The sequence below is a fragment of the Littorina saxatilis genome, linkage group LG14, assembly GCF_037325665.1.
Source record: "Littorina saxatilis isolate snail1 linkage group LG14, US_GU_Lsax_2.0, whole genome shotgun sequence".
In the NCBI taxonomy this organism is placed as follows: Eukaryota; Metazoa; Mollusca; class Gastropoda; order Littorinimorpha; family Littorinidae; genus Littorina; species Littorina saxatilis.
This window is the reverse complement of record NC_090258.1, coordinates 3,633,697-3,777,875: the sequence shown is the minus strand read 5'-3', so window position 1 is coordinate 3,777,875 and position 144,179 is coordinate 3,633,697. Positions and strand designations below refer to the sequence as shown.

At 41.5% G+C, this 144,179-nt stretch overlaps 5 protein-coding genes and 1 long non-coding RNA gene across 18 annotated transcripts; 2 read left to right on the top strand and 4 right to left on the bottom strand.

Annotated features, from left to right (window-relative positions):
* Positions 1–3,170: 3,170 nt before the first annotated feature.
* LOC138946925 (uncharacterized) lies at positions 3,171–18,641 on the bottom strand. The gene is made up of 5 exons (XM_070318337.1): positions 18,487–18,641; positions 11,683–11,866; positions 11,099–11,205; positions 7,638–7,837; positions 3,171–4,881 (listed from the first exon to the last, which is right to left on the bottom strand). The coding sequence occupies exons 2-5, from the start codon at positions 11,834–11,836 to the stop codon at positions 4,638–4,640; spliced, it is 705 nt and encodes a 234-aa protein (XP_070174438.1). The 5' UTR covers positions 11,837–11,866; positions 18,487–18,641; the 3' UTR covers positions 3,171–4,637.
* A 7,542-nt stretch (positions 18,642–26,183) lies between these two features.
* On the bottom strand, positions 26,184–77,027 carry LOC138946924 (cytoplasmic dynein 1 intermediate chain 2-like). Of its 13 annotated transcripts, none has more exons than XM_070318326.1 (17): positions 76,849–77,027; positions 75,866–75,965; positions 63,897–63,984; positions 62,297–62,415; positions 58,468–58,494; positions 53,254–53,277; positions 50,383–50,463; positions 43,328–43,501; positions 41,578–41,737; positions 40,871–40,970; positions 37,222–37,347; positions 34,939–35,085; positions 33,918–34,165; positions 29,971–30,115; positions 29,317–29,457; positions 27,393–27,518; positions 26,184–27,058 (listed from the first exon to the last, which is right to left on the bottom strand). In XM_070318326.1, the coding sequence occupies exons 1-17, from the start codon at positions 76,945–76,947 to the stop codon at positions 26,933–26,935; spliced, it is 2,031 nt and encodes a 676-aa protein (XP_070174427.1). In that variant the 5' UTR covers positions 76,948–77,027; the 3' UTR covers positions 26,184–26,932. The 13 variants fall into 13 exon arrangements, with proteins under 13 accessions (XP_070174427.1, XP_070174424.1, XP_070174425.1 ...); XM_070318323.1 differs by lacking the exon at positions 53,254–53,277 and adding an exon at positions 51,652–51,687; XM_070318324.1 differs by lacking the exon at positions 53,254–53,277 and adding an exon at positions 51,652–51,687 and having other exon boundaries at positions 41,578–41,728.
* A 369-nt stretch (positions 77,028–77,396) lies between these two features.
* Positions 77,397–83,832, top strand: LOC138946922 (peroxisomal membrane protein 11B-like). The gene is made up of 4 exons (XM_070318322.1): positions 77,397–77,557; positions 80,704–80,822; positions 81,718–81,881; positions 82,676–83,832. The coding sequence occupies exons 1-4, from the start codon at positions 77,484–77,486 to the stop codon at positions 83,027–83,029; spliced, it is 711 nt and encodes a 236-aa protein (XP_070174423.1). The 5' UTR covers positions 77,397–77,483; the 3' UTR covers positions 83,030–83,832.
* Positions 83,833–83,952: 120 nt separating this feature from the next.
* Positions 83,953–108,486, bottom strand: LOC138946921 (methionine synthase reductase-like). The gene is made up of 14 exons (XM_070318320.1): positions 108,437–108,486; positions 107,609–107,775; positions 103,524–103,674; positions 101,833–101,950; positions 99,943–100,633; positions 98,686–98,841; positions 96,499–96,584; positions 95,892–96,051; positions 94,885–95,065; positions 94,429–94,471; positions 93,252–93,471; positions 92,546–92,760; positions 91,899–92,140; positions 83,953–86,052 (listed from the first exon to the last, which is right to left on the bottom strand). The coding sequence occupies exons 2-14, from the start codon at positions 107,768–107,770 to the stop codon at positions 85,973–85,975; spliced, it is 2,505 nt and encodes an 834-aa protein (XP_070174421.1). The 5' UTR covers positions 107,771–107,775; positions 108,437–108,486; the 3' UTR covers positions 83,953–85,972.
* Positions 104,290–106,699, bottom strand: LOC138946923 (uncharacterized). The gene is made up of 2 exons (XR_011449473.1): positions 105,539–106,699; positions 104,290–104,841 (listed from the first exon to the last, which is right to left on the bottom strand). It is a non-coding gene; the product is annotated as an uncharacterized lncRNA (long non-coding RNA).
* Positions 108,487–108,563: 77 nt separating the features above from the next.
* On the top strand, positions 108,564–137,347 carry LOC138946920 (limb region 1 protein homolog). Its single transcript, XM_070318319.1, has 15 exons — positions 108,564–108,760; positions 113,881–113,974; positions 114,696–114,726; positions 117,408–117,547; positions 119,113–119,216; positions 119,833–119,959; positions 123,198–123,266; positions 125,123–125,187; positions 125,685–125,769; positions 126,450–126,536; positions 129,111–129,187; positions 130,552–130,629; positions 132,605–132,678; positions 136,220–136,377; positions 137,097–137,347. Exons 1-15 carry the CDS (start codon positions 108,698–108,700, stop codon positions 137,345–137,347), a joined length of 1,503 nt encoding a protein of 500 aa, XP_070174420.1. The 5' UTR covers positions 108,564–108,697.
* The last annotated feature ends 6,832 nt before the right edge of the window (positions 137,348–144,179 follow it).

The window sequence follows — 144,179 nt, the reverse complement described above, 5'->3', positions numbered from 1 at the left end:
TCAAACCCAGGAACTCTCATGTAAAATTTCATAAAGATCGGTCCAGTAGTTTACTCTGAATCGCTCTACACACGCACAGACACACAGACACACAGACACACAGACACACACACACACACACACACCACACACACACACACACACACACACACACATACACCACGACCCTCGTCTCGATTCCACCTCTATGTTAAAACATTTAGTCAAAACTTGCCTTAATGTAAAAAGATGGATCAAACCGTGGACAACAGTGCGATTACAACATTTATTTTATATGAAGTCTTATATCGCGCGCGTATCTCCAGACTCGGACTCAAGGCGCAGGGATCTATTTATGCCGTGTGAGATGGAATTTTTTACACAATACATCACGCATTCACATCGACCAGCAGATCGCAGCCATTTCGGCGCATATCCTACTTTTCACGGCCTATTATTCCAAGTCACACGGGTATTTTGGTGGACATTTTTATCTGTGCCTATACAATTTTGCCAGGAAAGACCCTTTTGTCAATCGTGGGATCTTTAACGTGCACACCCTAATGTAGTGTACAGCTGTCTGTGTTCGTGGATGCGAAAGTTGGGCAGACGTGGAGTTGCATGACAAATAAACACACACCCGCGCGTGTGTGTGTGTGTGTGTGTGTGTGTGTGTGTGTGTGTGTGTGTGTGTGTGTGTGTGTGTGTGTATGTGTGTGTGTGTATGTGTGTGTGTGTAGTGTGTGTGTGTGTGTGTGTGTGTGTGTGTTTCATGTCCCTGCCCAACTTGCACAAACACGAACACAGGTAGCTGGGCAGTGAAATAAATGTTATAATCGCTCTGCTGTCCACGGTTTCATCAATGGTTTTTTTGGTTCTTTCTTTAGTGAACATTCGCTCAGTTAAAACTACTAATTTTCCTCTAACTTTCAAGCGAGCAGAGTGGCCGCGGTGAAAAGAGCGACAGTATTCAAACACTGTCAACTCCCAAGGCGTGGGTTCGAATCCCACTCTCGTCGATATTTATGTGTGTGTTTGTTTGTCTGTACGTGTATCCCGACGACGCTGCAAGACTGGTACCTGCGTGATCTTCAAGTGTGTGTGTTGTCCGTGTAGATGTGGAGTAAAATTGTTGGTTCCAGACCAGTGCCAATAGCGTAATTCCTGAATGAGAATGGTGGTTCCAGGCCGGTGCCAAAGTGAGAATGGTGGTTCCAGACCGGTGCCAGAGTGAGAATGGTGGTGCCAGACCGGTGCCAGAGTGAGAATGGTGGTGCCAGAATGACAGCGGTGACTGAGTGTCAGAGTTAGAGTGGGAGCGCCAAAGTGAGAATGGTGGTTCCAGGCCGGTGCCAAAGTGAGAATGGTGGTGCCAGACCGGTGCCAGAGTGAGAATGGAGGTGCCAGAATGACAGCGGTGATGTCAGAGTTAGAGTGGGAGTGCCAAAGTGAGAATGGTGGTTCCAGGCCGGCGCCAGAGTGAGAATGGTGGTGCCAGACCGGTGTCAGAGTGAGAATGGTGGTGCCAGAATGACAGCGGTGATGTCAGATCTAGAGTTAGAGTGGGAGCGCCAAAGTGAGAATGGTGGTTCCAGGCCGGCGCCAGAGTGAGAATGGTGGTGCCAGACCTGTGCCAGAGTGAGAATGGTGGTGCCAGAATGACAGCGGTGATGTCAGAGTTAGAGTGGGAGTGCCAAAGTGAGAATGGTGGTTCCAGGCCGGTGCCAGAGTGAGAATGATGGTGCCAGACCGGCGCCAGAGTGAGAATGGTGGTGCCAGACCAGCTGCAGAGTAAGAATGGTGGTGCCAGACTGGTGCCATAGTGAGAATGGTGGTGCCAGAATGACAGCGGTGATGTCAGAGTTAGAGTGGGAGTGCCAAAGTGAGAATGGTGGTTCCAGGCCGGTGCCAGAGTGAGAATGATGGTGCGTGAGTGACAGTGATGATGCAAGAATGAGAGTGGGGATGCCAGAATTAGAGTGGTGATTCCAGAACGTTGCCAGAGTGAAAATGAGAGTGAGAGTGGGGATGCCAGAGTGAGAGTGGTGGTGCTAGTGTGAGAAAGAGTGAGAATGACATCAGTCGGACAGAATGACGGTGGTGTGTGTGCGTGTGTGTGTACGTGTTTGAGTGCGTGTAAGTGTGTGTGCCGGTGTGTGCCGGTGTGTACATGCGTGTTTGAGTGTGTGTGCGTGCGTGTGTGTATGACAATTTTCGAATGACTGATTCGTAGCTTATTTGGTAAATATTATTACCTACTTTCGTACATTTCTTGTTAGTGTGAGCTTTATTAGCATCATTTTTGAGCACATTTTAATTCAATCAATGAATCCAAAGTTTTAGAAACCAGTAATGTTTTCTGTTAAAGGCATAGTTTTGATCAATAAATTAAAACAAAATTTCAGTGTGAATGTTTAGATTACAAAAAGGATAAAAGTGGATGTAAAATGGATTGCTTTTTGCACTGACAGGCAACACGTGTTCAAATTAAACTGTTCTGATATTTTTGGTCAGTTCTAACAAGGGGAACCTTGCTTTAATGAATGTGATTTTCGGGGTTGTGTGTGCATGTTACGTGTTCCGGTGTTTAGACACTAGCTGATGTAAAATCGCGCTGTTTGCTGAAAATGGTGGGGAATTCAACGACCCCTCTTGTCATATAACTGTCAAATAACCTAACATAGATGTGCACATGTGCCTGATTTTGTTTTGATGAGTAGAATAGAAGGGCTGATCAAGTGGGTTTCTTGAAGAATGTTAAGTTTTTTTCTGTGTGAAAACGTTCGTGTAAAAATTAATGTCAGGAGGGTTGAGGGGGGATGGGTGGGGGTAGAGCTTTTCTGCACAACACACACACATACACACGCACACGCACGCACGCACACACGCACACACACACACACTGTCACACACGCACAAACCCACACACGCACACACACACACACACACTCACAAACACACACATACACACACACACACACACACACTCACAAACACACTCACAAACACACAAACACGAACACACACGCGCGCGCACTAGAGAGAGAGAGTGAGAGAGAGAGAGAGAGAGAGAGAGAGAGAGAGAGGGGGGGGGGAAAGATATTGCGAAACAGACAGGCAGGCAGACAGACAGACAGACAGACAGACAGACAGACAAGCAGACAGACAAACAGAAAGCTCTGAACACAATCTTTTCAAGGCAAGGCCAATCTTCAAGGCTGGGTTTATTCAATCTCTTGTCTGTAGCAAGACACAAGCTTTACTCCCCGCCTTGTTAATGCAAATGATCACAGGAATTCCGCGGAACACAGCATGTCACGTTCAGAAGCGTATGGTTCATTCTCTCAATCATCAAGTTCGAGCTAGAGCAGTCACAGAGTGGCATTCAGTCCCTTGCTTTACTATAGTAACAGCTAGTTTATCTTTCCTGGACAAGGCAGAAATAATCGGCCAAACATAGTAAGGTTGAGTGATACAAATAATGCGCAGTCCATTCATTGATTTATCAGAGGCACTTCGACCCAAATGTCTTTGAAGTGGTCAGATAGACAAACACTTATGATACAGACAATAAAGTTAGCTTAGAAAGAGTTTGTGTAAATGACTCCAGTGACAGAAACACTGTCTTAGCCAAGTTCATTTTTGTATCATAAGTGTTTGTCTGTCAGTCCACTTTTAAGAACTTTGGGTCGAACTACCGTGATTGTAATGTTTTGTTTTGACATAAATTAAATGTTCCAATAACTTTTTTTTGTTCAGATTTTTGGAACGTTGGCAAATTTATCTGATTTTAGATTTTTGTTTGATCAGAGGGGCCCACAATAGACGTGTAATAACACTCTAACCCAGAATTACAGAGATGGCACGGAATTTTGGTCAAAAAACGTGTTTTGGGTTTTGAGCATTTTCAGGTAATAGAATCATTGTGTAATGTAATTGCGTCATTGTCAACCTCTTTCTTGCAATAAAGTGATAATTTTCACCGTCTTTTATCAACATTTGACACCATTTTGAAAACTGTTGACGCTGTTTTCTCAGAATCATTTTTTTAAACATCAGCGCCGTCATTTGAAAAATATTTATCTTCTAGACTAACTGTCCAGTCTTCTTGGCTCTTTTTTTTTTTACAAGAAATCGTATCTTTGTGCAGTAACAGAGAGACATTTTAAGAATTACCCAGGAATGATTTTAGAAATGCTGTCAAAGTACAAAAACTTGCCTTTTTTCTGACATTGATTTTGTGCTTATAAAAATCTACCCAGAAAGTAAAACCTGTTTATAAATTTTAAGAAGTTCCTTTGTTGTTGCATTAAGGTTCATTTTTAGAGCAACATAAAACATACTGCAAAGTTCTATCTTTATTTTTGCGGAAGATATATTTGTCTCAAAAACTGCATGTTTGATCCCAAAACAAGTCACGAGGAATTCCATTTTGACCAATAATTAATTCAAATATCACTTTTATGGATAAAAAACACTTTTTTCTGAGGATTAATATCAAGAACCTTGAAACAAAACTTAAAACGCTTGCTAAAGAAAAAAATCTGAATTTCCGTGCCATCTCTGCCCTTAACTGACCAAAGCTAGCCTTCTTGCCCTTAAGAGGCGTACGTCTGAACATGGTGTTCCGCACAATTCCCATCGTCGCCACACCTGTGCTAATTGTCACCGGCACCTGAAGAAGCTGACGCAGCAAAACACGTGAGCTTGCTGTCGTTGGGGACTTTCACGTAGTAGTCGGAAGACAGATTGAGGAAGTCGCCCTTGCAGAAACCGTGGAGAGCGGCGTCGACCACATAAACGTTAGGGGGAATCGCAGGGTCCCTCACCATAACCTTGATTACAGCATGCGTGATGGTCCGACGTGCGTTGAATATCACCTCCGACAGAAGTACAACGGTTCTGCACAAACATAGCAAGATACAGATGAACATAGAGAGGAATTTAGAGAGGAACATACAGAGATGATGATGATGATGATGATGATGATGATGATGATGATGATGATGATGATGATGATGATGATGATGATGATGATGATAATAACTGGACATTTGTAAGTGCCTAACCTATGGCTCTAGGCCCTTTACAAAAGAACATATACAGAATAGAACAATCAAATGTACAACCTACATAAAACAATTAACCATACGGATAAAAATCACCACATGTACTGTTCACACAATATTCATATATGCTAATATACACACTATATACGTAGGCTGTTCCATAACTATTTGGAATCTCGGAAACGGAAACACATTCCAACAATCTAACCAGGCCATTTTCCGGACCAATCCTTCCCCAGCCGACACCCAACTGGCCATCCTCTCAAACGTTCTCATTCTGGCCTGGGATCACGTGACATCAGCTATACCTGGTATGGCCTTCGTGAAGGCTAGGACAGAGTCTATAACAGTGTTTCCGCGGCTATTCAAGTTTCTTGAAATCCGAGAACAGGCTGAATTAGCATGGGTAGATGTCAAGAAAATAGGGTGGATGCAACCAGCAGCAGTGCTCCCTTTGCTGCCAAGAAATATGCAGATTCTGAGGAGAAAATGGGGCTGGATTGGACACACCCTTAGGAAACCAACATCCAGCATCACCCGCCAGGCTCTCACTTGGAATCCACAGGGGAAAAGAAAGAGAGGGAGGCCAAGAAACAGCTGGAGGCGGGACACAGAGGCAGAACTGAAGAGGCAAGGCAACAGCTGGAGGCGGGACACAGAGGCAGAACTGAAGAGGCAAGGCAACAGCTGGAGGCGGGACACAGAGGCAGAACTGAAGAGGCAAGGCAACAGCTGGAGGCGGGACACAGAGGCAGAACTGAAGAGGCAAGGCAACAGCTGGAGGCGGGACACAGAGGCAGAACTGAAGAGGCAAGGCAACAGCTGGAGGCGGGACACAGAGGCAGAACTGAAGAGGCAAGGCAACAGCTGGAGGCGGGACACAGAGGCAGACCTGAAGAGGCAAGGCAACAGCTGGGCAGAAGCGGAGAGAACAGCCCAGAACAGGGTGCGATGGAGAAATGTCGTCAATGGCCTATGCTCCGCTGGGAGCAAAGGGCCTAAGTAAGTAAGTAAGTAAAGGCGGTATACACAGGTGCGTTGTCATGTTACAGCATAAGCCCTCGAATACCCGTGTTTGGACGGTGTTTGTGCCAAGCCTCGAATATTTTCGAACATTAGTGGTGGACAAAACAGTCAGACGTGCCTGTATGCCTATCCTCAAGAGTCACAGCCTTGACTGATCTAGCGACGAAAGATGCAAACGATTTTAGGGCTTCTTTTTATTTGAACTTGGCAGGGGTTGGGTCACCTGGTTAAACACCCGAACAGACGACAGTTGTTTGGTTTCAGAGTGGAACTAATTAATTCAGGTTTTGTCACCACTGACAATATTCCATGTTGATTTGGACAAGCCATTGCTCATTTTTTCAAGTATTGTCAGGCAACACTCTGTCCTACCCCTCTTTTTCCCGTCACTGGGTTCATGTGGTACCCAACCGGCAAATCGCTTTGGGGCCATTAATATTTGTGTAAGATCTTTTCAAATGCAGAGCTTTTAATGCCAAGGGCATATTGCATCTCCCTGATTATAATGACGTGATCTTCTCTTATTATCTGTTCAACAGCGCCAATGTTTTCGAGGATAACGGATGAAATGAGTAGACCAGAGTGGGTATCATTTTCGAGGCTCCGTCCACCCGGTTTGAAATTGCTGTACCAGTTTTACACCACGGCTCTACAAAGGGCGTTCATCCTAAAACATTTCATCACACTTTCATGCAAATCGGCCTCTTTTAACCCTTATTTTGTAGTTATTGTAAGTTATGGCTCCGAAATCGCGAATTTGAGCTTCATGACGCAATCTCATACATTGCGCGGTGAGTATCTTCCCGAATCGACCATATGAAAACGACATAACTTTGGAACTTCATTTTTTGTGTTAAGCCTCACGATAGTCTATTTTTTGAAGGCATGACTTTGTATTTAACGCCATTTTGCCAGAAGTCTGGATTCTAAATAATAATGGAACAGCCCTCGTATACACGATTTGTTTGTTTGTTTGTTTGCTTAACGCCCAGCCGACCACGAAGGGCCATATCAGGGCGGTGCTACTTTGACATATAACGTGCGCCACACACAAGACAGAAGTCGCAGCACAGGCTTCATGTCTCACCCAGTCACATTATTCTGACACTGGACCAACCAGTCCTAGCACTAACCCCATAATGCCAGACGCCAGGCGGAGCAGCCACTAGATTGCCAATTTGAAAGTCTTAGGTATGACCCGGCCGGGGTTCGAACCCACGACCTCCCGATCACGGGGCGGACGCCTTACCACTAGGCCAACCGTGCCGGTGTATACACGATACATGATGATGATGATGATGATGATGATGATGATGATGATGATGATGATGATGATGATGATGATGGGGGAGGTGGTAGTGGTGGGAGGGGGGGGGGGGGGGGTAATGGGTTGTGCAGTTCTCAGGAGCTGTTTTCCGTAGCAGGTACGTAGTGTCGTCACTCAGTTTGAGACCCTATATTCCATAAAAGAGGAAGGAGGTGGGTGGTTGGCGATGGGTAGATGGGGGGGGGGGGGGGGCGGGGGTCGGAGATTGGGGTGGATGTTGGCTTAGCTGTACTCACGAACTGTAGTCTGTAGCCAGCACGTAGTTGTCGACCCAGGAGATGTAGTAGCCAGCCGCAGATTTTGGGAAGGACCAGGCATGGTAGTCGCTGGACATCTTGTTGCCGATGATCGGGTTCACATAACTCCCCATTGCACACGTCTTGTGTGTGGGGAAAGATTGTGTAATCTTGACCACAAAGAAGTCCCGCTTTTTATGCTGCAGTAAACAACAACACACTTGCAACAGCGTGTAGACCAGTCACACCACATGTTTCATGTAACAACACACTTACATAGCTCGCAGACAACAATGTCTTTAAAAACAACACACTTCTCTGTACTGTGCGAAACACCCAAGTGTTGCACCACACTTTGAAGTAATCCCACACTTTGAAGTAAATTACTTCAAAGTGTGGGGATGTGCCCCACACTTTGAAGTAAACCCATTTTTTACTTCAAAGTGTGGGGGGATCTTCCCACACTTTGAAGTAAACTCAGTTTTTACTTCGAAGCGTGGGACTTTTGCATCGCCTGTTTGAGCCTGATGATTTTGTCCAAAAAAATGGCAGTCTTTTGGATGAGTGAACAGAAAAAGTGAGCGAGCCAAGAAACAGAGTGATGTTTGTTATCAGGCTTTAAGCAATGTCCTATTGTTGAGTGTGACGAAAACTCGTGGTGACGATTTTAAAACATGTTGGGTCATGCGGAGACTATCTGGGAACAATTGGGCTAATTCGGCACGATTTTACAAGCATGGGCTCACTGTTAAACCCCCCCCCCCCCCCCCCCCTACGACATTTCTCCACAAAATGTCCCCACTGTCACAATTTCCCGCCAAATGTCCGCAACTGCGATAATTTCCCGCCAAATATTCCAACTGCGACAACTCCCCGCCAGATGTCCCAGCTACGATAATTCCCACCAAAATGTCCCCACTATGACATTTCCCCGCAAAATGGCCTCCACTGCGACAATTCCCCGCCAAACAGCCCATCTACGACGATTCGTCGCCAAATGTCCCCACTACGACAATTCCCCGCCCAGTGTTCCCCACTGCGACAATTCCCCGCCAAATGTCCCCACTACGACAATTCCCCGCATACTGTCCCCCACTGCGACAATTCCCCGCCAAATGTCCCCACTACGCCAAACTCCCTGAAAAATGTCCCCACTGCGACAATTCCCCGCCAAACGGCCTCACTACGACAATTCCCCGCAAAATGTCCCCATTACGCCAATTCTCCCTGGAAAATGTCCCTACTACGACAATTCCCCGCCAAACTGACCCACTACGACAATTCCACGCCTAGTGTCCCCCAATGCGACAATTCCCCGCCAAATGTCCCCACTACGACCATTCCCCGCATAGTGTCCCCCACTGCGACAATTCCCCACCAAATGTCCCCACTACGCCAATTCTCCCTGGAAAATGTCCCCACTGCGACAAATCCCCGCCTAACGGCCCCACTACGACAATTCCCCGCCAAATGTCCCCATTACGCCAATTCTCCATGGAAAATGTCCCCACTGCGACAATTCCCCGCCAAACTGACCCACTGCGACAATTCCCCTTCTAGTGTCCCCAAACGTGACAATTCCCCGCCAAATGTCCCCACTACGACAATTCCCCGCATAGTGTCCCCCACTGCGACAATTCCCCGCCAAAGTTCCCCACTACGCCAATTCTCCCTGGAAAATATCCCCACTGCGACAATTTCCCGCCTAGTGTCCTCCACTGCGACAATTCCTTGCCTAGTGACCCCAACTGCGACAATTCCCCGCCAAATGTCCCCACTACAACAGTTCCCCGCCTAGTGTCCCCCACTGCGGCAATTCCCCGCCAAATTTCCCCACTACGCCAATTCTCCCTGGAAAATGTCCCCATTGCGACAATTCCCCGCCTAGTGTCCTCCACTGCGACAATTCCTTGCCTAGTGACCCCAACTGCGACAATTCCCCGCCAAATGTCCCCACTACAACAGTTCCCCGCCTAGTGTCCCCCACTGCGGCAATTCCCCGCCAAATTTCCCCACTACGCCAATTCTCCCTGGAAAATGTCCCCACTGCGACAATTCCCCGCCAAACGGCCCCACTACGACAATTCCCCGCCAAATGTCCCCACTACGACAACACCCCGCCAAGTGTCCCCCACTGCGACAATTCCCCGACAAATGTCCACACTAAGACAATTCTCCCTGGAAAATGTCCCCACTACAACAATTCCCAGCCAAACGGCCCCACTACGACAATTCGTCGCCAAATGTCCCCACTACGACAATCCGTGTGACCCCACATGTTCTAAAATCGTCACCACGTGTTTTCGTCACACTCAACAATAGGTCATTGCTTTGGGTTGATAATAAACATCACTGTGTTTCTTGGCTCGCTCACTTTTTCTGTTCACTCATCCAAAAGACTTTGCCATTTTTTTGGACAAAATCATCAGGCTCAAACAGGCGATGCAAAAGTCCCACGCTTTGAAGTAAGTTACTTCAAAGTGTGGGAAGATCCCCCCACACTTTGAAGTAAAAAATGGGTTTACTTCAAAGTGTGGGGCACATCCCCACACTTTGAAGTAATTTACTTCAAAGTGTGGGATTACTTCAAAGTGTGGTGCAACACCCAAGTCTCTATACGGTAACAAACCCCTACCTCTCCGTACAGTGACAACTGCTACCTCTCCGTACAGTGACAACCATCTACCTCTCTGTACAGTGACAAACACCTACCTCTCTGAACTTTGACAAATCCCTACCTCTCCGTACAGTGACAAACCCCTACCTCTCTGTACTTTGACAAACACCTACCTCTCCGTACAGTGACAACTGCTACCTCTCTGTACAGTGACAAACACCTACCTCTCTGTACAGTGACAAACCCCTACCTCTCTGTACTTTGACAAACACCTACCTCTCTGTACTTTGACAAACACCTACCTCTCCGTACAGTGACAACTGCTACCTCTCTGTACGCTGACAAACACCTACCTCTCCGTACAGTGACAACTGCTACCTCTCCGTACAGTGACAAACACCTACCTCTCTGTACAGTGACAAACCCCTACCTCTCTGTACTTTGACAAACACCTACCTCTCTGTACAGTGACAAACCCCTACCTCTCTGTACTTTGACAAACACCTACCTCTCCATACAGTGACAAACACCTACCTCTCTGTACTTTAAAAAAACACCTACCTCTCTGTACTTTGACAAACACCTACCTCTCTATACTATGACAAACACCTATCTGTCCGTGAAGTGACAAACACCTACCTCTCCGTACAGTGACAACTGCTACCTCTCCGTACAGTGACAAACACCTACCTCTCCGTACTGTGACAACTGCTACCTCTCTGTACTTTGACAAACACCTACCTCTCCGTACTTGGACAAACACCTACCTCTCCGTACAGTGACAACTGCTACCTCTCTGTACGCTGACAAACACCTACTTCTCTGTACACTGACAAACACAAACCGATTTGGCATCCTGCGCCAGCGGAATAGACAACTTGAGGTCATAGATGGCTCCATTCATGATGACAGGATTCCTGCCAGATGTGTAGTGACTCATGTACCATCTCCCTGCAAACCAGCGGCGATTGCCATTAATTGCCATACTTTTTGGGGAAAAATCAACTTACATAAAACCCACAAATATAAACAAACAGACAAACCAACAACAACAACAACAACAACAACAACAACAACAACAACAACAACAACAACAACAACAACAACAACAACAATCGTACAGCCAGTAAAATATCCTCTACGAATCTGTCTCCCTTTTTGGTGTACCTTATCTGGTTCATATTTTACGACAATTTGAAAATGACGAAAAATCCCTTGCAACAGTGGGCGCGAATGAGTAGGGTTTCTTTGGCCGGGAAAATGTACAGAGATCAAACCGCGAAAGCTGAAAAGACGCCATTTTACCATAAAGACACTTATCGTTCTGAACAACTTTCTTCTCAGGCAATATTAAAATTATGCTTCGATTTATTCTTAAATAATAACTTTTAAAAAAAAGTCCTCCAACTGCCTGTCAGCCCGACTAACCTTCCAAGAACTGAGGCATGTGTAGTGAAGTGACGGGCATGGCGGCCCTGTTGCACTGCACCATCCGCGGGTTGTACCCATAAGCACCAGTGGGCACCCAGCACCACAGTCCCAGCACCACTACGGTAGCGGTCAGTAGGGTCAACGATGACATTGTCGTCTGCTTGGTCGGCTCTGGTTGATGCTGGTTGGAAAACGATACATAGATAAATAGTTGAAGAGATTACACATCGAGCCTCTGTAGATATTAACACTATTGGTCGATCATGAACATCTTTTTTATATCCACTGCAACGATGTGTGTATAGCCTATTTATTCCACCTTTGGTAAACAATATTTCAACACAAACATTCGTGTTTATGTCACAGTTTGATGAAATCCTAATCTCTCTATCAGTCTATCTACGCAGATGAATGATTACTGCGCCGCTGTGTAATGTAGTTCCATCAAAATAATTCTCGATCCGACGACCTTACGCCTAGGAGGCCCATGTCTTATCCACTGGGCCACTGCGCCCTTCATTGGTAGTAGCACTGATTCGATGAAGGTAGATTTCGATACAGAAAATAACCAAACTGCGGATTGCATAATGAATTGCATGTGTTTAAGTGTGTAGTTGTTATAGTCTAGATGCGTTATGTTTGTGTGGTCCGCACCAGATATGTATATTATGTAGATTTGAGCGTTCGGAAGTTTTCAGTCGCTACAAAGTAGTCCTCACAAAATATGACTGCTCGATGATTCGCGGTGATTGCTGGGTGAATAACGTTTCGTTGCTGGGTGAATAACCTTTAGTTGCTGGGTGAATAACCTTTAGTTGCTGGGTGAATAACCTTTAGTTGCTGGGTGAATAATGTTTAGTTGCTGGGTGAATAACCTTTAGTTGCTGGGTGAATAACCTTTAGTTGCTGGGTGAATAATGTTTAGTTGCTGGGTGAATAACCTTTAGTTGCTGGGTGAATAACCTTTAGTTGCTGGGTGATTCCATTAGGTTAAACACTTTTGAGTGCAGGGTAGCTATGTCATTTTCCCTTTGGATCTTTTAGGGGTATTCCCGAGCGTCTGGTAGATGATTGTATTTCAGCGATTTGAATAAGTGTGAGTTTTAAAGGCTAGCTTCATCCCAAACCAAAAGGGGCAAAATCTGCAAGGATTACGTATAAAAATACTGGTCCATCAACCAGTTTGTTTGTTTGTTTGTTTGTTTGCTTAACGCCCAGCCGACCACGAAGGGCCATATCAGGGCGGTATCAACCAGTTTCAATTTGTAACAACTTCCCAACATTGTATATGTTATAGTAAATTTACAAAACCAGGAAATGTACTAATGTCCAAAAAATGTCAGACAATGTAAACATTTATTGTTTCACTTGAGGAATTTCCTAAAAATTCTAGTAAATTTGTAAATGTTCTGATTTAAAGGAGTAAGAATATTTACTGAAAACGTATTTCATACACAAAGAGTGATCTTTAGATCGAGTGGAAACCATTGATTGATTTTGGCATCTTTGAAAGTCAACATGTGATTCTACAATAAAACATTATTTATTATTTCATTGATTATTATAGTTGCAATGATTTCGTTAGAAAAAGTGAGCGCGGGAAAGAGTTGCCGACGTCACTTGATTGGTTCATTAGTCCATTGTTGTATGGATAAGCAATTTAGCATAGTTTTTCCTGAGAGAAAAATTGAGAATGAGATTAAATATTCCTTGTTAATGTTATTCATCAACCTTTTGATGTGTATTGTTTTTGATTAGAATTCCACACATTTATTAACAACAAACGTCTTGCATGCATAACGTATAGTGGCAAAGTTTTATTTTTTGAAAGTTGGATACAACGAGGTGTATTGGTATTAACTGACATTGTACGTTCGGGAGACATATCATATCAAGACATGTGATTTGATTGGATATTCGCCAAACCGAATTCTTGAATATAATGTTGTAAAAGCTGCTGTGTCATTATTTATGAGGAAAAATGTTGTAAATATGACTGATGATGTTTGTATTACCTTACCACTGTTTAACGGCAAAAATGTGTTAAGTGCCAGAGAATATAGGAAAGAGATTATTAATATGAAAACAGATGTACCATGTTCCGGAGGATTTTGGAAGAGAAAGTTTAATGTAGAAATTGATGAACGATCTTGGATAGTTGCCTATCAGTCAACACAAGAGACTAGATTAAGAGTTTTACACTGGAAAATTATGCACAACATTTATCCGACCAACATTCTCCTGTGTAAAATGAAAGTAACGGAAACTAATAAATGTAATTACTGTTGTGATGTAACTGATTTCATTGAACACTTCTTTTTTAAATGCCCGGTTGTATACAAATTCTGGAAGTTTATTGAAGAATTTATTTTTCGTACTTTAGAAATTAAGATTGTTTTGAAAGTTTTTTTTTAATTTTTTTTATTTTTATTTTTTTATTCTTTTTTCTTTTCTGGACAATATAACATAAGACAGATCACAAACAGTCTACATAGGGTAACGAAAATAGCAAATATCCAGTTGAGGCCATCTCAACCATATCACTTACACACACACATATAAACAGACAGTACAAAAAGGATAGAGAGAAAAGAGAGAGGAAGAAAGAAGAGTGACAGAAGAGAGTAAGGATCAGGGAAAGAAGAGGAAGAGGATAGCGAGCGGTGACTAGGCTAAAAAAATTAAAAAAATTAAAAAAATAAAAAAAACATAAAATCATTCAATCGCATGCCTGTACAGATTCCAGTTTCTGTTGAAAGAAGTTAACTCATTGTTAACCAATGCATTGTGCTTCTCTGCCAAAAATCTTTGTTTTAGAGTTAAAACAAGAACCTGAAAATGGGGGCCGGTCGCACGTATTTTAGATGTATAAATGTGGTATTTTGCGATTAGAAGGAACAAATCAAAGGTTTTGTCCGTCACACAGTTTGTTTGGTAGCCACAGATAATAAGTTGCTTATACAGTCTAACATTAGTACAATGTACAAAATTGTCTCGCATCCACTGAAGGAAATCATTCCAAAAGGCCTGTGTTTTTGTACAGTCCCAAAAAAGATGTTCTAGCGTTTCCTCCTGCTGTCCGCAGAAAGTACAAATAGGAGATTCAACAATTTTTCTCAGATGCAAAAAACGCTGGGTGGGTATAATTCTATATATCAGTCTATACTGAAACCATCTGAGACGTACGTCCTCAGTTGTTCTTTTAATTTTTAGAAAAACCTTATTGACATCTACATTACAGTTCAGTGCAGCTGTCCACTTTTCAATACATTTCAGAGGATCAGTATTCTTAATCAAATATCCATAGACATGTTTAGAACCACCACTGGCCAAGCACTGCCAGACACATGGGTCACTTACCACAAAGTTATCACAAAAGTCAATTTCTAGCTTACATTGATACTTCTTAACAGCCCGTACTATTCCTTGATATAACAAAAAATTAACAGTCAAATTTGGGTATTTTCTGCTAAATTCATCATAGGTCAAAAATCCATCTTCCTTCAGCAAGTGACCAACAGAAACAATACCACAATGTGCCCAGCTTCTAAGAAACAACACCTTCTTGTCTCTGCATATATTGATATTATAAAAAAGACATTCAGATACAAAGTCATGAAAAGAAGATGGAATACATTTGTTACACACTTTTTTATAATGTTTAAAAACATCAACCCAAAAAGGATTAACAATTCTTTGCATCAGTACATTTGCAAACTCGCCCCCACGTTGTTTCACAACTCGGACAGCAGGACATAATGCATAGAGAATTTGTGTAATTTTTCCATCATCATGTAAAACTTTCATTAGCCAGTTTATCTTCAATGACGATAGAAAAACTCTCACGTTAACCATTTTAAGTCCCCCCTCTTCATATGCCTGATACATGGAGGTTCTTTTAATTTTGTCAATTTTCCCGTCCCAAACAAAATTAAACAGTAGTTTCTGTAGATTAGCTAGAAAATCCTCATCTGGGTCCGGCAAATTCATAAATAGGTAGGTAAGTTTGGACAATGCCAAAGTCTTAATGACTGTTATTTTTCCGAAAGGGGTTAAATTCCTTCTGGACCACGAGTTGAAAATTCTCTTAATCTCCACAAACTTGTTTTCATAGTTTATTGGAACAATTTCCTCGATGTTTGTCGAAAACCAGATACCCAAAACCCTGAAAACAGTGGGATTCCAAACAAAGTTGTGTTCTGGCATAAACTTAACGTTAGAATTTTTAGAGGCTCCTATCCACACTGCTGACGACTTATCATAGTTAATAACTAGACCTGACAAAGAAGCAAATGTCTGTAGTGTTTCTACACATGCACAAAAAGAATCTTTGGTACCATCAAGAAAAAAAGTAGTGTCATCCGCATATTGTGACAATAAAATTTCGACATCAAAAAAGTTCAGTCCCTTTATTTTTGGATTCTGACGCATCATTATTGCCATAATTTCGGCACAAATTAGAAAAATATAAGGAGACAAAGGGTCCCCTTGACGGGTTCCTCTCTCCAGATTAAACCACTCTGAATATTGTCCGTTTACTGCTACACTTGATTTACTATTTCTGTAAAAAGTTGATATCCACTTTTTTATATCATTTCCGAAGTTAAATTTATTCAGTGCTTTTTGTATAAACGACCATGCAATGCTATCGAAAGCTTTTTCAAAGTCTACCATTAACAGAAGGCCATCAGCTTGTCGTTCATTAGCATAAATAATAGAATCATAGAGTAAACGAATATTTTCGCCTATATTCCTACCTTGCATAAACCCTTTTTGATCTTCATGAATTATGGTTGGGAGAACACGTTTCAGCCTTTCAGCAATGCAGGTGGAAGCTATTTTGTAGACAGTATTTAAAAGAGTAATAGGACGCCAATTTTTTAGAAACCTTTTATCTTTCCCTTCTTTGGGTATGCAGGTGATCACTCCTTGACGTTGTGTTACCGACATTTCACCTTTTCTAAAGCCTTCATTAATTGAACGAAGCAAGAAAGCACCTAGATCAATAAAGAAAATTTTAAAAAATTCTGCTGAATATCCATCCGATCCAGGGCTTTTATCGTTTTTAAGTTGTTTTACTGCTTTGACTAATTCTTCTTTACAAATAATACCTTCAAGTCCATCACGTTCTTCATCAGTCAAAACAGGATGTTCTAAGTTATTAGGAATGTCTTCATTCGTTATATTATGTTCCCTTGAAGCATACAACTGTGCATAGAAGGATTTAGCTTCTTTAGTAATCTCATCACTGTCACATAAAAGTTCGCCATTGTCCTTTTCAATAAAACACATAGCCTTTTTGACAAAGTTTCTTTTTTCAAGACTACAGAAATATTTAGAATTTTTTTCACCATCTGCAATCCATTTTGCTCTTGATCTAACAATCAACCCGTCTACTTTTTTCTGTCTTAACTGAAACAACTCTTGCCGCTTCTGTTCCAAAATAGTTACATTCTCATCATTTAGATTACTTTCTAAAACCTTAATCTCATCCATCAGATCAGTCTCCCTTCTGCAATTTTCTCTCTTTTTCTGCGCTGCAAACGACATAGTTTTACTTCTTATCTCTAAAAGTAACATTTCGAAAAATAATTGATCGTCAATAGTTAACTGTAACTCCTCATCATCAATCTCTGCAATGTTAACTGTATCATACACGAGAACAGCATACTGCTTTTTAACCTCTAAAATACATTCCTTAACTAAGCGAACATACTCAATATCTTTTAATAAACCATTATTAAATTTCCAAAAGGATCTATGCCTTTTAACAACATCAGTTTTAAAACTCAGAGATACAACAGAATGATCTGAGCAATATCCAGGTGAGATATTAACATCATCCACAACAAGACCAAGTTGTTCAGAGACAGCAAAATAATCAAGCCGGCTTCTCTGTGTGCTGAAAGTTAGTGATGTTTTATTTGGTATGCATTTTGTAATGGTGAAAAAGGCAACTATGTATAAACTGAACCACATTATCTTAATCGGAAAGATGTGCGTTAGTATATATAAAAAAAACAAATTCGTTTTTACCGTTGGAAAGTATTTTTAATAGGCAGTTACAGATAAGAAGCATTTTTGTGTGAGTGTTCGAAGAACAAAACGTTAAAAAGTTAGCTTGTTGTACTCGATAAGTTGTATTTAATTCATTGTATGAGATATTGTTAATTGTTGTTATTTATTTGAATAAAAAAATTTCAACATGTTAAAAAAAAAAAAATTAAAACAAAAAAACGTCTTATTTACTTAATTCATTTTTTTTAAACCTGAAAATTCATGAAATTGAGCAATAACCTAAAAATATGAAGAATCTGAAAATGAGATTTAATATTGCTCGTTAATGTTATTCATGAACGTTGTGATGTGTTCATTACATTGATGTGTCTCTAGAATGTGACATCTTTATAAACAACAAACTCGTTTTCTAAATTTATAAAACAAAATCAATATTGAGATAACTGAGCATTTTCTTAAAAAATAATTTTGTGAAAATTTACCAAAACTGTTTTTCCTGTTTAGTAATATTTTTAAAGAAACAGTACGCAAAATTCAGGAAATATACCCATTTTCTATGATTCGGAAGAATTAAAAAAGTAACTTAACCCGTTTTGCCAGTTCCGTAAGTTCAGGAAAGAAAACGCCATACACGATTCAGGAAATGTACAAGTTACCCAGATTTTTTGGATTTTTTTTTTTTTTTTTTTAGCAAATTTACAAAATCCCGTACAGGTACAAATTTAATAAAATGTTTAGAAAAATTTTTAATTTCACACACACCAATACACAAGACATACTCACCAGAAGGAGTGTTGAGCAGGACGATCTCGGAAGACGATTGTTGGGGCCTGACAGTGTGGAGATTTATACAGGGAACGCTGCGCACGTTGAACGCTTCGTGTCTCAAAATCTTCAACAAGTCAGTAAGACCGTATAATCTTGACCAATCACATGTTAACCGATTAGTAAACTAATTTGATGAAAATTGTACTTACAGTCAGTTTTACCTGACTTAATGTTAATGGCACAATAGGGATTGATTATATCCCTTGAACAACATCTGTTAGCATTACATCGCGCCATAACACAGGATTTGCCACTGGCCTGAAAAATGGTGTGTTGACGCCACGTGTACTGGATGGAGTTAGACGATAAGACGACAAGATCGCTAAAGCCCCCAAAGAGGTTGTTCAATGTTAATCCTGCGCAGGGCGAATCTAGTTTCAACTTGATTTTCTTCTGTGCTGCGTGGTTACCCACCTTAGCATATAACCACGTTATGTCCCAAACAGTCACTAGTACTGGGATCAGAAATAGCAAGTTAGCAAGCGTGGTTACCCACCCATATAACCACATTATGTCCCAAACAGTCACTAGTACTGGGATCAGAAATAGCAAGTTAGCAAGCGTGGTTACCCACCTTAGCATATAACCACATTATGTCCCAAACAGTCGCTAGTACTGGGGACAGATATAGCAAGTTAGCAAGCGTGGTTACCCATCATGGCATATAACCGCGTTATGTCACCCCAAACAGTCGCTAGTACTGGGGACAAAAATAGCAAGTTAGCAAGCGTGGTTACCCACCTTAGCATATAACCACGTTATGTCCCAAACAGTCACTAGTACTGGGATCAGAAATAGCAAGTTAGCAAGCGTGGTTACCCACCTTAGCATATAACCACATTATGTCCCAAACAGTCGCTAGTTCTGGGAACAGAAATAGCAAGTTAGCAAGCGTGGTTACCCACCTTAGCATATAACCACGTTATGTCCCAAACAGTCACTAGTACTGGGATCAGAAATAGCAAGTTAGCAAGCGTGGTTATCCACCTTAGCATATAACCACGTTATGTCCCAAACAGTCACTAGTACTGGGATCAGAAATAGCAAGTTAGCAAGCGTGGTTATCCACCTTAGCATATAACCACATTATGTCCCAAACAGTCGCTAGTACTGGGAACAGAAATAGCAAGTTAGCAAGCGTGGTTACCCACCTTAGCATATAACCACATTATGTCCCAAACAGTCGCTAGTACTGGGAACAGAAATAGCAAGTTAGCAAGCGTCGTTACCCACCTTAGCATATAACCACATTATGTCCCAAACAGTCGCTAGTACTGGGAACAGAAATAGCAAGTTAGCAAGCGTGGTTACCCATCTTAGCATATATTCAATACAAAATTGCATGCATTTGTTTCTCTTTCTTTCATGGTACAGGACCTGCTTATCTCTCTGAGATGTTATCAAAATATTCAAACCTCTCCTCTCTTCGCTCTGCACAGATACCAATGTACTTAGTAAACCAAAAAGAAACAGAAAATCAACTAACTATGGATTTGAGAGATCCTTCAAGTACCAGGGACCTCTTGTCTGGGAGAAAATCCCCCGGAGCATTAGGGATTCCCAGTCACCATCTGCCTTTAGAACAGCCCTCAAAACACACATGTTTAAGTTAGACCTCTGAAGGAGATCCCACGATCGGTGAGTCATTGGCGCTGCCACGTGTATTATCTACTAAAGTGTGGCGTTCGTGAAGATGTGTATGTGCCTGTGTGTGTTGTACTAGTATAACGTATGCGTACATGGAATGACATTGCGGGTTACCTGAACATTGACACTGAATGACGAAAGAAAGATTGTGTGTGTGTGTGTGCGCGCGCGCGTGCGTGTGTGTGTGTGCGTGTGTGTGTGCGTGCGTGTGTGGGTGTGTGTGACTATGTTTGAATTTATTCGGATTTAGTTCTCTTTCCTTGTTTGCATTGTGATTATGTAAGTGTAAAGCGCTCTGGGCTTGTCACCACGAGGTTTACGCGCTATATAAGTAATCGTTATTATTATTATTATTAACCACATTATGTCCCAAACAGTCGCTAGTACTGGGAACAGAAATGGCAAGTTAGCAAGCGTGGTTACCCACTTTCTTGGGCTACTACGTTCGCATGCTTCGCGCAGACAAACGTGACCCGTCTGGGTCTTCGCCGGTTTCGGCTAGGCATCGCGCATGCGTTACCACATGTTGTCTTGGAGAAGAATGGTTTTCAGTGTTTATCTTTTAGTTTTAGGCCAACGTGTTGACTAAGTGTTTTGATATTGCTTCACGCGACTTTTTTACATTTAGTCAAGTTTTGTTTTAAACTTGTTTTCATTTACTCGCACACTGTGCGTACCGATAGATTCTACGATTCAAGTATTTTTGGCCGAGAAATTTACTCTGAATGTTTACATAACGCTTCACGTGACTAGCACAAGACCAAATGCGCACGAAAAAGATCCTGTAATCCATGTCAGACTAGTTCGGTGGGTTATAGAAACACAAAAATACCCAGCATGCTTCCTCCGAAAACGGCGTATGGCTGCCTAAATGGCGGGGTAAAAAACGGTCATACACGTAAAATTCCACTCGTGCAAAAAACACGAGTGTACGTGGGAGTTTCAGCCCACGAACGCAGAAGAAGCTTCACGTGACTTGTTTGTGGTTTAAGTCTTGCTTTCTTAAGTATCATTGCAGCCTCTGGCACATCGTTTAGGAACGTAGAGGATCGAGCGACAAATCTATTTCGATCCGGTTTGTCCATAACAGTAATACTCCCACTAATTTCTTTATAATTCACAGGAAATTAAAGTTAAGCTCCGGAATTAGGGTTCCTCATCGTCCTCACAGGAAATGTTCCTTTTATGGGACATGAGTTGGATGATACGCTAAGAAGTTAAGCTCTATCACAACCATAATATTAAAATGTCATTACAAAACAGTTGGTGCACTGGTCACAGTGTTTGCAAACGTGTGCCTTGACGGCTATGGCTCTCGTTGATTTAGTAGAACTTTAGCATGCAGTACAGCTATTCACTGCTTCGGCATTTTTCCTGAGAGAAAAAAATCTCTAAATTTCGGCGTGAATGCGGTACCTGAGTATGCTCACAGTCGAAACTCCATTGGCCTCTGACTTTAACAAAAACATCTGTTTGTGCCTGTTTCTATATTCCGCCGACACTGTTATTTTCTTAATTCTCATTCTTCGTGCATGCTCACTATTACTACCCGCGGAGAGCGAAACGAGTTTGAGAGAACTCAATTGAAACGGCTCCAGTGCAGCTTTCCGGCCATGTGCTCTGGGGGTACCACTGATCTAATACCCACATTCCACACTGACAACCGGTCTAGGTCCCGTTCCCGTACCGACCAAGGACGGCTGCCACAACAACAGCCGTTTTTTGGCATCTTTGTGCAGCGTCTGACCATAGTGGCAGCCGTCCTTGGTCAGTACGGCCGGGAACGGGACCTAGAACGGTTGTGTGGAATGTGGGTATGACAACTCAGTGTGTGAGAGCACTACCGCTGCGTTACCGTTGTTTTAAGTTCCTTTAACGATCCAAGCGTTCCGTTACCGATGGGTTAAGGTTCCATTACCGTTCATTCTGATCGGGAGGGGAACAGATAAAATGTTGAACATGCAGCCCAAACTCAACCGTCCCTACCGACCCTACCGTTCAAAGCAGTTCCTTTAACGATCATTTACGTTCCATTGCGGTTCCCTCCCGATCCCTCCCGTGCCCGCACCGTTCCTTGGTCGGTACCTACGGGAACGGGACCTAGAACGGTTGTGTGGAATGGGGGTATAACATATGGACCAATGTGGTGATCAAAGCCAAGGGAGGTAACACCGCTGACAACAAACACGTACATGTACAGTGCTTCATCACAGGAAACAAACCGTACAATGATCTCACTGACAAACAGCTTAGGATTACTATTCCCCAAGTTAGAATAAAGATTTGATGAGCCGTTACGCTTTGCCGGTTATGTTCGTTTTTCTTCAAGCTATATATGCGTATTTTGGACGATTTTCCTACATTATAATTAAGCACTCTGTTGCATAATATTGTCTTCATCGACAGTTCGGTTGTTACAACTAAGACTGATCTCGCAAAATGTATTCCACTGTTTCAATTATTTCGATTAATTGTTGTATATTTCAGATTGTGCCGCACAGTTGTTTAACGTTTTGGCGAGAAAGTTGGCCTGCAAGAAGAATTTAGAAAAGAAGCAGCTTCTAACGACCCCCCTCTTAAAAATGTGTTACAAAAACCACAACAACAAACCAACAAAAACTAACAAACAAACAAACAAAACAAACAAACAGCGGTGGCTAGTTTTGGAGCATCCCTCTGAGCACAATCACATAGCTTACCTATGACTAAGGTACACAGGCCTTGTCTTCAAGTCGTCCCCCCTGTTCGTTTAAACATCGTCAACTCAAACACTGAAAAGGGAAAACAAAAACAGCAACTTAGAAATACTGAGATCTCCTTTTACTGTATGCACAGAAAGAAATCTAGTGTTTAGCGTTCTATTACTCGTATCTGTCAATCTATCAAACTAAGTGTTCAAGTGGTGGAGTTTTTTAATCTATGAAAACGGATTTAAAGGCCAGGGCGGATCCAGGATTTTAAGGAAGGGGGGGCCCAAACATTTTTACACAAACTTGAAAGCGCAAAACGCCCTAACTGAGGGCGCGAAGCGCCAGAACATGCTAGGGGGGTCCGGGGACATGCCCCACCGGAATTTTGTTTTTTCAAGGAAGCAAAATGCTGCAATCTAGGGCCACCTGAGCTCAGAAACTGTCATTTAATCATATATATCTCTCTCTCTCTTTCTTTTCTCCTGAAGGGGGGGGGGGGGGGGGGGGGGGCGGGCCCCCTCAGCCCCCCCCCTAAATCCGCCACTGAAAGGTGTTTTTTCTCTCTATTTTCTTTATACCTTGAATCACAGCAATCTGCCTACTGTACTTCCTCTGTCCACTATCCCCTCTTCTTTTTACATTTAGTCAAGTTTTGACTAAATGCCACGTAGAGGGGGGAATCGAGAGGAGGGTCGTGGTGTATGTGTGTCTGTGTGTGTGTGTGTGTAGAGCGATTCAGACTAAACTACTGGACCGATCTTTATGAAATTTGACATGAGAGTTCCTGGGTATGAAATCCCCAGACGTTTTTTTCATTTTTTCGATAAATGTCTTTTATGACGTCATATCCGGCTTTTCGTGAAAGTTGAGGCGGCACTGTCACGCTCTCATTTTTCAACCAAATTGGTTGAAATTTTGGTCAAGTAATCTTCGACGAAGCCCGGACTTCGGTATTGCATTTCAGCTTGGTGGCTTAAAAATTAATTAATGACTTTGGTCATTAAAAATCTGAAAATTGTAAAAAAAATATTTTTTTTATAAAACGATCCAAATTTACGTTCATCTTATTCCCCATCATTTTCTGATTCCAAAAACATATACATATGTTATATTTGGATTAAAAACAAGCTCTGAAAATTAAAAATATAAAAATTATTATCAAAATTAAATTGTCCAAATCAATTTAAAAACACTTTCATCTTATTTCTTGTCGGTTCCTGATTCCAAAAACATATAGATATGATATGTTTGGATTAAAAACACGCTCAGAAAGTTAAAACGAAGAGTGGTACAGAAAAGCGTGCTATCCTTCTCAGCGCAAGTACTACCCCGCTCTTCTTGTCAATTTCACTGCCTTTGCCGTGCGCGGTGGACTGACGATGCTACGAGTATACGGTCTTGCTGCGTTGCATTGCGTTCAGTTTCATTCTGTGAGTTCGACAGCTACTTGACTAAATGTTGTATTTTCGCCTTACGCGACTTGTTTCTTGTATGTCTTGGACTCGGCCGTTCCTGCCGTTGATCTCGTCGACACCGTGAACAGGTCATCTGGAAGTCTGGGAGCCCTGAGACCTTCGCTCGTCGCGAAGGAGGGAACCAGCGGTTAGGGGTTGTCTCTCTTGGCACCCTGCTGTCTCTGTCCCTCTACTCCCTCATATGGGTGTATGTGTGCGATTCATGTTATGGTCGTCTGTATGTATAATTATCACACACACACTCACCCAAAATCACACACACACACAATCACACACTCACCCAAAATCACACACACACACAATCACACACACCAAAGAGTCTTAAATCACAATTTTACTAGAATTTGTATGCAGTTTTATTTACAATGAAACACTTTCACATGCAACAGTAGACACATTTCATTTCATGGTGGTTCAAGTACAAGTGTCCACACAGCTGTTACGTTATTAACTCATTCATTCGAAATCTTCATTAACGAAATCTTCATGATAATGAAGATCCATAGGGGGCATGCAGTCAAATGTTCTGTGTGGCTTCAGGTAAACAGGTAAACAAACTCACAAGAGCAGATTTTGACATAAATTTACAATTTTTCACATTATTTGCAGCCCCAGCTGAAAAGTGTTAGTGTTTCTTTTCATGAAATTCACAGTATTGCAGAAAATCGCAGCTTTAACTATAAAATAAAATAAATAGCCCCCCCCGGGGATTTTGATGTAAATTTACATATTTTAAAGCCCCAGTTAAAAAGTTTTACTTTCTCTTCTCATGAAATTCAGTCTTGCAGAAAATCCCCCCCCCCCCCCCCCCAAAAACAAAAAAAAATTGCTGGCAAAAAAATGTAAAATATGTAAAAATAGCCCCCCCCCCCCCCCCCCAAAAAAAAAAAAAAATTTGCTGGAAAACAAACTGAAGCAAAAGATAATGCAACACACAAAGCTGTATTCCAGAGTTCACCAAACAGAGAATTCTTTCTTTCTTTATTTGGTGTTTAACGTCGTTTTCAACCACGAAGGTTATATCGCGACGAGGGAAAGGGGGGAGATGGGATAGGGGAAAGGGGGGAGATGGGATAGAGCCACTTGTTAAGTGTTTCTTGTTCACAAAAGCACTAATCAAAAAATTGCTCCAGGGGCTTGCAACGTAGTACAATATATGACCTTACTGGGAGAATGCAAGTTTCCAGTACAAAGGACTAAACATTTCTTACATACTGCTTGACTAAAATCTTTACAAACATTGACTATATTCTATACAAGAACCACTTAACAAGGGTAAAAGGAGAAACAGAATCCGTTAGTCGCCTCTTATGACATGCGGGGTGCAGAGAAATAAGGATGTGGAAAAGAAGACTTTTGGTAAGTGAAATAAACAGAGAATAACAAACTCTTGTACACAAAACAATATACACGTGGAACAAGTCGGTGGACTATTGCACACAAAGATGAGTTTCCAGAGGAATTCCACTCAGGGTAGAACATCCCTACGAATAAACGCACAGTGGTACCTGTGTTCAGAGGACGCCTTCGGAAGGAAGCAAACAAACTGTCCTTACTTTGAGGGTGGTCTTTGTTGAAAGGAACGCTTTGGTAATTTATAATTATGTGTTAATTACCAATACTTTTCAATTGTATTGTCTGTCATACTGAGCTGTTGCAGGGTTGGGATTATTTGTTTGAGCTAGCAATTTCAAGCTTAGCTAACAGCGTAGTCATTTGTTTTACAACGTAGCATGCTACGCTTCAAGAGTAGCAGTTGGCAGCTCTGAGTTGGGGATAATCATGCTGTGTTCATTAATCTCATGGTCACTCATTTCCCACACAGCAACACACGTTTTAATCCACCTTCCGTGTTTGTAAATGCCATCGGTTTATCAAAGATACATGACAGAAATGTTACATTTGACTCGACAAAATTTGAACTGAAATATTTTTAGAAAGCACCGTTCACCAAGCCTATCTACTTATCACATTAGCAGGCGCACCTGACCTGTTTACCCCCAAAACTCAACAGAGTAATGTAACAGTCGCCTGGTCAGATAATAGTCACCTAAAAAATAAACTAGAAAGCAGCTTTATTTCAAGCCTATTCAATCTCCACATTATGGGCACACACACAAAAATTAATTCAAAACTATTTCGAATATAGTGTGACGCTCTCATAGCAAGGCCATCAGGGGCATGAAGCAAACCTTTTGTCTTCATCACTTTAACTAAATGCTTTCAGGTCTTTTTTGTGCCTGCCACACGCTGTGGTATTTCTCTTCATTTGTGCACAACATTGTCAAGCCTCAAAACACAAAACGAAATCGTCACTTCTACTCCCACGGTTTCCTGCAAAAGAAGGCTGTGAAACCAAGGTTTACTATTCGTGGCAAGTGACTCACAGCCATACACACCCCGCTCTCTCTTCCACCGCTAGGTTTAGAAGTAGAACTGTCTTGAGGCTTCAAAACACTGACACAACTTTTTTTTCCGCAAATCCTAATAAGTTACACCTACAAAGTAACGATAAGAGTAAACAGGTCAGGCACAGGCATCCATCATATAAAACTCTGTGAAGCGTGTCGAGTTTCCAGTGAAGCGTGATCATCGGATGGGTGCGGCCGATCCCAGCAGGGTGCTGTCTTCTTCACGTTCCGTCGCCTGTTGTTTCATTTCCTGCAGAGTGCGCACGAACTTGGACCACTCGTCCGCCTTGGGGTTGGCAATGTTCTGGGCGAGACAGACACAAAGAGAAAGTAAAACTACCGCCGTCATACCTTGCCGCCACCTCTTGCTATCCACCCCCTGCCAACAACAACCATGCACCATGGGGTGATGTGATGTGGGGTGGTGTGGTGTGGTGACCGCACCGTGCCGTGCTGTGTTGTGTTGTGCTGTGTTGTGCTGTGTTGTGTTGTGTGACTGTGTGTGTGCAACCTGCATATGTGTGAAATGTGCTCTCTAGCAAGAAAATATCCATAAATGATCTATCAAGTAGTAATTAATTATCAATTCAAAACATTTCGTTAAGCCAAACTGAAACGCACAAAACAAAGCCACGCACCTCTGCCACGTCATAGATATAGATACGTCCCATGTCATCACCCACACCGATGTGGTGACCCGTCTGGTGCCACCGCAGCTTGTTCAATGCAACGTTCGTGTCCACCACCACTGACGCTGTCGGAACCTGCAGACACAAACATTCTTGTCAATCATCATATGTCCATTACATTACATTACATTACATTACATTACATTTACTCTATTATCCCAACGCTGGGAATTCCTCACAGTGGAACGCCAGCAGCAACAAGAGTCGCACTTGCCCAGGTGTGTACGTAATCAGTCATCAGTCACCTGCAATTACGGCATAATGACTGGTCTTTTACGTGCCACTGTCTCCACATAAAGTCGACTCATGTCTGTCTATGTTGGTCAGGGTGTAGGACATTTCAGCAAATCAGACTCTACAGCTATTCGGGAATGAAGTATCAATTTTTCTGTGAGAAATTATATATACTCAATATTAATTTCATTTTCATTTTTTCATTTGATTTTGACAATATGACGCCCTTTATTTTGAAAATATGCACATCAGAGCTGTACATAAAAACACTTACAAAGTTATCTTCCGGAAAACGGCTATTCAATGTACTTTAAGCAGACCTGGGAACCCCTGTTTTGCGCTTAGAGTATTCTCAAACAAACTTGGTGTATTTATAGAAAAATGAGCGTACTCCACACATCATTTGAACGTCCATGATTCAAACATGCTTCCCACGCGTCCGTCACACTGTTAATTAATTTTACCTATACATTTAAAACATATGATTTTTACAATGTTAACTGACAAAAACTGTAATCATGTGTCAACATACTGCATCGGCACCTGTGAAGAAAAGTAGTGTAGAAATTTTTCTCGTCGTATTTTTTCCCCACTGACCGTACTGATCGTATTCTAGACAATCATGCGTACAAAATACGGCGAAATCGTATGGGTTCCCAGGTCTGTCTAAGCCTGACTAAGGATGACACCTGTCGTGGTCAAAACAAAAACAAAACAAACAACAAACAAGTCGCGTAAGGCGAAAATACAATATTTAGTCAAGTAGCTGTCGAACTCACAGAATGAAACTGAACGCAATGCCATTTTTCAGCAAGACCGTATCGTCAGTCCACCGCTCATGGCAAAGGCAGTGAAATTGACAAGAAGAGCGGGGTAGTAGTTGCGCTAAGAAGGATAGCACGCTTTTCTGTACCTCTCTTTGTTTTAACTTTCTGAGCGTGTTTTTAATCCAAACATATCATATCTATATGTTTTTGGAATCAGGAACCGACAAGGAATAAGATGAAAGTGTTTTTAAATTGATTTGGACAATTTAATTTTGATAATAATTTTTATATATTTAATTTTCAGAGCTTGTTTTTAATCCGAATATAACATATTTATATGTTTTTGGAATCAGCAAATGATGGAGAATAAGATAAACGTAAATTTGGATCGTTTTATAAATTTTTATTTTTTTTTACAATTTTCAGATTTTTAATGACCAAAGTCATTAATTAATTTTTAAGCCACCAAGCTGAAATGCAATACCGAAGTCCGGGCTTCGTCGAAGATTACTTGACCAAAATTTCAACCAATTTGGTTGAAAAATGAGGGCGTGACAGTGCCGCCTCAACTTTCACGAAAAGCCGGATATGACGTCATCAAAGACATTTATCAAAAAAATGAAAAAAACGTTCGGGGATTTCATACCCAGGAACTCTCATGTCAAATTTCATAAAGATCGGTCCAGTAGTTTAGTCTGAATCGCTCTACACACACACACACACACACACACACACACACACACACACACACACACGCACGCACGCACGCACATACACCACGACCCTCGTTTCGATTCCCCCTCGATGTTAAAATATTTAGTCAAAACTTGACTAAATATAAAAAGGAAAAGAAAAAAAAATAGTCCACTGACCTCCGTCTCGTGGTTGAGGTGCCAGAGGTCAAGGCGACCCATGATGTCGACGCTGGAGAAGAGGGCGGGGTTGGTGGGCGACCACTGCACGTCACTCACGTAGTCGCTGTTGTCCTCAAACGAACACAGGTACTTCTGCTCCTGTAGGCATCAAACGCAAAACTCAGGTCAACTTTTGCGCAGAGTATCAAGGTTTCAGTATTCAAGATTAAATACTTCTCAAGAGAGGTATGTTATTAAAACGTTTAATTATGACAAAACAAAACAAAACGTTACAGTCACTGATTGTTATTAATCATTAAGCTTTGTGTCACTTGTGTCTTCCGAGCGAGCTTCTGGACAATTTGTCAGATTATAAGTGTGTTTGTAGCGAGCTTCTGGACAGTTTGTCAGATTATAAGTGTGTTTGTCAGATTATGTGTTTGTCAGATTATAAGTGTGTTTGTCAGATTATAAGTGTGTTTATCAGATTATAAGTGTGTTTGTCAGATTATAAGTGTGTTTGTCAGATTATAAGTGTGTTTGTCTGTGTGTCCACTTAAAAGACCACTTGGTCAAAGATCAGCGACTGTAATGTTTTGTTTTGTCACAAATAAACGTTCCAATAACATACCTTTCTTGGTTCTTGATTCATAGCAACTGAAATCAACCTACCTTGATGCTCCACAGCTTGACGGTCCAGTCGAAAGACGAGGACAGGAAGTAGGGGGAGAAGTCGATCTGACCGGGTACGCGATGAGTGTCGATGGCTGTGATTGGTCCCTGATGTGCATCGTACGCCTCGTTGATTCCCGCTTTGCTGTGAAACAAAGTACTACATGCTGAGTTACTGCCCCCTGAACACACAGTTCTTGGTACGATTTTACACACTAGTTGTTATCTTGTTTACAATAACAATGACAATAACAACACTTTATTGTCTATTAAAACGTTACATTAAAATAGAAATAAGGACTGTGACTGAGGAGGCAATACATTCGTGTTCTTGGTAGTTCCTGAAATCACAATAAAACTGACAATATGAACACTATGAATTATCCAGTCTTTTGAAGATGTGATACAGCAGTCCCTCTCATGAACGGACACCCTTGGGCCATAGCAAACTGTCCGTACATTGCAGGTGTCTGGTCACGGGAGGGGTGACCACACCACCCCCTCCCCCATACACTCACACAGAGACACACAAACAACAGGATTCAGTCTATGCTAATCACTTCTTGTGGCTACTAAACAATAACAATAAACTCCTAAATACTTCTTTAAACGTTCTGTAAAAATGATTTGTATGAAAAGTGTTGAAAAGAAGAGATAAAATAAATCCTCAAGGCACTCACCATGCACTGAAATCATGTAATTTATTTTCTTCTTGTCTGGCTTTATTGACTGCATGCCGATCATGTGGCATGGCAGTGACTTTTTCCTCTTCAGTCAGAAATACACTGTACATAACACAGCTCCCACTCTCACTAATGCCTACCCCAAGCTGTGACAACTGATGCTTGGAAATTGTGTGGAAGAGTACACCTCTCTATTTCTCTCCAATGCTCTTCCTGCTGACATGCAGTGACACCGGACACCCCACAGAGTTTAGCCAGCTACACCTCCACCCCCCACCCCCCCCCCCCCCTTCCCTCTCTCTCACTCCCTCCAGTCATGTACTGTTTTGGGCTGTGGCCAGAGAGGCCAGCTGCACTGTTCACTCAGAGCAAAACCAGTTGACTGTGTAACTTTTGACAAAGCAAGACAACTGAAGGGTTCACAGATTAGGCAACCGACTCACTGGTCAAGGCTAAGGGGAAACAAGAGTATCTTGTCAATGAAAGAGGTTACACACAGACACACGATGCTGAGAACTGTGGCCGGTTTTTCACTCTCTTTCGCTCAGGACCTTCATCCACTGTGGTTTCTCTGTGGTTTCTGTTGTTTACTCAACAGACAAGAATAAAGAGCACAGTGCAGTTTCATGTTGGCATCTTCGCATGTTCTCCACTCCTGACCAAAACTACCCCCCCTCCTGATGGGTACACGTGCACTTAAGTTATCAGTGACTGTCATCACGCCATTGCGGCTGTGATCTTTGTACCAAGAGCCGGACTGCTCTGTTATCGATTTTGTTGTGGTGAAAATTTGACGATGGTCTGTCCGTACATTGGAGGTATTACCCGCTATTACGAGCTAGTCATGTGACAGAGAGTTTTCTTGCACACGAGACTGTAGATGTTTCACGACGGCTTTAGCCGGAGTGAAACAGCAGCAGTCGAGTGTGCAAGAACACTCTCTGTCACACGACTAGCTCGTAATGGCGATTATGTCTCACAGCTTCAACAGAGGAGAGAACAAACACGTTTTGCGTACTCACGCTTGATAAACCTAAATACAGGAGCAGCCATTGTGGAGAGATCTACTTTTTGACGAAAGTGAACGAACAACTATGAATGACGTCTCGGTATATGTGAATGACGTCACAGTCATCGTCACAGTCTGTATCTTTTGAAGCATTCCATTCTTCATGACGTCTTTCTGTGTCTGCATCCGCGAAATGTTTGTTCTTTCCGGGGTCTTTGTCATCTATGTTCAGAACTCTGTCCTTCTAGTTTCAGACTAACAGGCCTCCTGAGCGAGCCACTTTCCAAGGGAAGCTAAACTCGCGTATGGAAACAGTACTGTAGTCTGGGATGCCGTTTTCAGTATTCTCAGCGTTGAAGAATTTGTAAAGAGAAGACACGACAACAGCAGGAGAAATAAAAGTCGTGTGTGCATTTTGGGGCTTTTGGAGGGACGATTTCGAGTTTGAATCCGTTCTTGCACATGCTCCAAAGCGTGTAACATACAATCTTGCACACGTTTGCTTTAGTAGTGGCAAAGAAGGAAAGCGTGTGACATGACCTGCTGTTGGGACCGAAAATGAGTGTCCGCGTCCACGTTTTGCAGGTGTCCGTTTAAGGGGGGGGCCAAATATAGAAGGAAAACACTCCGTGCCAGTAAATGTGTCCGTACATGTCAGGTGTCCGCTCACGCCGGGGGCCGTACATTGCAGGGACTGCTGTAGTGATACTTCAGTCAGCATGCTTAATTTCCTTCCAGTTCAAAAATTCAAAAGGCATGTTCTCCCACACTCTCGACCCTCCAAAGTGACATATACCTGCACCAGGTGTGAAGCAGAATACGCCAGGCATTCCTTACAAGTTACAGGTGACAATAAAATCAATGGCATTAACGGACAAAAATAAAGCCACCCAACCAACCAACCAACCAACCCAACACTGACACTCTATCCCTCTCTTAAAGTTTTTGATGGTGCTGTAAGCACTTGGAAGTCGAGGGTATGTTAAACAATGTTGGTCTGTTCGTGTGTGTGTTATTGTCTGCTTTTCTCTTTAATTACATCAATTTTCCACCATGTTTGTGAATGGGTTGTTGGGCCTACAAAATAAAATCATTGTCAGTGTCTCTCTCTCTCTTCTCCGTCCAATAACCCCAAACTGCTATGGTGGGAAGCGGAATACAGCAGGCATTCCTCGGAGCCGACGATGAAGTTATTGGCGTTAACAGAAGAAACAAGTCGCGTAAGGCGAAAATACAATATTTAGTCAAGTAGCTGTCGAACTCACAGAATGAAACTGAACGCAATGCAACGCAGCAAGACCGTATACTCGTAGTCCACCGCTCACGGCATAGGCAGTGAAATTGACAAGAAGAGCGGGGTAGTAGTTGCGCTAAGAAGGATAGCACGCTTTTCTGTACCTCTCTTTGTTTTAACTTTCTGAGCGTGTTTTTAATCCAAACATATCATATCTATATGTTTTTGGAATCAGGAACCGACAAGGAATAAGATGAAAGTGTTTTTAAATTGATTTGGACAATTTAATTTTGATAATAATTTTTATATATCTAATTTTCAGAGCTTGTTTTTAATCCGAATATAACATATTTATATGTTTTTGGAATCAGCAAATGATGGAGAATAAGATAAACGTAAATTTGGATCGTTTTATAAATTTTTATTTTTTTTACAATTTTCAGATTTTTAATGACCAAAGTCATTAATTAATTTTTAAGCCACCAAGCTGAAATGCAATACCGAAGTCCGGGCTTCGTCGAAGATTACTTGACCAAAATTTCAACCAATTTGGTTGAAAAATGAGGGCGTGACAGTGCCGCCTCAACTTTCACGAAAAGCCGGATATGACGTCATCAAAGACATTTATCAAAAAAATTTAAAAAACGTTCGGGGATTTCATACCCAGGAACTCTCATGTCAAATTTCATAAAGATCGGTCCAGTAGTTTAGTCTGAATCGCTCTACACACACACACAGACACACACACACACACACGCACACACGCACACACACCACGACCCTCGTTTCGATTCCTCCTCGATGTTAAAATATTTAGTCAAAACTTGACTAAATATAAAAAAGGCCACCCAACCAACCAACCTAACACTGACTCTCTCCCTCTCTCTTTCATCCCCATGATATGTACATTGTAACACATTTCTTGTTTTCGAAATTGTTTCCCTCTCACCGAACCTCCACATCGCAATGAACTATCAAATTTTGGCGATTACATTTTCTGAGTTCTGAGTGAAACACCTACCTGCCGTGGCGAGACGCAGAATACACCAGGCATTCCTCGGAGCCGACAATGAAGTTATTGGCGTCGCCAGAGAGGAAGCTGGAGCATGTGGCGGCAACCGACTTGGACTGTTTGTGCTGGAGCTCCATGCTGTCCTGGGGCTGAGACAACATGTCCAGGCTCCACGAGCACAGCTTTCCATCATTGGACACCGAGATCAGGTTGTGGGCATTCTGCGTTCCCACCACAGTGATGCAGTACACTGGATGCTGCAAGTAATAAGTCACAAATACATCACTCATTATAGCATTCTACAGTGAGATTTCGCCAGCAACACTGGCTCAATAAATGTTCAAGAGAATGATCATTCATACTTTTTGACCCAAACTTGACCCCGGAGTAACCTTGAAATTTGACGATGGTCAACCAGATTTGCCTCATATCTGGAGGGCATCAAATCTGGCAGTGTGTTAAGTTGCAAAGCCCTAGCTTCAAAAAACATTCAAGTGAATTATAGTTTTGTTTTTGTTTTTTACCCAACAGTGACTTTGGAATATGCCTAGGGTCAACTAGACTTCGGTCATGTCTGCAGGTCTTTCTTTATTTGGTGTTTAACGTCGTTTTCAACCACGAAGGTTATATCTTTCTTTCTTTATTTGGTGTTTAACGTCGTTTTCAACCACGAAGGTTATATCGTGACGGGTCTGCAGGTCACTTAACTCTGAAAGCTGGTGGAGTGTCAAAGCTGTAGCTTCAAAAACCTTCCTGAAAATCTTTATTTTCCGTTTATAGACCCTAATATGACCTTGAAATTTGACGAGGGTCAACCAGACTCGGTTCATGTCTGTAGGTCATCAAACCCAGAAAGCATGTGAGGTTTCAAAGATCTAGCTCCAATTTACACATAAGAAAACTTCAGTATTAAGTTTGTCCACGGACAGATGTACAACCACAGGGGTAAACATCTGAACACAGCTCATCATAGACTCCCTGATTACTCAGGTGAATCAAAATTTCCAACACACAACAAATGTAAACTAACCGTGTGCGCTGAGGCGGAGAGGGGCGTGCGCTGAACAGGGGTGCGCTTGTTGACACGGTTGTCCCACAGCACGATCTGACCGGAGTACGTGCCACCCAGCACAAGGTTGGGGTGGAACTTGGCAAAACAGCTCGACATCACAGGGGACTGGAACACAACATCACACACATTTGAAACACAACATCATATTATGAAACACATAATCACACACATCAATATATCAGTTAACTAAGGACATTTCCAGTATTTACATATTTTTTCCATGTAAAATACCCACTATCTTCGGTTAACACAATCCCTGAGTTAACATTGAATTTATCTGACTGCAAATACAGTGGAACCTCCTTTTGAAGACACCCATATTTAAGACTTCCTCATTTTTAAGACCTAAATTTTTTCACATTTTCTGTTCCTAACATCTGTTAAGTTACCCTCATTTTAAGACTCAATCTTTTTCAAGACCTGATTTTTGTGAGAGTTCTTGAGGTCTTAAAAGGTGAGTTCCACTGTACCCAACGTTTCCACTTCACACAATCCACTTTCTTTATTTGGTGTTTAACGTCGTTTTCAACCACGAAGGTTATATCGCGACGGGGAAAGGGGGGGAGATGGGATAGAGCCACTGGTTAATTGTTTCTTGTTCACAAAAGCACTAATCAAAAAATTGCTCCAGGGGCTTGCAACGTAGTACAATATATTACCTTACTGGGAGAATGCAAGTTTCCAGTACAAAGTACTTAACATTTCTTACATACTGCTTGACTAAAATCTTTACAAACATTGACTATATTCTATATAAGAAACACTTAACAAAGGTAAAAGGAGAAACAGAATCCGTTAGTCGCCTCTTACGACATGCTGGGGAGCATCGGGTAAATTCTTCCCCCTAACCCGCGGGGGGTACACAATCCACTAAATTGATCTGACTGCAAATACAACCCATACCTGTCACCCCACACGACTGTCACAGATTTGTTAAGATTCTTGCAAATACATGTACCGTACTTTTCGGACTATAAGGCGCTGCCGTATATAGGGCGCACCCCCTACTTTTAAAAATAAAACTGAAAAAATCCTAGAATAAGGCGATGCCATGGATAAGGCGATGGTGTCGTGCATAAGGCAACGGCATGAAAGAAAAATAAAAGAAAGAAAAAAAAACAAGTCGCGTAAGGCAAAAATACAACATTTAGTCAAGTAGCTGTCGAACTCACAGAATGAAACTGAACGCAATGCAACGCAGCAAGACCGTATACTCGTAGCATCGTTAGTCCACCGCTCATGGCAAAGGCAGTGAAATTGACAAGAAGAGCGGGGTAGTAGGTGCGCTGAGAAGGATAGCACGCTTTTCTGTACCTCTCTTCGTTTTAACTTTCTGAGCGTGTTTTCAATCCAAACATATCATATCTATATGTTTTTGGAATCAGGAACCGACAAGGAATAAGATGAAAGTGTTTTTAAATTGATTTCGAAAATGTTATTTTGATCATCATTTTTATATTTTTAATTTTCAGAGCTTGTTTTTAATCCGAATATAACATATTTATATGTTTTTGGAATCAGAAAATGATGGAGAATAAGATAAACATAAATTTGGATCGTTTTATAAAAAAATTTTTTTTTTACAATTTTCAGATTTTTAATGACCAAAGTCATCAATTAATTTTTAAGCCACCAAGCTGAAATGCAATACCGAAGTCCGGGCTTCGTCGAAGATTACTTGACCAAAATTTCAACCAATTTAATTGAAAAATGAGAGCGTGACAGTGCCGCCTCAACTTTCACGAAAAGCCGGATATGACGTCATCAAAGACATTTATCAAAAAAATGAAAAAACCGTCTGAGGATATCATACCCAGGAACTCTCATGTCAAATTTCATAAAGATCGGTCCAGTAGTTTAGTCTGAATCGCTCTACACACACACACAGACAGACACACATACACCACGACCCTCGTCTCGATTCCCCCCTCTATGTTAAAACATTTAGTCAAAACTCGTACGTAGGAAAAAAACACACAAAAAAACATCAATGATCAAACATGGCGACTGCTCAAAATCGGCACGAAACACCGTTTCAAACAGAAAGTCAGGTGTTCAAACAGTGTTCACTTAAATGGTTAATAGTTGCTGATTGATTTTAAGTTCACAATGCTCGTGAAACATATTTTATCCAATACAATACAATACAATAATCTTTATTCATCTCTAAAAGAGAAATTATACTAGACTGTGACATGTACAACCACTACCTGTCACTCGACTAGACTGTGACATGTTTACCTGGCAGTGGAAGACGTACTCAGGCGTGTCCTTCTTGTACTTGATGTTCCAGATGAGGGCCACCCCGTCAGGTACGTTGGTGGCATCTTCGTTGGACCCGTATGATGACAGCAACAACTCGGGATGCTGCACAGTACAAAGCAACAATCAGATTACAGACCTGGGAACTCCTGTTTTGCACTTAGCATATTCTCAAACAAACTTTCCGTATTTTCAGAAAAATGAGTGTACTCCACACATCATTTGCACATCCAGGATTCAAACATGCTTCAAACGTGTCAGCTGCACTGTTAATTAAGTTTACCAACACATTTTAAACAATGTTTTCATGTATTATGACAAAAACTGTAATCATTGATTGATTTAATGCAGAGTTATCTTTAATAATTGAAATAAACAGTGCCCCATTACCGCCCTGATATGGCCCTTCGTGGTCGACTTTTTTTATTTGGTGTTTAACGTTGTTTTCAGCCACGAAGGTTATATCGCGACGGGGAAAGGGGGGAGATGGGATAGAGCCACTTGTTAATTGTTTCTTGTTCACAAAAGCACTAATCAAAAAAGTGCTCCAGGGGCTTGCAACGTAGTACAATATATGACCTTACTGGGAGAATGCAAGTTTCCAGTACAAAGGACTTAACATTTCTTACATACTGCTTGACTAAAATCTTTACAAACATTGACTATATTCTATACAAGAAACACTTAACAAGGGTAAAAGGAGAAACAGAATCCGTTAGTCGCCTCTTACGACATGCTGGGGAGCATCGGGTAAATTCTTCCCCCTAACCCGCGGAGGGACGTGGTCGGCTGGGGGTTTAGCAAACAAACAAAGTGCCCCATTAAATACACAGGAATGACCATCTATGTGTGTAACAGTTGCTTTTGGGTGTGTGAAACTCTGTTGTGTGTGTACTATCACAAAACTATGGACATGGCCAGAAAGGCTGGTTGCTGGTGGTAGTTGAGCACTTATATTTTTAAGCTTATTTTCTTCCTCAGTTTTATTTCTCCCTCGCAAAATAAACACTCCCCAGACTTCCAACTTCGCAAGCTTTGGTGAAATGCACCACTGAACATCCGACTTTTTTTCTTCTCACTTATATTTTATGATGTTTGACTGTCCCCTCTACCCATTACCTGGATGACCATTGTAACAAAGATGAACTGAAGGGTTACCTGGCTGACCATTGTAACAAAGATGAACTGACCATTGTAACAAACATGAACTGAAGGGTTACCTGGCTGACCATTGTAACAAAGATGAACTGAAGGGTTACCTGTGCTGACCATTGTAACAAACATGAACTGAAGGGTTACCTGTGCTGACCATTGTAACAAAGATGAACTGAAGGGTTACCTGTGCTGACCATTGTAACACACATGAACTGAAGGGTTACCTGGCTGACCAATGTAACAAAGATGAACTGAAGGGTTACCTGTGCTGACCATTGTAACAAAAATGAACTGAAGGGTTACCTGTGCTGACCATTGTAACAAAGATGAACTGAAGGGTTACCTGTGCTGACCATTGTAACAAAGATGAACTGAAGGGTTACCTGTGCTGACCATTGTAACAAAGATGAACTGAAGGGTTACCTGTGCTGACCATTGTAACAAAGATGAACTGAAGGGTTACCTGTGCTGACCATTGTAACAAAGATGAACTGAAGGGTTACCTGTGCTGACCATTGTAACAAAGATGAACTGAAGGGTTACCTGTGCTGACCATTGTAACAAAGATGAACTGAAGGGTTACCTGTGCTGACCATTGTAACAAGGATGAACTGAAGGGTTACCTGGCTGACCATTGTAACAAAGATGAATTGAAGGGTTACCTGGCTGACCATTGTAACAAAGATGAACTGAATGGTTACCTGTGCTGACCATTGTAACAAAGATGAACTGAAGGGTTACCTGTGCTGACCATTGTAACAAAGATGAACTGAAGGGTTACCTGTGCTGACCATTGTAACAAAGTTGAACTGAAGGGTTACCTGTGCTGACCATTGTAACAAAGATGAACTGAAGGGTTACCTGTGCTGACCATTGTAACAAAGATGAACTGAAGGGTTACCTGTGCTGACCTTTGTAACAAAGATGAACTGAAGGGTTACCTGTGCTGACCATTGTAACAAAGATGAACTGAAGGGTTACCTGTGCTGACCATTGTAACAAAGATGAACTGAAGGGTTACCTGTGCTGACCATTGTAACAAAGATGAACCGAAGGGTTACCTGGCTGACCATTGTAACAAAGATGAACTGAAGGGTTACCTGTGCTGACCATTGTAACAAAGATGAACTGAAGGGTTACCTGTGCTGACCATTGTAACAAGGATGAACTGAAGGGTTACCTGGCTGACCATTGTAACAAAGATGAACTGAAGGGTTACCTGGCTGACCATTGTAACAAAGATGAACTGAAGGGTTACCTGTGCTGACCATTGTAACAAAGATGAACTGACCATTGTAACAAACATGAACTGAAGGGTTACCTGGCTGACCATTGTAACAAAGATGAACTGAAGGGTTACCTGTGCTGACCATTGTAACAAACATGAACTGAAGGGTTACCTGTGCTGACCATTGTAACAAACATGAACTGAAGGGTTACCTGTGCTGACCATTGTAACACACATGAACTGAAGGGTTACCTGGCTGACCAATGTAACAAAGATGAACTGAAGGGTTACCTGTGCTGACCATTGTAACAAAGATGAACTGAAGGGTTACCTGTGCTGACCATTGTAACAAAGATGAACTGAAGGGTTACCTGTGCTGACCATTGTAACAAAGATGAACTGAAGGGTTACCTGTGCTGACCATTGTAACAAAGATGAACTGAAGGGTTACCTGTGCTGACCATTGTAACAAAGATGAACTGAAGGGTTACCTGTGCTGACCATTGTAACAAGGATGAACTGAAGGGTTACCTGGCTGACCATTGTAACAAAGATGAATTGAAGGGTTACCTGGCTGACCATTGTAACAAAGATGAACTGAAGGGTTACCTGTGCTGACCATTGTAACAAAGATGAACTGAAGGGTTACCTGTGCTGACCATTGTAACAAAGTTGAACTGAAGGGTTACCTGTGCTGACCATTGTAACAAAGATGAACTGAAGGGTTACCTGTGCTGACCATTGTAACAAAGATGAACTGAAGGGTTACCTGTGCTGACCTTTGTAACAAAGTTGAACTGAAGGGTTACCTGTGCTGACCATTGTAACAAAGATGAACTGAAGGGTTACCTGTGCTGACCATTGTAACAAAGATGAACTGAAGGGTTACCTGTGCTGACCATTGTAACAAAGATGAACCGAAGGGTTACCTGGCTGACCATTGTAACAAAGATGAACTGAAGGGTTACCTGTGCTGACCATTGTAACAAAGATGAACTGAAGGGTTACCTGTGCTGACCATTGTAACAAGGATGAACTGAAGGGTTACCTGGCTGACCATTGTAACAAAGATGAACTGAAGGGTTACCTGGCTGACCATTGTAACAAAGATGAACTGAAGGGTTACCTGTGCTGACCATTGTAACAAAGATGAACTGAAGGGTTACCTGGCTGACCATTGTAACAAAGATGAACTGAAGGGTTACCTGTGCTGACCATTGTAACAAAGATGAACTGAAGGGTTACCTGTGCTGACCAGTCCAAGCTGGTAATGATGCGGTGTTTGGACCACTTGTCGTCATAGAAATCTCGGTTCACCTTCAGTCTCTCTCCCGCCATTGCTTCACTGAAATGCAAACAAACAAAAGAATAATGACCAAACAATAGACACAAAAATAAAAACAGTGGTACCTGCGATGAAAGGACACCCTTGGGACCAGCCAAACGTGTCCCTACATTGCAGGTGGCCTTTCATGACAGGTATACTTTGATAGAGATAATATAAAAAGGGACAAGAGAAAGTGTCCTTTTAAGGGAGGTGTCCTCTCATCAGAGGAGCAACACATTGCCGGTACCGGTAGTAAATAAATGAATGGAAAAACAAATAAATAAATAAGTTACTTAACAATTTTTTTGTTAAACTGGTGAAGATGTCAATGGGGAAAGCACTCAGAGCAGAGCAACTCCCTTCTTATTCTTTATAAGACTTTGATTCTTCAGATTTTCTGGTCAGAAATTTGTTAAAATCTTAAAAAGGGGGGACACTGTAACAAAAAATTCTGGTCGAACCAGAAAACAACACACACACAAAAACAGCGCAGCTATATTCCCAATGACAAGTAGCTATTATAATATGAAGTCTTATATCGCGCGCATATCTCCAGACTCGGACTCAAGGTGCAGGGATCTATTTATGTGGCACAAACCCTCAGCCACAAGACACAGTGACTCACTCATCCTTGCCCCCGCTGTCCTTTCCGGAGTAGTCGGCGAAGATGTCTACCTCCTCCGCCAGGGCGCGTTCAACGATGCGTGACGAGTGGTCAAAGAACTTCTGGAAGCCCTCCGACATCAAGATTTGCTTCTTCTCTTCCTCACTCAGCTCTGGAACAGCTAACAATAACTCAGTCAATCAGTCAGTTTATTAGTCAGTCAATCAACCAGTCCATTAATTGATCAATCAATGTACTGTGAAGGTCTCTGACATCATCAATATCTATTTCTTGTTTTCTTCACTCAGCTCTGGAATGGCTTTCAATCAATCTACCAATCAAGCTTCTTCTTCTTCTTCAGCGTTTGATGATGAATCAATCAATCAATCAATCAATCAATCAATCAATCAGTCAGTCAGTCAGTCAGTCAATCAATCAGTCAGTCAGTCAGTCAGTCAGCCAGTCAGTCAGTCAGAGTCAGTCAGTCAGTCAGTCAGTCACTCACTCACTCAGTTCTGTGAATACCATCTCGTGACATCAAAAGATCTGCTTCTTAATCACTTCAATCAGCCCTGGGACTGTTGTCAGTCAATTGCTCAGTCAATCAATCAATCAACCATCCAACCAACCAACAAGCCGACTCATTAATAGACCAATATTGACCATACATACTACACACAGATTTCAAAACAGTAAATCATTCTTGAAACCATCGAAACCAACAGCCATACATTAATACAAACAGATAAAACACAAAAAAACTGTGTTTGTACCTTTTACACACGTTACCTATGTGTGAGATCTGCTCCCTCCCTTTCACAGGGCTAAAACAAGAAATTGCCAAAACATTTCCTATCCTTTTTATATTTAGTCAAGTTTTGACTAAATATTTTAACATCGAGGGGGAATCGAAACGAGGGTCGTGGTGTATGTGCGTGTGTGTGTGTGTGCGTGCGTGTGTGCGTGTGTGTGTGTGTAGAGCGATTCAGACTAAACTACTGGACCGATCTTTATGAAATTTGACATGAGAGTTCCTGGGTATGAAATCCCCGAACGTTTTTTTTCATTTTTTTGATAAATGTCTTTGATGACGTCATATCCGGCTTTTCGTGAAAGTTGAGGCGGCACTGTCACGCCCTCATTTTTCAACCAAATTGGTTGAAATTTTGGTCAAGTAATCTTCGACGAAGCCCGGGGTTCGGTATTGCATTTCAGCTTGGTGGCTTAAAAATTAATTAATGACTTTGGTCATTAAAAATCTGAAAATTGTAAAAAAAAATAAAAATTTATAAAACGATCCAAATTTACGTTTATCTTATTCTCCATCATTTGCTGATTCCAAAAACATATAAATATGTTATATTCGGATTAAAAACAAGCTCTGAAAATTAAATATATAAAAATTATTATCAATTTTTTTTTTTCGAAATCAATTTAAAAACACTTTCATCTTATTCCTTGTCGGTTCCTGATTCCAAAAATATATAGATATGATATGTTTGGATTAAAAACACGCTCAGAAAGTTAAAACGAAGAGAGGTACAGAAAAGCGTGCTATCCTTCTCAGCGCAACGAATACCCCGCTCTTCTTGTCAATTCCACGGGCACTGCCTTTGCCACGGGCGGTGGAGTGACGATGCTACGAGTATACGGTCTTGCTGCGTTGCGTTGCGTTCAGTTTCATTCTGTGAGTTCGACAGCTACTTGACTAAATATTGTATTTTCGCCTTACGCGACTTGTTATATTTTTAAAGCAAATTAATGTACTCACGTTTTTTGTGCTCCTTATTCTGTTCTTCCGAGGTCGTCGCCGGGGCAACCATCTCCACGTGAGGCATCTTGTGGGTGTGGCCGTGACCGTGGCTGTGACCATGACCTCTGAACTGATGAGCATGCGATGATGACCCCTCCAGATTCTCGATGAAGTCAAGGTCGTTGTCATCATCTGATTTGTTAGCATCATCGTAAACCAACACTATTCGGTTAATAATTTCACGGGGCTGTTCATACACACCGTTGTTGGGTGAAATAATGATGAGAATGAAAGAAAAAAGAAAGAAAGAGAGAGCAGGGAAAAGAGTGAAGAAAGACAAGAAAGAAAGATAGAGAGACAGAAGAAGAAAAGAAATGTGGGGAAGAAAGAGAGAAAAAAAGAAATGCATATTTAAAACACCAAGAAAAGACTATTAAGAAAGACAATAAGACAGACAAACAAAATAAGAGAAAGAAAAAGAGAAATCCATATTCAATATGCTGACTTTACACACACACTCACAGACAGACACACACACACTCTCTCTCAGTCTAAAATAAATTAACAAAAACAAATTAAGGTAACACTAACAGACAGGTTCTGGAAATAACCATGTTAGGCTTCTGGGGGGCTTTGGAAGAGTTATCCCTTGTAGGCAAGGCAAGAGTTATCCCTTGTAGGCAAGGCAAGGCAAGCTATATGGGAATGACCAGTGGAGACACTCCGCTGGTGTAACAGTGAACAAAGGGCACCAATCTGGTCAGCATGTTTTCGGAAAAGAAGGACATTTAAGAAGCGCCTAATCAATATGGCTTATAATATGCCTTTTTCTTATGAAACATGCAGAATGGAGCTCTTTATTTTCTGTGATGCCAACAGCGTGTTTCCATTGGTTATTCCAAATGAGCTGAAAATAGCTCAGCTTGCATCACCTTCAAGGGATACAACTCTTCAACAGCCCTGAGAAACCTCTGACAGAGTTATTTCCCAACAGTCTATTGCTGCATGTAGTACATCAAACCTACCACATATAACCTTAAAAAACATAACTACATGTATTAATATGGTAAATAATTAATGATGTTCTATGGGTGCTCCTGTAACAAGTGAAGACTGAAGTTCAAGCGGCTGGTACTTGTAGCCTTGTGCAGTCTGGACATTTTCCGCACCCGTTTATGATCCCTGCGCTTTTTTATTCTAATCGTAATGCTCACAGTCGATTTCATCACCCCTTCCCCACCGACACACAAAAATAAACATTTGTACCCCATCTCAACTCCACATACAGACATTAACCCCCCCCCCCCCCCCCCCCCCCCCCCCCATGTCAGCAGTCATTAAGCACACACAAACACACACTCTCTACCCCCCTCCCCCTTTCCCTCACATACTCTTTCTCTCTCTCTCCCACCTCTGCCCCTCCCCCCCCCCCCCCCCTAATTTTTCTTCCAACCAGCCCCTTTCCCTCTCGGTTCAGTCACATACAAACAAGTTACAAAAATTCACATAAAAATCTCTACAAACATGCTTTTCAGGGACAGACACTAATAAACTAAATAACATGACAAGTATGAATCAAACATGTGCAACTATTCCTTGAATGTACAAATCTGAAAAAACATGCTGGCCTGTACAAAGAAAAACTACTTTAATTCCAAGTGCACAGTGAGGAAAAAGACCATGCAGAAATTTTATTCCAGAGGAGAAACTTCAACATACATGCCTAAAATATATACATCATAGGCTATAATTATAAAACACTTCTTTCACAAAAGCTACATGTTACTTAATTAATTCATTAATAAAGGTAGTTATTTATTAATGTGTTTATTCATTCTTTTATGTCACTAGGCCATCCGTCTTGCCTGGATACAGTCTTTGGTGTCACTAGGCCATCCGTCTTGCCTGGATACAGTCTTTTGTGTCACTAGGCCATCCGTCTTGCCTGGATACAGTCTTTTGTGTCACTAGGCCATCCGTCTTGCCTGGATACAGTCTTTTATGTCACTAGGCCATCCGTCTTGCCTGGATACAGTCTTTTGTGTCACTAGGCCATCCGTCTTGCCTGGATACAGTCTTTTATGTCACTAGGCCATCCGTCTTGCCTGGATACAGTCTTTTGTGTCACTAGGCCATCCGTCTTGCCTGGATACAGTCTTTTATGTCACTAGGCCATCCGTCTTGCCTGGATACAGTCTTTTGTGTCACTAGGCCATCCGTCTTGCCTGGATACAGTCTTTTGTGTCACTAGGCCATCCGTCTTGCCTGGAAGATGGATACAGTCTTTTGTGTCACTAAGCCATTCGTCTTGCCTGGATACAGTCTTTTGTGTCACTAGGCCATCCGTCTTGCCTGGATACAGTCTTTTGTGTCACTAGGCCATCCGTCTTGCCTGGAAGATGGATACAGTCTTTTGTGTCACTAAGCCATTCGTCTTGCCTGGATACAGTCTTTTGTGTCACTAGGCCATCCGTCTTGCCTGGATACAGTCTTTTGTGTCACTAGGCCATCCGTCTTGCCTGGATACAGTCTTTTATGTCACTAGGCCATCCGTCTTGCCTGGATACAGTCTTTGGTGTTTCACTATCTACAACAGGTATTTATTTATTTATTTATTTAGCTTTTTTTCATACTATCCACACAGCTATTAATTAATTCTACATGTATATTTATTAATATCCTATTTAGGTGTGTTTATAACCTGCCCTGTTATATAGTGCTATATGTCTTATGTAAAAACAATGTCCTGTTTGTATTATTGTTATGTACCACGCCTGAATTTCTCTATGAGATAATAAAGTATTCTTATTCTTATCTATTCAGCTTTTTCTCATACTATCCACAAAGCTATTAATTAATTTTATATTTATTCTTTTAGCTGCTTGTTAATCTGGTTTCATTTCTTCTTTTTGTTTAATCACATTCGTTCCTTGCAGTTGATTTTTGCTTTGCTTTGTTTCTTGCTATTAAGGTATTTTGGTCATTTTAGAAAAGATAGGAAGGATGACCATCTCCTTATTCCTTCAGGGAAATAATTGTTTGCACTGCTGTTTTTGAATGCAGGTGACGTGTGTTGTTTTTTTCCTCAACATTTTGTAACAACCACAAACTAGGTTTTCCCTTTGTTTAATCTTGATGAAAGTCCTGTTTTGGGTGTTATTTATTTATTTTTTTTACCCAATTCTTAATAAACATGTATTCTGTTCTTCTGTCCGAGTTGTCTTGTTTTATTCAAACCCTTTTCGTGTTGCTGCTAGCGCTTGATAGTAAATAAAGCCAGATATACACAAACAGTCAGCGAGAGACAGAAACATGCACAACATCAAGACAGGTTTTCAGATAAGACAGACATTCCAGACAAGTCAAAGAATCATAATATATATAAATATATACACAGGACAGGGGCTTGGGACCTTTGGCGGGCAATTTCAGAATAACCATGTTGTATTTCTGAGCTCAATATGTGATGTTTCAAAACCAGAGGCCATAAGCTTCTGACACAGCATCCTGCTTCTAGTTCTACTGCATTGGCATTGCCTAATGCCAGCAACTTCTTTGTCAAATTCACTGCCATTTCTCTCTTTCTACCCCGCCTTCCTCCAAAAAAGATGCAGTGGCATAAATGAATGTGGAGACCCGTGGTTCATAGTGCATAAATAGGCAAACTCTGCTTTCCTTGAAGAATTCAATAAGCACGGTACAAATAATTCACCTACACAGACAGCCAGACCTGTTTACCCTAAACCCGAGGCAAGAGTACTTTCCAAAAGAGTTGAGTGTATTTTTCAAAAGGTTGGTGTACTTTGCAAGCAAAGCCATATAATTATGGGCTAGGGAAAATGTACGTGTGGGTGCAAACTTGTTTGTGTAAGAATTGCATGTCTTGTGAACACCTTCAGAATTTAACTCCTTCCAATACAACAGGGATAAAACAATTGTATTTACCTGTCAGTTTGTAGCATTATAACCAATGTCTTCCAAACAGATTGATAATGAAAAGATGAACTTGCCACTGACAGCTGCATCTGTTCAGTCTTCTCCCCTTTGGCTTTGCTCAAAAGTTAATCTTGTTGTCTTCATACTGTTAGTGTTACTCTCACAAAAGTGACACACACAAAATCAACAAAGGGAAACCGATAAAGATCTGCTGGTGGTTAAAATTCATTACAAGCTGATTTTTTCCACTGAGCCCCTTAGTCTAGTAAGGGTTCTTCAAGTTGTAGTATGCAGCGGTACTGAGTCTAGTCTAGTCTGGAAATGCACTTTTCACAGTTCGTGAAATAACATCTGCGGTTGACAGTGGCAAGTTCATTTTTACAATCATCTCTGAAAACATTGCTTCAGCACGGACTACAGGCTTTTCTTCTGGCAGGATTTGCTTTGCTCGAATGAACTTCATAATTCCTTGGCAGCTGTCAGTGGATTTCTTTGCAGCAACATTGTCCATGTGAGTTTTGGAACTGCAGTGTCGTTCGATGTCATATTTCCCGGCATGGGCAACGGAGAAATCCGATTTACAATACTTGCAGTGTGCATGACTTTTTCCCAAAGAAGACTCTACAATTCCTGGCTCTTTCTTGTATTTCTCCAAGAAAATCTGCCGTTTCTGCTGTTTAGACTTTGGTACAGTCATCCGAAACTGGCACATTTTTCCGCTTCATTTTGCCACGATTGTCCAGACGATCGCACGTGCCAACAACTGAACGAGGTTTCTACAGCTGAAGATTCGCTGTCATGGTTATCTCCCTTAGACCGAAACCGGTATCAGTTGTACCATCCCGTAATCAGCACTGGCCCACGATTGTCCAGACGATCGCACGTACCAACAACTGAACGAGGTTTCCACAGCTGAAGATTCGCTGTCAGGGTTATCTCCCTTAGAGCGAAACCGGTATCAGTTGTACCATCCCGTAATCAGCACACCAACACCGGAAAACGTATTCTAGACTTTTTCTTATGCGTATTTTGTGCGTGTGTCGCGTATTATGCGTACTGATAAAAATTTGGCGTAAAAAATACGCCCAAATCGTACTGGTAAACAGGTCTGGACAGCTTTCTTTCTTTACTTTATTTGGTGTTTAACGTCGTTTTCAACCGTTCAAGGTTATATCGCGACGGGGAGAGGGGGGAGATGGGATAGAACCACTTGTTAAATGTTTCTTGTTCACAAAAGCACTAATAAAAAAATTGCTCCAGGGGCTTGCAACGTAATACAATATATGACCTTACTGGGAGAATGCCAGTTTCCAGTACAAAGGACTTAACATTTCTTACATACTGCTTGACTAAAATCTTTACAAACATTGACTATATTCTATACAAGAAACACTTAACAAGGGTAAAAGGAGAAACAGAATCCATTAGTCGCCTCTTACGACATGCTGGGGAGCATCGGGTAAATTCTTCCCCCTAACCCGCGGGGGGAGCACAGACAGCTAAGAAAAGTAAAGAGCGCAGATTTAGTTTTAACCAACCTCCCCTTTTCATTAATGTATTTTGAAAATTGCGAAGTGATAATGTTAATAAAAAGCAAAAGTTGTAAATTAGCTTCCTTGGCTGGAATAATAAGAAAGAATTTGAATAACTGCACCTTCCCACTTTAATTATAGCAAAAACATGCATTCACGGATGACTTAAACAACAGTAAAAGCAAAAAATCTTCTGACTTGTTAATACAAAAGCAACGTTCCAAAGACTCATGAGCTTTAGTGAGGACTACATCAATAATGTCCAATCACATTTTTAAAAAACATATGCTCTGACAAGAAAAAAAAACTATGACAAGAATGGTTGTTATTTCTTCACAAATCAAATACAAAGATTAAAGACCACATACTTAATATCTGTCAAAATTGTCTAACTTTTTGGCTCCGATTCAAATTTGCATTTAATTTCAAATTGCCTCTTGTTGCGGTAAAACCTAAACCTAACGAAATGTGTGCAAAAAATAGTCTTTATCAAGTGAAATAAAGTGCTAAAAACAGTTAAATAAAACATTAGAAATAAAAGAAATTATATGCTTCCAAAAACAAATATGAGTTTCCCCAAGTCAGGAATTCAAATGCAGCATCAACAAATTTAAAATCAAATCCTTGAGATAATAAGCCAAATGTGTTGTTAGTGTTAGAAAAGGCACAGCTGTCAAGCAATTTTGAAAAAAATTATTACACCCATTAAATTTTGGGGCTAATGGGAAACAATGAATTCACACTGATAAACAACAAACTGAACATGCAGAACTCGTCCAGGTACATTAAAACTGTGTTAATGTTTTTATGCTTCTGTTTACATCAAACTGGTACATTTCTGAGCATCTATTTTGTTTAATTTTCCCCAACATTATTTCATGTAACTGACGTCTCACTAAAATATTTATTTATGCATGGACGTTTAAATAAAAAAAAGTTACTCCTCTGTGTCCAAGTTTTGAATCTCATATAATTTTATATCTAATATTTCTACCTTGCAAGTCGAGCTGCATTTAAGTGAGTCGTTAATCTAAAGAACAATTCCTACAATTTCAGTAATTATCTAACACGAGAACTATCTACAGAAATGTTTAAATGTGAGAATATGTACACGAGTGACCTAAACAACAAACAGTGCACCAATGGCACAACAACAAGAAACTTACATTACAAAGTAAATTATTCAACATGTACACACACACACAAAATACTATCATTCTTTGTGGCTTCTTTTCTAAACAAAATAAGCCAACTGACGATCAATAAGAACAAAACACACAAAAACTCTAATGTTACTTGAACGAAACCCCACAAAGAATCGCAAATTTAAATTTTTTGCACTTTTGACGGATAAGAATTTTTAAAAATGTTACAAACTTTCAAGGATAATAACAAATTGTACAAATTTTCATCTTCACAAAAACTTGCGTGCAAGTTATGCAGAAGAAAAACCAGAAAAACGCTATCAAAGCACGACAAGCTAACAATATTGCAAAACACCGGAGCGACAAGGATGAAAAAAGGACGGATAAAGGAAACGGCAAGACGATGCAGGCTCTGACAATGTGACAATGACGACGCCAAAAGGAGACAGAATACCATTACCTTCGTCATCTATAAACTCATCGTCCCATTCCATGTCGTGAAAGACAAATCTAGCTCCGTAGCTGCTCGAGCGCGGAGAGCCTGAGTAGCCGTTAAACACAGTGAAGTGAACACAGTTTTACACAATTGCGCTGTCAATTTAAGTGTGCACAATTTACTGTTTGTACACTATATGTCATATTTCCATTTTGCACGTTTTCCCTACCTGATTTACAGAGGTTGAACAGAATGTTGCCCATAGGATTTACCAATAGTATGCATAGATTTTATCATTCCTATTCTGCCAGATATTTCTTTCACTATCTGTAGGTTGCAATCTCAAATACTAGTTGCCAGGATTTGTGTGGCAAATGCAACAAATGCCAATGTTACTTCATTTTGTTGTTCTGTAACATTATTCTTGTTCCCTTTGAAAACTCACATTTTCTTCTGCGTTTGTGGGCTGAAACTCCCACGTACACTCGTGTTTTTTGCACGAGAGGAATTTTACGTGTATGACCGTTTTTACCCCGCCATTAAGGCAGCCATACTCCGCTTTCGGAGGAGAAAACTCACATTGAAAACTGTTCATTTGAATTGAAAGAGATAAATCTTGAGATGGGCTTTTCTGAATCAAGCTTACTCAGTTGACATTAAGCAGTTAACCATAAAGAGGGGGGGGGGGGGGGGGGGCCAAGGGAGAAGGGGGGGGGGGGGGGAAAGCAAAGAGTTTGCTTCAGGTAATGGGGGCAGACTGCAGTCAAAGTTTGAATGCAAAAGGGGTCCACCATTATTCTTCCATCAAAGCTATATAACCTACATTATTGGTGAATCTCTGATGTAAAAAAATGTAGGTACTGAGCAATAATAATGACATGAAAAATAGCAAACAAAATGTATGTCAAATAAATATAGTTTGAACTTTAAAATGTTTGTATCTTCAAAACAAAAATCAATTTTTCAAAAAATTGAAGTACATGTGTGCTTTCAATACAATGACCTAAAAAAATAAAAATAAAATAAAAAAAGGTCTTCATCATGCAAACTAGTACAAATAAATTATACGAAAAAATGAGCACCTATTTCAAACTTAATTTCCTATTTCCCTTTGAAATGAATTCACATTTTCAACAGTTATCAAGAATATTCAGCATACATCAAGCTAAGGTAAAAAGAGAAAGCAGAACCAATGAAGAGAAACAAAAACATGTCGAATTTAGACTTTAGAAATGAGGGAAAAGATGCTGTTGCTATGGTAACGACAAATCACAACACGCCAAACACACGTACCATGACGAGAGCTGCTGGATTCCGATATCGAACGATCTAGGCAAACAACATGTCATGTGACCAGATTTGTTACAGCCTCAGTGATTGGTGGGAATGAAATGAATGGCTGAACTTGATTGGTGGAAATGAAAATGAATGGCTGAACTTGATTGGTGGAAATGAAAATGAATGGCTGAGCTTGATTGGTGGAAATAAAATGAACAGCTAACTCAATGATTGGGTGAATGACAAATAGATTCTGGTTGATAAATTTTAATGAATGACCAAAAGACATTGGCAGACGATAGTTCATCTTTATTAAAAAAAAAAAAAAATTGGAACAAAGAGTTATAGAATGAGAATGGGGAACAAAGGTTTATGAAGATGGGAATGAGAAGATGATAGAATTAACATACTGATTATGTGACAGTAAATGCCAATGGTGAGGCAGGAAAAGGGAGCAACCCCAATGAAAGAATGTCTATTCACCCCCTTCCCCCTCTTCATACAGACAAAAGTTTATGAATAACATCTGATGAAATAGTTATCAATTGAAATGACTGATTATAATTTTTGTCATTATTTTGTCTCTTTTCTAGTAGCAGGAGTTTCATATCTGCTGATTAAGTCCAACGCCTCAAGAAAATCATGTGCAAGAATGTGGCTACTCCCTTCTGTGAAGAATGCAAGATCACGTTCAGTTTGGCTTCAAACCACAACAAAATTCAGATCTGCGTTCAAATATAGTAGAGTTATTTCCCCATCTTCAGAACCTGAACTACAAAACATTACGGATATTTCGCAGATCCAAGACAGTTTTCTACTCTCTTAATAAATTGATGAAGGCCTCACCTTCAACCCCAAAACCACAAAGGGCTAGAGGTGTATTGTACAATTCCAAGACAGCTTACAACTCTCTAACTAGAAAAACTAAGCCGCGGCATTGTCTTCCACCCTCATATTGCAGTGCTCTGCCCCTTTCCACTCAAACTAAAAACCACAGAAAGCGAAATTGCAAACCAATGAAGAATCAAAAAGAAACTGAGAAAAAAATCAAGAGGGAAATCAGATGACAATAAGTAAAGCAAACAGACTGACCAACTACGGAACTGAACCCATCCAAAATGCACAGTGAACAACAGGCATCAGCCAAACACACTCACAGGAACCACACAACATCAGCACAACGACAAACAGCAAAGCAAGTATTCATAGCACTCCATTCATTTGTGCACGAAGTGACAGCATAATAATACAGACTATAAAAAAGACAAGAACAAAGAACAGCACAGAAAATCCACAAGTCATGAATAAAAAAAATAAAAAAATGGAAAGGTGCATTTATTCGCCTAATTACCAACCCTTCGGATAAATACCTGAGACCAAGCAAAACTGCGCTCTGTTTGACTAAACCCTATCTATCATTACCAATCTTTGCTAAAGGAAAAAAGTTGCGATAGCAAAAAACTGTCGAAGTTTGTTGGCCACTAATCCATTTCTTCTGCTGTGTCATCGGTGGGAGAGGTTTGTTCTCACCTGCTTTGGGTTTCAAAAGAAAAATGGACCCTCCAGCATCCCAGAAAAAAAAGCAAGCTGAGTTTTGCAGACAAGAAACTGACTTACCGTAATAGTCCCATGGCCCCCGAGCTTAGAAGGCATGAACAGACGAGGCTTCGTTACACACACAGTTACAAAACACACAAAAATGCCTATGCATGCGCTAAAATCATCCAGTACACAAAAAAGACAACGCCCAATGAACTATTGCATCGTCATAAGTTATTTTGTTTTTGTACTTTTCCTGTCTTAAAAATAATTCCTACGCATGCATACACTAAAATTATCTAACATGGTTCACACAAAAAAGACTAATAAACTAATGTTTCATCAAATTTTTTTTATTGTGTCTTGAATTATAAAATCTTAATGAAATATCATTTAAAGCACACAAATTACAACTCGAATACATTTACGTTTTACCATCCTACTTTACTTTTATATATTTTATTTCTTCAGTAGGTAAAATCTCATTAAAAAAATACTGTACAAGGAATAGTGCCTTCTGAATCCTCAAAATATTTGGTGAATGAAAAAGATAAACAGTAAAAACACAAAAATGTTGACTTGCTTTGATAAAAAGTAAAACTAAAGGATAGATGTTTTGCTTGATGAACAGTCCCTTTGCAAGCCATGTTCCTCTCACTACAGTCAACCCCCCTTTTAAGACTCCCAATTTAAGTCTTCCTCCCTTTTAAGACCCTTTTTTCTCAGGCTTTATGTTCATAACCTCTGTAAATTTACCCCCATTTTAAGTCTTCCTCCTTTTTAAGACCCGTTTTCTCAGGCTTTTTGTTCATAACCTCTGTAAATTTACCCCCCCTTTTAAGACTCCCTCCTTTTTCAGACCTGAATTTTTCAGATTCGTGGAGGTCTTAAAATGGGGGTTCCACTGTATCTGATCCAAAATGCAGAAGACTCTCATAAGAAGTCAATTACATTCGTACTGAAGCCATAACTAAGTAAACAAAGGAGTGAAAAACACTTTAAGAAACATTCAAAACTTGAAGAGATGAACACAGTACAAAAAAGATAATATGAAGAAAAAACCCAAAACAACAGAGGGCTTTGAGATCCATTAAGATTTCTTCCTACTCTTAATGAGAGAGTGCATGTGTATGCTGTATGTTGTTCTGTCTGTGATATTATTGCTTTCATTATTTGTGCATTTTGCTGTTGAAGAAACATTCCAAGTATCGATTATTTCAGGTTCACTAACTTAAGCACCCCTCATCTAATAATTATGTTTTGTTGTTGTTTCTGTATTTTCTTTTTGCCCTTTTTAATCCATACCTGTATTAGTTATTACCAAGTTTGAATGCTAGTCATTTGCTCTACACAGATAACTTGCTCAACATCTTAGCTTGTTCAAAGTTAACTGATGAATTCATGCTCAAGGGAAAATTGTCTTCCCCTTGTCTTGGATTGTTCTTTGTTTTCTCTTTATTGTTAACACAAGAAAAAATAAATGATATCACACACGACAACACACTACAACACATGCTCAGGAATGCATTCAAATGAGACACACAAGCTCAAGCTTATCTTTGCAATGTTACCAGCCAACGCTTTTTAATATCACCCTCACTCTTCATGTTCTCGTCAGCGTGCATTCTCTTTACCAGATATCCTTTTCCATTTAGGCCACCAAAAAATAGTCTGTTTACGGTAACATAGGCAAAAAAAATAGGGTCGGTAGGTCCGGATTTTTTTTTTCTCCAAAAAAAACCTTTTTTTTTTATTTTGCCAAAAAACAAAGACTTTTTTTTTCCAAATGCCAAAAAAAAGTCTAGGGTCGCGCGAAAAAATAGGGTCGGTCTGGATACTGTAAACAGACTTTTTTTTTTTTGGCCTTATAATTATATTCTATTCATTAATTCATTTATTTATTCAATAAGTTCACTAGATATCCTTTTCCATTTATATATTCTATTCATTAATTCATTTATTTATTCAACAAGTGTTCCCGCTAATCAGAATTTCCGGTATTTCATGGGGTTTTTAAAGAAAATATTAGAAATGAAACATTCATCCGGCCAGTCTACCTGGTTTTAATTGCATTTAATGGGTTTTCGTATCAAAATAAAGCTATAAATTTGTCAAAACAACTAAGTTTGACCATTTTTTTCTTTGATGTGCTCATCTTGACTTTCAGTTAATACAGGCCATCGACCATAGGTAAATTAACACCTAAATGTTTACAACAGTATTTCACAAATTACATTTTTTTATTGCGGGTTACACATGCCTGCAGGCAAGGAAAGGAAGAAAATGACAACAACACGATTTCCCTACAGACTACACACACTAGCTTATCATTAAGAACATATATATTTAGTACCAAAAAAAAGAAGAAGAAGATAGAGAATGGGATATTTGAACATTTGAAAATTTTCAAATATATGCATCAACCTATTTTAACAAGAAACCCTTGCAAGGCACAGGTTAGTCTATTACAATTGTGTGTTTCTTCTTAACAAAATATGTTTAAAAGGTGTTAGTTTTTGAGAAAATAAATAAGTGGGAGCATAACATTACTTTACAAAATAAAAATATTGTGTTAGTCTCTTTCTTCCTCTCACTCTCTCCATTTTACAGAAACCCCCTTGTATCCCTTTCAAGAAAAAAATACCCTGGCCCAAAACATTATTCTCATTTAGATCCAAATAGTTGAACTGTAAGTACCATAAACACACAACGACACTGATCAAAATTAAAAACAGCGGGTGCCGAATAAAGCCCACAGTAACAATAAAGTAAAACTAGAGTGCACAACACTCGAGCACATGAAGCTGAGAACTCAACACAGTTTTACTGACGATGAGACAAACAAGAAAACAGTGTAAAAGGACAGAAACACAGACACATAAAGGTACAGTCCTCCTCGTCTAAGCGACACATTCTCCTCCACAAATCAGTCCTAGCTTTTAGTTTTACAGAAAATTAGAGCATCCCTCAAGAGCATCCCTCAAGAGCATCCCTCAAGAGCATCCATGGCTGCTTCCAGTGCAGAGTGGGCTTTGTCTTGTTGAATTATTTTCAAAACTGACACCTATGTCAATCTGCTAAATTAATTATTTGAAAAATTCCAACTCTACAGCGAAAGCAGCACCGTTATTGATTTGTTGGTGTGCGTCCACGTGAAAGGATGCTCTCATATTTGGTATGCGTCCACGTGAAAGATGCTCTTATATTTGGTATGTGTCCACGTGAAAGATGCTCTTATATTTGATATGCATCCACGTGAAAGATGCTCTTATATTTGATATGCATCCACGTGAAAGATGCTCTTATATTTGGTATGCATCCACGTGAAAGATGCTCTTATATTTGATATGCATCCACGTGAAAGATGCTCTTATATTTGGTATGCATCCACGTGAAAGATGCTCTTATATTTGGTATGTGTCCACGTGAAAGAAGCTCTTATATTTGGTATGCATCCACGTGAAAGATGCTCTTATATTTAGTATGTGTCCACGTGAAAGATGCTCTTATAATTATTTGGTATGCATCCACGTGAAAGATGCTCTTATAATTATTTGGTATGCATCAACGTGAAAGATGCTCTTATAGTTGGTATGCGTCCATGTGAAAGATGCTCTTATATTTGGTATGTGTCCATGTGAAAGATGCTCTTATATTTGGTATGTGTCCACGTGAAAGAAGCTCTTATATTTGGTATGCATCCACGTGAAAGATGCTCTTATATTTAGTATGTGTCCACGTGAAAGATGCTCTTATAGTTGGTATGCGTCCACGTGAAAGATGCTCTTATAATTAGTATGTGTCCACGTGAAAGATGCTCTTATATTTGGTATGTGTCCACGTGAAAGATGCTCTTATATTTGGTATGCATCCACGTGAAAGATGCTCTTATATTTGGTGTGCGTCCACGTGAAAGGATGCTCTCATATTTGGTATGCGTCCACGTGAAAGATGCTCTTATATTTGGTATGTGTCCACGTGAAAGAAGCTCTTATATTTGGTATGCATCCACGTGAAAGATGCTCTTATATTTAGTATGTGTCCACGTGAAAGATGCTCTTATAGTTGGTATGCGTCCACGTGAAAGATGCTCTTATAATTATTTGGTATGCATCCACGTGAAAGATGCTCTTATAGTTGGTATGCGTCCACGTGAAAGATGCTCTTATAATTATTTGGTATGCATCCACGTGAAAGATGCTCTTATAATTATTTGGTATGCATCAACGTGAAAGATGCTCTTATAGTTGGTATGCGTCCATGTGAAAGATGCTCTTATTTGGTATGCATCAACGTGAAAGATGCTCTTATAGTTGGTATGCGTCCATGTGAAAGATGCTCTTATTCCAGTGAAAGCCTGGACAGGTTTGTGACAGTGAACATGATGGTCTAGGCGAGAAGGTCAATACCTTGAAACAGAAGTATAGAGAAGATAAAAAGTGACAACATGCCCTAGAGGGGCAAAGTGTGCACTGCCAGTGTCACCCAGTCGCAGCCTATCTTTGCAGTCACACACATTGAAACCAGTTTCTCTCTGCTACTCCCCCCCCCCCCCCCCCCCCCCCCCCCCCACTTTTTTGAAAGACATATCAAAGAATACTGTTTCAACTGATACATAGCATCTACTCATGGAGTACATACAACTGCTGTGCACTGAGAGCATATGCACACGAAGAACGAAGCAGGCTGCATCTAAATCAGCGCAAAATCGTCACATTTCCCATTTTCTGGAAACATTTTCTACATGTGCATGCAGCAATCAACCAACTCCTTATTTTCTTTCTTTTTACGTTTGTATTTTCAGTAGAGTGTACTCAGCGAATTTCTCCTTTCATTTTCTACGTTCACTTTTTTCTTTTCCCTTTCTTGGGTGTATTTTTTGGGGGGAGGGGGGATTTTGGTTGGTTAGTTTGATTTTCTTTTTTCTTTTACTTTCACTGATCTGCTTTTATCAAAAGAAATAAACCCTTACCAACAGTATTACCTCACTTCTTTTCTCCTTCTGTAACACACAACTTTCCCAGCAAACTTCAGGGTAATATTTAGATTTTTTTCTTCTCCATTCAGCGAAAAACAGGTGTGACTCTAACTAGTACTCCACTTTCAAATTCAAGCACTAGATACAACCAAGATAGAGTGTGTGCATGTCAAAAACAAGCTGCTATGGTGTAGTTTATGGTCAGTCCACAAAGATATACAGCAAATACCACACAGATGTATATAAAAAAAGCGGGAGACTCTAGAATCTGTGCAACGATGACACATTCTGTTGAAAGGCGTGTGTTTACTTACTGACATGACTCTTTCCATGTCTCCCACCTAGCAGCCAACAATGCAAGCTGTCGCTCAGTACACACACACAGAACATCAACACAACTGGCACATTTCATGTTCAATCAAACCACACCTAGCACAGTGCGACCTCAATTCTAAGACCCTCCAATTTAATTGTCAGTAAAAAGACTTTGCAAAGTTGACTTCAGGCTCAATCAAGTACAAATAGCCTTGAGACACCATCTACATTGCAACTGAATTTTGTCAGACATTCCCTTCAACGTGTCAGTAAAATTACATCTGTTTACCCCATGCCTCCCACTCCCAGGGTGTAAATGTCACCTGTTCAAGAATCCGTATGGAGATCCCAGAACGCACAGAAAAACCCGCTATACACCTTGCTACCTACTTTCACTTTTCTTTAACAGCACCTACATGATGCACATCTCTCTCCATGTCTACCTACTTTCACTTTTCTTTAACAGCACCTACATGATGCACATCTCTTTCCATGTCTACCTACTTTCACTTTTCTTTAACAGCACCTACATGATGCACATCTCTTTCCATGTCTACCTACTTTCACTTTTCTTTAACAGTACCTACATGATGCACATCTCTCTCCATGTCTACCCACTTTCACTTTTCTTTAACAGCACCTACATGATGCACATCTCTTTCCATGTCTACCTACTTTCACTTTTCTTTAACTGCACCTACATGATGCACATCTCTGTCCATGTCTACCTACTTTCACTTTTCTTTAACAGTAACATGATGCACATCTCTTTCCATGTCTACCTACTTTCACTTTTCTTTAACAGCACCTACATGATGCACATCTCTTTCCATGTCTACCTACTTTCACTTTTCTTTAACAGTACCTACATGATGCACATCTCTTTCCATGTCTACCTACTTTCACTTTTCTTTAACAGCACCTACATGATGCACATCTCTTTCCATGTCTACCTACTTTCACTTTTCTTTAACAGCACCTACATGATGCACATCTCTTTCCATGTCTACCTACTTTCACTTTTCTTTAACAGTACCTACATGATGCACATCTCTTTCCATGTCTACCTACTTTCACTTTTCTTTAACAGTACCTACATGATGCACATCTCTTTCCATGTCTACCTACTTTCACTTTTCTTTAACAGTACCTACATGATGCACATCTCTTTCCATGTCTACCTTCTTTCACTTTTCTTTAATAACAGCACCTACATGATGCACATCTCTTTCCATGTCTACCTACTTTCACTTTTCTTTAACAGTACCTACATGATGCACATCTCTGTCCATGTCTACCTACTTTCACTTTTCTTTAACAGTACCTACATGATGCACATCTCTTTCCATTTCTACCTACTTTCACTTTTTGATGCACATCTCTTTCCATGTCTACCTACTTTCACTTTTCTTTAACAGTACCTACATGATGCACATCTCTTTCCATGTCTACCTACTTTCACTTTTCTTTAACAGTACCTACATGATGCACATCTCTTTCCATGTCTACCTACTTTCACTTTTCTTTAACAGCACCTACATGATGCACATCTCTTTCCATGTCTACCTACTTTCACTTTTCTTTAACAGCACCTACATGATGCACATCTCTCTCCATGTCTACCTACTTTCACTTTTCTTTAACAGTAACATGATGCACATCTCTTTCCATGTCTACCTACTTTCACTTTTCTTTAACAGTACCTACATGATGCACATCTCTTTCCATGTCTACCTACTTTCACTTTTCTTTAACTGCACCTACATGATGCACATCTCTGTCCATGTCTACCTACTTTCACTTTTCTTTAATAACAGCACCTACATGATGCACATCTCTTTCCATGTCTACCTACTTTCACTTTTCTTTAATAACAGCACCTACATGATGCACATCTCTTTCCATGTCTACCTACTTTCACTTTTCTTTAATAACAATACCTACATGATGCACATCTCTTTCCATGTCTACCTACTTTCACTTTTCTTTCACAGCACCTACATGATGCACATCTCTCTCCATGTCTACCTACTTTCACTTTTCTTTAACTGCACCTACATGATGCACATCTCTTTCCATGTCTACCTACTTTCACTTTTCTTTAACAGCACCTACATGATGCACATCTCTTTCCATGTCTACCTACTTTCACTTTTCTTTAATAACTGCACCTACATGATGCACATCTCTTTCCATGTCTACCCACTTCATGCGAGGTGTGAGCGTTTACAGTTTCGTAAAACTTGCTGTGGTTATTTTGCTACATTTTTTCAGTATGAAATTGACGGAATTACCTCCCATGTCATGGGAGTTGCATAGGAGATGCTGTGATTCTGCATTAGGCAAAGGGTTCAAAGACTCCCCCAATTTTTGTTCACATTTTGGGAGGTCTATAAACAGAGGTACCGCTGTGATAGAACTAATTTAGGATTTATACCAACTGATATCCAAGTTATAAGTAATAATCTAGCTTGTGACAAGAACAAAACAAAAAACCAAAAATTAACAAAATGTGAAAACATGAACTGTGTTCTGAGACCTAAGCACCAGACAGTGCTATTCAGTGCACGAACTAAGGCCTTGTATTGCTGTCAACTGTCAACTCCACAAAACTCAAAACCAACACAGACAGTTACATGTACTTCTACACTTTTTAATTAGTATGAACACAAAAACAACACTGTTGGATAAACAGCAAACAGTGCTATTAGTGAATATTTTCAACACTCAGTTTTTTTGTGAGGGAAAGGGTTGGCAGCTGCTTTGTGGTAACGCAAAACCTAATCAACAATTGAAAACTTGTTTACGTTCGGTTAAAACTATGGCTATGAGAGTTATCTACAGCTGATGATTTCTTTTATGGTCTGACATTCTCTGTAATGATCTATATCAATATTCATGTATTCAATTTACTTTATTTTTAGTGCATTTGACTCTTTTTCTTTGATTTAATTTACTTTTATTAAGTTCTTTCTGCAAAAGGATAAACAATACATAGGGTCTGTTTTTGCAGTTTCTGTGTACGTCTGTTTGTACATTGCTCATTATGTGATTTATTTACATAACGATAATATCTTGCTGGTCTTTTGTTTATTTATTCATCCATTTATCTCACTTCCTTTTTGAACTGTGTACAGAGAAACAAGCTACCATACACTATGAAATCCAAAACAGCCAGCATATAACTAATGACACAAGGGTGCTTTTCATCTGTCAGACGAACAACAACGAAAGATATTTGTTCTGCCCAAAAATCTCAACCACCTATATCCCTGAATGAATACATACTACACAATTTTTAGTGACAACATAATCTCATTTTATCTAACCATTTCCCCAGATGAGTACACACTACACAATTTTTAGCGACAACATAATCTCGTTTTATCTAACCATATCCCGAGATGAGTACACACTACACAATTTTTAGCGACAACATAATCTCGTTTTATCTAACCATATCCCGAGATGAGTACACACTACACAATTTTTAGCGACAACATAATCTCATTTTATCTAACCATTTCCCCAGATGAGTACACACTACACAATTTTTAGCGACAACAATAATCTTTTGTACCTAACCATTTCCCTAGATGAGTATACACTACACAATTTTTAGTGACAACATAATCTCATTTTATCTAACCATTTCCCCAGATGAGTACACACTACACAATTTTTAGCGACAACATAATCTCGTTTTATCTAACCATATCCCGAGATGAGTACACACTACACATGTTTAGTGACAACACACTCTCTCAGTCCCACACTTGTGTGCCAAGAAACACAAAGAGTGAAGGAAGGGAGGTAAGCGGCACTTACCATCCTTGTCTACAGGATCAGCGATGATGGTCTGTGTTTCCTTAGAGTAGGACACGTTCTCTCTGGGCGGAATGCTGGTCTCGTTCACTTTAGCCACGCTCAGACGCACTTTTCTCGGTCTACAGAATAAAAAGCACCAATTAAAAAATACTGTGGAAAACACAAAGGTACAGGTATTTCTGAAAAATACAACTTAAGAGATTGACCTAATCTGGGAAAACATACAGTAAATTACAGTCATTATGTACAGGAGCTTCCTCAACCACAAAAAGCAAAGGTGAATCACTGAATGCTGTTCCAAATACGAGTCTGGATGATTTGAGAAATGGATGCCAGTTGGGAATAAAATCCTTCAATATTCTTAGATGTGAAAAAATAGATTGCTCCAGCAGAATTGAAAAGCTGCATTGTGAAAAAGTCTTTCTCCTACATTCTCTCTCTTTCTCCTGTCTCACAAAAAGAGCAGCGTGTGTACACACTAATAGTAATACCCAACCCTGGGAACCCTTATTTTGCACTTGGAGTATTCTCAAACACACTTAGTATATGTCCAAAAAAGTGAGCATGCTCCACACCGCATTTGAACATCCATGATTCAAACTTGTTTCACACCGTCCATCCAAACTTGTTTCACACCGTCCATCCAAACTTGTTTCACACCGTCCATCCAAACTTGTTTCACACCGTCCATCCAAACTTGTTTCACACCGTCCATCCAAACTTGTTTCACACCGTCCATCCAAACTTGTTTCACACCGTCCATCCAAACTTGTTTCACACCGTCCACCCAAACTTGTTTCACACCGTCCATCCAAACTTGTTTCACACCGTCCATCCAAACTTGTTTCACACCGTCCATCCAAACTTGTTTCACACCGTCCATCCAAACTTGTTTCACACCGTCCATCCAAACTTGTTTCACACCGTCCACCCAAACTTGTTTCACACCGTCCATCCAAACTTGTTTCACACCGTCCATCCAAACTTGTTTCACACCGTCCATCCAAACTTGTTTCACACCGTCCAACCAAACTTGTTTCACACCGTCCATCCAAACTTGTTTCACACCGTCCATCCAAACTTGTTTCACACCGTCCACCCAAACTTGTTTCACACCGTCCATCCAAACTTGTTTCACACCGTCCATCCAAACGTTAATTAAGTTACAAATACATTTAAAACAAATGCTTCTTTTAAATGTTTTCTGACAAAAACTGTAATCATGTGTCAAAATACTGGATCGCCTTTAGGATGCGCTTGTGGAAAAAAGTAGTCTTGGAACTTTTCTCGTCATATTTTCTTTCCACTGAACATACGGATCGTTTTCTAGACAATCATCTTTCTTTCTTTATTTGGTGTTTAACGTCGTTTTCAACCACGAAGGTTATATCGCGACAGGGAAAGGGGGGGGGGGGGGGGGGGGAGATGGGATAGAGCCACTTGTTAATTGTTTCTTGTTCACAAAAGCACTAACTAGACAATCATGCGTACAACAAAATAAGGCAAAATTGTATGGGTTCGCAGGTCTGAATACCCCTCACCTCTACGCACACACACACACACACACACACAGTGGTCAAATAACATAATAAAGCCTCACGTGGTGTGACTGACACTGGTAGGAACCTCCACCTCCTTCACCGCCTGACTCTGTGCCGCCGCCTTTTTCGGCGTGGCCGGGCTTCCTTCTGTCAAACAATAACAATTTATTGACATCTTAGACATGTATATGTCGTGCCGAATTCCCGTAATTGCCGATTCCGCGTAATAGGCAACATTTCTGCCCATTTCGCGTATTCGGCAAAACACTGCCCAATACGTGAAATCGGCAGCGTTTTGCCAAAATCGCGTAAAGGTCCCTAAAACGTGCCTATTTCGCGAATTCGGCAGCCGATTACGCGGAATCGGCAGCCGATTACGCGTAATGGGCAAGTTGCCCATTACGCGAAATAGGCAATAGTGAGTTTAGTGTGTATGTTTGTTTGTGTGTATGTGTGTGTGTGTGTGTGCGTGTTGTCGTCGATACTGACCATGACTGTGATAATATACTTTTTAGCACGCACGCACACACATGCACACACACACACACACACACACACACACACACACACACACACACACACAAACACACAGTATACTAGTGATGCAAACGAGGCAAACATTTATTGTCGAAACAAAAGAACGATAATAGGAAAAGATGAACAAATAGATGAACATGAAGAATTACGCATAATTGTGAAAAAGAACGCTCCTCAACAATACAAGTTAAGCTGCTATTTTCATCTTTCAGTACCACAAACACAGGTTATAGTTTGGCTGACATGCAGTTTGGTAGTAATTTTTATTTGTTTTTACATTTGCTGTTTTTCGGGTGGCAGTGACTGTGGCAGAGAGCGGCTTTTTCTATACACGCGCATCTCTTGGAGCTGCAGGATGTCTGACAGGCGCATTTTGCATACCCCTGACCACCATGGGCGGAATGCTTAGTAGCGATTTTTCTAGAAGAAGAAACGGCTGGGTTTGTATCTTGAAGCTTTAGGATTTGACAATCTGCCTTCTGTAACTGGTTTCTGGAATAAGCAGTATTGACGACGCCGTGCTTTGTAGCGATCCTATACGCGCCGTGTTCTGTGATTTTAGACACGACTCCGGGGATATTTCTGGCGTCGAGTCGACCCCTGTCAAACTCAGACACTGGAAGTAGGACACAGTCCCCGACGTTTAGGGAGGGTTGTTTGGCATTGCTTGAAGACAGCATTTGAGCGCTACTTTTTTCTTGGCCAAGTGAAGCCTCCGCTCGGCACGCCCTTATCTTCTTCATGTGTTCAGCAACTGTGGGGTCATCAGATGTATTGTCATTCTCTTCTTCTTGAGATCTGGGATCTGCCTGGGAACAATCGGATTGTGCTGATTCCTCATCTCCAGTCTCTAAATCTGCACTGGCAGCCACATCTTCTTTGTCTACTGCCATAACGTCTTGAGCAACGGGTTCTGCCACCCCTGTCAACTCTGGTATGGCCATGGCTTCGTCTGTAACTCCCTCTGGCCCTGTCATCTCTGGTACGGCCATGGCCTCGTCATCAACTTCCTCGGTCCCTGTCATCTCTCGTATGGCAGATTCCAGCTCTTCCTCTGTCGTCAGCACGTCTGCAACTTCTTTAGGCAGAAAGGTCTTCTGCAGACCCAATCTCGGTTTTTCCCCAAACAACACCTCGTATGGAGTTTTGTTCTGCAGATTTCTGTGTGGGGATGAATTCTTTTGTAGCTGGACAAAGCGGAGCCCTTCAGACCAGTTACTGGTGCCGTTGTCGATGGTCCACGCTATCAGCATTTGCTTCACATCTGCGTTCGATCGCTCTACTGAACCCTGGCTCTGGGGATGTCGAGCCCGCCCATGTACAATGCGAAGGTTTTGTCACATGTCTTTGAGTTCGTCAACCATTGAAGCAACAAATTCTCGACCATTGTCGCTTTGGAGGATACACGGAGCACCAATCATTGTGATAATGTCAATTGAGTTGTATGCAACTTCTGCCGCTCTTTTGCTTTTCAGCGGTCGTAGGACCAGGAATTTTGTGAAATGGTCCTGGTAATTAAGAATGTGCACGAAGCCGCCGTCAGGGGATGACTCCATGTTGATAAGGTCCACCTGGCCTCTGTCGCAGAAAGACTTTGACCTGACAGGTTTCACAACCAGGCCTTTGCTTGGATTTGCCTTTTTTCGTTGGCAGGTTTCACAGGCCGACACAAAACAGTTAATCATTTTACCGGAAATGTTCGCGTACTTATCTTGGAGAATTGTTTTGGTTTTTTTCTCGCCTCCGTGCCGGCCCAGTGTTGACATGTGCCTCAAGCAGGACGTCGAATAGCTCATCTTGGGTGACGATGTACCGGGGAGTTTCTTGTTGCGTTTTCCGTATCTGCACAATGTCATTATAATTAATTTCAGTTGCATTTACGAACGCGAACACTTACACATGTGTACGTGTGTGTGTGTGTTTGTTTGTGTGTGTGTGTGTGTGTGTGTGTGTGTGTGTGTGTGTATGTATGTGTGTGTATGTATGTGTGTATTTGTTTATGTGTGTATGTGTGTGTGTGTGTGTGTGTGTGTGTGTGTGTGTGTGTGTGTGTGTGTGTGTGTGTGTAAGAGAGATCAACACAAAATGACACATTAAGAAACACGTCACACAAACAAACTTTCTTGTCAATGCAAAATGAACACACGTTTCGAACAAGCTTAAGTACGTAAAACGTTGAGAGAAAAAACAATTTTCGTGAATAGAGAGAGAGAGAGAGAGAGAGAGAGAGAGAGAGAGAGAGAGAGAGAGAGACAGAGACAGAGAGACAGACAGACAGAGACAGAGAGATAGAGAGAGAGAGAGAGAGAGAGAGAGACAGAGAGAGGGAGCTAGAGAGAGCTCTTACTTTTATCACTTTCTTCATCCCAGCAACTTCAACCAGATCAAACTTCTCCATCGCCGGACAAGACATTCACCACGTATACCGGTAGTCGTCTGCGTTGGGCAATGTGTACTTGGAAAACTGTTCATTTTTCATTTTTTCATCAAAACGCGCACGATGCTTGCCGTCCATGCTGACTGTTCCTCTGCTATCAGCAAAATGAAAGCTTAAACTAAAAGTTTAAATTTGGTATTGTTTGTGAGTTTCAATCACTAAGGCCCCTTGTTTGATTGATAATACGGGCACACGAGAACAAGTATTTCCTGAGGATATGCTCACAAACCGTTCACTCTGTGTGTGGCTCGTGTTCTTTTCTGTTATACTGTCATTGACACTGTTAGAGAGAGAGTAAGAGAGAGAGGGAGAGTGAGAGAGAGCGACAGAGAAAGGGAGAGGGAGAGAGAGAGAGAGAGAGAGAGAGAGAGAGAGAGAGAGAGAGAGAGACCACACACACACACACACACACACACACTTAACTTGCTATTGCCGATTTCGCGTAATGGGCAACTTGCCCATTACGCGTAATCGGCTGCCGATTCCGCGTAATCGGCTGCCGAATTCGCGAAATAGGCAAGTTTTAGAGGCGTTTACGCGATTTCGGCAAAACGCTGCCGATTTCACGTATTGGGCAGCGTTTTGCCGATTACGCGAAATGGGCAAAAATGTTGCCCATTACGCGGAATCGGCAATTACGTGAATTCGGCACGACATATACACTGAAAACATAGGAAAATGTCTATAGATCTGAACGTCAACAGACGACTTTGTACACCTTTTAACTCATTGTCTCCCAGGTACGGATATATCCTTACCCACTCATATGGCTGTATCCGACCAGGTACGGATATATCCGCACTTTTTAACTCATTGTCTCCCAGGTATGATATATCCTTACCCACTCATATGGCTCTATCTGACCAGGTACGGATATATCCGCTCAGACTGTTAGCTTCAGTCGCTTCCTGTAACGTCCATCTAACGCCTGCATTCCAGCTTGTTGATACACAGTTCAATCAGTTGCTACACAGTTCATGGGTGGAAGCCCAAAATGTTGCCAGGACTGAACATTTTGGAAAGCCGGGGTCCAGAGGCCGCTAAGGCTCCGGCGGGGTGCAGGGGCAGCGCCCTTGCTGGGGGGTCTAGGGGGGCAGCGCCCCCCAGCCGAAAATGAATTTTAGCATTTTAGGGAGGGTTTAGGCGGCCTCTCCCGACTTGTAAATTTTAGAACAAACAAGCTTTTTGGAGATGCATAATATATACATCTTGTAAATTTGAAGGTTTTAGTAACTGACCAGCTGAAAATTAATTTTAGCATTTCATGAGGGGGCTATTTGAGCCTCTGCTGGCTTTAAAACTGATAACAGCAAACAAACAACAACAAATGGGGGGGGGGGGGGGGGGGGAGAATGCACAAAATCAAAAACCTCTTACAATACTTGAAGGTGTTTGGTTGCATCACTCTTGCTAGGGGGTCTACAAAAGCAAGTGGTAAACAAATTTCAAGAAGGATTTTGGAAGCGGCTTAAACAAAAACTTAAAATTGGAGATGCACATAATTAAAACAAGAAGGGCAAAGCCCATACGACTCACATGCTTTACACATTTTTCCTACCAAAATACATGTGACCTTGACCCAAGGTCAAGGTCATCCAAGGTCATGCAACACAAAGCTGTTAATTCAAGACATAGGAAGTACAATGGTGCTTATTGGCTCTTTCTACCATGAAATATGGTCACTTTTAGTGGTTCACTACCTTATTTTGGTCACATTTCATAAGGGTCAAAGTGACCCTGACCTTGATCATATGTGACCAAATGTGTCTCATGATGAAAGCATAACATGTGCCCCACATAATTTTTAAGTTTGAAACAGTTATCTTCCATAGTTCAGGGTCAAGGTCACTTCAAAATATGTATACAATCCAACTGTGAAGAGCTCCTGTGACCTTGACCTTGAAGCAAGGTAAACCAAACTGGTATCAAAAGATGGGGCTTACTTTGCCCTATATATCATATATAGGTGAGGTATTCAATCTCAAAAACTTCAGAGAAAATGGGAAAAATGTGAAAAATAGCTGTTTTTTAGGCAACATTTATGGCCCCTGCGACCTATGTATGTTTTTTGGGGCCTTGTCATCATACACCATCTTGCCAAATTTGGTACTGATAGACTGAATAGTGTCCAAGAAATATCCAACGTTAAAGTTTTCCGGACGGACGGACGGACGGACGGACGGACGACTCGGGTGAGTACATAGACTCACTTTTGCTTCGCATGTGAGTCAAAAATCTTGTAAACTTGAAGGTATTTGATTTCATCACCTACTTTTGTCTTTGTTTAAAACAAATGTTTACTGCGCGCATTAAAGGAAAATCGCCATGCAAACAAAGCAAAACAAAGAAAATAACAGTCACCTCCCTTGTACTACATATTTTTACTTGTAGCTTATGATTTTATCATTGCAGGTGGTATACTCTCAAATAATTGTTGAACCATAGCTTGAACCAAATGAGAAACAAGTTTCAAGTCAGTTTGTTTCAATTAAACACCTTCAAAAGGGCTGACTGCTCAGGTTATAAAAGAAGAAGGTTTAGACAAAAACAGAAACCGCCTTGCTAATGCTATACACAGCCTTCTGATGCTGCTTTTCAATTCATCATTTCAGGAGTTATATTCTAAAATTATTGTTGAATCATAGCTTGAACTAAAAGAGAAATATGTTTAAATTATACTGTTCAAAAAAAGAAACGCATAGTTGCTACTTGCCAAATTTGTTTTATTTTTCGAAAAAATTAACAGAAAATCCAATATTTAGATTATTTGTTTGAAATTTGGTATGGACACAGTTGAATGCACACACAGTTCATTTGCATCTTCAAATCAATCAGTCAATCAATACGATTGGGTGCCGATACTGTCAAGTCAGTAGGGGGTGTGACTGCCTTGAGCAGCAACAACTGCCCGGCACCTTCTGGGCATGGACTGGATCAGATGCCGGATATCTTGCTGTGGGATGGTGTCCCACTCCTCCTGAAGTGCCTGCAATAGATCGCGGTGATTTGCCGGCGCTTCTTCTCGCCTGTGCACACGTCTGTCCAATTCATCCCAGAGGTGTTCTATCGGGTTCATGTCTGGCGACATGGATGGCCAGGGAAGCACCTGGACATGGTGGTCGGTGAGGAACTGGGTGGTGAGTCGTGCTGTGTGCGGGCGAGCGTTGTCCTGCTGGAATATGGCATCCTGGTCAGCCAGAAGAGGAAGGGCGTGTGGGCGCAGAATTTCCTCCACGTATCGCTGGGCAGTTATGCGCCCTTGGACGTGCACCAGGGTGCTCCTTCCAGCGGTATTGATCGCCCCCCACACCATGACGCCTCCACCACCATGAACGGGTGCCTCATCCACACAGTTGGGCGCGTAACGTTCGTTTACTCTCCGGTAGACCCTCCTCCGACCATCATGTCGCTGGAGCAGGAAGTAGGACTCGTCGCTGAACCACACGTGTCTCCAGTGATTCCGGACGGTCCAGCGAAGGTGCTGGTTGCCCCACTGCACTCGGTTCTGGCGATGGCGGCGGGTGAGGACAGCTCCTCTGTGAGGTCTGCGAGCTCTCAAACCAGCTTCATGCAGGCGGTTCCGCACGGTCTGGTCCGATAATCGGTGTGGCCCGGGGAGAGCCTGGACAGAAGATGAGGCCGACAGGAAACGATTCCGGAGGTGGCGGAGCCGTATGAAGCGGTCGTGAGCAGCAGTTGTCGCCCTTGGTCTTCCCGCTCGTGGCAAGTCAGCAACGGAGCCAGTGGCTTGAAACCTGACCCACAGTCTACTGATGGTGCTCTGGGACACGTGGAAGTGCCTGGCGATTGCACTTTGGCCTGCTTGTAAACGACCCAATGCAATTTGGCGGTCTTCTCTGCTCAATCGGGCCATCTTTCGTCGCTGAATTGTCGTCTGATTTCTTTGTGGCGAACAATCCGCTTTTATGGGTTTTGGAAGACATGGTGAGAGCTCAATATTCCCCGAGTTTCACGAGATTACACTGAAGCATGACGAGTGGTCATGCCAAATGAGCAATTTTGACATTGTAGCCACTGATAACGCATGCGTCACGTGCAGAGCTCACTTGTGGCAATGGACGAAAGGTCGACGACCAGATAAACATTTTCTGCAGTTTGGTGGATATCCTTGTAGCCATATAACTAAATTAACCAAATATTACAAGCTATGCGTTTCTTTTTTTGAACAGTATAAGTGTGTTTCACTTGCAAATTTCTAAAGGACTCAATGTATCAGAAGGTATACCACTGGTTCACAGATCAGGAATGCAAAATTTTTATACCACACCACTGAAGGTCACTGAATCCCTGCAAGTGGGGTATATAAAGTTGTGGGTGAGCCGAGTTTTCAAATAGATAGCAACTAAGATGCCACATTCGCCAGGATGACATGACATTGCTGCTCCCTACATGTCACTCAATTTGGTATTGGTGAAAGGTAGTTGACCTTCTGTCCAGGGGCAGGGATGTTGTTACAAATTCACACCTATCCAGGTTTCCCAATTGCTTCGTTTCCGGCCGATTTATGTGGAGCACGTGATGCGTACAAAAAATATTGGCGGTCCAGAAGTGTCGTCTGCGCAGTGATCGCGGCGGCTTTCTTGACCACCAAGGACGACCACGCACATTGTGAGACGTCATTCGTTAGACCTCAATAGGACAAATGTCCTGATCTCTTTAGAATCAATAGGACATTTGACCACGTTCAGAAATTTCAATAGGACATCATAATTTTGTGCAAAACACTGTCCATGGAATGGTTCCAAAATCATATGAACACACACATGCTTTAATACACACACATAGAGGATATATACACCAAACATTTGTGCATACATTGTTTTATCAATTTAGTTCCAAATAGGACACACACAAAAAGAAACAAACATCTAAAAAGCAACAAAAACCTTCAGCGCTCTTTTTTTGATTGTCTCACAAACTGCATGATTTGACTAAGAAATGAAATACTGAGAAAAAAAAGAAAAAACAGTCCAGTTCAACACGGATTCGACAAAGCAGTATGGTCTCTTTGCTGTCAAGGTCTAACCAACCAAACAGGGTCAACCATGAATAGTTGGCCGTTTCTACGAACTTTTTGTCGTGCCGACATGTCCTGTACAAAAGACAAAACTTCTCTTTCCGTGGTTGTGCCAGTTTCAGCGGCGACACTGTCATTGGCACTGTCATTTTCAAGAATGACGCTCACCGTGTGTTCACCTGTTTTTGACTCAAACGTAGCACAGGATGCCGTTGAAAAGCCAAAAATCTTCAGCTTTTGTTGATCTTTGGCAGACTTTAGTTTTATTTCGGTGGCATAATTCAATGCGCTTCGTCAAAATGTCTCGAACTAAAACCGAAAGCAGACGCAAGACTTAATAGTCAGTTGGAGTTGTCTCCCGTACTCCTAACTTTAGTGTTCTGCAGACGGTATGTACACAAACGGCTCATATATATATAACAAAAACGGTTCGGAATTCCCGAAAAGGCAAGTTCAGCACTACACCTGTACGCGAGAGTGCTCTGTCGCTTTTTGAAAATGTGTATCTTATAAATATAATATATAATATCACGCTGTCCGAAGGCATGGAGTTCTTATCGGACAATGACAGCGCTCAGTTCAAAACGATAGGACATCTGACCGCCATGCGGCAATGCGAATCGGACATTTGAGCCTTTCAATCGGTCCATGTCCGATATCCCTGCAGGGGTTAACAAAAAAAGTATTAACAAAAAAAACTTTCAAAATTCTTCCTCGGATGGAAATCCGTCAGGGACGGAAGAAATCCCACCCCTGACAGCTACTACAAATCTGAGTGACCTGCAGCAGCACAGCTGGTCTCGGCTAAAAAAAAAAACCGTGGCCAACATAGGTGGGGTAGAAAGTGTTAAGCAGTGTGTTCTTCTTAATCTTATTTGTCGGTGTGTGTGCATGTGTGAATCACTGTAAACATGTCACAAGTGCAATGTCTCAAACTTCCAAGCCTGTTTAAGTCTGTGTAAGTGCATACATGTATGCTACAACTAGATGATTACCCGCTTCGCCGGGTACCGGCTTCGCCGGGAAGAAGTAGAGCCGAATACCAGGCTACGCCTGGGACCCGTGCAGTAACGTAGTAACGGGAATATGGATTGACGCCACACGGAGGAAGGGAGATAATCGCGGCTGAAAACACTGGAGAAGATAAGGAAGAGTTACTGGTAGTGGATCTCGACAAAAAACAAAAAACAACAAAAAAACAAAATCGGTTCAGCGCGCACAGCGCTGCGCGCTGAGAGCACGTGTTGAAATATCTCATCGATGAGGTTGTGTCCGGGGTGTAGCTGAATACGGTGTCCAAATTTGAAAAAGATCCACCGAGAACTTTGGCCGTGCATCGCGAACAGACAGACAGACAGACACTAGTCGTATATATCTATACTAGAGGAATACCCGGCTTCGCCGGGGTGAATCGCGAGACAGAGACAGACAGCGTGGCGGTTCATCACAATCACCTCTGCAAGCGAAGTCCTGTCAAACGGGATTGAGAATTTTAGAGCTTATTTCTTAGCCCTATATTATCTGTTGTGGCTTCTCAAATGCCAGAACATACAGACAGACAAAAGCCGCTAGACCCCATCACAAACAGAACTCTACAATCAACAGGTTTTTTCCCCCACACACACACACACAAACACACACACAGAGAAGCCGTATATATATATGCATATCTGTATCTATAAATATATAGAGATAGGTGAGAGTGTATTTTTCGCGTGGCTATAAATTGATTCGACCTTTTCACTTTGACAGTAAGAACAACTTACGGGTGCAAGGGAAGCGTTCTGGACAGCGCAGTGACATTCTAAAAATAGTCACTCTCAGAAACGGGAATTTGGGGTGAGACAGACAGCGTGGCGGTTCACCACAATCACCTTTGAAAGGCGAAGTCCTGTCAAACGGGATTGAGAATTTTAGAGCTTATTTCTTAGCCCTATATTATCTACTGTGGCTTCTCACATGCCAGAACATACATACAGACAAAAGCCGCTAGACCCCATCACAAACAGAACTCTATAATACATAGGTTTTTGCCTACACACACACACACAAACACACACACACACACAGAGAAGCCGTATATATATATGCATATCTGTATCTATAAATATATAGAGATAGGTGAGAGTGTATTTTTCGCGTGGCTATAAATTGATTCGACCTTTTCACTTTGACAGTAAGAACAACTTACGGGTGCAAGGGAAGCGTTCTGGACAGCGCAGTGACATTCTAAAAATAAATAGTAACTTACAACTGAACGGGAAAGCCACACGAAGGAAGGGAGATAAACGCCAAACACTGGAGAAGATAAGGAAGAGTTACTTATAATGGTGAAATGAACACAAAAACGAACATGAGTTTAGCGCTGCGCGCTGAGAGCACGTGTTGAAATATCTCATCGATGATATTGTGTCCGGGGTGTAGCTGAATACGGTGTCCAAATTTGAAAAAGAACCACCGAGAACTTTGGCGTTGTGATGTGGTGTAGCGGCTATGGTGTGTCGGTATGGGGGCCCGGGTAAGCTGAGGTGGAACCAAAATAGCTGAGGTGGAACCAAAATCGGTTCCGCGCTGCGCGCTGAGAGCACGTGTTGAAATATCTCATCGACCAGGTTGTGTCCAGGGTGTACCTGAATATGATCACCAAATTTGAAACAGATCCATCGAGAACCTTGGCCGCGCATCGCGCACAGACAGACAGACACACAGACAGACAGACACTAGTCGTATATATATACAGTAAAACCTGCATCCAGCGGACCCTTAATTCGGCGGACACCTTTGCATAACGGACACTTCAAGTGAGGACGGATGTATTTTACACTCAAAAACACCTTAAAAGAGCGGACACCTCAAAGGCGCGGACGCGGACACTCATTTTTGGTCCCGATTTGGTTCGTTACCTGTCAACAACGGTCCGCCATCTTGGTTCTGCAAATTCTCGCTGGCGATGTGAACGCGCGAGAAGCTTATTTTGTAAGCCAACGACAGCACTTGAAAGATTGATTTTTTGTATGGTGCACGCTCATTGGTCGATGCCGTGAATTAAACTGAACTCACAAACAAAAACAAGTTAGGGTTTCTACTTTCTGTACTGTGATGCATCTTCGTCTCATCCTTCGTCGATCGCGGTCTCATCATGTCAAAACGGAAATTTCTGACTTTAGAAGAAAGAGTCGATGTGATAAAGAAATTGAACGGCGAACTCTTCGAGTGGTTTTCGAGAGCTCGATCAAAGAATATTCCCGTGAATGGCCCATTGCTTCAGATAAGAAACCGATTGCACAGGTCTCTTTCTCTCTCTCGCTCGTTCTCTCTCTCGCTCGTCCTCTCTCTCTCTCGCTCAGTCGTTCTCTCTCTCTCTCTTGCTCGTTCTCGCTCGTTCTCCGTTCTCTCTCTCTCTCTCTCGCTCAGTTTCTCTCTCTCTTTCTCTCTCTCTCTCTCTCTCTCTCTCTCCCTCTCCCTCGTTCTCTCTCTCGCTCGTTCTCCGTTCACCCTGAAATGCTGACAGCTGTCATGAACTTGAGTAGCATTCTGAAGATGTGCGTCTGAACCAAGCCAGACTGATTCTGGTTTTGTACATACATGTTGCATGTTGAACTTGTTTTCTTTGTCACTTTCTGTATGACTACATGTAATGCACAGTTTAGAATATAACTATTTGGCTGTGTTTTTTCTTCCCAAAAAATGTCTGCGCATTCATATTCAAAAGAAAGGACACCTTTGTACAAAGGACAGTGGCAAGGTTCCCCAAGGGTGTCCTTTGCTCGCAGGTTTTACTGTATAGATTGCTTGTCTTGTCATTATAAGTGTATTTGTTTTATTTGTAAAGGGAGTGTAGGGGTGGATGTATGTGTGCATCTCGCACATGTGGGTACATGTATACATGTGCTAGTGCATGTATGTTACATTTATAGTTTATTTTCCTGCTCACAGTTGAACGTAACTGATTATTTTAACCTGCTCACACAACAGGTTTCATTCAACAATCAATGTGACATTCCTTTCAGACTAACCTGGTGCGGGTGAAATACCAAATTCTCGCAAAATGTCATCAGGTTCTGCACCAGAGGCATCTGAGCCACTGGATTTGACACTGGTCTTTGAATCATCACCCTGAAAAGGAATAAAGTGTACACAGTTTCTGACAAAAGAGCCTGACTATGGTAGTTTGTTTATTAAAGATGGTTCATGCAATCAAACCAGTTATCAATACCGCACAGTGACAGAGCTCAGTTTTCAACATTTTAATAAGTCACTAAGAGTGGAAAGACATTGATGTGACGGGACTATATGACTTGTCCCACCAAAGTCAGGACTTTTATTGTACTCTAAATTATTATTATGCGCTCTCCCGCATCCGTTGCGAAGATGACCAACAGTGGTTCCTGCAACGTAAAGAATCCAGATCCAGACTGACAATAGACCTTTTCGGTATCTGAGCAGCTCTCGCGAGACACGCTCTTTGTTATGCTTTGAACATCGCGAGAACTTCGAACCTTCGCTTGTGCAGCTCGCACGAGATCGCTGTACCGCATGCTTTGCTATGCTCTGAAGCTTGCGAGAGATTACGAGAGCTTGGAATACCGATAGGGTCTATTGGCATAGCGCTTGTCTAACTCCACCATCAAAACATTGCTTTGATCTCCACCATAGCCTTTGTTGAATAGTACAATTACAATGAATTTTCAGTAACTATAACATCCACACCCACTTATTCTGCTCTTCCTCTGTTTAGTGCTGTGCCCTTTTGAGAATGCTTGCAGTAAAGAAAGCACGATGGTCTCCTTCAAAGAATCATAAATGCCTTAAACAAGTTCGAGCAATGCCTGCAAAAACCCGATCAATAAATGTAAGCCACCTGTGGATGATCAGCGGGTGAGGCAACGACCAGTAACTTAAGATCAACAGATGTACATCTCTTGCAAGCAGACGATCCTGTGATAAATTATGCTAAAAATAATCAATGCCCCCCTGCAACAACGACCCCAATACTTACAACATTTCGAGTCTTAGATAACTCTTTCTCTTTTCTTTCTCGTCGCATTTGCTCGAGACGAGCTTTCTTCCGCTCGAGCTCAGCTTTTCTGTCTGCCATGGTGGCTAAACTTTCCTAGAAACTGCCAAAGGTTGAAGCTAAGGATGTCTTGTCTGACTCACCACCACCATTTGCAATATATTAACTGCGGACTAACAATGGGTGGGCTCAGTTTCTGGGTAAACAACATTATTGTAAAAATACACATAGCAAATCACCATTCATTGGTAATAAAGAAATATATTAAATTTACGATTGCGTTCGTTATAAATGTAAAAAAATAATAATAACTTTGACTTTCACTGCGCACCTTCTACGTTTATCTAAAACGAGGAATTTTGGAAAATAACAAAGAGCGATGCAAATCAATACGGTACAGATGGTTCTATGTCCGTGAGCGTTATATTACCTCACTTGCAAAAAAACCTCCCTCCCGTTCCCCATGCAATCCTCAAAAATCCAATAAATTTCAAAGCAGTTTTGCGCTGTTCTGGTTTCAAGACAATGAATGTGCCTTTTCAAGAGTGATTTCCCTTTGAAGAAAGATCAAAGTGCTGTCTGCTACACCGCGTTTGGTTACAAACTAAAGTCTCAGGATGGCAGCGTTGCCTTTATCAAAAGCTGTTATAAAGTTCAATTCTCACTCGCAGTCAAGGGATAAGCTTTACAGGTAGGTCCTGTTGAGCAGGAATTTCTAGAATGACAGAAAGAGCAAGGTACTCAGGCAAGTTTATCTCTCATCAAAGAACAAAAATCCCGTCGCAGTTTCATTTAAATCTCAGATAGATGATTGAACTTTGTTTAACTGGGACGGAAGTTTGAGAGAGAGAGAGAGAGAGAGAGAGAGAGAGAGAGAGAGAGAGAGAGAGAGAGAGAGAGAGAGAGAGAGAGAGAGAGAGAAGAGGAGGAGTGTGATAACTAAAAAACAAACCAACCCCCAAACATTTTACACTTTGAAAGTTCCTAACAAAGTTCATGATTAACCCTAAAAGCGTAGTTGGTGAAGCTTTATTCTTAAAAGTATGCCAGCTTGATTGTGGACATATGTTACCTAATTTATTAACACTTAAAAAACATTTGGGACAAACCCATAAAGATTGAAATGGTGATCCCAGGTAACACGCATATTGAATTCCCACTGGTTTCCCAGTGGTGAATAAGTGGGAAGAGCATGGGAGAGTGGGCCCACTCCCACCCCACAGAACTCCCACAGTCAAAGCTATGGGAAAAAAGTGGTATAGACCTGGTCCGTCCCTTAGTCTCTGGGAAACAAGCTTGCACTTCGACAGAAATGGGATAAAAGTGGGAATTCCCTCTTCGTTCCAACACAGCGCGCGAGGAAAATGTTCCGACGCTGCGAGCGCGAGTCACGTCGCGAGTCTGCAAGTTGCCCCATCGAGATCGGTGACGTCACAGCACACGCTGTTTACACTAGACTCGTTTGAATCGTAGCAAATGTTGAAGAATACTATCATTCAAAATATTCCGAACTATTTTATGTGTGTTTAATTATTGCAGTTCTCTTAATAACAACTGTTGTCTCTAGAATGGTTTATTTACTCACGTGATGACTAAAAATTTTCAAGGATTTTTGTTTTCACTGCGGGACTATTATTCTGCCCTGTTCAGTTCCGCGTTGGGCCTGCCGATTGAGAGTGTTTGAAATTTGCTACAATTGCCGGCGAATATACTGTGAATACGTTCCGTGCGCGCGAGTATTGCATGTGCATGGATCAAAGATTACATCTGAAGAACACCGAGTAATATAATGGCGGCTTCATATTCAACAAAGCGAAGACGATTAGTGGGATTACTGTCAAACTCGAAGGTTGATGAACGCATCAACACGGCTTTCCCACGTGGCTGCGCGCGCGCTCGTAATCCAGCGTCAAGTTGATTTGAGTGATTAAAAACTAGTGTGTGTGTGCTTGAATATGTATCTGTGTGTATCAGTTGTTCTTGGTTTTTTTTAATTTTTTATACATTGATGATTTTTAAATTCGCAGGACTCTGAGACGTTCGCAAGAACCCAGTCCTCTACGGAAGTCAGAAGAAGAAGAATTAAGAAGAAGTCCCACACGTTTCCGATATAAACCCCACTTGTTTCCCACCTGAATCCCACTCGCTTCCCACCTGAATCCCACTCGTTTTCCACCCGTGAATCCCACTCGTGCCCCACCCTGATCCCACTCGTGCCCCACCCGTTTCCCAGTCGTGTCCAACCCGTTTCCCACTGGTGTCCCATTTTCTTCCCACTGGGCTCCCACTGGAAGTCGTAATCAAATCCCACATGGCGCCCATGTGGGATTTCCCACAACGTCACCATGTGGGATCCCACTTGGGGCCCACATGGGATCCATGTGGGAAGGTTACTTGGGATATTTAATTGTCAAAAATGAAATACACTCATTTCATTTTTAGAATTTGCTTATTTTATAAGAGAGAGCGAGAGACACACACTCACATATATACAATCATACACACACACACACACACACACACACACACACACACACACACACACACACACACACACACTTAGCAGTGACACACACACATACCCAAACAAACATACAACACACACACACACACACAGTGACACACACACACATACCCAAACAAACACACAACACACACACACACTCAAGCAAACCTCAGCAGTTAGAGAGCAATGTCAACTCAATACTGAACCAATACTTCTTCAAGTTTCAAAAGTCCCTTGCCAGAGCCTTTTTGTCTGTGAGGTGAAGCATGTCTGAAACTGAAACTGAAACTGAACTTTATTACCAAAGGATAGAGGTTTTAGGCAAAGCCTAATCTTACAACCTGTCCCTTATACAAACACTTAATACAGACGCACAGAATATAGATAGTAAAACTGACAAGGTTATTGTTTCTTACAGACGTACATAATGTAAATAGTAATAAGGAAAAGGGTTATGGTTTTGTATACACACTCAAAAATGGGAAAAACTATATAGTGTGGAAATTGCAGCATAGTTGCAATAATGCATTGCAATTTGCATATAAACATCAAAAAAAACTAATAACAAAATGGAGAAAAAAAAAAGTGCGATTTTAAGCAGAGGAAACAATATTCAATAACATTAAACCTATCTACAACAATCATTAAATAAACCAACCAAAAGTAGTCGTTCTAAACAGGTGGTCGCTATGGACACGGGAATTATCTACAAAGAAAACTCGGGGATTTTGGGGAGGGTAATGGTCAAGGGGCAAGTGGTTGTTATGGAAAGATGGTTGCCAGGGCAAGTTCGACTATTCATTTCCAAGCCGAAAACTTCATTTTTAGAGACAAAAAATTTTTTGGATGGCAGGACCATTCATACTCCTGTTTTTTTATGGTTTCAATTATGACCCATGTCATGCAAGCACTTTTTGATAAAGCTTGCTATCTTTTGAAGCAGAATCTTGCTATGTTTTGTTTGAGAACTTGCTGTAACTGAGTGCCCGAAGCACATTACAATCACCTTTGGAGGCAAAGCCAGTCAAACACGATTGAGATTTTAGAGCTAATTTCTTAGCCCTAGAAAAACTGCTATCCCAAGATCCCAAGAGCATATACCAGGAGACAGCAGCAGGCAGACGCCATCATATACAGAATTCTCAAATTGACAGGTGTCTAACCGGCGACGGACGTACAAGAAACGTTGAGCTACTATAAATAGCCCACGCTTGAGCCATCAAGGCCGGCAGACAACTCTGTAGAGAGTCTGCTGTGTAGGGTGATGCTGTAGTCTCGCTGTCACATTGCTATGGGGATTTTTTTTCAGAACTTGATGTCTTCTGTTTCAGAACGGCACAGTACAGTTCCAAATTAGCAGCATGGTTCTTGCTGCGAGCGACAGGAGGAGGTTCTGTGTTGGAAGAAAAACTCCGGATACTGGAAGCAGCCCTAGCCTTGTCAAGAAAATGTAGGTGCATTGTATTGAGAGGTGCTGGCTGAGTATCGCTGATGGGTGAGGTCAGGTGGTTGGGGAAGTGGAGGGGGGGGGGGGGGCGGAGAGACCAAACGGTGGAAGAGAGAGAGGGGGGAGGGGGGCAGAGAGAAAGGGTAGGCAGAGACAGAAGAGAGGTGGGATCGAGAAGGAGAGACAGACAGAGACTGACTAATCTTGCCTAACTTAATCAAAGGTAGCTTGGACCTATTAGGGAAACATTTTTTATTACACACAAAAGAGGCAGAGGGTCCTGTTTATTCAGCTTTCAACCCACTTTCTCATTAAAATGACTGGAAAAGGTTGATATCAGTGCAAAGAAAACCTTGTGCTTCCACTCACATGAGAAACTAGTGTGGGTGAATGGTCTCTGTATTGTGGCAAGCATGCTGAGTGAGATGCAACATGAAACCAGCACAGCCTATTCTGCGCGGGAGACGCACATCACTGCTCCCTTGGGGAACTCTTTCAATTTTGAAGTGGCTGAATTTTCACACTCACAAACACACACACACACACACACTCACAAACACACACACACACACACACACACACACACACACACACACACACACTCTCTCTCTCTCCAACAAGTATTAAATACACAATGTGAAAATATTTTGATTTTGATTTCCAGTGTTTTGAATCGGAAACAGCCTGGGGGAACACTCATTCAATTCTGAAGTGGTTGAATTTGCGCACACACACACACCGACCCTCCATCAAGTATCAAATATACAATGTGTAAGTCATATCCATTTTGCCATTATGTAACTTCTGTGCATTGCATGACAAAATGTAAAATTTCCCGAATAAAACATTTTTGAAGAAAAAAAATACAATGTAAAAATATTCTGATTTTGATTTGCAGTGTTTCGAATGGGCAACAGCCTGGAGCTAGGCCAGAAAGCCCTTGATGCCCTTTCAATGCCGGACGTCCGACTTCGCAACTTGGCCTTCACAGCACAAACACTGAAAGCGGTGTGGCTTCTGCTGGACCATGCCATCTGGTGTGGAAAAATACAGCTTGTCACGGTTGGTAGTGGTGGTGTGTGGATGTGTTAACACAAAGAAACAAACAGCAAAGTTTAATCTATGTTAAATTTTGCATCATCAGCTATGCTTGTTTTGTACGTGTGTGTGTGTGTGTGTGTGTGTGTGTGTGTGTGTGTGTGTGTGTGTGTGTGTGTGTGTGTGTGTGTGTGTGTGTGTGTGTGTGTGTGTGTGTGTGTGTGTGTGTGTGTGTGTGTGTGTGTGTGTGTGTGTGTGTGTGTGCTTGTTGTGAAGTGACGTCTTGTTTTTAATCTGACTTTCTAGATTTTACAAATAGTCAAGATCAAATCTTGAGATTTTGTAACTGTTCCAGACTTTCTTACTTAAAACATATTACAGACCTGGGAACCCATACGATTTCGCCGTATTTTGTACGCATGATTGTTGAGAATACGATCAGTACGGTCAGTGCATGGGGAAAAAATACGACGAGAAACATTCCTAGACTACTTTTTTTCACAAGCCCATCCCGAAGCCGATCCAGTATTTTGACACATTACAGTTTTTGTCAGTAAACATTGAAAAAAGCATTTGTTTTAAATGTATAGGTAAACTTAATTAACCGTGGGACGGACGCGTGTGAAGCATGTTTTAATCATGGATGATCAAATGCTCTGTAGAGTACGCTCATTTTTCTGAAAATACACCAAGTTTGTTTGAGAATACTCTAAGTGCAAAACAGGGGTTCTCAGGTCTGATATTATCATTTCAGCTAAGCCAGATATCAGCTACAAGAGTTTCATTCAGGCTAAATCACTTTTTTCACCTGTCCACAGATTGACCTTCCTCGTTGGAGCAAATGGTCATCATGGGCGTGGCTCATCGGCTTAACTGCTTCAACCGCCTTTGACCTTCTCAAACTGCACCAACTTCAGGCAAAACTGGACAAATTTGGTGTACAAGGTGACTCTGAAGGTCATCCCCATGACCTTGCTGATCAGGTCAAGGTCGAGATGCACACAATGAGGTTGAACTTCTGGAGGGATGTCTGTGACGTGTTTATTCCTCTGAGTGCTCTGCAGTACACAGGTCCCGGTTTGGGAGCGTTCTGCGGCCTGGTGTCGTCTGTGATAGGCTTTCAGCTGGAGTGGGAAAAAACCATCAAGCCTTTTAAACTGAGGAAAAGCTAGATACAGACGCGCAAACGCACACACACACACACACACACACACACACACACACACACACACAGTCATTCACACACACATACTTGCAGACAAAAGCTAGCATACACATGTGCATGCACACACACACACAGACATATACACACTTGAATATGCACACACTCAAGCATTTTATTCTACATTTTGTGTGGAGAGTGTGTGTGTGGGAGGAGAGGGAGAAGAATTTGTGTTATGTGCCCACACAGTGCTTATCCATGCAGTTGAAACAAAATCTGATCAAGTTTCAATTTTGTAATTTTTGAGAATGCTTGTTGAGAGAGATTGAGAAAATAGTGAGAGATTGAGAGTGTGTGCAAGTAGGTAGTGGTGTTTTGTATACACATACATTTACATGTGTGTGTGCAAATGTGCATGTTTTTAGGTCATAAACAGCTAAATCAGTCAAATCAACCTCCAATTCACATCTGTAACACTGCTGTGTTTATCTTGTGTGAGCGCAAGAAGTATAAAAAGTTTTATTATTTGTGAATTTGACGCCCAGAAACAACAACTGTGAATCAAGTTTCTGTTGTTAGCTGGAATATTGTGCATACATGTACGTGTACGTGTCTTGTGGAAACGTAAGAGTGAACGAGGGAGATGAAAAAATAATATGCAAAGTGAGATTTACTCAAGGCAGCCTGAACTATCCAATGTTTTTGTGCCACCATAAGAGTGAGTGAATGTTAACGTTTCTTTCTTGTCTGTGTGTTCTGCCTGTTTTTGTGCTTAGTGTAAATCAGAAAGAGTTTGACTTATTTTAACAATAAAATATAATAACAAAGAACTCTCAAGAGCTTGATCATCATTGTTTGTCCAGTGAACAAATTATGCACCATCATTCAGTTCGTGAAAGAGAGAAATGAATATCAAGACCAAAATAGCACTAGTCAACTTTTCATTATGGTTATATTTATTACGCTGTAATATCAGCCTTGAGACCGAGCACAAATGATGGAAACAAAGCAAGCAAGTACACACACACACACACACAGGTTTTATCTGTATGTGTGCCCTCCTATAGGACAGTTATGTTTTGGTACACTTAATAGACAACGGGACACTAGCAGTGTCCTCTCACGGGAGGTTTTTATTTTATCCAAGGGGCCTGACACGCGCAGGTACTGCACATTTTTCACCCATGATTATTATCATGATTGTGATACATTTTGTTTGCATCAGCAATCAATATTACTTAAACCACATATTATAAACTTGAAGAACTTGACTAATGACTCACACACACATTTTTTAAAGTTGCGTGAAGCGTTGTCAAAACATTTAGTCAATCTGTTGGCCTAAACATCAAAAATGAACTAAAAATCAATGTCATAAAAAACACGGTCGCCACAGTGACGCCTCAACTTTTTTTAAAAGCTGGATATGACATCACCAAAGACATTTATAAAAATTAAATAAATATCAGGGAATATCATCTGGAAGAATTCATATGTTAAGTTTCATGAATATCTGTCGAGATGCTTTCTAAAAATCACTGTCCACACACACACACACATGTACCATGATATACATTTAGTCAAAAATTGACTAAATGTAATGAATTGAAAGATACATACGTATCTGACAGGTGGAACATGAGAAATAACAATTATAACAAGAACACATGCAGCAGAGACCTAATAATATCTCATCAACATCAGGTGCTTCCTCATAGTCACCAAAACATATAACTGAAGCCACACAAAAATACCCTTTGGTGTAATCAAACTGTCAAATAAAACCAAACACACACACACACACACACACACACACACACACACACACACACACACACACACACACACACACACACACACACACACACACACACACACACACACAGTTTATCCATGCTACATAAATTATCAAAATAGTGTTCAATCGGTAAACAACAACTATACATATTGTTTACAAAGCAACAATCACGAACAGCACAAAGTGTATGAATAAAATCCGCTACCACAACCAAGTCTGTTCATACGACAAGTCAGTAGAACCTCTACAAAACAAAAAGAACATGCAGCTTTTAACATATCACAGTCTCCCATGTGCAATGTTTCAGGACATAAAAAGTATCAATCAGTGATGAGCATACATCATGTTACAACCATTTATATTTTCTCTTGATATTACTGTAAAGAAATGTGTTGCATTGTTTTGTGTGTTTCTGTGTTTGCAAGTAATACTGCACTGAGGATTCAGTTGGTGAATCATGTACAGTAATGGATATCATCGATCATTTCACCTCAGATCTTATTTTATGATAGCAGGTACAAATTCCAGAAACTTTGCCACTGTAACTCTTTTTACAACATTAAAAATATAGCAGTCAAACTCCCCACACCTGGACATATCTGCACATTATATGGACGTTTTGGCGACCTTTCAACTGTATACACACAGAATCCAGATGACTTTCAGCACCACTACCACCCCTCCCCCTTATAAGTTAAAAGAAATGTGTTCTCATCAGGGCAGGTAAATGCGCTGGCTTCAATACCAGTTGTCGCTATCAGTGTGTGTTCGATCCACATGTTCGTCGAGGAATCTATTTCCCTCAGCAAGCATTGTGCAGACTCAGTGTACAAACACCCCCAAGTACAAATACCCCTGTGGACAAACACCCCCGTGTACAAACACCCCCGTGTACAAACACCCCCAAGTACAAATACCCCTGTGGACAAACACCCCCGTGTACAAACACCCCCGTGTACAAACACCCCCGTGTGCACACATCCCAAGTTCACAGCGAAAGTCTCAGGGCTTGGAACCATGAATACACACTGTATGGCAGCTCGCTTTCCCTAGAGAAAAAGCAACCTGAATGTCCATGAGGGTAACCTCACAGGACTATATAAAGTCGTATCCTTATCCAGGTCTGCTGTGAATCCTGCGTGAGGCAGTTGATATTTATGTCCACACGTCTTCCAGGTACTGTTTGTGAATCCTCATCTTCATCACGTAAGTTTTTGCCTCGTCAGCACTCACACCTGCACATACAATGAAGAAAATGTAAGAACATAATCGGTGTTTTAATATATAGGCCAAATTATCATTGAAAGTGGGTCACAATAATACTTAATAAACAAAAATCTGGAAATAATTGTGTTGTGTGTGTAGAGGTTGTGAAAGAGTTGTGTGTGTAGAGGTTGTGAAATAATTGTGTTGTGTGTGTAGAGGTTGTGAAATAGTTGTGTTGTGTGTGTGTAGAGGTTGTGAAATAATTGTGTTGTGTGTGTAGAGGTTGTGAAATAATTGTGTTGTGTGTGTGTAGAGGTTGTGAAATAATTGTGTTGTGTGTGTGTAGAGGTTGTGAAATAGTTGTGTTGTGTGTGTGTAGAGGTTGTGAAATAATTGTGTTGTGTGTGTGTAGAGGTTGTGAAATAATTGTGTTGTGTGTGTGTAGAGGTTGTGAAATAATTGTGTTGTGTGTGTAGAGGTTGTGAAATAATTGTGTTGTGTGTGTAGAGGTTGTGAAATAATTGTGTTGTGTGTGTAGAGGTTGTGAAATAATTGTGTTGTGTGTGTAGAGGTTGTGAAATAATTGTGTTGTGTGTGTAGAGGCTGTGAAATAATTGTGTTGTGTGTGTAGAGGTTGTGTGAAATAATTGTGTTGTGTGTGTAGAGGTTGTGAAATAATTGTGTTGTGTGTGTAGAGGTTGTGTGAAATAATTGTGTTGTGTGTGTAGAGGCTGTGAAATAATTGTGTTGTGTGTGTAGAGGTTGTGTGAAATAATTGTGTTGTGTGTGTAGAGGCTGTGAAATAATTGTGTTGTGTGTGTAGAGGTTGTGTGAAATAATTGTGTTGTGTGTGTAGAGGCTGTGAAATAATTGTGTTGTGTGTGTGTAGAGGTTGTGAAATAATTGTGTTGTGTGTGTGTAGAGGTTGTGTGAAATAATTGTGTTGTGTGTGTAGAGGCTGTGAAATAATTGTGTTGTGTGTGTGTAGAGGTTGTGAAATAATTGTGTTGTGTGTGTGTAGAGGTTGTGTGAAATAATTGTGTTGTGTGTGTAGAGGCTGTGAAATAATTGTGTTGTGTGTGTAGAGGTTGTGTGAAATAATTGTGTTGTGTGTGTAGAGGTTGTGAAATAGTTGTGTTGTGTGTGTGTAGAGGTTGTGAAATAATTGTGTTGTGTGTGTAGAGGTTGTGAAATAGTTGTGTTGTGTGTGTGTAGAGGTTGTGAAATAATTGTGTTGTGTGTGTAGAGGTTGTGAAATAGTTGTGTTGTGTGTGTGTAGAGGCTGTGAAATAATTGTGTTGTGTGTGTGTAGAGGTTGTGAAATAATTGTGTTGTGTGTGTAGAGGTTGTGAAATAATTGTGTTGTGTGTGTGTAGAGGTTGTGAAATAGTTGTGTTGTGTGTGTGTAGAGGTTGTGAAATAATTGTGTTGTGTGTGTAGAGGTTGTGAAATAATTGTGTGTGTAGAGGCTGTGAAATAATTGTGTTGTGTGTGTGTAGAGGCTGTGAAATAATTGTGTTGTGTGTGTAGAGGTTGTGAAATAGTTGTGTTGTGTGTGTGTAGAGGTTGTGAAATAATTGTGTGTGTAGAGGTTGTGAAATAATTGTGTTGTGTGTGTAGAGGTTGTGAAATAGTTGTGTGTGTAGAGGTTGTGAAATAGTTGTGTTGTGTGTGTGTAGAGGTTGTGAAATAATTGTGTTGTGTGTGTAGAGGTTGTGAAATAGTTGTGTGTGTAGAGGTTGTGAAATAGTTGTGTTGTGTGTGTAGAGGTTGTGAAATAATTGTGTGTGTAGAGGCTGTGAAATAATTGTGTTGTGTGTGATGTAGAGGTTGTGAAATAGTTGTGTTGTGTGTGTAGAGGTTGTGAAATAATTGTGTGTGTAGAGGCTGTGAAATAATTGTGTTGTGTGTGTAGAGGTTGTGAAATAGTTGTGTTGTGTGTGTAGAGGCTGTGAAATAATTGTGTGTGTAGAGGCTGTGAAATAATTGTGTTGTGTGTGTAGAGGTTGTGAAATAGTTGTGTTGTGTGTGTAGAGGTTGTGAAATAATTGTGTGTGTAGAGGCTGTGAAATAATTGTGTTGTGTGTGTAGAGGTTGTGAAATAGTTGTGTTGTGTGTGTAGAGGCTGTGAAATAATTGTGTTGTGTGTGTAGAGGTTGTGAAATAATTGTGTTGTGTGTGTAGAGGTTGTGAAATAATTGTGTTGTGTGTGTAGAGGTTGTGAAATAATTGTGTTGTGTGTGTGTAGAGGCTGTGAAATAATTGTGTTGTGTGTGTGTAGAGGTTGTGAAATAGTTGTGTTGTGTGTGTAGAGGTTGTGAAATAATTGTGTGTGTAGAGGTTGTGAAATAATTGTGTTGTGTGTGTAGAGGTTGTGTGAAATAATTGTGTTGTGTGTGTAGAGGCTGTGAAATAATTGTGTTGTGTGTGTAGAGGTTGTGAAATAATTGTGTTGTGTGTGTAGAGGTTGTGTGAAATAATTGTGTTGTGTGTGTAGAGGCTGTGAAATAATTGTGTTGTGTGTGTAGAGGTTGTGAAATAGTTGTGTGTGTAGAGGTTGTGTGAAATAATTGTGTTGTGTGTGTAGAGGTTGTGAAATAGTTGTGTGTGTAGAGGTTGTGTGAAATAATTGTGTTGTGTGTGTAGAGGCTGTGAAATAGTTGTGTGTGTAGAGGTTGTGTGAAATAATTGTGTTGTGTGTGTAGAGGCTGTGAAATAATTGTGTTGTGTGTGTAGAGGTTGTGAAAGAGTTAATACTCTTGCTGTTAGTGAGGCAAACTTTCTACACGTGCTCTTTTTCTACGTGTTTCAGACACACCCCACACTATTGACTGGCCTATATAATGTCACACAGGAAAGTTTGTCTCAATAAAAGCAAGAATGTTCACTGTTTCAGACACACCCCACACTATTGACTGGCCTATGACGGGCGCAGTGGCGTGGTGGTAAGACGTCGGCCTCCTAATCGGGAGGTCGTGAGTTCGAATCCCGGTCGCTGCCGCCTGGTGGGTTAAGAGTGGAGATTTTTCCGATCACCCAGGTCAACTTATGTGCAGACCTGCTTGTGACTTAACCCCCTTCTTGTGTACACGCAAGCACAAGACCAAGTGCGCACGGAAAAGATCCTGTAATCCATGTCGGAGTTCGGTGGGTTATGGAAACACAAAAATACCCAGCATGCCTACTCAACGAAAGCGGAGTGAGCTGACTATGCTCTCAGAGTATAGTGTGGGGAACCCAAATGGGCAAACGAGCTCACACGTAACCAGAAAAATTCTGGAACGCTGAAGAAGAAGAAGAAGACTGGCCTATATAATGCCACACAGGAAAGTTTGTCTCAATAAAAGCAAGAATGTTCACTGTTTCACAACTCACACAAACTCGACAGAGTTATTTCCAAACATCATCTATTGGCGACTCTTTTTCCATCATCATGCTCTCCTCCAGTACCTCCCCCTCCCTTTCCCTTCCCCACCCCACCACTCCACCCCCTCTCATCTCCTGAAAATACAAACAAATCTAATGTACTTGGACTCCTTTGTTCATTAACGACCTCCCACCATAAAGACCATCCCCTCCTCATCGTGGTATGGTGGTGAAACAGAACCAAGCTATGCCGTTGGAAGAAAATCGCTGAAATCTCACTGTCCCTAAAACATGGGGGTGATTTTTCATTGTGAGAAGTATACTGGTAGGGCTCTCCCTTGGCGGACAGGTTGGTTGCTGGCTAACGGGGCTCTGGTGAAGACGGAGGTGTGCTGGACAGTACCGGTGTGACGGCACAGAGGCCCAAGGACACAAGCGGTCATCTCAGCAACCTCCAAACGGGTAGACTGGACTCGTCAACCCTGGCAGGTAACCAGTCTAGGAGAAGGAAAACTCCGAAATAGAACCACGGGCAGACCAAGCTCAACAGCCCAGGAAGGCAATTGGTCTAGGGGAGGGACCCCTGACCAACGTCCAAGGCCGAAGTCGGAGATGCGGGACCCCCTGGGTGCCAAAAAGCGCTGCATCACGCAAATCACAAAATGATGGAGACAAATCAATTGATCAAACGTTATAAGAAGGTGAACGACGAAGAAGAAGAAGAAGAATTAACGACCTCTAATCCTCACCGTGAGAGCTATTCAAATTTCAACACTTGAACGTTATTTTGTTGCATATTTTAAACTTTAATCGTAATAATTTGTTAATGACAGAAAAAGAATTCCTCTTGAGTACAATTGTCTCCAATACAGTGGAACCCCCCTTTTAAAGGCACAGTGCAGCTCACAGCCTTCGTTTTGCGTTTTTGTTGCAGCCGAGTGCATTTACAGTTCAAAAATCCTCCTACAGTAGTAAAACAAACCCAAAACTACCCAACGACAACATCTGTGAAGCTCGACAGTTTCTTGTTCACGCGAGTGCATAAATTAACCTAGTTATTACGTGGTGTTTGGTCGGAGTTCGATTCAACTGAGTGATCCGGCCTCCATTTTGTTTTACACAAACTCATGATGACGTCTGACATAGTTTGCTAGTGACGTGTCTTTTCAGTTGTACATGATGTGCATGTGGTGATCTACCTGATCTAAATTTAGATCCAAAAATTGGCCAAGACCAGCCGGGTCCGAGTACAAAATTAATTCGTAAAAAAATTGCAGTTCTTGACTCTTTGGGTGCAAGTCAATGAAACTTGGTAGTTCTTCTAACGGATAGCTGCCTGAGGTATGACTAAAAGCCCCAGGGGCTCCGTGCACCTGGATTTGACAAGTTCAGTACCTTTAAGACCCTCCAATTTAAGACCTTACTTTTCAGATTTTCTGTTCATAACCTCTGGAAATTTACCCCCATTTTAAGACTCCCTCCTTTTTAAGACCTGACTTTTGAAGATTATTGAAGGTCTTCTTCTTCTGCGTTCGTGGGCTGAAACTCCCACGTACACTCGTGTTTTTTGCACGAGTGGAATTTTACGTGTATGACCGTTTTTTACCCCGCCATTTAGGCAGACATACGCCGTTTTCGGAGGAAGCATGCTGGGTATTTTCGTGTTTCTATAACCCACCAAACTCTGACATGGATTACAGGATCTTTTTCGTGCGCACTTGGTCTTGTGCTTGCGTGTACACACGGGGGGTGTTCGGACACCGAGGAGAGTCTGCACACAAAGTTGACTCTGAGAAATAAATCTCTCGCCGACACAGCGGCCAACTGGATACAAATCCAGCGCGCTACCGACTGAGCTACATCCCCGCCCATTTTTCTGTTAATAACCTCTGGAAATCTACCCCCATTTTAAGACTCCCTCCTTTTTAAGACCTGACTTTGAAGGTTATTGAAGGTCTTAAAATGGGGGTTCCATTGTAACTACAAAATTTCTCTCTGTAAGAATTATCAATCTTACCGACATCAAACACACAAGAAAATTGTTGAAGGACAGAATATGACAAAACGTTTTGGATCTTCTTCTTTGTTCATGGGCTTAGACTACCTTGTTCACTCATGTTTTTACCACGAGTGGATTTTTACTTGTATGACCGTTTTTACACCCCCCCCCCCCCCCCCCCCCCCCCCCCCATTCAGGCAGCATACGACGATTTCGGGGGAGGCATGCTGGGTATTTTTGTGTTTCAATAACCCACCGAACTCTGACATGGATAATAGGATCTTTTTCGTGCGCACTTGGTCTTGTGCTTGCGTGTACACACGAAGGGGGTTAAGTCACCAGCAGGTCTGCACATAAGTTGACCTGGGAGATCGGAAAAATCTCCACTCTTAACCCACCAGGCGGCAGCGACCGGGATTCGAACTAACGACCTCCCGATTAGGAGGCCGACGTCTTACCACCACGCCACTGCGCCCATTGTTTTGGATCAATTCCTCCTCAAGTGCTCACCATGTTCTTTCATCACCACTTCCTCAAAAGCGGCATTGACATCTTTAGCCATATTCTTGGCATCCCCACACACGAACACTACGGCCTTCCTCTCATGGATGAGAGTGAAGAGCTCAGAAGCATGCGAGCGGATGTTGTCTTGCACGTATCGCGGGCTGTCGTCGCTGTCGGGAGTGTCTCGTGAAAATGCTGGCAGAAACTTGTGCACAACTCCATTCTTTTCAAAGTTCTCTATATCTTGCCTGAAAAAAAAAGAGACAAAAACGAACTTGTACAATATCTGTCCACAAGAAAATAAATGCTAACCGAAGAAAAAAAAGTTGTCCTCTACGCCCCCACCACCACCCCCCCCCCCCTCTTCACACTCTCCAACTCCTGTAAAAGACACTTCCATTCTTGTGTGTGTGTCTGTCTGAGTTTGCTGTTCTTTTGCTACTTGTTTTCTTCATTTGGTCCTGATTGAACTCTCTCATATTCATCAAAATATTCATCTGAAAATAACTCTCAAAATTATCTCATATTCAACTCATCAAAATGCTTGTCCAAAAACAACTTACTTGAACTCAGATTTGTTTCATATTAATACAATGTTCATTTGAAAACAACTCACTCTAACAGAGAATTTTCTCATATTCATGGAAACTCACTTGAACAAAAAATCTTTGTTTCTATGTCTGCAGCCAAAGAAAAGCCAGGTCTCTCCTGCAGAGTTCTCTTTCCCTTCTTTTTCCAAGCGCAATTGTCTCTCCTGCAGGAAGCCGATGAAGGGGGCGACACCTGTGCCTGGGCCAATCATAATCATAGGCACGGACAGGTCAGAGGTCGGGTGGAAGTGCTGGCTGGTGCGAGAAAATACCTGGATCTGAAAAACAGTACCTTTCTCTTTCATGCTTGTTTCAGAATCAAGAATGGGGAAAAAATGGTCGCCTTGAAAGGAGTCACTCAGCCCCATATGAGCAGAGGCTTCATCGTCTCACTGAATGAATCGCAAATATATACTCTTTTCACACAGAATGAGATGTTGCTCCCAAGGGGGTCATTTCAGATATTTCTGAGAAATTTCACTAACACAAAAGTAAATAAACCATGAAGGAATGTTACACGTACTTGGTAATCAGAGAGAGCAGCAAAGGAACACACACACACACACACTCAAAATATTCACTCTTGTCTCACAGGTGTAGACGTCGCTTCCAAGGGGGTAATTTCAGAGATTTCTGAGAATATACATACTAAGATGTCGTTACCAAGGGGCTAATTCCAGAGACACACACACACACGTTCACACACACACACAGTGCCCCCCCCCCTCCCACACACTCACACACACAACGACTCAACAACAAAACACACCTCAAGATCCTTCAACAATACTGATCCAATCTGAGTCGTCAAGTCAGCCGCTTTATCCCCATCATCATCACCCGTCTGCCCAGCATGCTGCAGGCCGCTTGTGATGTCATCCAGCCAACCAGTACACAGTCCTCGGCGACAGTACAGCCGACATTGGCTTGTGGGAATTTCTAGCACGTTGAATGCGACGTCTATGTGGCCAGGTCTCCAGTCTTCACAACTGTAAGGTTGACAAAGTTATTGTTAGAAAACAAATATTAGAAATTTACAACATCAAACACAGTCTATCAATCAATCAATCAATCAATGACGCTTATATCGCGCATATTCCGTGACCTTGACCCAACAGCTGTTGGCAAGATAAAGTATCATTAGAAACAATATTGGAAATTTACACATCAAACATAGTCTATGTGACCTGGACCCCACAGCTGTAGGCATGATAAAGTTATCGTTAGAAACAATATTTGAAATCTACACATCAAACATAGTCTATGTGACCTGGACCCCACAGCTGTAGGCATGATAAAGTTATCGTTAGAAACAATATTTGAAATGTACACATCAAACATAGTCTATGTGACCTTGACCCCACAGCTGTAGGCATGATAAAGTTATCGTTAGAAACAATATTTGAAATGTACACATCAAACATAGTCTATGTGACCTTGACCCCACAGCTGTAGGCATTATAAGTGAATTCGTTAAGAAGACAGACAGAAAAACGCTTATGATACAGATATCTCAAAAAAGTCGAGAAATGATAGCCTCGTCCGCATCTTGCAAGCGAGTTACGTTGACTATTCTGAGATAAGTTAATCATCTGTATCATAAGTGTTTGTCTGTCTGTCTTCTTAAATAAAAACATTGGGTCGACATACAGTAATTGTAACATTTTGTTTTGTCATCAATTAAACGTTCTAATAACCCACTATTCTTCTTTTTTATTCTGAATCTGTTTTTGGATCACAGCTGCAGTAAATAATGAGCCCTGATGTGCATTTTTGAAAAGAAAAGGATGTCATATTAGGCCCAAAACTGCACAGATATCATGTTTCACTGTGATGGCCTTGATAGCACACTTTTAGCCCCTCTGTTGCCAAGGGGCGCAACTCTTTCACAGCCTATAAAAACTCACAATTATTTCCCAACATAATCTATTTTTAACACTCTTTACCTGCTTGCAGAATAAGGACGAGGCTGCAACCTTGGGAGATGCTCTGTGAGAAAAAATGTTATACGTTAGAGAAGTAAACAACAAGTACAAACACACAATAAAACAGCATTTATTCCAACTCTTATTTTTTTGTATCTTGGTCAATATATTGTCATGAGAAAAATAAAATGTGAAAGTGAGAAGAGCATGGCACAAACTTAAATGGCAAAGAACGAGAACCTTCTCTCTGCTATACACACACACACACACACACACACACACACACACACACACACACGCACAAGTATGCACACTAAACAGTCATAACTCACAATTTTACTAGAATTTTGATACAGTTTTATTTACAATGAAACACTTTCACTTGCAACACATGCACACTTTCTCTGCTGAACTCTATGGGTTGCTTGAAAACACAACACACACACACAAAAATGACACACAAACACACAAACAAACCTAATATCCTCTCAACAGGCGGCTGGCAGGAAGGAAATGTGTACAACACATCTAGCAGTGACACGTTTTCAGCACGGATGAACGCCGCATAGTTATCAGCGCCCTCCTTGCTACACAGCTCCTGCAGACGACGCTTCTCCGACTCATCTGACGTGTACTCCACCAGCAATCGCAGCAGTGCCTGACAATTACAGATAAGCAGGAGCTGCGTTAACTAGAAATGTAAAGTATTTTACTGGTAAATATCTTGTCCACACCAGAAATAAAATTGGAAAACGGTCAAACCAACTGATGTGATACTTCCTTTAATACATTTTTTTCTTTCTCTGGTAGAACTGTCATCATAATCACTTGTTTGTTCGTTCATGGGCTGAAACTCCCACGGCCTTTACGTGTATGACCGTTTTTACACCGCAATTTAGGCAGCCATACGCCGCTTTCGGAGGAAATCATAATCACTTGATTTGGCTGGTAGGCGTAGCAACGTAGTACATGTAGTTCTTTGTAGTAGCCAGGATTTGTACTCGTAAAAGATACCAGTTTGGCAAATGTTTACCATGCATGATCAATGAAAAAACTTGTTAACACTTGCCACCAATGCTAAGAAGGGGTGTGCCACTGTATAAATACACTGTATAACTATAAATACAATGGACCACCCCCCCCCCCCCCCGCCCCCCAATTTCAAGACTTGCTCCATTTTAAAACCCTGTTTTCTTAGACTTTCTGTTCATAACCTCTGTATATAACCCCCATTTAAAGACTCCCTCCTTTTTAAGACCCTGTTTTCTTAGACTTTCTGTTCATAACCTCTGTATATAACCCCCATTTAAAGACTCCCTCCTTTTTAAGACCCTGTTTTCTTAGACTTTCTGTTCATAACCTCTGTATATAACCCCCATTTAAAGACTCCCTCCTGATTTTCTCCGATAGTGACGGTCTTAAAGGAGATGTTCCAGTGTACACCTTGTGTTCTTGTCCTTCAGAATCCTCACTGAAGTGCTCACCTTCTTGGGAGGTTCGCGGATGTCTACACAGTTCTTCATGACGTAGCGCAGAGTGGCGCCCTCTTCAGGAACGTGTGGTGCAACGACCGCTCGTCGCTTCTTTGTGTCCTTCATGACCCCTAGCTGGAGGGGAAGGTCGGCGACCTCAACAACCCCAAGTCTGAAACAAACACGCAGGGCTAGCGTTAACGGCACATTTTCATGTTTTATCAGGTCAAATCTGAAAATAATAATGAAATCAGCCACTGGTTGGACATATCGGTTGATATTTTGTTTGACAGGCTTTCACGCACGACATGATCACTTGTTCTGAGAATGTACGTACTAAGATGTCGTTACCGAGGGGCTAATTCCAGAGACACACACACGTTCACACATGCACACACACCAGCCACACCAAATAGCAAAATCACTGTCTAACAAAAACAATAAGTGCGTATTACTGTTAGACCACTGTGTCCCAAGGGCAGATAATCACTCTCTCCCTATCATAAGCATCACAATCAAGATCACATGATGCAACCTAGAACCATCAGTAAGTATTGTTTCCAGCAGGTATTTGACAGCTTTGTTGCAATCAAGTTGAACCTGACTGAAATGAACTCACCTTATGATGAGCTGGTTGACTTCATTGTCATAATTAGCACAGATGACGGAGATCGAATCACCCGGACAATACTTCATTCCACAATTCTGCAACAGCAAAAACATCTTTAGGTCCCGACCACCATTTAAAACTAATACTTCCAAAATAAACATGTTAATCTCAACAAGTCGCGTAAGGCGAAAATACAATATTTAGTCAAGTAGCTGTCGAACTCACAGAATGAAACTGAACGCAATGCCATTTTTCAGCAAGACCGTATACTCGTAGCATCGTCAGTCCACCGCTCATGGCAAAGGCAGTGAAATTGACAAGAAGAGCAGGGTAGTAGTTGCGCTAAGAAGGATAGCACGCTTTTCTGTACCTCTCTTTGTTTTAACTTTCTGAGCGTGTTTTTAATCCAAACATATCATATCTATATGTTTTTGGAATCAGGAACCGACAAGGAATAAGATGAAAGTGTTTTTAAATTGATTTCGACAATTTAATTTTGATAATAATTTTTATATATTTAATTTTTAGAGCTTGTTTTTAATCCGAATATAACATATTTATATGTTTTTGGAATCAGCAAATGATGGAGAATAAGATAAACGTAAATTTGGATCGTTTTATAAATTTTTATTTTTTTTTACAATTTTCAGATTTTTAATGACCAAAGTCATTAATTAATTTTTAAGCCACCAAGCTGAAATGCAATACCGAAGTCCGGGCTTCGTCGAAGATTACTTGACCAAAATTTCAACCAATTTGGTTGAAAAATGAGGGCGTGACAGTGCCGCCTCAACTTTCACGAAAAGCCGGATATGACGTCATCAAAGACATTTATCAAAAAAATGAAAAAAACGTTCGGGGATTTCATGCCCAGGAACTCTCATGTCAAATTTCATAAAGATCGGTCCAGTAGTTTAGTCTGAATCGCTCTACACACACACACAGACACACACACACACACACGCACGCACATACACCACGACCCTCGTTTCGATTCCCCCTCGATGTTAAAATATTTAGTCAAAACTTGACTAAATATAACAACAAAAATGAAACATACTAACAAACCAACACCATCCATTCTGAACACCTCACTGATCCCTGCAGTCAATAGTTACATTCATCTTAGGACACACAAAATGTTTGTTTCCACTTTCATCACATTTTTCTCTTTCATTTGTTTGCCTTAACACTTTCTACCCCACCTATGTTGACCAAGTTGTTTTTAGCCGAGACCAGCTGTGCTGCAGCAGGTCACTCAGAATTGTAGTAACTGTTTAGTAACTGTACGTGTATGAACACGCTGGAATGCAGGCGGATGGACGTTACAGGCAGTAACAGATGGACGTTACAGGAAGCGACTGAAGCTAACAGTCTGAGCGGATATATTCGTACCTGGTCAGAGAGAGCCATATGAGTGGGTAGGGATATATCCGTACCCGCTCAGATAGAGCCATATGAGTGGGTAGGGATATATCCGTACCCGCTCAGATAGAGCCATATGAGTGGGTAGGGATATATCCGTACCTGGTCAGAGAGAGCCATATGAGTGGGTAGGGATATATCCGTACCTGGGAGACAATGAGTTAAGGAAGGGAGAGATGGTAAGACATAAGATTATTTTTCGTAAATACAATATGTGACCCTCCACCACGAAATGAGTCGCATGTCACCTCGCGCGGTTCTGCGCTAGGCTTAATATAAGTCCGGGGAGTGTCTGGTAACAGTGTGAGGGTCACCTTAGTCACAGGCTTATAACTCAAACAGTTTTCGCTCTTTTCTAAAACGGTTTTCACCACTGCAGAGAGCATACAAAACTCTTTAGGAAAATGTACAAATATGAAAATCATGCAAAGGTGACATGCGACTCATTTCGTGGTGGAGGGTCACATATAAGCAATGCAATGTAAAGCAGTGAAGGTAAACGGAACCAGAACACCAACTTAGACTTTTCTAGTCACAAATAATTTGCACTATAAGATACGCTGGTCAGAACGAAAGAAAAAAGTATCGCGTTTAAACGGTGGAACTGCCCTCCATTTAAAACCATGTTTTCTCAGATTTGTTGTTCATAAGCGACTGTAAATCTACCCCCATTTCAAGACTCCCTCCTTTTTTAGAGCTGATTTTTTTTCCCCGATTTTGGAGGTCCCAGAAGGAGAGTTCAACCATAATTGAAAATCTCTTGTAACTGACCTCAATGTTGAGCCTGAGCAACAGTGTCTTCTTCACAGCATCCTCTGCAGTCAGTCGCTGAGCGGACACAATGGTTGCCTTGACGATGTCTGATGAAGCTGAGGGCGGCTTGCAGTCATTTTGCCATGGCAACTCTGCCAGCTTCTGAGGCAAATCCTAAAGAAAAGTCAAAAACCAATTAACAAAATACATACATACAAATTTTGTGGCAAATCCAAAGGAACAAGTTTATAATGATAACACACACACACATAAAAGATACATCTTCTATCAGCGATTGTGTTTCCACATGTTTGTTGCTAAACAAATTCTTGCTGACATCATAGGCATCTGTTGGTGTTAAAAACTGCCAGGTATGACAAACACAGAGTCTGAAGTTAAGTCATTTCATTTTGTAAAATGAACCATAACCTCACACAAGGCTTCAACTCAAGCACTGCTCGCTGCGCTCAATTAGACGAGCAAGGTCAAAACATTGAGTCTGTATAGTCACAGACTGTAGCATGACACTCCAGTCTTCAAACAAGTTCTATATCTTCTTTAGCGTTCCAGAAATTCTGGTGACGTGTGAGCTCGTTTGCCCATTTGGGTTCCCCAAACTATACTCTGACAGCATAGTCAGCTTCACTCCGCTTTCGTTGGGTAGGCATGCTGGGTATTTTCGTGTTTCCATAACCCAACGAACTCCGACATGGATTACAGGATCTTTTCTGTGCGCACTTGGTCTTGTGCTTGCGTGTACACACGAAGGGGGTTAAGTCACTAGCACTAGCAGGTCTGCACATAAGTTGACCTGGGAGATCGGAAAAATCTCCACTCTGAACCCACCAGGCAGCAACGACCGGGATTCAAACTCACAACCTCCCGATTAGGAGGCCGACGTCTTACCACTGCGCCACTTCGCCCGTCAGTTCTATATAATGTAGACAGCTTGATGCCATTTTTGACATTGATACTATGTAATATCATACGTTACGTTGTTTTGAAAAACGCCATGAAAATCCTGTTCTATGTATTTTTTTCTTTCTTCTCCTTGCTAAAGACCGTAATATATATATATCACACACGCTGCCCCGCCCAATCACCAACAAAAACAGAAAAAGAGAACTCAAAAACACATTAATTATTGACAAAACAAAACATTACATTTACAGTACGGGGACCCAGTGGTCTTTTAAGCAGACGGACAGACAAACACTTATGAAACAAATAATGAACTTATCATAAAATCGCCTACAAAACTTGCTTGCAACTCACTTTATCAGGAGATCCATATGACACCGTCAAATACGCTGGCGTGGCAGCAGGCAACGTGAGCGCCTTCTCCGACAGTGGAGGAAGAGAAAGTCTGAGGGATGGTGCCTCTGTGCTGGGGGCGTTCAACGTGAGTGTATCAACAGTTCTACCTTCTGCCTGCGTGAAAGGGGAGGATGCTTTGCCCTCCACACTCGCATCACCAGGATTTGTAAACTCCATGCTGCTTGTGTGGTTGGCGCTTCGATCTGGAGATTCAGTTTGTGAAGAAAATCCATTGACAGTCACATTTTTAGAAGTGGTCTTGCTTTCATCCCCTGCTACAGGTGCACTGTCTGAATTTTCATTTAAAACCGTTCCTGGTTCAACATTAGTCCTAATACTTTGAGACCCATCTGTCTTCACGTCTGTGGTACTTTGAGAACTGTCAGGCGTTTTTCCACCCTGATTGCCAGAGTTTCTTTCCACGGAAACTGCCAGAGAACTGCCCTGGTCCAGTCCTGGTTGTTTTCCTGACTCAGAGTTCTGTGTACCATTCACAGCCTCAGTGTGAGAATTGTGAAGACCATTAACGGTGGTTTGTTGTGTGGCGGGATCCGTTGTGAGAGACACATCTGAAGCCGGTCGGGTGTTGAGGCAATCCTTGACCGCTGAAAACAGGTCTTCAATCCATGGGTCCACCACAACCTCCAACCTGGAAATAAAATATGAGGAAACTTTCATCTGAAGTCTTCTTGTACAGTGGACACCCCCTTTCTTCTTCTGCGTTCGTGGGCTGAAACTCCCACGTACACTCGTGTTTTTTGCACGAGTGGAATTTTACGTGTATGACCCTTTTTTACCCCGCCATACGCCGTTTTCGGAGGAAGCATGCTGGGTATTTTCGTGTTTCTATAACCCACCGAACTCTGACATGGATTACAGGATCTTTTTTTTGTGCGCACTTGGTCTTGTGTTTGCGTGTACACACGAGGGGTGTTCGGACACCGAGGAGAGTCTGCACACAAAGTTGACTCTGAGAAATAAATCTCTCGCCGAACGTGGGGACGAACTCACGCTGACAGCGGCCAACTGGATACAAATCCAGCGCGCTACCGACTGAGCTACATCCCCGCCCGACACCCCCTTTTATGACTGCTACAAATCTGGGGGGGGGGGGGGGGGGGATATCAGGTCCAAAACAGGTCTTAAAATCTAGATAAGTTTGTAGATGTTATGAACAGTAAACATTAAAGTTAAAAACCATGGTCTTATAATGGAGCGTAAACAAAGGGGGGGGGGGGGGGGGGGGGGGGGGATATCACCTATAAAAAAAAAATTGAGAATCTGGAGAAAGGTAGCTCTGCAATTCTATTAACTATAGTGAAAAGTTTTACCAGACAAGAAAGCAGTTAAGCTGACCACAGCTCTGTGTTTTTAGTACAATCACAGAAAAGCAGTGTTTGAATGCTGAACAATATTCAGAGTTTGAATGCTGAACAATATTCAGTGTTTGAATGCTGAACAATCTTCTTAACCACCAGCAAATTTAGCAATGATCCAGTTTTCTTACATTACATGAAATATGAACTTGAAAATCCCATAGATCCACCAGGGTTTCTACCTCAATCTAAACACACACACACACACACACACACACACACACACACACACACACACACACACACACACACACACACACACACACACTACACACACACTACACACACACACACTACTGCTGCTTTCCTGCAATCATCTCATTACACACACCTACCTCAAATTCAAAAATTAATTCAGCCACACACAAAAAAACTCTAAACAAAAAGCAACAAGGCTACATGTATTAACATTTAAATGCGTTTATGTTATGGTTCACTCGGGGCGGCAGGCATAAAAAACAAAGGTTCCTACCCCACAGCCTCATCTGCAAACCCAGAAGGATAGAACCGCTTGGCTCCAAGCTGAGCCAGACGCCGATCTATGTTCTGGGCGTTGTTACAAAAGTTGGTGTAATTTGTGTCTCCAAGACCTGCAATTTAAAAACCACATTTTCTTTAATCTTCCTCTTCCAGAACGTCACACACCAGCTAAAATGAACACTTTTACAAACTCATGTTATCCCTAAAGATAAAGAATATTCTAACAAGGTTTTGTATGCTCAAAGTTAAAACTGGGTTATCCTGCTGCATCCTCACTAGTTAAAAACTGCATTACCTCCCTTGGACTGGATACTTCATGTCACAAAATGGATGTAATTGTGTGTGTGTATGACTTTTGTCGCTATAGCTCTTGGATGACAAGAGGCAAGTATCATGCATGCAGAGTGCACAGTTCTTGCGTTCTCACTGAATTAGATGTTCACACATCGTCGCCATTGTGGAATTTTGGCGTAACTTGATTCTTGGCGGTTTTGATGTTTTTGTGCTTTAGACAAAGTAAATCATTCTCCATGATAAATACTCTCTTAACTCTTACCAGTTCGGGGGTTTTAGGGCATATTTTACAGTGCTGTTGGTGCCTACTTGCCGAGTGGTTATCTGGGGTCATATTCAAAATGAAATATAGAAAGTTATATATCAAATGAAAGGAAAATGAATAAGCTTTTCATATTTGCAAAGATAATTGTGCTATCTTTAAAGGTAAAAAAGGTTATGGGGGTGACAACATGATTTTTGTTGAAATTTGTACGCCCATTTTTTGGAACACGTGACAAACACAAAGAAGAAATTTTGTGTGTGTTCAGTTTATTTTAGATATGCTGCTAACTAGTCTGTTTTGGCATTCATTTTACATAACATAGCAAAGTTTTATTGAGTTTTGTTGATAAACAAAAAAGTTATTGTCACCTGAATACCCCCACCCAAATTTCAAAGTTGGACATTTCATGACATACACATGCCTAAGGCAAAAAAAAAATAATCTGTTTACGGTATCCCGACCGACCCTATTTTTTCGCGCGACCCTAGACTTTTTTTTTGGCATTTGAGGAAAAATTGGGGGAAAAAAAAAAGGTTTTTTGGCAAAATAACTTAAAAATATGGTTTTTTGAGAAGAAGAAAAAAAAAAAAAAAAAGGTCTTTGTTTTTTGGCAAAATAACTTAAAAATATGATTTTGTGAAAAGAAAAAAAAAAAACAAGTGCCGAACTACCGACCCTATTTGTTTGGCCTATGTTACCGTTAACAGACTATTTTTTTTGTGCCTAATAATGCATTCCTATAACTAACTTATAACAAAAACCCAGCTTGTTTCTGTCATAAAGTGTGTCTAACATATGAGTTTATCCACCGTCCGACCCATCCAATGTAAAATAACCAATTTTTTTTCGATAATTAGATAATTGGTCAGTGGAAAACTACTGGGGGGGGGGGGGGGGGGGCATCGTAAGCTTGCTTACGATGGGTAAGGGAGCGAACTGGTAAGAGTTAAATACGATTGACAATAAATGCTTTAACATTCTTTAATTTTTCTATCCATACCAGGAACAAATATAAACACTATTGCATAATAAAAATAATCAGTTTTGTCCTCCTCCTGAAAAGCTGTTTAAAACAAATTACGCAAAAATTCCACGACGGCATCAAAATTCAGAATATAACTGACCAAGCACAGTGTAGTTCATTCTGGATAGAAAGTCGTCAGGCAAAGTCTTCTTGTTGAAGCGTCGTACAAACTTAAGGGCGGTGTCTGGTGGCTCACCGTCACCGGTTGTTGATGACACCAGCACCACGCAGTGCTCCTTCTCTATGCTGAACTGCAATCACACACAGGAATGGTTAAAGAGTGTGTCACCATAGAAACATCGTACAAACTTAAGGGCGGTGTCTGGTGGCTCACCGTCACCGGTTGTCGATGACACCAGCACCACGCAGTGCTCCTTCTCTATGCTGAGCTGCAATCACACACACAGGAATGGTTAAAGAGTGTGTCACCATAGAAACAACATACGTACAGTGGAACCAATAGAACTGATGATTTTTAACTATCCATTTAAGGGCAGGCACTGGTGTTAAAAGTGATTTTTTTTGTTTCATAAGTGTTGGGTCAAAAATTGTTGCACAATTAAAGAACTCAGTCCATCTCCTGAGAAAATGAAAAAATTAATTTTTTTGGATCACCGGTTGCCTTGGTAGCAATCCAAGATGGCCACCAAACTGCCACTTTTTAAAACCCTAAGGCTTTTACAAAACCGAAAGGAATTTTGTTTTGGTGCTTGTTATTTATACATTAGCACAATACCCAACTTTTGTTAGAGGCTTTTTTTGAAATCTACAGTCATTCAAAAGATATCAGTGATAAAAATGAGTGACCTTGAATTTTATGAAAAACCGCCCCCAAAAATGGTATAACTTCTCACGAAAAAAAAAATTCAACAAAACGCTCTAACAAAATCTGCGAAATAACGCACTCGAGATGTATGCAAAGTTTCAACAACGCAAGTTTATTAGAAAAAAAGCCTTAGGCTTTTGAAGTGACAAAAAAGTAGTTTTGAGAAAATACACAAAACGTGAAGAAAATGTATTTTTTTTACACAAACGTTTATGAAACATGTAACAAAACAACACTAACAAAACAACAGGTATTGCTTAGTTCCACAAGAAAAACGGAAACAAAATTCAACAAAATTTAAAAAAAAAACAGCCAGTGTTCAGCAAGCACCAAGGAACCTGTTCCAAGGTCACAATGATCAACTCTTATCCGTTACGTGCACGCTGCGTAAAGTATGCCCATCCATAATTCCCAACTTGTTACCAGTGAAGCCTCTTATCTTGGACCTCTTTTGGACTTGCTTTGAATAATCAGGGAGTCATATGGCAGTGTCCTTTACTTTCTATACTACAATATTTGGGTTGACTTCTGTGAATTGCCTTGCAATGCCATGGGTACTTTGGAAGCTCCTCTCCAGCTTCCACCTCTGCATCTGTAGAGACAACATAAATTCAAAATTAATATGTCTATGACAAACTCAAATACTGCTATTCACATTTTCCCAACAATGACCCCCCTCCCCCTCCCCCCCCCCCCCCCCCCCCCCCCCCCACACACACACACACACATTTGAAAAAAGATATTGTAATGTGATACATGTAACACGATATTTGGGCGCATGCACATGTCAGTGCTGATAGTCAAGCAGTGAACAAAAAGATGTTGACAAATCATGTGAATGTTGCGAAGGCAGTGCAGGTTTGGTTTACAGCTATTGCACATACATTGCATGCAGAAACCATATGGTCTGCATGGGAAGTATGACCACAAGCAATGTTCACTCACTGAGCCATGTGAATGCATGTTTTTTTGAGCCACAAGAAAACTGTGATCACAGGAGGAAGCTAGGCCTATATATAATATGCTCGAGAAAATAAATGAGGAAAGAACAGATGTTTTGCTCCAACCCTGACAAACCTTGTGACAACCAAGCTTCATAGTAGCAGCACATAACAGACTTTGCATCCTATTCAGTTTCTTTGCATCAGGGTGTTGTTACTTAGATTCTGTTCTTCAGCATATAACAGTCACACACGTACACACACACACACACACACAGAGCCAGAGCCGCACACATAACCAAACAAATATATAAACTTCTACATGTTTATCAAGAAAAAATTACCTACCTACTACCATCTTGCTTATCAGCTGCTTGGAATCTTCCCTGCTCTGCTTGGGCTAGTATTCAACTGCACCAGATTTCCCAGGAGATGCATGGTGTTGCACCATGGCTGAACAAAGTCATTTTTGTATTGATTGTTCTTTTTCTAAGCAGTTAATTTGCTTTTTCCAGAGAAAAGATATAGGGTCTGCCTTCTCGTCGCCATAAATGGCGAACTCCGTGTTGTCCTTATTGCCGTACGCATTCCGCTCAGCAACTCTAAAATAAGTCGTGGCTCAAAACACTCATGGCAACGTGCTTCAAACGTACACCACCGATGGTGATTTCTTGCTCCGTCCCAGCTGTTGCAAGGGCAGCAGCATAGTTTCCAGCCAATTTTCATTCTGGACGAAGAAGAATGCACAAACTTGATCTTCCGATTCGTTCGTAGCAATAGCAGACGACACTATCGACTCGCACTTTCTTTTTAAACTTCCGTCACGGCAGCCTCTACAACTGATCTGGTTTTACTCGATAATCATCTCCTTTGCGTGTCAAGCACTGAAATCGGGGCAAAACGTGTATTAACTGAAGTTTCCACAAAGATATCCCAGGAAAATCGCAGCTGTAGATATTTCACATCGCCTTTGGCAAGATCTGGCGGAAATGAAGAATATTGCATTCTGGGAAGGCCGAATCGAACCGAACGAGACCGAGCATAAACGAAGTTTAATATCCGCGATTCGATTGGTCAGCAGCGAAAATTGCTCATACGGAATTTCCCGGAATCTTCATCGGTTCTCTTCGGCTCATTGGAATGTCTTCTAGTTGCTGTTACTAACGGCGCGAAATCCGTAAACGGAAATTCCCGTTGTACGCGGTATGAACTGATCGTAGCAAAGAAAAGACAACTCATTCCAGTCATGCTAACGTGACCACCGTTGACGATGTGTTTGACTCCCAGTCACCTCTCAAACATACGCATTTTTTTGCTGTTTTGTGTTTGTTCAATACACAATTGCATACACATACATTGTTCATTTAGCCGTTTTGACCGTTTATGATTAATTCTGATCTAAAATCAGTATATCCGAGTAACCAGAAGAGGTTCAAAATCCAAAATCAGAAAGAAAATGGAAATGACCAGGGAACAAAAAAATCACTTTTTTCACTGTGGTGTCTTCCCTTAAAGGCTATAAGTATAAGACTCAAAAGCGCTCTCAAGAAATATGTCATGTGTTTACCTGTACACAGAACTACCCAGAATCTATAACCATCTTTCTCATAATGCATGCATTTACCCTATAAAATGTTTATCGTATAAAATGTTCATCAATGCTTGATCGTATAATTTTACTAGTGCTTGATAATTCAACAGAGAGAAATCTTTCACCAGAACCTCTCGCCACCAAGCTTTTAATGACTGATCCAACAATCTAATGATACGTCGTTTGACCTTGAGACAAGAAGCATCAACAATCAACCCCCCAAAACAAGAAAAATCAAATCGTCACCATGCTCACATACAGTGACACCTAAAATGTCAATTGTAATAAAAAAAAACACAAGAAAGGTATGTTGTTAGAACGTTTAATTTTTGACAAAACAAAACAAAACATTCACAACGATATCGACCCAGCGGTCTTTTAAGTGCATAAACACACACTCATTACACATAACTTAATTTGACAAAATGTTCGGCCGCTTGCAGGGAAGACACAAGTGAATGAGTCTTTTGTTTTGTCAATAATTAAACGTTCCAACAACATACCTTTCTTGTTTTTGGATTCTGAGTTTTGGAACGTTGGAACGTTGGAAGTCTATTTGTTTTTGGATTCTGAGTTTTGGAACGTTGGAACGTTGGCAGTCTATTTGTTTTTGGATTCTGAGTTTTGGAACGTTGGCAGTCTATTTGTTTTTGGATTCTGAGTTTTGGAACGTTGGAACGTTGGCAGTCTATTTGTTTTTGGATTTTTGTAAATTGTAATGCTACCTCTTCAAAATCAGCATACTCTTACACAAGTACATGTACACGTCAACAGTTTCTTATACTAAACCAAACATTCAATGACTGCAATACAGAAATCCACCTCACCTTCTTGTCAGTCATACTGAGACAGTGAAGCTCTGGTTGAAGACCACGATCTGTTGACTGCTGGAAAATTTCTTCTGCTATTGCCTTGGCTTGGCCAGTCTGTGTGGCATACAGCAAAAGAAACCTGTTAGGTGCTCCTTTAGACATCTTGTGTATCTGCATTTTTTCTGGAACCAAAATGTTTTACTCTCAGATTATTGGAGTAAAGAACACACAAACATAATATAAGGAACAAGACTCAAAAACATTTCTTTTGTTGACTAACTTGTGTACTGATGTAATATGGTGTAATTTTTTTTGTATGTAAAGTTATTCTTTTTAGCTCTCTTCTTCTTCTTCTTCTTCTTCTGGTTCCACCCTTTAAGACAAAGGAAATCCATTAAAACAATAAAAGACTTTTGGGTTGTTAACAAAATAAAATCAAAAAATCAACAGACAACATTTATCAATTATCTTTTAAAAGTATAAATTTCAGGCCCATGCTCAGCAATTTTATTAGCCAGAGATTTCATCACTGCAGCCCATGTCAACGTTGTGTGAAGCCCACACCATTACAGCTGTTATACGATTCGTCATGTACGATTTTAAACACACACACATGAAAATACACGCAATCCAAAAATTAGAACTTTCACTTTAGTTTTGCAAGGGAGGTAATTCTCGTGCACACTTTCACGCAAGTAGTCAACATGTGCTTTTGAACATCAAAATACCCTAAATCTCCCTCTGGAACCGACCAGAGCCACATAATCATATCAAGATCATCAACAAAAACCCAAATAAAATCCGTTCCCATTCAAGTAAACGACAAACGTGTGGTAAAATTACTGTAAAATCCCGAAGACGGACGCGTCGTTCGTTCGTCCGCACAGCTCGGCTGTCAGATGGCAAATGAACGAAGCGAGGCGATCGCGGCAGACGACGTTTCTCGAGGGGGATTGTGGGAAAGCTGATTTAAAATGGCGGAATGAAAACAATGTGTGGAACCCACTGGCACGCAAAAGATTGGATCTCGGAGTCGTGAATGGAGGTTGGGTGGGATCTGTGATTTTTCTTCATCACAAGAGTTTTTGTGGGAAATGTGAAGTGATGGATGATCCAGAAGTCACGCTTCAGGAGCAGATATTCCACAATGCAGTCAGAGAACACATCGTGAGTGCTTTCTTTCAGTTTCGCTCGCTGCTGTACTCAGTGGAGTTTGTGTGTGTTTAGCTCTTTAAACAGTCCGATCGACTGTGATTCTGAAGGTTTACTCAAGCCCGCAGCCATAATTCTAAAGTGGTTGAACGCTCTTTTCCAGTTCGTATCTCTGCCGAGTTGCAACTGATTGCTCCCTGTTGTCACTGATTTGATAAGTTAATGTCTTGCGCGAAGTGACACTGAAAAGTGTTAAAATGAAAATCAACTTATTTAGACTTAGATCAATAGATGTCGTCAGTGTGTCATTGTCAGGAAGCTGAGAGATTGAATGACACATAACTTCATAAGCTTACCCCAGTGACTATGCTGATCTTATCTTTTTCAGAGAGTTTTATTTCTCCACACAGCATTAATAATTATTCTTCCAAGTTAGTTACAGTTAGTGAGTTACACTTACAGACTTAAAGCTTTAGTTTACTAAAGTTAGACTTAGAGACTGAAAGTTTTACTGAGTAACAGTAAAACTTTAAAGTTTAAATGCCACTTCCCACATGTCACCTGTTTTTGAAGTCAAGCTAAAAAATAAAAATAAAAAAACCACGTTTGTATAGTTGAAGAAAATTAAAAATACCACACAGTGAATAAATCTCTAAATGACTAGGTCACAGATTTTTTTTAATTATTGTGCTTCGTAAGGCCAAAAAAAAAAATTGTCTGTTTAGGGTAACCCTATCGATTTGGCGCCGACCCAAAAACTTTTTTTTGATTTAAAAAAAAAAAAAAAGAGGTAAAAATGCTAAAAAGAGACATTTGGCGTTTCTTTCTCTCCCTTTCTCTCTGTTTTATTTATACGTTAGTTTTGAAACATGTATTCATCAAATATAAGAAGTGAATGTTCAGCCAACATAGCATTTACACACAAAACAAAAAAAAAACAAAAAAAACAAAAAACTTTACCTACCTACCAACCCTACTTTTTTTGGTCATGTTACCCTAAACAGACAATTTTTTTTTTTTTGCCTAAAATTAAATTTTGCGACTGACAATGACATGATTGTTTCTCAAGTTGAAACTAAAGTATGCACGATGAACACATTTGGAAGGGGAAAAAAGCCTCGTTAAATAAAGAATTGCCATTGTCATTGTCTCTCTCTCTTAACTTTTTACTATTATAGTTTGTTTATTTATGACTTATCTCCCCCTTGTTGCTCTTTGATTTCTTGGTCAGTTGTAACAGTGACACTGACTGTCCAAAGTACTCAGGTCTTGACCTAATCACTGAAATACATGTAAAGATTAGCTCAATAACTGTCTCGGTTCAAAGGGCAGGGGAATGAGAGGGGGTTGGGGGAGAGAATGTTATGTACGGTTGTTTGGAGACTCTCTCTGCATAGGTATCTCTTGTCAATCTGCGTGAGATACAGTTTGATATTTATTTCCTGAAGAAACATCCGTCATTGTGCTTTGTGTGTATACACAAAACATGCTCATTTTTGTTGTGTATTTTTGGTCTGAAACTTAAGAGTGCAAACAATGGGGAATGTGTGGGTCCCTACCAATACAGGAAAGGAACACAGACTTACAGCTGTTTGCTTGTTTCCAGCTCAATGCGCTGGGAAAATAAACTGCACACTACACTGAGACAAAATTGAAACAGGCATAGCATTATTTTGTAAAAATTGCATGCTCTGCTGGTGCACTTAAAACTGGATTGTTAGAATTTACATTCATTTTGTACAGACCAGCTGTGGAAAAAAAAATAGCCGAGCTACAATGCTTGTGATTGTAAAAAGATGTAACTGTAAGGGGTACTCGTGGCATTGGTAATGGTAGTAAGACAAGAACATCATTCACAAAAATGACAGGCATGTTGGTTTTGTGTGTTACTTACTTTCTCAGTTTCTGTTAGTGTTACTGTGTTGGTACTTTTCAGTTGCATGTACAGTGGATCACTCCTCTGCCTCCCTTTTAAGACCTGATTTTCTAGAATAATAATAAATACAGTGGGGGGAGGGGGGTCCACTGTATACACATTCACCAATTCAGGCAGGAACCACACTGAGTAGCCTAAGGCTAAGCAATTGGGGGCAGTACATTTTAAAGCTGTTACAATAAAACATCCCAGAGCATTTTAGGATGCCCTCTTTTAAAATGTCCTTCTCCTTTTAGAAGACCTAACTTTTTTTCTGATTTTCTATCCACATTGCTTTTTCATTTTAACCTCCATTTAACTTTAAGCTCCTTTTTAAGACCCATTTTCTTTAGGTTTAAAAAGGGGGTCCACTGTATCCCCAATGCCATGTCCTCCTATTGATCACAGGTATGTATCCCCAATGCCATGTCCTCCTATTGATCACAGGTATGTCAGGAATGCAAACACTTGTGTCCCTGGGTCAGTTCTGGTCTATTGACACGAATAAGTGACTTGACAGGTGTCAACAGGTCAAGGAGGAAATCTTGCAGTTAACTCTCTGGAACAAGGTACTGAATAGAGAAAAGAATGCTTGTTCAGTGCTTTAAGTCGGTCAAGTAGTAGTCACTGTAAAGAGTGCAGTGTTCGCATACACTCAAATGCAAATCGTCTGTATGGTGGAAACACTTCAAAGGCTTCCAAACCTCTGAAAAAATCAAATGTTAATGTCTTAACATTTAGACAAATTAGTTACGGAGGTTGTGAACAGAAAATCGGAGAAAGCAGAGTCTTAAAATACCAGAGAAGTCTGAAGTCAGGAGGCTGTAAAAGAGGGGTTCCAGTGCTTCCACTGTATCTGTTCCATTTTCACACTGTATCTGTTCCATATTCACACTGTATCTGTTCCATATTCACACTGCAGAAAAATAGACTATGAGTTGCCTGATCCACACCCAAACTGCCATTAGGGCAATGTGTTTGCACGTTATGTAATTTGTAAACACTTTTTTCAGATGCACTTTTTTTGTTCCCCTTTCCGGTAGAAAAGTAAACTGATTAATGGCACAGTATGAAGGGTGATGCATTAACTTAAGATTAAACCAACATGAGATTAAGGTCAATTCTTTCATGACAGGCATTTAGGAGAGAGCCAATGTGTACGTTTCACTGTTTGCTTAAATTTCTCAGGTTGAGGCCAATTCTTTCTGTAGCAGCAGTGCATTCAGGAAAGACTGTTAATGTGTACTTTGCTTTTTCAGCGTTTGTACTTTGCACTGAGGTTGTGCTTCTTCCTCAGAGTTTTCCTGTTATGTTGTCACTGTGGAAGAGCAAATAAATGGGGTCGATATAAATTGTAATTGTGGCTCTGTTTACCATGACTGTAACACATGGCTTTGCTCATGTATTGGTGACACATACCCATCATTTGCATACATGCATATGTTGCACGCACACAAGTACACACACACACACACACACACACACACACACACACACACACACACACACACACACACACACACACACACCCCATGTAGCATGACACTTTTGTTCACAAATAAAAACACACAAACCGTGAGAGAATTTTCCAAACAATGCAGACTGTGTGTGATCATCATTAGTAACTCAATCTGGTGATTTTAATTATTGGTATTACTTCATGCATTAGCTAGTCTAGTTTCCAATTTTATGCAAGCTTTCATATTCACACTGTTGTACCCCAGTGTACCCCCCCCCCCCCCCCCTCAAAACACACACACACACACTGATATACTCACACTACTTCAAGAAAAGAAATGCATCCCTTTCAATTTCAAGTTCTTTGTTTGTTTGTTCTGGCGCTTGATTGTTGTTTCTTCCTTTCATTTTTGTACAATACATATATATGCAACATTGAAATTCTGTAATGAATTCTTGTCTCACATGTTTTAAAGGGGAAGAGAAAAGTTACATGTAATGCTCTAATTATTTATGACCTTTTGAAAATATGTCCCGCGTTAAGGTATCAGTTAACAGTGTTGTGCTTGTTTAACACTCGTAGCATTTGCAGCATGGTACATGTAGAGCTCTACATTCTTGGTTGAAGTGGGTCTATAGTATCCTTAGCGGATTATGACTTTATTCAGTTATTCTGCAGAAAAGACAAATGCTGGAGAAAAACCGTTCTTTTCTGCAGCATTTCTGCATGATGTCATCTTTCGCCGAAGCAGCGTTTTTTTCTGCAGCAAAACATTTTACTGCAGTAAAATTGAAATCAAGAATGCTGCAGTAAAACGGTGCTGTTGTTTTACTGCAGAAAACCTGTTTACATTTTTTCTGCAGCATTTTGTACTGGCTCTTGGCGGATTATGACATTATTCAGTTATTCTGGAGAAAAACCGAAATGCTGGAGAAAAACTGTCTTTTCTGCAGCATTTCTGCATAATGTCATCTTTCGCCGAAGCAACGTTTTTTACTGCAGTAAAACAGTTTTTCTGAAGCATAATGTTTTCTTGGTTTTCTGCAGCATTATTGCGATTAACATTTTCTTCAGAATAGTCTGTGACAGTTTTTCTGGAGAAAAACGAACGACCTTGTAAAGTAGCGTTTGTATTCCTCGCCCCCTGGGATAGTATAATAGTTTGTAACTACATGTATTGGTAATTCTGGATGAGTCCATCTCTCGACAGAGGGGGGCTCGCGTGCTCAAACATTATAATGAGCCAGTACAAAATGCTGCAGAAAAAGTGTATACAGGTTTTCTTCTCCTATGTAGGCATCTGACAGTCGATTAAAAAAAGGAGGGCAGCTTCCCTGTGGAGCTATTGTGTTGACAGTGACAGTAGTTTGAGTTCAGGTTTAGGATTAACTAGGGTAGCAGTTTTGTTATTTCCATTGTAAGACATTGAAGAAGTTTGGGTTTGATGCTTTTAAATTTAAAAACAGGTGTATGATAATGCATACACAAATATTTGTGTGTGTGTGTGTCTCTCTCTCTCTCTCTCTTTCTCTCTCTCTCTCTCTCTCTCTCTCTCTCTCTCTCTCTCTCTCTCTCTCTCTCTCTCTCTCTCTCTCTCTCTCTCTCTCTCTCTCTCTCTCTCTCTCTCTCTCTCTCTCTCTCTCTCTCTGCTATCTTTCCTGTAATAAAGTTCAAAAGTTCAAAGTTCTCTCTCTCCCTCTCCCTCTCTCTCCCTCTCTCTCAGTCTTTTTTAATTTAAATTTTATTTAATCTCCATTGCAGATATCATTACTCCTGTTCATGCTGCTCTACGTCAGTTCCTACATCACCATCTGTCAATTCCGCCGGCGTGCGGATCGGGAGGATATGTATGCAGGTCAGTAGATCTAAATGTAACAGTGTATGTGCACATCTGGTTGTGTCGAACTGTTAACAACTGTCTGGCAAAACAAATGACTATTTTCTGGGATTTTGTCTAGTCTTGTTTCAGTTCAGTAATGTGTGTGAATATCTGTCTGAGTATTTGTCTGATTGCAATTTTAAGCTAACACAGGAACTGAGGATGGTTTAGATGTTAGTGCTTTCGTGAATTCAAATTGCAAGTATTACCATTGGAGAATGTTTAAATAATAGGATATTACCATGCTATGTGTTCTCAGGCCTGAATGTCTGTGTCTGAATGTGTGGGTGTATGTGGTTGTTGTTGGAAAACAGAGTGAAAGATCTAGGAACTTTGTACACCCTGAACTAATTTTCCAACATTTGTGCTATGAAAACAGGACCTAATAAAACTACTTGAGATCTTCACCCCAACCTCTTTTTTCAATGTGTGTATTGAGGTCTAACGAATGACGTCTCACAACGTGCGCGGTCGTCCTTGGCGGTCAAGAAAGCCGCGGGCGCCGCCGCGATCATTGCGCAGACGACACTTCTAGACCGCCAATATTTTTTGTGCGCATCACGTGCTCCACATAAATCGGCCGGAAACGAAGCAATTGGAAAACCTTGATACATGTTGTTTTTGCCAAATGTTGAACTTGGAGTGCTTCTACCTGTAGAAATTATTTGCTTATTGCTATGCATTTCATTTGAAACAGGTGAAGAGGATGCTGCTGTCTACAGAATAGCGTGAGTGTTTTGTCTGCTTTCTTGCCAGTGAAGGAGAGTGGAATTAGGTGTAATTAGCAATTACAGATACAGTGGTACCCCCTTTTAAGACCCCCCCTTTTAAGACCCCCCAATTTAAGACTCCCTCCCTTTTAAGGCCTTGATTTCTCAGATATTCTGTTCATAACCTCTGTAAAGTGTAAATTTACCCCTATTTTAAGACTCCCTCCTTTTTAAGAAGTGAATAACTCGGGGGGGGGGGGGGGGGGGGGGGTTGGTCTTAGAATTGGGGTTCAACTGCACTGTGGTGGTTCACTCATTACTTTGAATGAAATTGTGTCCTTGGTCCAAGTCAGTGACCTCGTGTTTCATTTGAAATTGACTGCAGTGACAGGCTCTTGCATACACAGACAGGCACCTACCCTAGCAATGAATTTTCCCACACACATACATACACAGACAGGCACCTACCCTAGCAATGAATTTTCCCACACACATACATACATGTATACGCGTTACTCTCCAGAGCTGCCTACTATTTTGTGACATGCATTTTCAGTATATTAAATGGCAACTAGAATGTATTCTGTTTACTTTTTTGTGTAATACTCCAGCAAAATGATAAAACAGACATGCAACAAAAAATATACTTATATAGTAAATATTTTTGTCTTTTTTTTTAAATTAATGAATGATTAAAAAAAAAAAGTTCAAATCCATGTCACAACCTTTGGTTTCCATGTTACGAAGTTGACGTACATGTAGTGTACTTTAAAATCCTTTTAATTTACTGAATGTAGACCCAAACAGTGTGCATGCACAGTATTTCTAATTCTTTATCTGCAGGTCAAGGATATATATCGAACCAGTTGTTATTAATAAAAATCAATTTGTATGGTTAAAATGTCTCCATTAAGAAAAGACATTTTAACTCCGTAACATGGTTTCCACTAGTACACAGCTCTGGAGAATGAGCCATACACACGCAGATCTGCACACTGTGCTCACACACACAGGCCCAAATACAGACACACAGCCCCTCTAGCTACTTTTTACATTTAGTCAAGTTTTGACTAAATGTTTTAACATAGAGGGGGGAATCGAGACGAGGGTCGTGGTGTATGTGTGTGTGTCTGTGTGTCTGTCTGTCTGTCTGTCTGTCTGTCTGTGTGTGTGTGTAGAGCGATTCAGACTAAAATACTGGACCGATCTTTATGAAATTTGACATGAGAGTTCCTGGGTATGAAATCCCCGAACGTTTTTTTCATTTTTTTGATAAATGTCTTTGATGACGTCATATCCGGCTTTTCGTGAAAGTTGAGGCGGCACTGTCACGCCCTCATTTTTCAACCAAATTGGTTGAAATTTTGGTCAAGTAATCTTCGACGAAGCCCGGACTTCGGTATTGCATTTCAGCTTGGTGGCTTAAAAATTAATTGATGGCTTTGGTCATTAAAAATCTGAAAATTGTAAAAAAAAATAAAAATTTATAAAACGATCCAAATTTACGTTCATCTTATTTTCCATCATTTTGTGATTCCAAAAACATATAAATATGTTATATTTGGATTAAAAACAAGCTCTGAAAATTAAAAATTTTAAGATTATTATCAAAATTAAATTGTCCAAATCAATTTAAAAACACCTTCATCTTATTCCTTGTCGGTTCCTGATTCCAAAAACATATAGATATGATATGTTTGGATTAAAAACACGCTCAGAAAGTTAAAACGAAGAGAGGTACAGAAAAGCGTGCTATCCTTCTCAGCGCAAGTACTACCCCGCTCTTCTTGTCAATTTCACTGCCTTTGCCGTGCGCGGTGGACTGACGATGCTACGAGTATACGGTCTTGCTGCGTTGCATTGCGTTCAGTTTCATTCTGTGAGTTCGACAGCTACTTGACTAAATGTTGTATTTTCGCCTTACGCGACTTGTTCTATTTTCTCCCCTGTCTCTCCACTTCGGCAGATATTTTGTAAACAGACGTTATCAGTTCTGTTTTGGGACAGCTTTTAGTTCTACTGTATTAAAACCACACTATTGGAAGGCAGACAACTTTTTATACCTGCCATTTTGACTTCAACATCAGGGTTGACATTTCAATTTGTAGCTGAGCGTTTGTTAAAGAGATCATTTTGAAATTGAGAGAAACTTTATTGATCAGTTTGGAAAGGGGGTCAGTGTTTGTGTGTGGGCTGGGCTGCATGGTGACATCGCGGACATGTGGGAGGGAAGATAAGGGCAAGAGGGATAAAATGTGTTTGTATTTAATGATTAGGAGCAAGCTAGTGTGGAAAAGACCAACCATTTGTATAGATCTCTCTCTTTACCCCTTTACTCTCTCTCTCTTTCCCCACCTCCTCTCTCTCTCTCTCTCTCTCTCTCTCTCTCTCTCTCTCTCTCTCTCTCTCTCTCTCTCTCTCTCTCTCTCTCTCTCTTTTTTTTCCCCAGCTGTATTTTTGTTTTACATTATCTACACTCTTTTTCAACAATGCTGTTTGTTCAGTGCCTTTTGTTTTTACTGTGCTTTGCTGCTACATTTTCTGTGGCCCGCTTCTTTCTCCATTCTTCTTTTCATCATCATCATCTTTTTTATTCTATTTATATCGTGGACATCCTAAAATACGTTTTAATTATCCCTTGATAATATTGAAGAAGAAAATCAATGTATATGTGTATGTTTTTGATTTTACAATTTCAGGTTATGGCTGTGTACGTTCACCCTGTCGGTGTCTGCGGGAGCCGTCTTGTTACTCCCCATGTCCATCGTCAGCAACGAGGTTCTGCACATGTACCCCCGAAGTTACTACGTCAAGTGGCTCAACACGTCGTTGATACAGGGTGAGTTAGGCTCTGCACATGTACCCCCGCAGTTACTACGTCAAGTGGCTCAACACATCGTTGATACAGGGTGGGTTGTGTTCGTTATGAGGTTAGTTAGGTTCTACACATGTACCCCTGCAATTACTACGTCAAATGGCTTAACACGTCGTTGATACAGGGGGGATTGTGTTCGTTATGAGGTTAGTTAGGTTCTACACATGTACCCCCGTAGTTACTACGTCAAATGGCTTAACACGTTGTTGATACAGGGGGGGTTGTGTTCGTTATGAGGTTAGTTAGGTTCCACACATGTACCCCCGCAGTTACTACGTCAAATGGCTTAACACGTTGTTGATGCAGGGGGGGGGGGGTTGTGTTCGTTATAAGGTTAGTTAGGTTCCACACATGTACCCCTGCAGTTACTACGTCAAATGGCTTAACACGTCGTTGATACGGGGGGGTTGTGTTCGTTATGAAGTTAGTTAGGTTCTACACATGTACCCCCGCAGTTACTACGTCAAATGGCTTAACACGTTGTTGATGCAGGGGGGGGGGGGGGGGTTGTGTTCGTTATGAGGTTAGTTAGGTTCTACACATGTTCCCTGGCAGTTAGTACGTCAAGTGGCTCAACACGTCGTTGATACAGGGTGGGTTGTGTTCGTTATAAGGTTAGTTAGGTTCCACACATGTACCCCTGCAGTTACTACGTCAAATGGTTTAACACGTCGTTGATACAGGGTGGGTTGTGTTCGTTATGAGGTTAGTTAGGTTCTACACATGTACCCCCGCAGTTACTACGTCAAATGGCTTAACACGTTGTTGATACAGGGGGGGTTAAGTTATGTTTGTTTGTTCGTTCATGGGCTGAAACTCCCACGGCTTTTATGTGTATGACTGTTTTTACCCTGCCATTTAGGCAGCCATACGCCGCTTTCGGAGGAAGCATGCTGGGTATTTTCGTGTTTCTATAACCCACCGAACTCTTGACATGGATTACAGGATCTTTTTCGTGCGCACTTGGTCTTGTGCTTGCGTGTACACACGGGGGTGTTCGGACACCGAGGAGAGTCTGCACACAAAGTTGACTCTGAGAAATAAATCTCTCGCCGAACGTGGGGACGAACTCACGCTGACAGCGGCCAACTGGATACAAATCCAGCGCGCTACCGACTGAGCTACATCCCCGCCCATTAAGTTATGTGTTTGCTCCTCTTGTTGTTTGACAGCATGTTACTGCCCCCTATGTCCATTGTCACTGTCAGTAACGAGATTTTACACATGTACCACCACCGCCACCACCCTTGAATGGACGTTATTTGACAGAGGTTATGAACAGATCATTTGAAAAAGTAAGGTGTTAAAAGGGGGGAAGTCTTAAATTGGGGGAGGTAATCGGGGGGGGGGGGGGGTAATCAGCGTATGACTGCCTGAATGGCGGGGTGAAAACAGTCATACACGTAAAAAATCTACTCATGCAAAAACATGAGTGAACGTGGGAGTTTCAGCCCATGGACAAAGAAGACGATGAAAAAGTACCACTGTTGTGTTTTTGTGATGCAATGTGTGTTAACACTGTGTTTCAGGTCTGTGGAATCAAATCTTCTTCCTGTCCAACCTGGCCATCTTCATCCTCATGCCCTTCGCCTATTTCTTCACAGAGGCCGAGGGGTTCTCAGGCTCAAAGAAGGTCAGGACCCAGCTTTCGCATTCGCCTTGTTGATCGCGTATACACTCCACACTCAACACCCCCCCCCACCCCACCCACCCCCCCTTCCAAAAACTGGAGATCTTTGTTACTTTTACTTTACACTCATGGAATCAAATTCATTCTCCTCCCCTTCTTAATTACAGGGACATAACCACCTGGTGTACTTTTTCAAAGGAATCGAATTTTGGGGTAAAATTTATTGAATTTCACTGTGAATTTCCTTCACTTGCAAGAAACTCGCATGCTTTTTTTTCATCAAATATCTCTTTGATTTGACGGGTTAAGTCAATTGGTTTCAGTTCTTAGACAGTTCGATATTTTTGGGGTTTTTTTTGCTTCTTGTTTGTTGAGTGCAGGAGGAAAGTCGTCGTCATACTGCGAATATACCTCTCATGCGAACAGCAAATAACACCCCCCAAAAGTGACATTGTTATCACAATTGTCATGCACACTGTTGTTGCTTCACTGTGCAGGGTCTGATGTCGCGTGTGTAAGAAACCTTCATGGTGCTAGCTCTGCTGGCAGTGGTTGTGCTGGGGGGTCGTTACATACTTACCTCCATTGTCATGCACACTGTTGTTGCTTCACTGTGCAGGGTCTGATGTCGCGTGTGTATGAAACCTTCATGGTGCTAGCTCTGCTGGCGGTGGTTGTGCTGGGCATCGCCTGGGTCGTGTCGTCGCTCATCAACGAAGATCATCACAGCAAACAGCAACTTTTTGGTATGTGCATACTCATTGTCGCAGGTGTATGTGCACTCATTATGAATATCCTACTGAACAACATTTTGGTATGTTTGTACTCACCATCATATGTGCATGTGCACTCACTATGAAGAATCATAGTGCACAGCAACATTTCTGTACTCTTCTGCTTATCATCAAAGGTGCATGTGCACCCACTATGAAGGTGGACACTGCAAAATACATTATGATCATGATCATAGGTGCATGTGCACCCACTATGAAGACATAATCACAGCAACGTATTTGTATTCATGTTTGGTACACATGCACTCACTATGAAGACGATCATGGTGAACAGCAATTTTTGGGTACACCATGCCAGTCATCTTAAATGCATGTGCACTCACTATCATTGGTGCATGAACACCCACTAAGAATATTTCCATTATTAATGGAGAGGGTAGCTGTCTGTGAATGGTTTTTGCACAGATTTTGCTGTTTTTGTCGTGAGTAATATTCTACTGTTTGGTTAAAACATGTAGTTTGAAGTTTATGGTTCTTAGTGAGTTGGATTTTGTCTTTTTTTTAAATTAGAGACTCTTGAAGAGACTTGGGAGATTAGTTTCTTTCAGGCTAGTGCTTGTGTGTCTTTTTGTCTGTGTGTGATTTTAGCTAACTATGATTTTTATTTACCTTGAAGTTTTGACAGTCCTTTTTTTTATCAAGTCTTGAAGAGCACCGAAAATGCTCCCCTCCCCCCTCCCCCTCCAAGCTGCCACCCATGTCTTCCCCTTTGCTCAGCCTTCACCTTTCCCTTTCTCTCTCCATCGTATTTTCTCATTTTCTTTCATCCTCATCCCGTCATCTCTCTTTAACAGATTTTGTTGTCTTGTCATTTCAGCCTTTCGTGCATTAATTGGTAATCACAGCTTTTCTTCCCATAGACATTGAGTTGCCCATGCTTTACCTGTCACCCACCAACCATCCTGTTTTCACTCGGCTTTTCCAACATTTCTCATACCCCCCCACCCCCCACCCCCAACACACAGCCAACATGTCCTGCACTTCTGTCTGCTGTCAGAGTTTGGAATAATAGACAATGTTCGGAAAAAAACTCTGACGGGCGGGGTGGTAAGACGTTGGCCTCTTTATCGGAAGGTCGTCAGTTCAAATCCCGGCTGCAGCCGCCTGGTGGGTTAAGGGTGGAGATTTTTCCGATCTCCCAGGTCAACTTATGTTCAGACCTGCTAGTGCCTTGTCCCCCTTCGTGTGTACACGCAAGCACAAGACCAAGTGCGCACGGAAAAGATCCTGTAATCCATGTCAGAGTTCGGTGGGTTATAGAAACACAAAAATACCCAGCATGCCTCCCGAAATCGACGTATGCTGCCTGAATGGCGGGGTAAAAACGGTCATACATGTAAAAACCCACTCATGCAAAAAAATAAGTGAACGTGGGAGTTTCAGCCCATGAACGAAGAAGAAGAAGAAGGAAATAACTCTGTCAAGTTTTTATGAGTTATGGAAGAGTTACTTTCCTTTGTTTTCCCTTGCTTTTCCATGGAAACATTGAGTCAAGCTACATGTCAGCAACCGTCCTGCCCATTGCAGTTTTTGAGCCTTTGTGCTTTGAATAAACCCTTGTTGCTTCCAGTGTCTGAAGTTAAGTTTTTAAAATGCAGTATTTTAATGTAAGTCAATGTCCTGGTATAGTAGGATTTTTGTTTTACATAAAAAAAATGCCTCTCTCTGTTCCTGTCACTTTTTATGTACCGTATTTTCGGGTCATAAGGCACGACTTTTTTCCTCGAGTTTGACCCCTGCGTCTTGTATAAGAAGCGAAGCGCCTAATCCGTGTATGAAATACAAAAAAATCAAAGAGACCGCCTGAGTACCAGTCAAACAACTTGTGGTAATGCATGTTTCAGCTACTAGGTACTACCCTGGCCAAGTTTCTACTCAAGACATTAAAGAGACCGCCCCATAGGTTAAACTCGGTCACTGACCCCGGTGCAGGAAGTGTTTCCTCTCTCAGATATGACAGGGGAACCACCTCTCATAGCAAAAACTGGGTCATTGACCCCTGGAAAGAAGGTCAGTGTCTATAAACAAGGCAACCCAGCTATCACAATGGACCTGCCTTTGATCTCGCTGCACACACAGAGCACACATATTTCCACTCTGTATTCTTCCTTTGATGTGTGGCTTATTTTCATTCTTCGACCGTTTGTTACCCGTATACTTTTTCAATTTTGGTGTGCCCAATCAGCCCCCTGCGCCCAATGGGTGACTGGATTACAATTTTTTTTAAAAAGAAGGGGGTGCGCCTTATGCGCTGTAGCGCCTTGTAACCCTGAAAATACTTATTTTTGTTTACATTAGTTTGAGCTCATGTTAAAATAAAAGTGCCAGTGGCAATTAATGGGACCGGCACGGTTGGCCTAGTGGTAAGGCGTCCGCCCCGTGATCGGGAGGTCGTGGGTTCGAACCCCGGCCGGGTCATACCTAAGACTTTAAAATTGGCAATCTAGTGGCTGCTCCGCCTGGCGTCTGGCATTATGGGGTTAGTGCTAGGACTGGTTGGTCCGGTGTCAGAATAATGTGACTGGGTAAGACATGAAGCCTGTGCTGCGACTTCTGTCTTGTGTGTGGCGCACGTTAAATGTCAAAGCAGCACCGTCCTGATATGGCCCTTCGTGGTCGGCTGGGCGTTAAGCAAACAAACAAACAAAAAAGTGGCAATTAATACCTGAACATTATTGTTGTTATCATTATCAAAGCAAGTGTTCTCAGAAGCTTTTTGACAGAAATCAGTATACATGCAGGCATCTTCCTGTGAAATGATTAAAAAAATCAAGCTGCGAGGAGAGGTGAAATCGATGTTTAATGCTTCTCATGCCCATGCATGTATATAGATAATCATGCACACACAAAAACATTTACATTTAATTAAACTTTGAGTACGTTTCAGTTTAGTTTAAATGTTCATGCAGTTAATGTATTAAGCATTTCAGATGAGATCAGTTGTTGTGTTATCATATATCAGTAAGAATGATCATGTTTTCAACTGATAAGAGTTCAAGGTAGATTTTTTAACTGCAGTGCACTATTAGAAAGTACAATTCTGTCATTTTACAGACATTTTATTCCATGATATAATTCATACAAGAATGCATGTGACTGCAGTTTAAAAGGATAACTTTGATGAACACAACAGAATGAGGGTGGCTGAGAAATGTGTATTAACTACAAAATGATTTTGGTATATTTTCAGATGTGTGGCACATATACCTGCCGTACCTCTACTCCTTCATTTCCTTCATCGGTGTGTTAGTGTTACTCTGTAAGTATTCACCGGTTATTACACAGCTGCCTTTTCTGGTTTAAGCCATCATGTAAACCACCAAAGTTTTGTCCAGGCTTTTACATGGCGGTGAAATAGCTCAGTCGGTAGCGGCGCTGGCTTCAAAACCAGTTGTCGCTATCGGCGAGGGTTCGAACCCCACGTTCGGCGAGGGATTTATTTCCCAGAGTCAACTTTGTGTAGACTCTCCTCGGTGTCCGAACATCCCTGTGTGCCGGCATGCGCATGATAAAGAACCCAAGTTCACAGCTAAAGTGTCAGGGCATGAAAAACATGATTACACGCATGCAGCGAAAAAACAAAAGAATAGGTAGCGCTGTATACTGTATGGCAGCTCGCTTTCCCCAGGGAGAAAGCAGCCCGAATTTCCATGAGGATAACCTCACAGGACTATATGAATCTTATCCTTATCCCTTATCCCTAAAGAGCATCCTCCCACTTACCAGTCTGGCTGATTTCTGTGCAAAGTTGTACAATGTTGCTATTAATTAGGTTTGTCATTCTTCTTCTTCTTCTTCTGCGTTCGTGGGCTGAAACTCCCACGTACACTCGTGTTTTTTGCACGAGTGGAATTTTACGTGTATGACCGTTTTTTACCCTGCCATTTAGTCAGCCATACGCCGTTTTCGGAGGAAGCATGCTGGGTATTTTCGTGTTTTTATAACACACCGAACTCTGACATGGATTACAGGATCTTTTTCGTGCGCACTTGGTCTTGTGCTTGCGTGTACACACGGGGGTGTTCGGACACCGAGGAGAGTCTGCACACAAAGTTGACTCTGAGAAATAAATCTCTCGCCGAACGTGGGGACGAACTCACGCTGACAGCGGCCAACTGGATACAAATCCAGCGCGCTACCGACTGAGCTACATCCCCGCCCTGGGTTTGTCATTGACTCCTGTGTCAATTTGTGAAATGAATTCAGCCAAGAATTCTCATTCTGCAAAAAAAAACCACCAAACAATCAATCAATATGAGGCTTATATCGCGCGTATTCCGTGGGTACAGTTCTAAGCGCAGGGATTTATTTTTTTATTTTTATTTTTATTTTATGCAATTTATATCGCGCACATATTCAAGGCGCAGGGATTTATTCATGCCGTGTGAGATGGAATTTTTTTTTACACAATACATCACGCATTCACATCGGCCAGCAGATCGCAGCCATTTCGGCGCATATATCCTACTTTTCACGGCCTATTATTCCAAGTCACACAGGTATTTTGGTGGACATTTTTATCTATGCCTATACAATTTTGCCAGGAAAGACCCTTTTGTCAATCGTGGGATCTTTAACGTGCACACCCCAATGTAGTGTACAACGAAGGGACCTCGGTTTTTCGTCTCATCCGAAAGACTAGCACTTGAACCCATCACCTAGGTTAGGAAAGGGGGGAGAAAATTGCTAACGCCCTGACCCAGGGTCGAACTCGCAACCTCTCGCTTCCGAGCGCAAGTACAGTGCGTTACCACTCGGCCACCCAGTCCTACAACAATGAAACAGCTAGGCTGCTGGGCCGCTAAGCTTGGTTAAATGGGATACATACATGTATTGTACTTGTACTGTACAGTGATGCCTGCAATGTGGGGCCCCTCTAATGAGAGGACACCTCTCTCAGAAGGACACGTTCTCTTGTCCCTTTCTCTATTTTCTGGACTAAAATATACCTGTCATGACAGGCCACCTGCAATGTAGGGACACTGTTACCTGGTCCCAAAGGTGTCCTTTCATCACAGGTACCACTGTAGTAAGATTACAAAATGTGTGCCTCATCGTCTTCCTTCATCATCACATGGTGTTTCAGTTTTGTACAGTGCATAATGTTTGTTTCAGCATGTACACCTCTGGGTGTGTCCAGAATGTTCACTGTCATGGGAGAGCTCATCGTCAAACCAAAGGTCAGTGGCTGCTTTTGTTCTTGTGTATGGGTGGGTGGGTGTTTTTTGTGTGTGTGTGCGTTTGAGTGCATATGTGTGTGCGTGCGTGCGTGTGTGAGTGCATAAGTGTGTCAGTGTTTTGTCGTTCGTTTCTTACATGCTTAGGGACCTCTTGTTCATATTGAATCATGGTTCCAAAAGTACAGACCAATGTTATGTCACGGCTGTTATTGAATACTGTAATTAGACTTTAACTTCAGATATAATTGCAATCAAAGGTATACACCAAACCACTCTAAAGATTAAATAAAAATTCCACATGTGTCTGGTTATTTGAACTGTTTAGAAGTGGAAATTGTGTACTATTCTTGTTACATTTCAAAACAACTTATTCTGAGGAGCAAATATTGAAAATGAACAGTTGAGTTATCTTCATTTGCCTGTGATTTGCACTTTACTGTAAATTTTAAGCATTTGTTAATACCTGCGTAAAGATTTTCCAGCATTTTTATTTGCAGTTTCTTCGAGACATTGAAGAAGAGTTGAATACCGTCCGTTTGGAAGAAGAGCATTTAAGACGAAAAATCCATTGTAAACATTTTGGTAAGTGCTGTTGTGTGTTCATGCACATGAGTAATGGTGTGTGTGTGTGCGTTTGTGCGTCAGTGCGTTTATACATTTGAGTGCTTTAATCAACAGGTGCAATAGCCTAGTGGTTAAGGCATCTGGCTACCATGGGGATGGTTCAGGGTCAAATCCTGACTAGATAATTATGGTTGTTGGAGGGTGGACATTTTCCTGATCTCCCAGGTCAACTTATGTGTAGACCTGCCAATGCATTATCTCCCTTCGTGTGTACACATGCTCAAGAGTACATGTGCAGACCTGCTAATGCATTATCTCCCTTTGTGTGTACACTCATGCTCAAGAGTACAGGTGCACACAGAACAGATCATGTAGTCCATGTCAGAGTTCATTGGGTTATAGAAACTTGAAAATACCTATTATGTATCCCTTTAAAACTGAGTATGACTGCTTAAATGGTTTGGGAAAGATGGTCATACCCTAAAAAAAAAAAAAAAAACTTGTACAAAATACAAATGTACTGAATGCCGAAGAAGAAGAAAACTACAAAAACAAAAAACAATGTTCATACACGTAACAACAAAAATAACCACTTGTACAAGATAAGACGGTATGTGGAAGTTACAGCACATGGAAGTTACAGCACATGGATGCAACAGAAGAAGAAGGCTTGTAATGTTTGTTTGTTCCACTTTTAGCTCCAAGTCAAATAGCCAACGGGCACACCAACATGGACGTGTTAGTGTTCCAGTTGGAAGAGATGCAGGCCAACAGACAGCAGTTAGGTGAGTACACAGTACGTTGCATTCACATAAGTAGTCTTCAGCTACAGTACTAGGTACGTGTGAGAGCCGTAGTAGCACAGCGGTTAGAGCTCTTGCGTCGCACGCTGGAGGTCATGGGTTTGATCCACATCCGAGGCGAACACAAATACCCGATGTGTCAAGTGCTCTCCAGTCTCACCAACTAGAAATGGGCACCTGACCCTATTGAGGTCCGGGGAAGGCAAAGGCAGCGAGGCAGAGAAATGGGTACCTGACCCTATTGAGGTCCGGGGAAGGCAAAGGCAGCGAGGCAGAGGAGTGGGCACCGCCTTCATCACGCTGACCTGAGAGTAGGTGACATCTCTAGCATCTCGCTCGACAACGACCAAAATGGTTATGGGACTACCTTGACCTTTACCTTACTGGGTGTGAGTCCTGTTAACTCTTTCCGCCCTATCTAGCAGCTTTTAACACCTGTGCCCGACAAACTGTCGGGCGGTGACACACATCTTCTCTGACCTTGTTTCTGATCTAAAAATAAAAGACAGGTCACGAGCAAGGGAGGTAAATCTGTTCCCACTTCCTTCTTCTTTGTTTGGAGCAATTTGGCGAACAAAAATCGTCCGATTGAGTGTTTTTTGAGCATTTTTCCTGCGAAATATGAGCAACCAACGCCGCTACTCGTTGAGGCAGGTTCTTGACGAGATTTTCCTCGACGATGACAGTGATTATGATGCCGAATGCAGACCTGTTTACCAGTACGATTTGGGCGTATTTTGTACGCCAAATTATTATCGGTACGCAAATACGCGACACACGCACAAAATACGCATAAGAAAAAGTCTAGAATACGTTTTCCGGTGTTGGTGTGCTGATTACGGGATGGTACAACTGATACCGGTTTCGGTCGAAGGGAGATAACCATGACAGCGAGTCTTCAGCTGTGGAAACCTTGTTCAGTTATTGGCATGTGCGATCGTCTGGACAATCGTGGCAAAATGAAGCGGTAAAATGTGTCAGTTTCGGATGACTGTACCAAGTCTAAACAGCAGAAGCAGCAGATTTTCTTGGAGAAATATAAGAAAGAGCCAGGAATTGTTGAGTCTACTATGGGAAAAAATCATGCACACTGCAAGTATTGTAAATCAGATTTCTCCGTTGCCCATGCTGGGAAATATGACATCGAACGACACTGCATTTCCAAAACTCACCTGGACATGGTTGCTGCAAAGAAATCCGCTGAAAGCTGCCAAGGAATGAGCGGTTTTGCTGCTAGCATTGGTCACCTCCCTTGGCCCAAGGGAGAAAAGCATCTTACCTCCCTGGCGCGAGCGCTAGAGGACACGGGTGAAAAATCGCTTCTTTGCGATGTGTAAATCGGTACTTTTCTATTTAATTTCTGCAGCTTAGGTAACTGCGCCATGTGTAAAAGATGGGTAGCATATGATTCGGACATACCTCGACACCACAAATTTAAAAAACAATGAAGACTATGCGCAGTTACCTAAGCTGCAGAATAAAATAGGAAAGTACCGATTTACACATCGCAAAGAAGCGATTTTTCACCCGTGTCCTCTAGCGCTCGCGTCAGGGGAGGTAAGCAGGGCTAGCAGCAAAAGCGCTCATTATGAAGTTCATTCCCGCAAAGCAAATCCTGCCAGAAGAAAAGGCTGTAGTCCGTACTGAAGCAATGTTTTCTGAGATGATTGTAAAAATGAACTTGCCACTGTCAACCGCAGATGATGTTATTTCACGAACTTCATCTTTTCATTATCAATCTGTTTGGAAGACACTGGTTATAATGCTATAAACTGACAGGTAAATAAAATTGTTTTATCCCTGTTGTATTGGAAGGAGTTAAATTCTGAACGTGTTCACAAGACATGCTATTCTTTCACAAACACGTTTTGCACCCACGCGTACATTTTCCCTAGCCCATATGGCTTTGCTTGCAAAGTACACCAACTTTTTGAAAAATACACTCAACTTTTTGGGAAAGTACTCTTGCCTTGGGTTTAGGGTAAACAGGTCTGCGAATGCGACGTTTCTTCGTCTCAATCGAGTGAAACAAGTGTTGATTTGAGTGGACAAGACCTGTGCGTGGGCTTCGATGCAAATGTGAGACAGAAACATCCTGTGACTTGTTGGAACAACTGTGACAGAGTGGTGTGTTTACATACTTGTTGGTGTTGTGTTTGTGACTTGGAAGAAGGATTTCTTTGAACTTTACACAGTTTAGAAGGTACTGACTGCTACTCAACAGGTAAGAACATGCACTTATCATACAACACACAAAATTGTATGTGTCTACTACTATTAGTTGCAGAGTTAGAAGCGCTTTTGTGAAGTACCCATCAGATTTGCACTACAGTGCCAAAACCCTCCAGGCTGGAGAGGCTGCTGAGCCTGCACTGCAGTCAGATAGGGTTAAGATGGTTTGCTGTTGGATTTAGTAAAAACAAATACAGAATGGGGGGGGGGGGGGGGGGTGTTCAGTAAATATTTTTGGAAATGTAGTGGATGATATGAGGTCTTGATTTGTGTGAACATGTTAAATTTGTGTTTTAAGGATGTTTAAATGAATGTGTGTTTCAGAAAAAAGACAGCAGGTGTCGTCGTGGAGGAAAAACCTGGTGTATCCTTTAGTCATGCTGCTCCTTCTCGCCTTAACAGTAAGTGGCCCAGTTTGTCCTATCTCATTACATTTAGTCAAGTTTTGACTAAATGTTTTAACGTAGAGGGGGGAATCGAGACGAGGGTCGTGGTGTATGTGCGTGTGTGTGTGTCTGTCTGTCTGTGTGTGTGTGTAGAGCGATTCAGACTAAACTACTGGACCGATCTTTATGAAATTTGACATGAGAGTTCCTGGGTATGATATCCCCGAACGTTTTTTTCATTTTTTGATAAATGTCTTTGATGACGTCATATCCGGCTTTTCGTGAAAGTTGAGGCGGCACTGTCACGCCCTCATTTTTCAACCAAACTGGTTGAAATTTTGGTCGAGTAATGTTCGACGAAGCCCGGACTTCGGTATTGCATTTCAGCGTGGTGGCTTAAAAATTAATTAATGACTTTGGTCATTAAAAATCTGAAAATTGTAAAAAAAAAAAATTTTTATAAAACGATCCAAATTTACGTTTATCTTATTCTCCATCATTTGCTGATTCCAAAAACATATAAATATGTTATATTCGGATTAAAAACAAGCTCTGAAAATTAAATATATAAAAATTATTATCAAAATTAAATTTTCCAAATCAATTTAAAAACACTTTCATCTTATTCCTTGTCGGTTCCTGATTCCAAAAACATATAGATATGATATGTTTGGATTAAAAACACGCTCAGAAAGTTAAAACGAAGAGAGATACAGAAAAGCGTGCTATCCTTCCCAGCGCAACTACTACCCCGCTCTTCTTGTCAATTTCACTGCCTATGCCGTGAGCGGTGGACTACGAGTATACGGTCTTGCTGCGTTGCATTGCGTTCAGTTTCATTCTGTGAGTTCGACAGCTACTTGACTAAATGTTGTATTTTCGCCTTACGCGACTTGTTTTTTTGTTTTTTGTCTGCTTCCCCACCCAAGAGAAGGGGGGGGGGGGGGGACTTCTTTATTACAGAATGATAATAGTGTTAGGTCCATATGGTCCTTTCTTGCAGCTAGTCCTTGCTACAATACACACATTAAACGAAGAGTAAAAAGAAAGAGAGAAAACTTTTCCTGAAGTCCCAAAGGCTGGAGTAAAAAATTGGAATGGAAAGTTAGAAACATGATTTTAGCAGAAATAAGGGATTGCAGGCAATTTTTGTTTTGATGATATGCTCACTGAGTAAAGCAGACAAATTGACTGGAGGTTTTATTTGTTGTCTTTGACATGGTCAACTTCAAAACTGAAGGAAGAAAAAATTAGAGAATTAAATTCTCATTCAGTTTGCTGTGGTGTTGAAATTGTGCAACAATCATGTGGTTTTTTTTCTCATAAACCCAGTTCATTTGTATGACAGAAGGTTTATACTGGCATTTGTTTTGTTTCAGGTATTTTGTATCCTGAACGTTGCTCAAAATACCATTTTAGTTTTGATTGGGATGAAAGCTCTGCCCACAGTGGCCAAGGTAAGTTTGCGTATGGGTTTGTTTGCACAGGCATGTATTAGGCTCCAAGCCTACCGTGCACCCCCCTCAGGATCCAGCTTCAGTAGGCTGGAGATATTCATTGGGGTCTACTGAACACGTTTTATCAAGTTCGCCATGAATAAACTCATTCCCGTTACTACTTATGCCCCTTTGTTTAAGGGTACCCCCTCGAACGCTAAATTTATCTGTGAAATCACAACAATGCACAGCTGCAATGAATGAACAGAGAACCACTTTTTTTAAATCAAAACAGTTAACTTGATCATAAATCTTGTGAAAAATACCAGTTACAGTGTTCAATGTTTGATAGGTTGGCTGTAGTGATGCTTGATTGGCTCAAACCATCATTTTCACAGTGTGCAAAGCTTGTCAACTTTGATGAGTAAAAGGTTTCAACCAATTTGGGTTTTCTGTTTCATTTTGTAGAAATAACAATGCCTTTGGATAAGTCCAAGCCACATTTGGAATTCCTGAGAGGATTTGTTGCGGCACCAGATGAGATATTTCTCCCCTACCCCCTAAATGTGAAATGTTACGAAAACGTCAAAAAACATTTTTTTATCAAATATTCATTATAACTCTCAGAGCACATTTTCAATTCAAGAACAGCATTTATGTAGTTTGAAATGTTGGTAGATGTACATACACCCTCTGGTCCCTCCTAATCCAAATCTCCTGGAATAAATTTGGACATAATTATGTGAGCCTGCATGGGATAACCCGGCTAAAGACGCAGCGAGCTATTTTCGGCTACAATGGAAATAGGTCAGAAGGGATAAAATGATCAATCTTCAGATTTACTGCTAAATCGCTTTATTGATCATCCCCCTTCATCATCCCAAAAGGATTTCACCAGTGTATTTCAAAACAGCACTGTGAAAAACTATTACAGTTAGATCAATTCAGTTTTTTGGTAAAACATTTGTCAAAGTCTGAAGTTTCATATCATTTCAAAAAGTCAAAATGTTCACATTTAGCCAGGTTTTCCCATGCAGGCTCACATATCTTGACTGAAAGTAAAAATGTTGTGCATGTCTGTTTATTGTCTAAAAACAGAAGTGTTCTCATCACAAATGAATGAAACTGCTCCTTGTAATGGAACTAGCATCAGCTTACAAGAAGATTACATGTACAGTGATGTACATTTTTCTAGCAGCCTTTAGGACAATTGTCCTGAAGACTGAAAATCAATAGGACACAGTGTCCTGAGATTGCAATTTCAATAGGACAAAAACACGACTCGTAAAACCGCATTTAAAAAGATGTTTCAGTTTAAATTCTTCCACCTTCCGCGACTGTCATGACTAGATACTCAAAGGATTGAATCACATTTCAAAGTTATTTGAACAGTTGTCGGTTTTTTTTCACTGCCCATCTGTCGACAATGTTTTTCAGGTAGGCATCTGACCGTTCTGCGGGTCCCTCAAGTTTTGCTTTCAGGATCATGTCCTGGGTTTTGACACACAATCGGTTTCTTCGAGCCGTACACACCAAGTTCTGTGCACTGAATCCTCTCTCAACGATTTATTGCTGAGCCAATGAATGCACTCGAGGCACCATATGGGTTCGGTTTTCTTTTTTTCTTCTTGATCCAACTTGAGGATAAATTAATTCAAAGAATCAGATCCCATATGGTGCCTCGTTCACTCAACAAACTGGTCACACGCAGTGCATACTTTCGCTTGGCAAAACCGAAACCAGCTTTCCTCACGCAGTGTTTACTTTCGCTTGGCAAAACCGAAACAAGCTTTCCTCTTGAAAATTGAACAGTCCGCATGTCCGCTTCATTGTCAAAAACGATCGGACCCTTGACCACTTCTTCTGTAGGTTAATCGGACCTGTGTCCTGCTGGGGTTAAAGCTATAGGTCCTGGGGAAATTGGATCGGTCAGAGACCGGAGACCGACTAAAATGTACATCACTGCATGTACGTGTATCACGTTTTTCTGTTTCAGGACACCGTTCTTGGCCTGTCATCATTGTCCACATTTGGTCCCATCGGGGCAGCATTGGAAATCGTCCTCATTCTGTATCCTTTTGTGCATGTCTGAAATTGCATGGTAGGATGGTTATTTACCAAGGGCCCGAAGCACAAGAATTTCCTTTGGAGGCAAAGCCAGTCAAACAGGAGATTTTACAGCTAATTTCTTAGCCCTACAAAAACTGCTATGGGTTCGTCAAGGTTCCCAAGAGCCTATGAGGAGACAGCAGCAGCCAGACCCAATCACAAAGAGAACTTTACAATTGACAGGTGTCTAACCGGCCACTGGCGTACAAGAAACGTCAAGCTACTATAAACTAAAGACAACTCTGCAGAGTCTGCTGTGAAGGGTGATGCAGTACTCTCCCTGTCCTATTCAGCACTGTTTGCTCTAGTATTATGCTGTAAGTAGAGCCTAGAACATTACAGAGACTGTCAAACCTGCCCTTGTGACCACTTTTCAAAAGCAACCGCTTGCACATGACGATCACTCTGAAAGATCCTGGACGAGTTTTTCTTGTGTAAAATTCACCTTTCCATGGTTCTTGTATAGAATATAGTCAATGTTTGTAAAGATTTTAGTCAAGCAGTATGTAAGAAATGTTAAGTCCTTTGTACTGGAAACTTGCATTCTCCCAGTAAGGTCATATAGTGTACTACGTTGCAAGCCCCTGGAGCAAATTTTTGATTAGTGCTTTTAATTTTGTGAACAAGAAACAAGGATAAGGATAAGATTTTATATAGTCCATGAGGGTAACCTCACAGAAATTCAGGCTGCTTTCTCCCTGGGGAAAGCGAGCTGCCATACAGTATACGGCGCTACCCATTTTTTAAATTTTTTCCTGCATGCGTGTATTCATGTTTCCAAGCCCTGAGACTTAATGCCGTGTGAGATGGAATTTTTTTACACTTTATTTCAAGTCACACGGGTATTTGGTGGACATTTTTATCTATGCCTATACAATTTTGCCAGGAAAGACCCTTTTTTCAATCGTGGGATCTTTAACGTGCACACCCCAATGTAGTGTACACGAAGGGACCTCGGTTTTTCGTCTCATCCGAAAGATTAGCACTTGAACCCACCACCTAGGTTAGGAAAGGGGGGAGAAAATTGCGGCCTGACCCAGGCCTGAACACGCAACCTCTCGCTTCCGAGCGCAAGTGCGTTACCACTCGGCCACCCAGACCACACAATTGACAAGTGGCTCTATCCCATCACCCCCCTTCCCTCTGTCGCGATATAACCTTGAACGGTTGAAAACGACGTTAAACACCAAATAAATAAATAAATAAACGTTTCCATGGCGACCACCTGTCTAGAATGACCAGCTGTGGTCTCGGCATTCCAAATCTAGGCCATTTTTGTAAAACTTGACGTTAAAAAGGACAGTTTAACCCATGTGGGAGGGACAGTTTAACCCATGTGGGAGGGACAGTTTAACCCATGTGGGAGGGACAGTTTAACCCATGTCTGAGGGACAGTTTAACCCATGTGGGAGGGACAGTTTAACCCATGTGGGAGGGACAGTTTAACCCATGTCTGAGGGACAGTTTAACCCATGTGGGAGGGACAGTTTAACCCATGTTGGAGGGACAGTTTAACCCATGTGGGAGGGACAGTTTAACCCATGTGGGAGGGACAGTTTAACCCATGTGGGAGGGACAGTTTAACCCATGTGGGAGGGACAGTTTAACCCATATGGGAGGGACAGTTTAACCCATGTTGGAGGGACAGTTTAACCCATGTTGGAGGGACAGTTTAACCCATGTGGGAGGGACAGGTTAACCCATGTGGGAGGGACAGTTTAACCCATGTGGGAGGGACAGTTTAACCCATGTGGGAGGGACAGTTTAACCCATGTGGGAGGGACAGTTTAACCCATGTGGGAGGGACAGTTTAACCCATGTGGGAGGGACAGTTTAACCCATGTGGGAGGGACAGTTTAACCCATGTTGGAGGGACAGTTTAACCCATGTTGGAGGGACAGTTTAACCCATGTGGGAGGGACAGTTTAACCCATGTGGGAGGGACAGTTTAACCCATGTGGGAGGGACAGTTTAACCCATGTGGGAGGGACAGTTTAACCCATGTGGGAGGGACAGTTTAACCCATGTGGGAGGGACAGTTTAACCCATGTGGGAGGGACAGTTTAACCCATGTGGGAGAGACAGAATACTGTGTTTCTGTACATGCACACTGTATCTTTTACCAGAGGGAGTTACATACATATTTACAAGGCCAAAATGCTTCAGCTTAGAGGGGGCATGCTGGCGGGTTCCACTGTTCTGTATAAGTGGAAAGATGCTATTTTCCGATAATAAAAAAAAAGCTTGGGCAGGACTGGTCTTGTTACAGTATGGTTTACCCGGGAACACCAGTTTAAATCAGCGCAAAGGACTTTAAGTTTGTTCTGCCCATTCAAATCATTTGGCTGGTGCTTGGTTGTACAGTAAAACCTGCGAGCAAAGGACACCCTTGGGGAACCTTGCCACTGTCCTTTGTACAAAGGTGTCCTTTCTTTTGAATATGAATGCGCAGACATTTTTTGGGAAGAAAAAACACAGCCAAATAGTTTTATTCTAAACTGTGCATTACATGTAGTCATACAGAAAGTGACAAAGAAAACAAGTTCAACATGCAACATGTATGTACAAAACCAGAATCAGTCTGGCTTGGTTCAGACGCACATCTTCAGAATGCTACTCAAGTTCATGACAGCTGTCAGCATTTCAGGGTGAACGGAGAACGAGCGAGAGAGAGAACGAGCGAGAGAGAGAGAGAGAGAGAGAGAGAGAGAGAGAGAGAGAGAGAGAGAGAGAGAGAGTGAACGACTGAGCGAGAGAGAGAGAGAGAGAACGGAGAACGAGCGAGAACGAGCAAGAGAGAGAGAGAGAACGACTAAGCGAGAGAGAGAGAGAGAGAACGACTGAGCGAGAGAGAGAGAGGACGAGCGAGAGAGAGAACGAGCGAGAGAGAGAAAGAGGTGCAATCGGTTTCTTATCTGAAGCAATGGGCCATTCACGGGAATATTCTTTGATCGAGCTCTCGAAAACCACTCGAAGAGTTCGCCGTTCAATTTCTTTATCACATCGACTCTTTCTTCTTAAGTCAGAAATTTCCGTTTTGACATGATGAGACCGCGATCGACGAAGGATGAGACGAAGATGCACCACAGTACAGAAAGTAGAAACCCTAACTTGTTTTTGTTTGTGAGTTCAGTTTAATTCACGGCATCGACCAATGAGCGTGCACCATACAAAAAATCAATCTTTCAAGTGCTGTCGTTGGCTTACAAAATAAGCTTCTCGCGCGTTCACATCGCCAGCGAGAATTTGCAGAACCAAGATGGCGGACCGTTGTTGACAGGTAACGAACCAAATCGGGACCAAAAAAGAGTGTCCGCGTCCGCGCCTTTGAGGTGTCCGCTCTTTTAAGGTGTTTTTGAGTGTAAAATACATCCGTCCTCACTTGAAGTGTCCGTTATGCAAAGGTGTCCGCCGAATTAAGGGTCCGCTGGATGCAGGTTTTACTGTACATGTACATTATTTTGTTATATGTCTATATATTTGTTCCTTCACTCTGCAACAGATATCTTATCTGTACAGCGGTTGTGGGCTTTTTTGGGTTGCCATATTTGTGTCGGTTGCAACCCAGACGGGGGGACACGTCAATGGTGAAAATTATCATGAACTGCAGTGTTCTGCTGGTGCTTAGTTCTGCCCTCCCTATCGTCTCAAAAATGTTGGGTAAGTGTCTAGAAGTCTTGTGAATGGCTGAAAAATTATGGGTGAATGTCTAGAAATGTTAAATGAGTGTCTCAAAATGTTGGGTAAGTGTCTAGAAGTCTTGTGAATGGCTGAAAAATTATGGGTGAATGTCTAGAAATGTTAAATGAGTGTCTCAAAATGTTGGGTAAGTGTCTAGAAGTCTTGTGAATGGCTGAAAAATTATGGGTGAATGTCTAGAAATGTTAAATGAGTGTCTCAAAATGGTGGGTGGGTATCTCAGAATGGTGGATTGGTTTCTAAAAATGGTGGGTGTTGTTTCAGAATGGTGGGTGAGTGTCTGCAAATGTTGGATGAGTGTCTTCAGAATGGTGGGTGGGTGTCTCAAAAATGGTTAGTGGGTTACTGTCTCAAAATGGTGGGTCGAAATGTTTGATGGGTGTCTGAAAAATGGTGGGTGAGTGTCTCAAAATTTGTTGGTAAGTGTCTTAAAATTGAGTGTTTCAAAATAGTGGGCAAGTATCTCAAAATGACGGGAGAGTTTTTCCAAAAATGTTGCGTTAGTGTCTTAAATATTTTGGGTGTGTGTCTCAAATGTTAAGGCAATGTCTCAAAATATTGGATGAGTTTCTCAGAATATCTAATGAATCAAGTTCTTAATCAGGGGAAGTTTTAGATCTGGAGGCCTTAAAACAGGTTTTCACTGCATGACTTTAATTCATAAATAACATTCCTTACAGGTATCACCAACTTTGACCTGATCGGCAATTTCGGCAGCATGGATTGGCTGGGCAACTTTTACCTCATCTTCACCATCAATGTCGTGTTCGCTGCCGCCACGTCCGTGTCGCTTGTCACAAAGTTCACCGCCGCCGTGCGTCAGGAAATTTACCTGCGTCTCAAAGCAGCCATCGTGTCCGGCGACAAAAAATCACCCTCCAGTCCCTCCGCTGGGATGAATGGTTCACTGAAGGAGGAGAAGGAAGACTGAGATTTGAGGGGGGGGGGGGGGGGTGTTGTGTTTGTGTGTGTGGGGGGGGGGGGGGGGATGTGTGTGTGTGCTGGCCGTATGACAGACAAACATTGTAGTGAATGAAGAGAGGTGTGTGTCTGCGTGCGTGCGTGTGTGTGTGTGTGTGTGTGTGTGTGTGTGTGTGTTGGTTCCGACATTGTGACGAATGGTGCAGAGAAGGAAGACTGAGATTTATGTGTTGGGGTGAAGGGATAAAAGGAAGGTGAAGGTTCAGCTTGTTGCTTTTGGTATGTGTAGATCTTTGAGAACATAGAGGAATGTGTGTGTGTGTGTGCAGAATTGCGACGTTTATGTATATTGAAAGTAAGTCTTTCATTTTCTCCAAAGGAAAGTTTGTTTACATGCTCACGCTTTTATGTGTATTCATGTGCATGTGTGTGTTCGCATGTGTGTGTTCGCATGTGTGTGTTCGCATGTGTGTGCTTGTGGATGCGTCAAATGGAGAAAACATTCTCTGAGGCCCGGCTTGTGATTGATCAACAGTATTTTCATTTTTGACAGAAGGAACGAAAGGAGAAGAAAGGTGTACTGTCTGTGTACATACTCATGTTGATTTTAGAGCCACTATGTTCAAATCAGCTCACTACGCAATCTTTTTCGTTGTCCCATTATCCAAGTAACCTGAGTTGAACAAAACAGTTAGTAAAACCTCTCAAAATGTGCTGTTGATACTGGTCACTAAACTTACAAGCTGCAAGATTATTGTATGTTTTTGTTTTCTTTTCTGTGTATCAAGAGCAAAACGGTGAAAAGTCACAGGAATGTGCTGTTTGTATCCGTTACTTAACATGCAAGGTGCACGTTAATTGTATGTCTTTTTCCTGCGTAACAAGAAGCTAGGCAAAACCGTTAACAATCACAGCAATGCGCTGTCTTCTTGAGGTGCACGTTAATTGTATGCCTTTGCTGTCTTTTATGTACGATTGTCATACAAGTCCCTTCCACATGGATCTGTACCATGATTTACATACAGTGGTACCAGCCATAAAAGACAGCTTGGGACCAGTTACAAGTGTCCTTATATTGCGGGTGTCCTTTCATGACAGGTTTATTTTGGTGAAGATGATACACAAAGGGAAACTAAAAGGTGTCCTTTCCTGAGGGGTGCCCTCTGATTGTGGGGGGGGGGGGGGGGGGGGGCTCAATTCGCTGGTACCAGTGTACCACGGCTGTTCAAAGGGCTTCATTTCTGCTACTCTAGCTGCAGGCTATTTTTAGCATCCATCCTTTCCCCACAGCAGATAACACAGCAGCTAGTAGCTCTCTCAGTGCTATGCACAGAGAAGGCCAATCTCCCAGTATAGCGCGGAAGCAGTTGCGTATAACTGGCAAGCGAGTTTAACAGTGTGCTGGCTGCAGCTGTTGGTAGCCAAACTATTCCCTCTGCTGGGCTATTTTTAACTCACACTAAAACACAAGTTGGGAACAGCCGTGACGTGTACATGTCTGATCACTGTATATAATTTAAAATGTTTGTAAAGTTGGGTTTTGAATGTAACGAGATTTGTTCACGAACCTCCCACCCTAACTTCTGGAAGCAACAAAATGAAAAAGAATGAAAACTGGTGAGCGACTGAACGTTTCAAAAAGAAAGCCAAATTGACTGGGATTTTTTTAATTCAGAATAGAAAGCAAACAGACAATCTTTCCGTCAAAAATAATCCATTGTTGTTGATTTGTTGGATTTTAGCAAGTGTGTCCCTTTGGTTTTTTCAGCCAGCCTGTATAAAACGAAGTTTGTGTGTGAAATGTGTAGTACTGTTGAAAAGGTTTTGTTTTTGTTTTTCTGTTCAGGTGCGGCATTGTTGAAACATTCATGGGTGGGATTCTTCCGGTATATGCCGGAAATCCGGATTCGATTATGGCGTTTTTTTTCTCTCTTTTTTTTGTTGTTGTGTGTTGTTCTTCAGGATTCATGACATTTTTCAGTCCCACCCATGAACATTTGTGGTCCATTCTCAGAGCCAGCGCTATTGAACAGTTATAGTACTCTGTCTGTCTGTCTGTCTGTCTGTCTGTCTGTGCTTGTGTGTGTGTGTGCATTTGTGTGTGTGTGTGTGTGTGTGTGTGTGAAGAAAAGTCTGAAGGAGTTGTACGAAGAAAACACAAACTCTAGAAGTTGAAAGAAAGACTGGTAGTTTAATGCCAAATATTTTAGAATTATAAACAAATTTCAATCAATCAATCAATCAATATGAGGCTTATATCGCGCATATTCCGTGGGTACAGTTCTAGGCGCTCTGCAGTGATGCCGTGTGAGATGAAATTTTATACGGCCAGTAATTGCAGCCGTTTCGGCGCATATTTACCTTTCACGGCCTATTATTCCAAGTCACACGGGTATGAGTAGACAATTATTAACTGTGCCGAAGCAATTTTGCCAGGAAAGACCCTTTTGTCAATCGTGGGATCTTTAACGTGCACACCCAATGTAGTGTACACGGGGGGGAGTTCGGACACCGAAGAGAGTCTGCACACAAAGTTGACTCTGAAATAAGTTTCCGCCGAACCTGGGATCGAACTCACGCTGACAGAGGCCAACTGAATACAAATCCAGCGCGCTACCAACTGAGCTATATCCCCAACATTTGTTATGAACGACTGCTTTCCCCTCTTCATCACTTCCCTTGTCAAATAAAACGATTTACAATGTTGTCCTATTGAGGCTGCATGAGAGTTCTGTGCTGGTAAAAGCAACTGCCAACTTCTTCCAATAAGGGTTCAATCATTTTTGGCTCACGTAAGTGTAGCCTATGCGATGCTAACTTTTGTCTGTCTGTGCGTGCGTGCGTGCGTATGTATGTATGTATGTCTGTGGTAGAAACTTTAACATTTGAAGACGTCACAACATTTGAAGACGTCACATTATGACGTAAGAGGGTTAGACGTCACGCGAAGGAATTACTGAAAGTCTCGGTCATTGTTATTTTGAGCGGGCCGAGACTAGTTTTTTCTTCGAAATCGGCCATTCAGATCTAGATCTAGTGTCTCGCTTTCTTGCACAGTGTCACCTATGCCGCTTACTCTGTGTGTGTGTGTGTGTATGTGTGTGTATATTTGTGTGTTTGTGTGTGTGTGTGGTGTGTGTGTGTGTGTGTGTGACGAAGTGATTGAGTTTGTGTTACTGTTTGTCGATTTCTTACGTGAGCCTTGAAGGCTTCGCCTCTTGTTCTATTGAACTCTTGTTTTGATTGAAAAGGACCAAAGATTTCTTCTGCACTTGAATGTTTACATGTTTGTTTTAATGTTCTGCTCCTTCTCTTCATGAGCACTGAATCCCACTACGTTTTGCTTTGTGTTTTGACCCAGTCCTTCTTTTCTTTTTCCTTTTACATGAGTAGTGTACAGCACAGAGTTTGTTTGTTTTTCTGGGGGAAAAAACAAGTATGAGGTTTTATCTTTTCTACCTCTTTAACCCACCAAGGATACTTCCAATACTTCTGTCTGTTCTGTTATTCCCCCCTTGAAAATACCCTCCTGTGTAAGCGATGAAGTGATCCGTCAGAGACGTGTCCAGGCTTAACCTGTGGAGAAAACATCCTTCCACTTCGACACATACTAAAAATCAACAGTCTAGCTGTTCCTTGTGCAGAAAAACATGCATTACCCTGCACAGCCAGCAAGCAAATTGTTGATTTGTGGAAGTGGAAGGATCTAGGATGGTCATATCGCAGGTAACAGAGCTCCCTACAGATTTTCTAGCTTGAGGTTCTCGCTGCCCTGAACTTTATTGTGCCGTGTACAGTACACAGGGGTGCAATGGCCTAGTGAATAAGACATCGGCCTCTGAAGCGGAAGGTCGTGGGTACGAATCCTGGTCGCGCCTGGTGGGTTAAGGATGGAGTTTTTTTTTTATCTCCCATGCCAACTTATGTGCAGACCTGCTAGTGCCTTATCCCCCTTTGTGTGTACACACAAGCACAAGACCAAATGCGCAGTAAATCCATGTCAGAGTTCAGAGGGTTATAGAAACACGAAAATACCAAGCATGCATCCCCCAAAAACAGCGTATTGGTCTTTTCTTTCGTTCTTTTTTTTTTTTTTTGGGGGGGGGGGGGGGGGGGGGGGTGGGGTACAAGACTTTGCGTACTTATTTGGATCCTAACTGTTGTACACAAGAAGAATACCTGACAGTATTATTGCTTACACGTGGACTCCCCCGAAATCGGCGTATGCTGCCTAAATGGCGGGGTAAAAACGGTCATACACGTAATATTCCACTCGTGCTATAAACATGAATGAACGTGGGAGTCTTAGCCCATGAACGAAGAAGAAGAAGAAGAAGCTTACACGTGGATAATCCCTTCCTACTGAAAACAGTTATTACCTGAATGTCCTTTTTCTTTTTCCCTCTTCTATTTTGTATTGGTTTTTTTCTTTTTTTAAAATTTGTTTTGTTGTTTGATTCTTTGTATCAAAGTTCAAGTTTTGATAGATTTGTTGCAATTCTTTCAGCTGAATACTTAATATTTGAAACCCCCCCCCCCCCCCCCCCCCCCCCCCCCCATCTAGTACTTAACCCCCCGCGGGTTAGGGGGAAGAATTTACCCGATGCTCCCCAGCATGTCGTAAGAGGCTCCTTTTACCCTTTTTAAGTGTTTCTTGTATAGAATATAGTCAATGTTTGTAAAGATTTTAGTCAAGCAGTATGTAAGAAATGTTAAGTCCTTTGTACTGGAAACTTGCATTCTCCCAGTAAGGTCATATATTGTACTACGTTGCAAGCCCCTGGAGCAAATTTTTGATTAGTGCTTTTGTGAACAAGAAACAATTGACAAGTGGCTCTATCCCATCTCCCCCCTTCCCCCGTCGCGATATAACCTTCGTGGTTGAAAACGACGTTAAACACCAAATAAAGAAAAGAAAGACCTAGTACTTAAATTGTGGACTCCCACCCTCTGTTTATGGTAAAACTGTTTAAAAGATTGGTGATACATATTCAGTGCTTGTGGGAGTTGTGAAGATTTAATGTTGGAATTGGGATTTACGGAAGTTTTTGGGAAGTTGCGAAGACTTTAGAAGGCAGGGCCAAGTAGTTTTATTAAGAACCTGGCCCTTCCAATGAAGAAGAAGAGTTTCTATACTCCACTTACACACATTGCAGTGCTAGACAGTAGGGGCTAGAGGTCCCAGTGTTGGTTGACAACGTTCAGACCACAAGGTCCCAGTGTTGGTTGACAACGTTCAGAACACAAGGTCCCAGTGTTGGTTGACAACGTTCAGAACACAAGGTCCCAGTGTTGGTTGACAACGTTCAGACCACAAGGTCCCAGTGTTGGTTGACAACGTTCAGAACACAAGGTCCCAGTGTTGGTTGACAACGTTCAGACCAAAAGGTCCCAGTGTTGGTTGACAACGTTCAGACCAAAAGGTCCCAGTGTTGGTTGACAACGTTCAGACCAAAAGGTCCCAGTGTTGGTTGACAACGTTCAGACCAAGAGGTCCCAGTGTTGGTTGACAACGTTCAGAACAAAAGGTCCCAGTGTTGGTTGACAACGTTCAGACCAAAAGGTCCCAGTGTTGGTTGACAACGTTCAGAACAAAAGGTCCCAGTGTTGGTTGACAACGTTCAGACCAAGAGGTCCCAGTGTTGGTTGACAACGTTCAGACCAAGAGGTCCCAGTGTTGGTTGACAACGTTCAGAACAAAAGGTCCCAGTGTTGGTTGACAACGTTCAGACCAAGAGGTCCCAGTGTTGGTTGACAACGTTCAGAACAAAAGGTCCCAGTGTTGGTTGACAACGTTCAGACCAAAAGGTCCCAGTGTTGGTTGACAACGTTCAGACCAAAAGGTCCCAGTGTTGGTTGACAACGTTCAGACCAAGAGGTCCCAGTGTTGGTTGACAACGTTCAGAACAAAAGGTCCCAGTGTTGGTTGACAACGTTCAGACCAAGAGGTCCCAGTGTTGGTTGACAACGTTCAGAACAAAAGGTCCCAGTGTTGGTTGACAACGTTCAGACCAAAAGGTCCCAGTGTTGGTTGACAACGTTCAGACCAAGAGGTCCCAGTGTTGGTTGACAACGTTCAGACCAAAAGGTCCCAGTGTTGGTTGACTATGTTCAGACCAAAAGGTCCCAGTGTTGGTTGACAACGTTCAGACCAAAAGGTCCCAGTGTTGGTTGACAACGTTCAGACCAAGAGGTCCCAGTGTTGGTTGACAACGTTCAGACCACAAGGTCCCAGTGTTGGTTGACAACGTTCAGACCAAGAGGTCCCAGTGTTGGTTGACAACGTTCAGACCAAGAGGTCCCAGTGTTGGTTGACAACGTTCAGACCACAAGGTCCCAGTGTTGGTTGACAACGTTCAGACCACAAGGTCCCAGTGTTGGTTGACAACGTTCAGACCACAAGGTCCCAGTGTTGGTTGACAACGTTCAGAACACGAGGTCCCAGTGTTGGTTGACAACGTTCAGACCAAGAGGTCCCAGTGTTGGTTGACAACGTTCAGAACACAAGGTCCCAGTGTTGGTTGACAACGTTCAGAACACAAGGTCCCAGTGTTGGTTGACAACGTTCAGACCAAAAGGTCCCAGTGTTGGTTGACAACGTTCAGACCAAAAGGTCCCAGTGTTGGTTGACAACGTTCAGACCAAAAGGTCCCAGTGTTGGTTGACAACGTCAGACCAAAAGGTCCCAGTGTTGGTTGACAACGTTCAGACCAAAAGGTCCCAGTGTTGGTTGACAACGTTCAGACCAAAAGGTCCCAGTGTTGGTTGACAACGTCAGACCAAAAGGTCCCAGTGTTGGTTGACAACGTTCAGACCAAAAGGTCCCAGTGTTGGTTGACAAC

Coding starts and splice junctions, on each gene's coding strand:
- LOC138946920 (XM_070318319.1), top strand. CDS start 108,698: ATGGATGATCCAGAAGTCACGCTTCAGGAGCAGATATTCCACAATGCA. Junction 108,761..113,880: donor ATGCAGTCAGAGAACACATC/GTGAGTGCTTTC, acceptor TCTCCATTGCAG/ATATCATTACTCCTGTTCAT. Junction 114,727..117,407: donor GCTGCTGTCTACAGAATAGC/GTGAGTGTTTTG, acceptor TTACAATTTCAG/GTTATGGCTGTGTACGTTCA.
- LOC138946922 (XM_070318322.1), top strand. CDS start 77,484: ATGGCAGCGTTGCCTTTATCAAAAGCTGTTATAAAGTTCAATTCTCAC. Junction 77,558..80,703: donor TCAAGGGATAAGCTTTACAG/GTAGGTCCTGTT, acceptor CTTCTGTTTCAG/AACGGCACAGTACAGTTCCA. Junction 81,882..82,675: donor GAAAAATACAGCTTGTCACG/GTTGGTAGTGGT, acceptor ACCTGTCCACAG/ATTGACCTTCCTCGTTGGAG.
- LOC138946925 (XM_070318337.1), bottom strand. CDS start 11,836: ATGTCATCGTTGACCCTACTGACCGCTACCGTAGTGGTGCTGGGACTG. Junction 11,206..11,682: donor CATGCCTCAGTTCTTGGAAG/GTTAGTCGGGCT, acceptor GCTGGTTTGCAG/GGAGATGGTACATGAGTCAC. Junction 7,838..11,098: donor TGGCGCAGGATGCCAAATCG/GTTTGTGTTTGT, acceptor TGTTTACTGCAG/CATAAAAAGCGGGACTTCTT.
- LOC138946924 (XM_070318323.1), bottom strand. CDS start 76,947: ATGGCAGACAGAAAAGCTGAGCTCGAGCGGAAGAAAGCTCGTCTCGAG. Junction 75,966..76,848: donor TATCTAAGACTCGAAATGTT/GTAAGTATTGGG, acceptor ATTCCTTTTCAG/GGTGATGATTCAAAGACCAG. Junction 51,688..58,467: donor ACATGGAAAGAGTCATGTCA/GTAAGTAAACAC, acceptor TTGTTTGCCTAG/ATCGTTCGATATCGGAATCC.
- LOC138946921 (XM_070318320.1), bottom strand. CDS start 107,770: ATGCAGATACACAAGATGTCTAAAGGAGCACCTAACAGGTTTCTTTTG. Junction 103,675..107,608: donor TCAGTATGACTGACAAGAAG/GTGAGGTGGATT, acceptor GTGTGATTGCAG/TTCAGCATAGAGAAGGAGCA. Junction 95,066..95,891: donor TCCGCGAACCTCCCAAGAAG/GTGAGCACTTCA, acceptor TGTAATTGTCAG/GCACTGCTGCGATTGCTGGT.